General features: G+C 36.5%; 1 protein-coding gene across 1 annotated transcript; it reads left to right on the top strand.

Annotated features, from left to right (window-relative positions):
• The first annotated feature begins 62,020 nt into the window (after positions 1-62,020).
• LOC100025495 (60S ribosomal protein L18-like) lies at positions 62,021-128,272 on the top strand. The gene is made up of 2 exons (XM_056806307.1): positions 62,021-62,085; positions 127,855-128,272. The coding sequence occupies exons 1-2, from the start codon at positions 62,021-62,023 to the stop codon at positions 128,270-128,272; spliced, it is 483 nt and encodes a 160-aa protein (XP_056662285.1).
• Positions 128,273-144,179: the final 15,907 nt, after the last annotated feature.

The following is a 144,179-nucleotide window of genomic DNA, read 5'->3' as shown; positions in this document are numbered from 1 at the left end:
TTTTTTGGTTTGGGTCACTGCAACATGAGGAACTGTATTGCGGGGTCACGGCATTAGAAAGGTTGAGAACCACTGGCCTATATAACAATCCATGCCACAATCTAGTCTGTTAAAGGGAGATCTAGGGCAAAAATTCTTATCTTGGAGGCTACAAACTTGGTTTTTCAAATATTTTTATAACTATTTCAATACAATCAGTTTCTTTGGTAATCTTACATTTTATTCGTTTAACAACATCTGAGAAGGGATCCATGGGCTTCACCTGACTTCTGAAATACTCCATAATACCAAAAAAAATTAAGGAAATTTTTATCCAAGCCTCTAATCCAAAAATCTCAGATCCAGATACTAACCCTCCTGCTGCCTAACAATGAGTAAATAGGGGAAGGGGGGTGTATGTACTTCTTATAAATATGGAGCATGTAGATTAGAGAGTCAGAAAACTACAGCCCACAGGCAGCCCTCCATCTTTTTTTGTATGCCCCACAATTTAAATTTGGGGAAGGCAATGGATCAGATTTGGCTCCCAGGACTTAGTTTGTAAACCTCTAGTATAGATGGAGTTCTAAAACTTATCTTGACAACTCAGAGTTATACTGTAGAAAGAGCTGCCTACATGAGGAGAAAAACAACTTCAAGGGCCATTTCATATTGGAAATTTTTTGCCCGTCCTTTTCATAAATGTTTATTTTTGTAGAAGTGTACCCTAAGGCATTTTTGAGGGGGAGGGGAAATATATTTTATAGCTACTATTCTTACTATGTATGCCATATGAACAATAAATGTCTTTCCTTGAGCTAGTTTTTTTCTACTGTTAATGAGAAATACACTTAAGACTATAATCTATATAATATTAAGAATGTGGTACCCTAGAATCCAATAGTAGTAGTCCCCAAAAGGGGGCTCAACTCATGAGCATGTGTATCCATGGGAAAGTAACCCAAAGTAGACACTATGTGTGGGATATGCAGAGTTCAGCAACACATTTGCCAAAGAATATCATAATCATTCTTCTGGACGTAGATGAAGAGATGTGAGGGAGGCTCTATAGCTATGTCCTTATTAGTAAAAAGAATGAATTCACGAAGTGGCCACATGATTTGAATTCACACTGCATATTTCCTTAGGGCTAGAATCAATTGCCATATTTTACATAATTACAACTTTAAATAGTGCAAAGCTGAATATATGTGACCACTTCAGGGAATTCATTATTTACAGTAACAGGGATCTAGCTGTAATACTCAGATAAATTCAGAAATGGTCAGCCAAAAGAGTGGCTATTAACAGGTTATGTCAAATTGAAAGGAAGTCTCTAATGGAATCTGTTCTTGGGACCAGGCTGGTTAATTCATGGTATCCCCAAAGACTGGGCAATTTTAAGCAATTAGAGGCTATTAAAACTCAAGACTGAACTAAGACTTTTGGGACACCCTATTTTTAAAGTAAATATGGAATTTGCAGATTTAGAGGGCATAACTAACATATTAGATGACAGAGACAAGACCCAAAAAGATATCAGTAGACTACAAGCATGATTTGAATCTAATTAGCTAATATTTAATGGGAGAAAAATCTAACCTTCTGTACTTGGTGCTCCATGAGCTGTTTTCCATCTTCACCGTCTGCACAACTTCCTTCCTAGCATTGCTTCTTTTTAAAATTTATTTTATTTTTTTATTTATTTTTCCCATCATTACTTCTTAAAGTGATTTAAAAAACCCCTTACTTTCTGTCTTAGGATCAATACTGTGTATTGCTTCCAAGACAGAAGAACAGTAAGGACTAGGCAATGGGGGTTAAGCGATTTGCCTAGCATCACACAGCTAGGAAATGTGTGAGACCAATTTGAACCCAGAACTTCCCATCTCTAGCCCTGAATTCCCAATCGTCTGAGTCACCTAGCTATCTCCTTAAAGTGAGTTTTAAAAATCAACATCACAAGCACAGGATGGGGAGGCATGGGTAGAGATTAGTTTCTGTGGAAAAGATCTGGTCATATTATTAGTAGGAGGAGGAGCAGCAGCAGTAAAATAGTAGTAGTGGTGGTGGTAGTAGTCATCAGAACTTTAAGGTATAAAAAGCTTTTGACAAATACTATGTCATTCAATCTTCACAAGCACGTTGGAAGGTAGGAGTATATTACAAAGACCTAGACTATGATTTAGGGGTCATACACAATGGAAGCTACAAGCTCTTTAGAAACCCTAATTTTTCATGCCTCCCACCTTTCTTTTCCCCATCCATTCCATATAGGCTAATCAAAGAGGGACTCGATGGTTCAGGGCCCAGGTTCTCCATCCTAACAGAAAGCGAATATGGCATTTAACAACCTCTGGCTCTCTGCCACTTCTCAGCCTTTGCTTCTTCCTGGCTGCCTCTCCTGTTCCATCAGGGGTTACCAGGCTCAGGGCCAGATGATATCTGAATTCCTGCCAGGTTCCTTGCCCTTTGCAAGCCCTCTATGGGAAAGAAGGTTAGTGACACAACTTTTCTCTTCTTACAAAAATCAATGAAACTCATAAACCCAAAAGAAATAATAATAATTTCATTGCCTTAGATTGCTTTTCCTGTACCTAGACCTGCAGCAAGGATTGTGTGTTCACTCAAAAAGATTCAATCTTCAATCACAGCTTTACACTTGGAATGGCCCTTAGAGGTCATTGAGTCCACTGCCTCTCAGTTTACAGATGAGGAAATTGAAGACTAGGTAGGTTAAATTATTTGTCCAAGGTTACCTAGGTCACAAACAGCAGAGCTAAGATACAAATCCAGGTTGCCTGGCTCTGGGGCCAGTATTCTTTCCATTACACTGCTCTGATTTCTTCTTAAGACTAGAAGGAATTGTAAATGGTCCCTTAAGCTCTCAATGTCTGTGTCTATTTGGAGATATGCCCCACCCCCTCATCTCCAAGATTTAGGGGGTTGCATGGCTTATGTTGTTTGTTTATGAGTATGGAGCATAAAGTTGTGAGAAACGTTACTTGCAGAGAAAATGATTTTCCATTTATTCTTAGTCTTTCAGTGGATATCCTGAGTTGTCTCTACAAGAAAGAATGTAGTGTTCAGACACTTCCTAGCTGTGTGACTCTGGGAAAGTCTTAACCTGGTTTGTCTTCTGTCAAATGAGTGGGAGAAGGAAATGGCAAGTCATTCTTTATCTTTGCCATGAAAACTCCAAATGGGGTCATGAAGAGCCAGACAAGACTGAATAATTACTGAACAACAATAATCAACTATTCATCAACTTTTTTTTGGTTTATTTTTCAACCCTTACCTTGCACCTTAGAATCAATGCCAAATAAGGACTAAGGAATGGAGATTAAGTGACTTGCCCAGGATCATGTAGCTAGAAGTGTCTGAGGTCAGATTTGACTCCAGGAACTCCATTTCTAGGCCAAAAGAAAGAGAGAGAGAGAGAGAGAGAGAGAGAGAGAGAGAGAGAGAGAGAGAGACAGACAGACAGACAGACAGACAGACAGACAGGCAGACAGACAGAGACACAGAGACAGAGACACAGAGAGACAGAGACAGGGACAGAGAGAAAGAAAGAAAGAAAAAGAAAAAGAGAAAGAAAGAAAGAAAGAAAGAAAGAAAGAAAGAAAGAAAGAAAGAAAGAAAGAAAGAAAGAAAGAAAGAAAGAAAGAAAGAAAGAAAGAAAGAAAGAAAGAAAGAAAGAAAGAAAGAAAGAAAGAAAGAAAGAAAGAAAGAAAGAAAGAAAGAAAGAAAGAAAGAAAGAAAGAAAGAAAGAAAGAAAGAAAGAAAGAAGAAGGAAGGAAGGAAGGAAGGAAGGAAGGAAGGAAGGAAGGAAGGAAGGAAGGAAGGAAGGAAGGAAGGAAGAAAGAAAGAAAGAAAGAAAGAAAGAAAGAAAGAAAGAAAGAAAGAAAGAAAGAAAGAAAGAAAGAAAGAAAGAAAGAAAGAAAGAAAGAAAGAAAGAAAGAAAGAAAGAAAGAAAGAAAGAAAGAAAGAAAGAAAGAGGAGGAAGGGAGGGAAGGAATATTTAATCTTGATTAGAGAACTGCAAATTAAAACAACTCTGAAGTACCACTTCACATCTATTATCATATTGGCTAATACTATAGTAATGGAAAGTGATAAAAGGAAGAAAGAAAAGAAAGAAGAAAGGAAGGATGTGGAAAAGATAATTTGAATATGCAGAAAAAGGAAATGAAATCCTGGCACTATAATCTGCTCCCACTATCTATTTCCATCCTTTCATACCACATAAAAGCATAAAATGATACATATATAAGAGATACAGAGAAAGGGAGACAGAGAGACAGAGAGTCAGAAAGACAGAGACAGAGACAGAGAGATACTGACCTGGATGAGAGCAGAAGAGAGTTGGGGAAAACAGTAGAGCTTCAGTCTTCTTGAAGTTCTCTTCAAGCTTTAAGTAGTGTCCGACACTCCTGGTTTCCATCTTTGAGAAAGAAGATGAAAGAGGCCAACTTCACTTTAAGTTGCTGAAGCAAAAGGCTCTAGGAAAGCATTAGAAGAGCTGGCAGTCTCCATCATGTCCCTATCCTCAGTTTGATACTCTCGAGACTTTGAGGAACTCACTTGGGTGAGATCTGGTACTCTTTCCCTTGGTTGAGCTGGCCTTAATGATGTTACTGAGATAAGCAGCATTAGGGGAAGACATATGTTTCCAGCTTTGGTGGTTGTCTCCTGAGTTTGAGATTTTATGAATGGGGGTCAAATTGGTCATGAGTGAAATATCTACAATAACTTCTTAGAAGAGAAGAGTACCACTACTGGAAATTCTGCCTATGAAAAAACTAATAAATCATATCTGACTATCTAGAAGAGCTGTACATTGAAGAGCGAATCTCTGAGATGAAAAGAGGATATTTTTCCAATAGGTTTGTCTTTACATCTTTGCTAAATATAAGAGGTGATGGAGCATTGTTTCATGTTTTAAAGATTTGTTGATATATAACTATGTGGTTTTTGTCTTTTAGGTATTTCCCTTGAGGTATTTGTTCTACTACTTAACAATCTTTTGGGAGAGCCTAGAAACAAGCCTATGAAGTAAAAAACAACCTGAATCCTTTCTTTGGGTGGGTCATTTATCCCCTAGTACTAAATCCAGTTCATATGGGTTCAGAGTCAGACCCTCTTTTGAGAGGGATTATTCCCTGGAATTCAGATGACATTTCATTAGTTCCTCATAACTGTGAGGTAGAGTCTATTAGTATATCCATTTTATAGAGGAGATAACCAACTCAAGAAAATTGTAATTAACTTGCCCATGGGCATTGAGCTAATATTAGAGGATTTTGTAGTCACAGTTTTTTGTTTTTTATTTTATATCTTTTATTACCTTCTACCTTAGAATCAAAAAGAACAGTAAGGTGTTAGGCAGTTGAAGTTAAGTGATTTGTCTAGGGTCAAGCAGGTAAGAAGTGTTTAAGTTCAGTTCTGAACTCAAGATCTCCTCTATCCAGGTCTGGCTCTCTATCCACTGAGCCAACTAGTTACCCTTACAATTTTCCTGAATCCAAGTTCAGTGTGCTTTCTACTATACCACACTAACATCTTCAACAACACTAATGAAGTACCTATATTGTTCAAGACATTTATACATTAAGTCATATGATCAAGTTTCATTTTTCAAATATATAAATAAATAAATCAAATTTATAAGAATACAAACCATTTCCCAACTGAAAAATAGTCAAAGGATATTAACAAGCAGTTTTCAGTCAAAGAAATCAAAGCTATCAATAATCATATGAAAAAATGTTCTAAATCACTCTTGATTAGAGAAATGCAAATTCAAACAACTCTGAGGTTCTACCTCACACACATATCAGACTGACCAATATGACAGCAAAATGATAAATGTTGGAGGGGATATGGAAAAATTAGGACACTACTACATTGTGGGTGAAATTGTGAACTGATCCAATCATTCTGGAGGGCAATTTGGAACTATGCCCAAAAGGCTATAAAACTGTGTATCACCTTTGATCCAGTGATACCACTGTATCCCAAAGAGATAAAAAAGGAAGAGGGAAGGACCTAGTTATTCAAAAATATTTATAGTAGCTCTTTTTTGTAGTGGCAAAGAATCAGAAATTGAGGGGATATCTAAGAATAGGAGAATGACTGAACAAATTATACTATATGATGGTGATGGAAAACTATTGTTCTATAAGAAATGATAAACAGGATGATTTCAGAAAGAGTTGGAAAAACCTACATGAACTGATGCATGTGAAATAGAGTGAAATAAGCAGAACCAGAAGAATATCATACACAGTAACAGTGATAATGTATGACAATCAACTATGATGAACCTACTTACTCTCAGTAATTCAATGATCCTGAACAATTCTGAAGGACTTATGATAAATAATGCTATCCACCTCCAGAAAAAGAACCATTGGAGTCAGAATGCAGATCAAAGCATATTATTTTTCAATTTGGTTTATTGGGGAGTTTTAATTTTATGAGTATTCTCTTACATTAATAAACAATATAGAAATGGGTTTTGCATGATTGAATTCATGCATGCCCCAGATCAAATTGCTTAACATCTCCAGGAAGTTGTAGGGAAGAGGAAGGAAACAATTTGGATCTTATATAAAACATGTGGAAAATTGTTACTATGTGTATTAGGTAAAATAAAATAACATTTTATAAGAGTCATATGATTAAAGATTTCTAGATGGAAGATGCCTTGGAAGCCAACTCATCCAACTTCCTCATATTATAATTGAGGATGCTCAAACCCAGAGACTATCTAAAGTCATGAATATATTGTGTCAGGTCTAGTGCAGATAACTGACTCAAAACAAAATGAATTTTCTGCTGAACCACAAAGCAGGATAGACTCCTCTTTAGAGTACTTTTAATGCTTTTTGTTGTCTTTTCAAATATCTATCCTATGAAGAATTTCTCTTTGAAGAGCTAGCTGGTCTCCCTTGTGCTGATTTCATGACAAAGGGATGGTGCTCTTCAAAGAAATTGTTAGGCTGACATTGTTGCCTACTGAGGATGAGCTCATCACTTCTTGGTCACTAATCTTCTTTGTTCTCACCCCTCTGTGTATTTTGGGAAAGAGAGTAAGAGAACTATGCCCCGACTGCATTTCTGCAGCAATTTCTGTCAGAAATCCTGTGGGTGCTCTCTATTTCATTGCAATACTTAAAATAGTCACCCAAGAGTGCTCAGATATGCATTTGGGTACCACAGCCTGAGGCCTTCTGGCTCACTGATGCCTTTTCAGATGTAATAAATAGTTAAAAATGTATTCTTGGGTCACACCTACTGTCTTGAAGCAACAGCCAGGTGCATAAAAGTATTTCTAAAAAACAGTCTTCAGGAGCAAAAGCTAAACTGAAAAGGTTTAAAAGTCTAACTGAAAATAGTTGTTAAAAAAAATTCTCAAACTTAGGAAGTGATTGGATATCCTAAAGCAAGGGAAATTATTATATCACTAGTTATTAAAATACTAATTATTATGTGTTATATCACATCACATCAATTCGTATCAGATATCAGATATATAAGATTGCCAGGCCTGAAGTCAGGAAGACCAGAGTTCAAATCTGGTGTCAGACCTCACTAGATGTGTGACCCTGGTCACCTCTGTTTGCCTAGGTTTCCTCATCTATAAAATGAGGATGATAATAATAGCAATCACCTTCCAGCATTGTTGTGAGGATGAAACAAGATAATAATTGTAAAGTACTTAGTACAGTGCCTGGCACATAACAAGTGCTATATAAATGTTAACCATTATTATGTTATCATTATTATTGACATGAATTCAAAATCAGTATTTTTTCTAGCCATTTGCCTTTGTAAACAAACTATTTTATCTGAAACAAAGCGATTAACTGCTTTATCATATAATTGGTCTCAGTGTAAATGACTCTTCCCCAATGTGATGATTAAATAATAATAATAATTTTTTTTAATCTTCTGGGAAAATATTTGCAAAGCCAAGATGCTGGTTTTTTTAATTATGTTCTTTGCTTTTCCACCTGTTGGAATTATGTCAATTTTTAAAGTGTCCTTTCAGGCTTTTGCAGATCCATATGACAGAAGTGATATTTATCTCCTCAGCTCTGCCCTCTTTATCCCTTTTGTATGCATGCTTCATATTCTGCTTTGTATTATAGATGTGTATTATAGGGCATTGTGGATGAGTTCTACCTCTAACCCAAACTATTTGAACAAATTACTTCACCTCTCTCTCAGTTCCCCCATCTAAAAGTAGGTATAATAATAGCACCTACTTTGCAGGATTGTAGTGAGGATGAAATGAGATGATATTTATAAAGCACTTTGTCAACTTTAAAGTGCTATATAAGGCTAGTTATTATTCATTTGTTATTATTACTTATTGTCGTAGTGAATTGGAAGCTGCATATTAACAAACAAGTGTGATATGACTGCCAAAAGTAAATTAATAATCTAAGTCTGAATTAAAAAAGGCAAAGAGAACCTAAAACAAGGGATGTGATCATCTGTTGTCTTCTACCCAGATAAGACAACATCTGGAATATTGGGCTTCTTTCTATGTATCACATTTTAAGAATGATATCGGTAGACAGTTTGTAATTAATCCAAAGGGTAACCAGAATGATGAAGGACCATCAATCTATACCATTTGAGGAATGGTTGAAAGAACAATAATCAAAAGTCATTAAGCTGTGTATACCCTTTGATCTAGCAATTCTACTAAAAAGCACTTATCACAAATAGATTGAGAGGGAAAAAATGGAATATACTCATACCTTCAAATATATTTAAAGCATTTTTTGTTATGACAAAGATTTAGAAACAAAGCAGATCCCTATAAAGTGGAGAATATCAGAGAAAATTACCATATATGAATCTAATATCACATGATAAGAAAATGCTAAAAGTTCAAATTCAAAGGAATTTGGGAAGAATTGAGTGAACTAATTGAGAGTGAAGGAAACAGAATCATGAGAGCTATTTATAGAGTGACCATGATACTGTAAAAAAAAAAAAAAATCATGAACAGCTTCAGGACCCTGACCAATTTGTCCACATTCAGGTTCCTTCTTCAAAGTCTCAACTTCTCCAAAAAAGCCTTTCCCAGTATTTTGTAATTTTTGTGCCTTTCCTCTGAGATTAACTTGATTTGCTCTACATATATTCTGTTTACACATAGCTGTTTGGATATTCTCTCCCTAATAAGGTTGTAAACTCCTTTAAAGTAAGGTCTATCTTTTAACTTTCTTTTTAGTCCCAATTCTTAGTCCAATGCATGGCACATAATAAGTGTTTAATAAAAGCTTGTTGGTTGACACTATAATAACCAATGTATAAGAGAATGTTCTAGATACTATAGAGGCCAGAAAGATAAAACAATTCAATTTGATAAGCAATTCAGCAAACATTTATTAAGAGTTAACCATAGATGAAGGCACTGTGCTATGGTTAAATACTAGGAATTTAAAGATTAATAGTTAATTAATAGTTAAAATTGTAGTTCCTCCCTAGAGGAGTTTTTCAATAAATAAGAGATAACTATAAAAATAATAATAATATAAATTAGTATGTAATAAATATAATACTATTCCTTCTCCAGATTACCTGCCCCAATTTGTACTCATATTACAATAATGACAAATCCCCATTGATGTGTTTTTCATCAACAAAAGCCAGTGGACTTGATTAGCTCCTAGCAAAGAAATTTACTAAGATGGCATAGTATAAGGAATTGGTACCAAAAATTCATTCCTTAACCTGTGCTACACTATGCACAATATTCTAAGGATAGTAGTATCATACTTAGAGGACATGGTAGTAAGACATATTTGTCAGATTCACATATAGCAAAGGAAACTCCACTCTTAGCACTTTATAACTTGGAAACCTAGCCTGTTTTTGTACAGTCTGCTCCCCTTGGGTGTAGCACCTCAAAAGAGCATGTTACTCCACTGGGCTCCAAGGACCTGCCTTTTGTTTTTGTTTTTGAAACAATAACCAGCTCTCTTCTTTCTCTTTGTATCTATATCTATCATTAGAATCTAACTGCTACCAGATTGATTCATTCTCTTTTAGTGGTACAGTAGTATCAATATCATGACAGATAAGAGTAGAGGAGAGAAAATCTCCCCTCTATACCCTATCCCTATTGCACTATGGTAGAGGGAAAGGCTACCTCCAAAAGACACAAATTTCATACCTCCTGAAATCTAACTGCTGAATTTTATCCAGTTAGTTAAAATCCAGAAATAAATCTAGCATGTTTTCTTAGCCAGTGACTATGTTCCCTTCTTGATTCCAAGAGCTTTGTCCCTTATAAAAAAAATCATAAGGTATAAAAGTATTTCTTTAAATAGTTAAATGTTTTCATTTGGACAACATTTTGATGAGGTGAATAGACACATTCTGCATTAGTTTGAGTTTTCCTAAATTTCTTTGAATCTGACCATATTTAAATTAATTATGTTGCAACAATCCTATATTAAATTCATATACCATAATTAATTCAGGCATTCTCCCCTTCCTGAGGATGCACTTTGTTTCTAAGTCTTTGTTACAACAACAAAAAAATGTGGCTATAAATATATTTTTATACCAGTCATTTCACTCTTTCCTTGACCTATTTGGGGAATATTTCTAGTAGTGTATTTGCTGGATCAAAGGGTATAAACAGTTTAGTGACTACTGTGGTATAGTTCCAGATTGCTTTATAAGATGGTTGTATCAGTTCACAACTCCAAGTACAGAAAATTAGATTGTCTGTTTTCCCATACTGCTGTCAATAATTGTCATTTTCCCTTTTTGTCACTTTTGTATAGCTATGTTAGTTATGAATTATAATTTGAATGTCTTATTACTAGTTACATGTAGATTTTTATAGGGATGTTGAGATTTTTTCATTTCTTCTTTAGAGAACAATGAAGTAATTTAAGTAGTGTTACTTTTATTCATATTAACTCCACCCAACCACAAGCAATAAATTATTTTGAATTTGTATTCTAATTATTTGTATTCCTTTTTTCTGAAGTGTTCTATAGTTGAATTAATATAATCATTGTATACATGTTTTTTAAAAGTTGGACTCTGAGATATTAATTATTTTTTACTTATTTTGAATGGAATTTGTCTTTTTCCATTTTTAATTTTTTTATTTAGTCAGTCATAGATAGCAAGACTAATGATTTTATGACTTTATTTTTTATTTTATTATTATTATGCTCTTTCCCTGTTTTTGCAAACAATTTATATAAAATTGAACTTAATGGTTCCCTGAATGTTTGATAAAATTCCTAGTAAATCCACTTGGTTCCATTTTTTCCTTTAGGAATTGATTTGTAGTCTTTTAAATTAAAACTAAATTTCCTATTAATTATTCTAATAATCTGGGAATGATATATTATGTACATACACACACACACACACATACACATACACACACATAAACACACCCTTTCTGCATTAGTAACAACTATAGGGAAATAAAGTTGTGACTTGCCCAGCTTAGAAATGTCAGAGGCCAGGCCTAGAACTTTATCCACTGAGCTACCTAGCTGCCCTGAATTTTAAATTTTTTAAAATATTTGTCAAGTTAATTTGTTTTCATTTTGTTGACTTGTGATTGGGCAACATAGTTTTTTATGAATATTCTCTATTTTCGCTTCTTTAGTTATATTTCCTTTCTCATTTTTGATACTAGCAACTTAGTTTTCCTTTCCTTTAAAAACAACTCATATTAGCTGCCTTTTTAAAATTGGTTTAAAGGTTTCTAGTTTATGTATCAATTCAATAGTTTTCTTTTATCAACTGAATTTATCTTTTTTAATTTAGAATTTTTTATTTGTTTTATGATTTGTAGTTTTTCTAGGTTTTTTATTACCAATTCATTGTTCTATTACTTCCTCTTTTGTTAATTTTAGTGTTTCATAAAATAAACTTTCTTTTTAAAAAAATATTGTGAGAAATGTATTATTTAAGCTAGAGAAAAGTGAAAATAAAGATGAATATTTTTTCCTCTTTCAGTTTCTTGACCTCTTAAAGTAAATCTTCCAGGTTAAATTAATGTTAATTTTCCCCAACACTAAAGTTTATGTTAGGGTGTCAAGATGGCGGCATAGAAGCAGTGAAAGTTCAGACCTCTGAAAATCCTTCTTTACTAATAAGCTAAATGCTCCTATGGGACTGAAAATCAAACCTAAAAACAAGACAGAGCCAAGGAACCCTCCTGCTGGATTCAACTTAAAAGGTATGCCCCCCAAAAGCATGGATTTGAGAAACTGGGGTTTAAGGGGAAGGAAGAAGGAAGGTCCCAGGACCCCTCCACCACCTAGAGCACTGGGCCTCCAGCTGTAGCTGGAACCTTTGGGCAGACAAGGGTGCTGGTCTGGAGGGAGTATCTTGCAGGCAAAATTGTGCCAGGCTCATAGCATCAACTCAGGCAGTGGGGAAGCAGTTGGATAAGAAGCACAGAGCAGGCAAACTAGTTACAGCAGCAGAGACACTCCATATTTCCCCCCCTTCCCAATGTTTTGGCCTCAGGGCACATCCAGTTCTGCAAGTTCAAACCAGCTGTACTTAATCTCATCAAAGCTTTCAGAGGGCAGGGAAGATCAAGCTCCAACAACCCTTCTCCACTGACTGCACTGAGAGATTTGCTGACTAAGCTCCAAGGGGAAAGGCTGACAGAAAAGGCCAAAACCACAGATCCAAAACATAGTGAGAGGAGCAAGAGTGCAGGCAAAAATAGGGGTAAAAGACGGGGCAAATATGAGCAAACAACATAAAAAGAAAAAAGAAATTACAATTGACAGCTTCTATCCAGGCAATGAACAAGGAGCAAATGGAAGAAAAAAGAGTGAAGAAACACCAAGAAAAAACACAGAAACTCCAGCAAATTGGACACAGGCTTTGGAAGAACTCAAAATACAATGCAAAACACAATTAAGAGAGGCTGAAGACAACCAGGAAAAGAACTTAAAAAGCAAGATAAATCATCTGGAAACAGAAGCACTTGAACTAAAACTATAAAATAGTGTCTTGAAAGCCAAAATTAATCAGCTTGAGACAAAGGAGATGAAATAGCAGAAGGAGAAAGATGACGAAAAAGCTAGGGATGAAATCCGGTCTTTAAAAACCAGAATACAACAATTAGAAGCAAGCGACTTCACAAGGCAGCAGGAAACTATAAAACAAAACCAAAAGAATGAAAAAATTGAGGACAGTATGAAGCACCTTATTCACAAAACAGAAGATTTAGAAAATTGTTCTAGGAGAGACAACTTAAGAATCATTGGTCTACTAGAAGACCATGACCAAAGAAGAAGCCTGGATATCATCCTACAGGAAATTATCCAAGAAAACTGTTCAAAATTCTAGAACAAGAGGGAAAAGTGGAGATTGAATGAATCCACAGATCACCTCCTATACTTAAACCCCAACTGACAACACCCAGGAATGTTATAGCCAAATTCAAGAACTAACAGACCAAGGAAAAAATATTGCAAGCTGCTAAGAAGTCATTCAGATACCAAGGAACTACAGTAAGAATAACACAGGATCTGGCTGCATCTACACTGAAGGACCAAAAGGCATGGAATATGATATTCTGGAAAGCAAGGGAACTAGGTCTACAAACAAGAATCAACTATCCAGCAAAACTAACTATATCCTTACAAGGGAAAGTATGGTCATTCAACAAAATAGAAGAATCCCAAGCATTTGTAAAGAAAAGACCACACCTGAACAGAAAATCTGATGCCCAAACATAGAACTCAAAAGAATCATCAAAAGGTAATTAAGAAAGAGGGGAAAAAAGAAAAACAAAACAAAACAACAAAAAATACTCTTTTAAGAGACCCAATAAGTTAAAATGATATGTATCCCTATAAGAAAAGAGGACATTTGTAATTCTTAAAAATTGTTATTATCACCTGGGTAGCTAGAAGAATTATACTTAGAGGGAACCATGACAAACTATATACAATGAAATGCCAAGACATAAATATGTATATACATATATGTATGAATACATATATATATATATATATATATACACAATTAGAGCTAAAAAAAGAGGTTAATACTAAGAGAAATGGGGAAAGAAACAAAAGGGGGTAAATTTATATGTCACAAAGAAGTGCATGGCAGGGAGAGGGGGGAACATCAATACACTAGAAGCTTAAAGAGGTTAGAGATAGGAAATACCCATTCTTACATGCATTGAAATTGATTCAAAGAGTGAAGAACAATCAAATGCATTTGGGAAGAGGATTGATTTGTACCCTATAGGGAAGTAGAAGGATAACAAATGGACTAGTGGGGATGGAAGCAATACAAGGGAGGGAGAGGGTGGGGGGAGACAATTTTAAAAGACTGTAAAGAAAATAAGAGGGGAATAAGAAGAGAGGGGTAGGAAGGGAAGTAAAATAAGGGTGGAAATTAGGAGGACTGATTCAAAGCAAAACATTGATGTAGAAGGAAATAGTGAAAGAAGAAAGTCCTAGCCCTGCCTAGGAATGGAAATCAAAATGCTGGGAAATACACAGCTGGTAATCATAACTCTGAATGTGAATGGAATGAACTCACCGATAAAATGCAAGCAAATAGCAAAGTGGATTAGAAACCAAAACCTTACCATATGCTGTCTACAAGAAACACAGATGAGGAAGGTAGACACACACAGGGTAAAGGTAAGCAGATGAAGCAAAATCTATTGGACATCTACTAATAAAAAGAAGGCATGAGTCGCAATCATGATATCTGACAAAGCCAAAGTAAAAATAGATCTAGTCAAAAGAGGTAGGGAAGGTAATTACACTCTGATAAAAGGCAGTATAGACAATGAGGAAATATCCATACTCAACATGCATGCACCAAATAGCATAGCATCCAAATTTCTAAAGTAGAAACTAGTGGAACTCAAGGATGAAATGGATAGAAAAACTATACTAGTGGGATATCTGAACCTTCCTCTATCAGAACTAGATAAATCAAACCAATAAATAAATAAGAAAGAGGTAAGAGAAGCGAATGAAATTTTAGAAAAATTCGTGTTAGTAGATATGTGGAGGAAAATAAATAGAGACAAAAAGGAATACACCTTTTCAGCAGCACTTGGTTCATTCACAAAGATTGACCATGAACTAGGGCATAAAAACCTGGCAAACAAGTGCAAAAGAGCTGAAATAATAAATGCAAACTTTTCAGACCACAATGCAATGAAAATAATAATTAGTAAGGGTAAATGAAGAGGCAAATAAAAAAGTAACTGGAAATTAAACAATACAATTCTCCAAAATCGGTTAAAAGACAAATCATACAAACAATTAATAATTTCATTGAATAAGATGACAATGATGAGACATCCTTTCAAAATGTATGGGATGAGCCAAAGCAGTCAGGGGGAAATTTATATCCTTGAGTTCATATATTAACAAATTAGGGAGGGCAGAGGTCAATGAAATGGGCAGACAAATTAAAAAAACAACAACTAGAAAGTGAACAAATTAAAAATCCTCAGATGAAAAGTAAATTAGAGAGCCTAAAAATCAAAGAAGAAATTAATAAAATCAAAAGTCAAAGAAATATTGATTTAATAAATAAGACTAGAAGGTGATACTTTGAAAAAAACAAATAAAAGACAAAGTACTGGTCAATCTAATTTAAAAAAGGAAAGAAGAAAACCAAATTGACAGTATCCAAAATGAAAAGGCAGATCTCAGCTCTAATGAAGAAGACTTTAAGGAAATCATTGAAAATTATTACACCCAATTATATGGCAATAAATATGGCAATCTAGGTGATATGGATGAATATTTATAAAAATATAAATTGCCTAGAATAACAGAGGAAGAAATAGACTACCTAAACATCCCCATATCAGAAAAAGAAATTTAACAAGCCATCAAAGAACTCCATAATAAAAAATCTCCAGGACCAGATGGATTCACAAATTAATTCTATCAAACATTTAAAGAACAACTAATACCAATATTATACAAACTATGTGACAGAATAAGCAAAGAAGGAGTTCTAACAAATTCCTTTTACAACACAAATATGGTACTGATTTCAAAGCCAAACGGATCAAAAACAAAAAGAAAACTATAGACCAATCTCCTTAATGAATATAGATACAAAATCTTAAATAGGATACTAGCAAAAAAGACTCCAGCAAGTGATCAGGAGGGTTATTAACTATGATCAGGTGGGATTTATACCAGGAATGCAAGTATGGTTCAAAATCAGGAAAACCATCCACATAATTGACCATATCAACAAGCAAACCAACAAATCACATGATTATCTCAATAGACGCAGAAAAAGCCTTTGACAAAATACAACACTCATTCCTATTGTAAACACTAGAAACCATAGAAATAGAAGTGTCTTTCCTAAAAATAATAAACAATACATATGTAAAACCATCAGCAAACATCATCTGCAATGGGGATAAACTAGAAGCCTTCCCTATAAGATCAGGAGTGAAACAAGGATGCCCATTATCATCTATATTATTTAACATTGTACTGGAAAAACTAGCAGTAGCAATTAGAGAAGAAAAAGAAATTAAGTTATTAAAATAGGCAATGAGGAGACCAAGCTATCACTCTTTGCAAATGATATGATGGTGTCCTTAAAGAATCCTAGAGAATCAACTAAAAAACTATTCAAAATAATCAACAACTTTAGCAAAGTTGCAGGATACAAAATAACCCACTTAAATCATCAGATTTTCTATATATTTCCAACACATCTTAGCAGAAAGAATAAGAAAGAGAAATTCCATTTAAAATCACCCTAGACAATATGAATTACTTAGGAATCTATCTGCCGCCAAGACAAACACAGGAACTATATGAACACAACTACAAAACACTTTCCACACAATTAAAACTAGATCTAAACAATTGTAAAACATCCACTGCTCATGGGTGGGATGAAATAGCATAATAAAAATAACAATCCTACAAAAATTAATTTACTTATTTAGTGCCATACCCATTGAACTACCAAAAAACTTTTTTACTGAATTAGAAAAAAAAAAAACAAAAAACAACACAACAAAGTTCATTTGGAAGAACAAAAGATCAAGGATATCCAAGGAAATCATGAAAAAAAAATGTGAAGTTAGGTGGCCTTGCAGTCCCAGATCTTAATCTATACGATAAAGCTGTGGTCATCAAAACAATATGTTACTGGCTAAGAAACAGAAAGGAGGATCAGTGGAATAGACTTGGGGTAAGTGACCACAGCAAGACAGTCTATGTTAAGCCCAAAGATCCCAGCTTCTGGGACCAAAATCCACTATTTGATAAAACTGCTGGGAAAATTGGAAGACAGTATGGGAGAGATTAGGCTTGGATTAACTTCTCACACCCTACACCAAGATAAACTCTGAATGGGTGAATGACCTGAATATAAAGAAGGAAACTATAAGGAAATTGGGTGAACACAGAATAGTATACATGTCAGATCTTTTGGGAAAGGAAAGATCTTAAAACCAAGCAAGAGCTAGAAACAATCACAAAATATAAAATAAATAATTTTGATTATATAAAATTAAAAAGGTTTTGTACAAACTGTGACAGAGGCTGGCACTAGAGTAAGTGCTAGGCTGAAGAGTATATGAAATTGATCACCTTGATGGGGAGGGGCCCCAGGAGTGAAATCAAGAGGAGGAAAAGACTCTGATGGGGAGAGCAGTAAGGCTCTCGGTCTTAAGAAGCCAAAGAGAGAAGTTAGCAAAAAGGCTTTCTCCTGAGGGTTACCCATTTTTCCTGTGGGTGTCTGGAAAGCTTTCCCCCCAACACTTCCCAATTGAAGGGACTTCTGAAGAGAGACCTGAGCAGACTTTACCTCAGCTCCTGTTGCCCAGGGGTGAGTCAACCTGACTTCCTCTCAGGGGGCATAGGCTGCCAAGGCCTGAGTTCCCTCAAACTCAAAGAGGGAGAGGAAAGGGTTTAGATAGAGACAGGGACCCCTTTCCCCACTTTCCTTTTCCCATTCTTCCCTGCACATTATTCCTTTTGTATTACCTGACTGAGTTAACATTAAAAGTTATCTGTTCCCCAAGCTGAGTGTGAGTGGACAGATCAAGGGGAGACCTTTTGGTCTCGAGTAGTGGAGGGGGGAGAAGAGAAACAAGAACGATCTGTGAAGGTAGCTTTAGCTGAGTAGGGAAGGTAGAAAGGTGAAAATCTTCAAACCCCCTCTCCTCTTTCTGAGCCAACCCGTTACATCTGCTGTCTCCCCTGAACCTCACTTTGAGAAGGGGGTTCTCCTCTCCTTCTCCCTCTTCATTCCAAAAGTCCAATCTTTCCTTGGGGTACAAAAACTTCCCTCTCTTTTATCTTTTTTAAAACAAAACAAAACCAATGCAGCCAAAATTAGAAGGGAAGCAACAAATTGGGAAACAATCTTCCTAACAAAAACCTCTGACAAAAGTCTAATTACTCAAATTTATAAAGAGCTAAACCAATTGTACAAAAAATCAAGCCATTCTCCAATTGAAAAATGGACAATGGACATGAATAGGCAATTTTCAGTTAAAGAAATCAAAACTATTAATAAGCACATGAAAAAGTGTTCTAAATCTCTTATAATCAGAGAGATGCAAATCAAAACAACTCTGAGGTATCACCTCACACCTAGCAGATTGGTCAACATGACAGCAAAGGAAAGTAATGAATGTTGGAGGGGATGTGGCAATGTTGGGACATTAATGCATTGCTGGTGGAGTTGTGAATTGATCCAAACATTCTGGAGGGCAATTTGGTACTATGCTCAAAGGGCGATAAAAGACTGTCTGCCCTTTGATCCAGCCATAGCACTGCTGGGTTTGTACCCAAAAGCGATAATAAGGAAAAAGACTTGTACAAGAATATTCATAGCTGCACTCTTTGTGGTGGCAAAAATTGGAAAATGAGGGGATGCCCTTCAATTGGGGAATGGATGAACAAATTATGGTATATGTTGGTGATGGAATACTATTGTGTTCAAAGGAATAATAAAGTAGAGGAATTCCATGGAAACTGGAATGACCTCCAGGAATTGATACGGAGTGAAAGGAGCAGAACCAGGAAACCATTGTACACAGAGACTGATACACTGTGGTACAATCAAATGTAATGGACTTCTCTATTAGTGGAAATGCAGTGATCTTAAACAACTTGGAGGGATCTACGAGAAAGAACATTATTCACATTCGGAGGGAAAACTGGGAGTAGAAACACAGAAGAAAAACAATTGCTTGAATACATGGGTCAAGAGGATATGATTGGGGATATAGAGTCTAAATGAACATCCTAGTGCAAACATCAACAACATGTAAATAGGCTTTGATCAAGGACACTTGTAATACCCAGTGAAAAATCACATCAGCTACGGGAAGGGTGGGGTGAGGGAAGAGAGGCAAGGAATATGATTCTTGTAGCCAAGGAATAGTATTCTAAATTGACTAAATTAATTAATTAATTTTAAAAACATGTCATGTTATCTCTGTTTTCTTTTTTCAATGAAATTATATTTTTCTCTGTTGGTCTCTCATCTACTAATTTATTAGGATTAAATTCTTTATTCTCCTTTCAGGTTTGATTTATTTCTTCAAATGGCTTCTGTTGATTAAAATTTTTATTGTGTTGTGTTTAATAGAAGAGAAATATGTATAATACTTTTGATTCCCATTTAGTAATTGCCAAAGATCCATCATTACTAATTTTTCTAAAATTCTTTTCAAATCCTCAATTTTTTAAATTATTCATCTTTTTGCTAGGTGTCACTAGTTCCGAAGAGGACCAGACATGATGAATTCCCCAAAAGTCATAATTTTGCAATGTACTTCACCTTATAATTTCTCTTACTTTTCCTCTAAGTACTTAGATCTTATTTCATTTGATGCATATTCATTAGTTTTTTATACATATATATATTCACACATTGAATATGGACATATACATGCGTGTATATTTATAAATACATGTAACATATAAACATAATGCAGTATCTCTATTTCTTCAAAGTGTGTCTATTTTTACTATTGTCTTATTTGAGATATTGTTATAATTTATTTTTTAAATTCTCCTGAGGCATAATAAATTCTGCTCGAACTATTTATTTTACTCCATGTGAATCTTTATATTTTGAGTTTGTTTCTTCTAAACAACATACTGATGAGTTCTATCTAATCTTTTCTGTTATCTTCCTCCATTTCATGGGCAAGCCCACCTCATTCATAAAGTAGTGGTTGTTAGTTATTTCCCCAAATGTAATTTTCTTATACCTTTTTCCATAGTTGTCACTTCCCTGTATCAAAAAAAAAAAGATGATGATATAAAAGAAAACTTATCAACTGTAGAAATCTGTAATTGAAATGGCCAATCTGATCCTTCACGTAACTCTCACCTCCTAGTTCACCTTCATCATGAAGGAGTTTGTGGTCTAAGAGAATAGAGAGCTGAAGCTGAGTCAAAATCCTGCCTCAGATGCTTACCAGATATATGATTCTGAGCAGATGATTTAACCTCTCTGAATTTAAGTTTCTTCATTTTTCAAATGAAAATAATAATAGCACCTACATCACAGGGTGCCTGTGAGAATCAAATAATAGTATATAAAAGTGTTTTGCAAACTTTAATATATTATTTATTTTTAAATCATTATTATCATCTGAATACCACTTTTACTTTTCCCTCTCCTTTTGATCTATCTGTGTTCTATCCTTTGTGGGTTTTAAAATTAATAATCAATAACTAAATATTATACTTTATAAAGTTTTATTAATAATAACTAAAACAGAAGAACTGCCTGACTCCAGTCCAGTCACAGGTCCAAAAGAGAGGAAAAGGGAGGAGTTACCACCACTTAAATACAATCACACAAAACTGCAGGAAAAGGGAATTTTGGGAAATTCTAAGGGACTTCTGGGGATGAAGTCCAAAGGCTCAAAACTCCATTTAAACACTTTCAAAGTTGAAGTGTGTTTTCCTTGTGGCCATTTTCCCTCAGACTTTACCCTCTCCCACTCCTTGTTTCCTGTTAAGTTTAGTTTATTTCTGTACCAAACTCTGTGTTTGTATGTTCAACTGTCTTTTGCCCAGTCACATAAGAGCACCTTTCATAGATTGCCTTCTCTGCTACCTCCTCTTTCAGGTTTAATCATTCTTCATGTTCACCCCATTTATATAAAACATTAAGTTCATGCTCCCTTCTTTCTCATTTTTTCTAGTTTATTCCTGTTTCTCTTGCCTTCCTTTCCTCTCTTAAATCTGATTAAATAATAACAAACTAGCTTAAGCAAGCAATGTATGATTTGTAAAATACTTTAAGAATATTAGCTTAAGCACTTCTTGCGGTGATAAAGAATTGGAATGAGGGGATGCCCATCAGTTGTACTATATGATGGTGATGGAATACTATTGAGCTGTAAGAAATGATAAACAGGATGATTTAAAAAAACTGAAAGATCTACATGAACTGATGCAGAATGAAATAAGCAGAAATGGGAGAACATTATGCACAATAACTTCAATATTGTGGGATGATAGCTGTTCTCAGGGACACAATGATCCAGGACAATTCTGAGAGACTTTTGACAAAGAATGCTATCAACCTCCAGAGATAGAACTGTTGGAGTCAGAGGCAAATCAAAGGATACTATCTTTCACATTAGTTTATTTGGGGGTTTGGGGAGATTTTTGGTTTTATATGAATATTCTCTTATAACAATGACCAATATAGAAGTATGTTTTGCATGATGATACATGTATAACCCAAATCAAATTGCTTACCATCTTTGAGAAGGGAGAGAGAAAACAGGATCAGAGACAATTTGAATCTTATAATGTCAGAAAATGTGTGTTGAAAATTGTTATTATATATAATTAGAAAAATAAAATATCTTTTAATTTTAAAATTAGCTTATTTTATCTTTACATCAGCTCTTGGAATTAAGTACTTTTATCCTCCCTTTTTACAGATTAGGAAACTGAGGCAATGACTTGAACACAGTGACACAGCTATGTAAGAGGAAAACATATGAGCCTTAAACATATGGCCATAAATTAATAATTTTATTAAATCAAAAGTAGTAGGGGGAAAAAGATGGGGAAATAGGAGAGTGATATAGAGGTACTTTCCTTTCTACTCCATTTAGCTTGCTATTCTATGGCCTCCATTTGGGTCCCCTAGCCATGCTCACAGGAAAGTCCAGCCAGCAACAAAGACAGAAGAGAAAAGAGCAAAATCCGCCCTTGCCTCAGTTTAACAAAACTTTTCTCTGCCCACTAACTCTCACAGGTCACATCTCTGCTTTCTATTTTGCCTGGCCTGACAGGGTGGGGTGGGGGGATGCAGTCCAGGGGACAGTTCAGGGTACATCACCCTGCCCCCTGTCTTGTGATATCTTAACTCTATTGCTGCCTTTTCCCAGCTGTCATTCTATCCTTGTGACCCAATTCACTTAATGATTTCCTTCACACAATCCTCATCTCTGGGTCAAGTTCAGGTATTCAGTTAGCTGTGCGACCCCAGAAAGGGGAGAGAGTATATTTCCTTCACAGAGCTACCAAGTGCCTGAGACCAGATTAGGAGACAGGTCTTTCTAAATCCACACCTAGCACTATATCCAGTGTGCTACCTCACTGCCTATATAATATAGACCAAGACCACCCTCAGATCACTTTGCATCTTCAGTGACCTCTAAAAACAATAGGATTCTGAAAGTCAGAAATTCTACCTACTAAAATATAAGTATTTCATCATCCTTTGCCTTATTTAAGTTCTCAAAAATATTTACTTTTCTATGCTTCTATGGTCCCTTTTCTTTGAATTTCACAGATTCTTTTAAGCTCTGATAACTTACTCAGGAATTCTGCAGTCTTCCATTTTCTTAAAGCTTCTTATTAGTACCAAGGAATATAATCAGTTTTTTACCAGAAGTTATTCTAGTGTGTGTCTTTTCTTTTAGGAATTTTTTTATTTTTTGAAATGTTGTATTCCAAAATATTCTTATTTTAACAATAGCTCCTGCAAAACCCTGTGAGATACAACTTGCATTCATACTTTCAGTTTGCTTATAGTATTTTTCTTTTACTCAGAAACCCCATATTTTTGCTAGACAACCCTGGATGTTTTCAATTTGGGATTTCTTTCAGTATGTGATTCATAAATTCTTTCTATTTTCATTTTGCCATCTTGTTCTAATAGTTCTGACTGGTTTTCTTATATGAATTCTTGAAATATGTAGTCTAGGTTTTCTGCTTGATCATAGTTTTTAGAAGCTTTAATGATTATCACATTATTTTTCAACAAGCTATTTTAGATCACTCCTTTTTACATTCTACTTTCTCTGATTTTTTTCCAATTTTCACTTTGTTATAATATTTCTCTTTCCACTTTTTCTTTCCATTTGCTTGTAGTATTTTTCTTTAACATAGAAATTCCATAATTTAGCTATGACAACCCTAGATGTTTTTAATTTGGGGTTTCTTTCAGAATGTAATCTGTAGATTCTTTCTATTTTCATTTTGCCATCTTGTTCTCATAGAACTAGACAGTTTTCATATGTGAGTTCTTGAAATATAATGTCTAGGGTTTTTGTTTGATCAGAAGTTCTAATAATCCTTAAATTATCCCTCTTCGAACTATGTTTAGCTCATTTGCAAACTTTGATATTATACTTTCTTTTATTTTTTTCCTAATCTTGCTTTTGTTCTAATGCTTCTTAATACTTCATGAAATCAATAAGTTCTGTCCCTTCTATTCTTTTTATCAAGGAATCTACTGCATGAGTATATTTTTCCACCTTCTCTTCTAAGCTATTTTTCTCTTACTAAATTTTCCTTAAGAGTTTTCATTTTACTTTTTATTCCTTGGTTAACTTTTTACTCACTCATATAGTTCTTGTGACCAAGCCATTGGTTTGTCCAAGGGTCCACTTATATTTGTTTTAGAATTGTGTAGCATTCCAACCATATTCACATCTAAGAAATATAAATGATTGTATGGTTGCCGTGTCCTCAGACACAAGGGCAGACACTCTTGACCTAGCCACACTGCCCTTGATCAAGGCAGACTCATTAACATTTGGTGCGGAGTCGAATTCCTTTGTAAAAGCACGGGTTGAAGTCAACACGCCTAACACGCCCAAAAGGTGCCATCATTAGCTTTCCATCCAATCTGAATTAGCTATGCTTTGTTTCATATTTGTTACATGCTTGGGAGTACCTCCCAAGCCACTCTGTAATAAAAACAGAAGGCAGCCCCGTGACTTCTCTCTTGGAACCTTTTCCCCTCTTGGACCTCTAAACTCTCACGGCTTTGCATTCTCTACCTTATTTTCTTTCACTCCCATGTGTTCCATTGGCTCTCATATTTTCCTTCCAAGGAGAATATCATAGGGGTTTATGCCTGCCCTATCTAAATACTGACTTGTCTGTGTCTCTCATTCTTCACCAGGATTCTCAGACTCCCTGCTCCTCCTCGGGTCCAACCCACAAAGGGAAAGTCCCTTCTTGTAGCCCCTGCTGGCCAGGAGATGCTACAAATTGCTTTCTTTATCTGGATTTACTTTATTGGCTTATCTTAACTCATGGTATTTATTCCATGTTTAGCATCTTTCCCCTTTTAACTCACCTCATGATTCAGTTTCTGGATTGAAGCTTTGTGCTAGAGCCAGGCTTTACTCTCTCCCATACTATTGGAGGGATAGGCACATCCTGCTTGGTCTATTTTCCTTGTGGTCTAGATAACTGTGGCCACTGAGGCCAGTTAGGAAATAAGATGCTGTGGATGAAGGCAGAGTTGGGCCCTACTCTAGCTTCAACATCTATCACTTCATTGTCTGAATTCATTGTTTTTTTTTATCTCAGCTCTTTTCTGTTTCCTTTTTCTAACACAAATCATACCTTAGAGTCAACTCCATCCTCTTCTGTGTCCCTGACAGCTCTCAGAGCTTTAAATTGCTGGGTCATAGGTTTCCTGCAAGACCCCTAGATCTGAGCCTCTCTGGACATTTAGCTGGACCTGTCTGGGTCTGACCAGAGAACCAAGCTTCTTTTGGGTCATCTTGGTTCTGTTTGGATGATGTATTGGCCCTTTGTCTTACTGTGGTTCTAGTCCAGTCAACCTGGATGTGTACTAACCCTGTTTTCTACTGGCCCTATCCCCTATTTTGGCTAGGTACAATTTGCCTAAGCATTGGGATACCTTTTTCTCCTAATGTAATTCTAGAGCCTGCATCCTTCAGTATCCCTATCTCTTGCTGTGATGACATTAAAAGATACCAGGTTATTGGCCCCAGGCCTCTGGGAAAGCCCAGGCTGAGTGAATACCTTTTGATACTTGGTAAGTCAGTCTTTCTCCTCCCATGCCTCATCTACTCTCAGAATGATTATAAACTTCTGACAGTGGTCTAAAGAGATCCAGGACTGGATGAAGGAGCTTATTACTATTTATTTGTAACTTTCTTTATCATTCTTTGTGCTACATTTTTAAAACTTTGCTGAAGGTTTTATGGAGCAGGTAATCTGTAAGATCTTTTCAACTGCCACCTCAGTTGAAAGCAGTGGAAAGAGTGTTAGATTTGAGATCAGAGCACCTGGGTTCAAAATGTTTCTCTGTCCCCTACTACCTATGTGATTTTGAAGAAGTAACTTAAATCCCCTGGGCCCAAGTTTCCTCAACTATAAAATAAAGATGCACTAAGTTGTCTTTAAGCTTCTTCCGAGATCTAAATGTATGGTTCCATGAGTCAATCAATCAATCAATATACCTTTATTAATTATCCCTCATCTTTTAACCCTAAGTATCTGAGACTACTTTACTATGGAATATCTAACCATTTTTACAGCCTCCTCAAATTAGAACATCCTCCTGAAGAACCTGACCCATTCTACCATTGCTGAGCTCCTCATAGACCCTTAATTTTGTGGATGGATCAGGTCCCCCACTCTTGACCCTATTATTGATTTCCCTACTTATAAATCATGATATCTCTTCTTGAAATTTTCATCAACACCTGAAGTCTGCTCACTCTTGAACATCCAATCATCCTTCTGCAACTTTGGTTACCTTTCCTCATCTCCCCCACTTCAGTTTCTTTTAATGTGTTGTTTTTCTCCCACTAGAATATAAGCTTCTTGATTACAGGAACTATCTTTTTGTTTAGATTTGTATTCTCAGTACTTAGTGCTTATTATATATAGTAAGAGCTTATCAGTGCTTGTTTCTTTCCTTCCTATTATGTGTCTATTGGGTGGGTAAGGAATAAATATTCATTTAGGGCCTACTAAGCACTTTACAAATATTATCTCATTTGATCTTAACAACAATCCCATGGGTAAGTGCTATTATTATTCCCATTTTACAGTTAAGGAAACTGAAGCAGAAATTAAGTGAATTTCCCAGGATCATATAGTTAGGGCAAAAGACTGAATTTGACCTTGGGTCTTCCTAATTTCAGGCCGAGAGTTCTATATGCAAAGTAAGAGTTAGGTGCTAGGAGACTTCCAATGGTGGAAACAAGATGGTGGAGTAAAAAAAGCACTCAGTTAATCTGTGCCAACTTTCTCCTCTAAAAAACTTATCTAAAAAAATAGATGAACCATTTTCATTTCGATTTTTAAGAAAGAAAGAAGAAAATCAAATTACTAGTGTCAAAAATGAAATGGGGAATGCATCTCCAAAGAAGATGAAATTTAAATAATTATTAAGTTATTTTGCCCAATGAAATCTCAGTAAAAGTTACATTCTAAGTAAACTAGATTAATATTTACAAAAATATAAATTGTCCAGATGAACGGGAGAGGAAATAGAATATTTGAAAAACCCTTAGGATCAGATGGATTCCCAAGTGAATTCTACCAAACATTTAAGGAACTGTCACAAGTAACTGCAATAAAGGAAAACTGAAGTACCTAATCCAAGAAAAATCAGTTTATTAACAATGATACCTACAGCTGATAATGAAGCAGGTCACAACTGGTCTCTTCATAAGGCCAGGAACCCCACTGAAAAGGGAGGATCCTCTACTGACACATAGGAAAGAATCTAAATAGTTGGAGAATATTATAATTGACTATATTGAGAAAACTGAGTTTGTATTTAAATGTGGCTAATCATGCCCCTCTCTGACCATTAAGAAATGTTAATTGCTTTATGGGACCCATCTGCCTCTTATAATCTTTGTGTGAACTTTAGATTACTCTACCCTACTTAGTCTAACAAAAATAGGAATGTCTACACTCATACTTAAGGATTAAGTATTTAGGAGGATAGTCTATGACAGACATGTGCTAGTAAATGACAAATCAGAAACAACTGACAGACCCCTGGGCTGTCCTAAGTCAAGATTAAGCTACCATTGGTACATGTGAGATGCAGGATAGTGATGTAAAAACTGTCTATATATTTCATGTCACTTCCTCTCTCTGGTCTCTTTCAGTGGAAAGGTGGCTCTGACAGCAGCTTGCTGAGCATTTCGGCATCTTGGCGTGGTGGCAGCTATTGTCCAGTTTTGGCTGTGAGTTTTCCTTGATACTATACTGGGAGAAACTGAGTAGTGTGAGTCTTAAAAATTCTCAGACCCTGCTTCAGAACACTTGGTTAAGACCATTCCCCATTTTAAACAATAAAGGGACTTAGTCAGGAATGTGAGAACTCTACTCCACCCATACTTAAGCATACTTTAGGGAAAGATAAAGTTGTAAACTCTTTATTGAACAATGAAAAGTACTTAACCCATACTTATAGTGAAGCAAAAGCTTTAAGCTAAGTCTATTTTTAGGAAGGTGCTAAGTACCTATGAAGGTCAGGCAACTTGCAAACTAGCAAGGGACAAACTTAACAAAAGAGGTGTGAGGTTTTAGTCTACTCAGGTGTGAATTACTCAAAAGTTTAGTCTACTCAGATGTGAATTAAGAATGGTCTGTCCTTTGAAAAACATCTACTGTGATTGGTAGATGTGAGAACTTAGGGGAGGTGACATAGGAGAAAATTCTTTTTAAAAGGAGGTCAGAAGCTGAGAGCAAGAAACTCTGAAAAACTCTCTCGGAGAGCGATCTCTGAAGAGACTCAGCTTGCCAAAGCTGAGGAGAGGGCTTGATGGCTGAACTTAGTTGAACTGAGGAGTTGAATTGGTGGGTCTCTCTGAACACTAGAATCTTGCTTGGGACAAATCTTGTGGTGAGTGGATAAAAGAATTTGCCACTGAGTGGTCAGCTTCACTGTCCTCTAATATTAGCACTCAAGGTGCAGAACTCATATCTCTGAAACACACCTGTAAAATTGCCAAGGAGAAAAAGGCAACAATTTATATGGATTCTAGATATGCTTTTGGCATTTTTCATTTAGTTGGGATGCTATGGCTCCAGAGAGGATTTTTAACCTCAGCTGGAAAATTTATACCTAATGCAAAAATTATTAATGAAGTACTTTCTACTCTCAAACTGCCTGAAGCCCTAGCTGTAGTTCATTGCTCTGCCCATACAGGTGGCACTGGCCTTGTCTCTAGGGGAAATGATCGAGCAGATGCCACTGCAAAGTTAGTAGTCATAGAAGTGCATGAATTAATTTTAACATTAACAGCCAGTGTTGACTTAAATTTATCACTTTCCTATAATGAAAAGGAAGTGGAAAAATGGAAGCAAAAAATCAAAGCAAAACAGATTAATGGAGTATGGGTGTCATCTGAAGGAAAATTCCTGCTCCCTAGAAGTTTCTATCACCAGATTTGCCAATCTATTCATAAAAATGGTCACTTTGGGACCCAGGGCATTGTGGACTCTTGGACTCTGTTAAGAGAGTATGGATAGCCCCTGGTATAACTACTATAGCCTCTAATGTGTGTACAGCCTGCTCTACCTGTCAAGCATATAACCAACATGCCTTTCATGGCAAAGCCTTTGGTTGGCATCCTCTGGCTTGTAACACTTTTTGAGCACCTACAGATAGATTTCATACCAATTCCAAAGGTGTGACATTATAAATTTTGTCTAGTCATAGTAGATCAACTGACCAGATGGCCAGAAGCATTTCCTGCAGCCCAAGCTACTGCAACTTTTGTTGCTAAGGGGCTTTTAAAAGATATTATTCCTTGTTTTGGCCTGCTAGTACATATTGATTCAGATAGAGGAAGTTATTTTACTGATTCTGTCCTAAATCAAATATATTCTTGCTTGGGGATAACTCCCAAATTTCATATCATATCAAATACCATATCATCCCCAGAGCTCAGACCAAGTTGAAAGAATGAACAGAGAATTTAAAACTATGATTGGAAAATTATGCACTGAGACCCATTTTAAGTGGCTTGAAATTCTCCCCCTGGCCCTATTTTATCTTAGAAGCAGGCCTAGAGGAGATCTACACATCTCACCATTTGAGATGCTTTTTGGACATCCTCCTATACAGGTTAAGCCTTTCTCCCCTGCATATACATCACTATTAGGGGGAGATACTACTATTGCTTCCTATATACAGGAATTAAAGCACAAACTGCATGAACTCCATGAATCCGGAGCTGCAGTGCAAGCCAGAGCACTAGACTTTTCACTTCATGACTTGAACCCAGGAGACAAGGTGTATATTAAGAATTCCCAGCTTACTGAAGCAACTCAGCCTTCCTGAGAAGGGACATTCCAAATATTGTTAACTACTCCAACATCTATAAAGATTGGAGAGAAGGACTCTTGGGTTCATTGCTCACATGTAAAGAGAGCATCTTGTGTTGAGACTGATTGACTGTATCCTATCACATGCATTGGAGATAATAATCCATAGGCAAGTGGATACTGTATTCAGGAACACATTGAATTCCTGATTTTTACCCCTTATTTTCATAATTGCTTTTCTTTTATTTTGATTAGAATATTTGATTTCCCCCCTTTTTTCTCAAATCTTGTACTAAAGGTACATACAATTAATATGAATCTTTTCTTCAGTAATATAAGTTTAAAATATATATGTGTGTATGTATATATATTTATATATATATACACATATATATATATGCTTACTATAATATTAATGCATATCCAAAAAGCTTTAAACTGTGGGAACCTGCCATTTATTGATAAAATGTTATGGGACTGTGATTAATTGTCGGGGACCAGCCCCTTACGACCCCTGAGAGGGAAAGGGGGAGAGAGAGAAGGAACGGGGAAGAGAGACAAAGGTACGGACAGCTCTCACATAGTATGCAAAGAGAAGTCGTTTATTGAGGCAAAAGCATGGTATATAAAGGAAAGGGGGAGAGAGAAAGATTAAAGATGGAGCTTGGCCAGAGGCCAAGCTCCTGCAAGGACAGCCATCAGCTAGCCTGAAAGGGAGAGAGAGGAGAGAGCAGAGAGCAGAGGGCAGAGAGAGCGAAGGCGGAGCCTGCTGGGCTAGATATAGTTTTTGATATGCAAATATACACAGTACATAGGGATGATTCTCATTGGTCAATGACAAGGCATAGGTGTGGTTTCTCTTAACCAGGTGAGAACAAAGAAACCTGTTTTCCCGCCTAACCTGGGAGAAGCTGGGGTCAAGGGTCAGAGGCCTTCCCAGCCATGAGCACTACTGAGCATGCCCAAGACTGAGCAATCTGCACATACTGTTTTCCCCTTGCCCCTAGTTAGGAGTGGACTGCTACATCTCCCCCTTTTTGTTTTACACACAAATGAATAGTGTAATATAATCTTCCCTGCAGAAATAAATCAAATTATGCCAGTAATCTTTGAATTTGCATTATTATCATAGGTCTCTTTTCAATATCATGATCAGCTTCAATATCTGCAATTTCAATACATGATAGTATTGCCTCTTTCAAATCCTTAATAAATTACTGTACTGAGTAACAGAGTTCCTGATAACTTTAATAATTAACCACTGGTAAACAGATTGAATCCTTCCAACCATGCTTTTACTCTGCTGAGCATGTGTCTTAATTTTCCATAGTAAAAGCTATTCTAGTTATAAATCATTTGCTTTCTGGATACAGGTATAGTAATATGCCCAGTAAAAAATTTCTGAACTGCATACAGGCTGTTTGAATAAGCTCTGCTCAAGATTCATCCTGTTGCTTTATGTCCTGTTTAGAAAAGTGTTAATAATTCCTCCATAGTTAAAATTAGAAAGCTTTAGAAATTCCTTTAAATCATATTCCAATTCATGCTTATTATATCTTAGTATTAAATTTCTTCTTCTAGCCAATTACAGCCTTAGTGATAAAACTTGCAACCTCAGTTGCTCTGATGCTATCTTCCACGTGGCTCAAGCCACGTGGCCGGTAGAGAAAAAATCTCAAGCTGCTTCGGATCTAAGCCCAAACCTTAAAAGTTTTCTGTGTGCACTTTAGCTACCTTGAGATATATACCAAAATTTCTCTACAGATAAAACATTTCTAGTCCTGATATTCTGTGGCATATAACAAAAGTCAGAGAAAGATATTTAATTCTCCTTTTTTAACTTCCTTTATCAAAAAATATAAGCAGACATTCCTTTATAATTTTGCCTATCCAACCTAAATTAAAACTAAATTAAAATTCAAATTCCCAGCACCCAGGTAAAGCCTGCCTTTACCTGGCTGGACCTCAAACAAAAGAGTTCCTAGGACCTTTTTCAAATGCTAAATGAGTGTAGAGGCTTGCCCTTTTTAAAAAAAATCTTCTGCCTTTGGTTACAGAATGGCAATATCTTTTTACAACCTAGGCTGTTCTGAATTTAACCTAATTCAGAATTATTACCTTGGTTCATTAATTTTGCTGAGACCTGTGGTTTTATTAGATCCCTTTTTCCAAGTAATTCTGACCCTTTAAGTGCCCTGCTTGAGTCAAAGCAATTACTTCTTGATAAGCCTTTTAAAAGCATCCCAGGAATTTGCCTGTGAAGATTAGCTTGCTCCTTGCTTCTGGTCGGCTAGCCTTTCCCGCTTTTGTTTATGAATAGCAGCCTGGCTCTTGGAGCCTTTTGTCTCAGGAGCAGGTAAATTTGACTTTGCTTTCCTGATGAAATTTTAACTCCTGCTTTTTCTTTTCCCAGTTGCTCCTTTTGAAATTCACTAGGCTCTAGCAACTGTTTGTTTCAAAGTGAGATTTTTCGAGTTCTCAATCGCCCCTAGTGAGGGTTTCCCTGGGTCAAATTTTCTTTTTCCTTCCCCTCCCCCTCAGACCGCTCCTCAGGTGTTTCTTAACCTCCGGAGATCCAGGTCCGAGAGAGGAGGCCTCAGCATAGTATTGTACTAGCAGACCCAGGTGGGGGAGGGAAACTGCACTTCGTATATATAAGGGGACTGTTATTCCGTTGCCATCAAAACACACATACATTCGACCATTCACACAATGGGGTTTGAGAGGGAGATATGAATGGGACGACCTACCCTTCCTCAGGATCTGTCCAATCCCTACCCGTTACTGTAGTCTCGATTTCCTCAGGATCATCTATTCGATCCCTACCGGTTACTGTAGTCTCGATTTCGGCGCCGAATTTTTCCTCAGTCGTCCGGTGGTCGCTCGGGCCCCACGTTGGGCTGCCAGAATGTCGGGGACCAGCCCCTTACGACCCCTGAGAGGGGAGGGGGAGAGAGAGAAGGAAAGGGGAAGCGAGAAAGAAGGTACGGACAGCTCTCACATAGTATGCAAAGAGAAGTCGTTTATTGAGGCAAAAGCATGGTATATAAAGGAAAGGGGGAGAGAGAAAGATTAAAGATGGAGCTTGGCCAGAGGCCAAGCTCCTGCAAGGACAGCCATCAGCTAGCCTGAAAGGGAGAGAGAGGAGAGAGCAGAGAGCAGAGGGCAGAGAGAGCGAAGGCGGAGCCTGCTGGGCTAGATATAGTTTTTGATATGCAAATATACACAGTACATAGGGATGATTCTCATTGGTCAATGACAAGGCATAGGTGTGGTTTCTCTTAACCAGGTGAGAACAAAGAAACCTGTTTTCCCGCCTAACCTGGGAGAAGCTGGGGTCAAGGGTCAGAGGCCTTCCCAGCCATGAGCACTACTGAGCATGCCCAAGACTGAGCAATCTGCACATATTGTTTTCCCCTTGCCCCTAGTTAGGAGTGGACTGCTACAATTAATGTTTGCGTCTGATTCTAGGAAATGGGATAAAAACAAGGAGCACAGATTGATGCACTTCTAAGCCAATACAAAAGGACTTGAACCTAGTGTGAGACTCAAGGTTGCAATGCTTGACATATGTTAAGATACAAGGACTTCCTTGTATCTACATTCTTTATGAAAAACTCAGACAAGTACCAAAGTTTGACTATCATCCTGGCTGAAATTATGTATGCACTTGCAGTTAGAAAATTTGGAGGTGCAGGATGATTTTGTTTAGTGATCAAATGGGGAGACTAGTCTCGCAATCATCATCAGGGGGCATTGTGAACTTTAGATTACTCCACCCTAACACCCTTTTGTTAGTCTAACAAAAACAGGAATTTCTACACCAATACTTAAGGATTAAGTATTTAGGAGGATGGCCTATGACAGACATCTTGGCATGGTGGCAGCTATTGTCTGGTTTTGGCGATGAGTTTTTCTTGATACTATATTGGGAGAAGCTGAGTAGCCTAGTTCAGGTGAGGCATCTTCACTGAGTTCTCTCAGAATTTAGACTGATTCTTTTCTCCTTTACCTTCCAAACACTATCCTCTTAGGAAAGCCTCTAATCTTCTTCAAAGATCTCGTGGCAGAGGTCTTTGAACTCCCTCTGGCACAGGCCAGGTGGGAGAAATCCTATACCCTTTTCTCTCTCTTCTCCTTGATTCCTTCCCTCTATATTAATTAAAATCATCATAAATTTCCAAACTGACTTGGGTATTTTATTTGGAATTTTCTCTGGTGACCAAATTAATTTAGATTAGGTCACACCCTAAAATTATCCTTACATTTGTTAGGGAATCAGTACCATTGACCTCACTGTTCCTTAATTGGAGATCAGATCTCCTCTAATTGCACAAGAACAAACAAGGAGAGATGATGTATATTTTGGGGGTGGCACCAAATTAAGCAGACTGGGGATTACAAATAACTAGCATGTGTCCCAGGGGCTAATAGCACAAATGATACCTTTAACTTTCAACCACACTTCAAACTAACTGCAGTGGGAAGGGGAGGATGAAAGAGAATTGATTTCTGAATTTAATTCAAATATGAAAAAGTGAGTTGGCAAAATAAAGCAGTAATGCAGATTAGAGTGAATTACTGAATAGAATCAATTATTATGTGATGCATAATTATTATAAATTCCTCAGAAAAATTAATCCAAATACTCTGTAAACAACTGGGAAAATAGACAAAGAAGGAGGCCTACCAAATTCCTTTTATGACAAAAATATAGTTTTGAATCCTAAACCAGGGAGAGCAAAAACAGAGAAAAGAAAACTATCAGCCAATTTGCTTAATGAATACCAATGTTAAGCTGGATGTCTAGTAGGATGATAATGTCTTTGACAGGCATGAGAAAGTTTAAAAGAGGCAACCTCTCTTTTGGAGAAAAAAATAATAAATTCTGCTGTGGATATATTGAGTCTGAGGTGCTCTCAGGACATCCAATTCAAAACTGGCAGGTAGCAATTAGTGATATGTTATTAGAGTTCAGAAGAGAAATCAGGACTGGACATAGAATTTTGGGAATCATCTTCATTGAGATGATAATTGAACCCATTGAGATCACCAAATGAGAAAATAGACAGAAAAAAGGGAGCAGGGCAGAACTTTAGGGTATTTCCATAATTAGTGAGTAGATGCTGTTCATTCTTTGTTTACAAAGAAAATCAATATCTTAGTTTGCCCATGAAATGGATTTAAGTGAGACAAAGTTACACAAAGTCAACAGCCTCAGTTAGTGAGTATGACATAAAAATACTCATCTAGGGTGCCCTAGTGATTAAGGATATGCATTATTTAGATGATCAATGATCCAGTTAGGGTTACATACATGCTCATTGCCTTGCCATGTAACAGAAAAAATTTAACCAAATTATGCCACTTTAAAACTCACATCCTTGGTCTCAAGCACTGCGCTAATATGTCATTTGGCTTATATGTTTGTGACTTTACTTAAAACCAAAGACAATTCTTTGAGCATAATGTAGTAGATAGAGGCCAAACCTTGGGAGTCCAAAAGATCTGGTTTCAAGTGCTGCCTCTGATTCAAGCCAGTGGCTTGACTTTGATTAAGTTACTTAACCTCTCATTTCCACAGACAATAATCTAAGACTGTAAATTACAAAAGAACTGCCAATATGCATCTGTGAAGGAGTTTCTACCCTGAGAGTTTCTGACAGGGATATAATTAAAGTCCAGATTATAAATAAACAAGAGAGAGGAAACACATGATAGATAGATAGATAGATAGATAGATAGATAGATAGATAGAGATAGAGAGAGAGAGAGAGAGAGAGAGAGAGAGAGAGAGAGAGAGAGAGATAGATAGATAGATAGATAGATGTTTATATGTGCATTTGTAGGTAGGTAAAATGAGCAACTATGAATCAACAAAAATAAGCAAATGAGCTAACAATTAGAAAAATGAACAAGTGGATGAATAAATGAATTAATAAATTGGTTAATGATTTAATAAGTTAATCAACCTTTTTTCCATCAAAATTGTTCTGCCTCATATCTCCACAAAACAAAACTTCCCCTAAAAAACAAACAAACAAACAAACAAACAAAACCAAGAAGTACTCACTGATTGAGCAACCAGCTCTTCTTTCAATCTGCATTCCATGTCTCTGAGGGAAGCTTGGGGGCAGGGTTTGATTAGCCAGCAGACTCTTTCAGAATAGATGGTTTTTTGTTTTTTTTTTTGAAGAAGAAGAAAACTATTAAAGACTGAGAGTAGATATGATAATCATCCTGGGGAAGGGAAAGATCAATGCAAAATGCAGCTGTGGGTTTCTGATTTGCACTCAAAAGAATACCATATCTGAATAAAAACTCCCTGTGGAACTCTTCAGCACTGACTCCCCAGCTTCCTACTTAACCCCTAGATCCTAGTAATCTCTAGGGAACTCTAAACCTAAAGTTTCCAACTGAAATCTCCAGGGAACTCCAACCCAAAGTTTCAAATTGAAAAGCTTCTGTTGAAGTGAATGCCGCCTTTCACTCTGGAACCTGCTGAAGTGACTGACTGTTTTATATGTTAGAGGACTTTGAATAGGTTTATGAATTATGCTTGTGAGCTAGGTTGATGGAGTAAGGAATGAAGGATGGAGACTAACTGTTAAAAGTTTTAAAAACAGAAGATCTTTAGAGATGAAAAAAATTTTCTTCAAAGATAGAGATGGGAAGAGCATTGAGTTAATAAAAGCTTCAGAGTGGAATGGGCAAAAAAAAAAAGTACTAGATGCAGAATTTGAATTCTGATCATACTACTTAGTAAGGCCTTGGCAATGTTACTTATCTTCTCCATACCTCAATTTTCTCATCTGCAAAATGAAAGGATTAGCCTAGTTCCTTGATGACAAACCTGTGGCACACATGCCAAAAATGGCATACAGAGACTTCACTGTGGGCAGGCACACTATCCCCAGCAAAATTAGTTACTAGAAAGGCAGAGGGACTCTAGGAAAGCTGCTCCCTTTCCCCCTTTCCACCCCATCTCCCTGCTTCTGTGCTTACTGTGCTTACTCCCTCCCCTGAGTATAGCTCTAGGCCACTCCCTTCTCTTTCTTCTTCCCCTTTCTAAAGTAAGGTAGTAGGGGGTGGGGGGAGGGCACTGGGTCTCAGGGGTGAGGCATGGCACATGGTCTCTAAAAGGTTCTAAAAATTTCACCATCACTGTGCTAGATGAATTATAAATCTATGATATTCTGGGCTAAGAAACTACAGCTAAGCTTCCTGCTCCCAAAAGTGGAGCCGGGTAGAGTTTCAGTTTGCTTTTGAATTGAGACAATTGAATGGATTTTCAGCAATATTCCTTGAAGGCCTTTCACTTGGCCAAGTAACTCTATGGGTTGAATCTTGTCAGTTGAGCAACTGGGAAGGGATGGTTGCCAGGAGAATACAGAGAGAGAAAGAAAATGAGAAAGACAGAGACAGAGAACAAAATAGAGTTAGACTGAAAAGAAGAAAACAGCAGTGATATGCCATCAATTTGGAAACAACAATGCAAATACCCATTAAGACATAAGTGTAATAAAACACAGCACTAGGTATTAAGAAGACCCAGAGAGAGTAATACAATGACATCATCAGAAGACACTGGTGATCCAGCACCCTAGGAGGAATGCATTACTCCTATATGCACTTGCTCTGCCTGTAGATATTCATTATAGGTGTTTTCCTTCTGCATGTATGCCTGGATCACATGTTCCCTAATCTTGGGCCCTTTATGAATTATATCTGCATCCACTCTTTCTCTTGATTGTGTACATTTGTAGAATAGTGTGTCCTAGGATTTTGGGAGGAACATTCTAGCCTCATTTTTATTAATATACCATTTTATTAATGGCTTTGCTTTTAACTGATTCTGTTGTTTTGACTGACTAGTATATATGCATGATAATGTATAATATAAATAAATATGCATATAATCATCATACAATAATACATCGTTCTGTTTGCTTAACCCTGTTTCCTTCAGTTCCTCATCTCTCAAATGACTGGAGAAGGAACTAGCAAACCACTCCAGTATCTTTGCCAAGAAAACCTCAAAAGGAGTCATGAAGTGCTATATATGGATGAAACAACATATAAATATAAATTCTGAGGATGGTGATGATGATGAGTAGTAGTATATATTCCATAAACACAAACACTGTGTCTTGTTCATATTTCTATCTAGCTCATCTCACTTCTGTGAAACTGTACAGGAACTCTTTCTAATAATGCAGGATGCAACCCAAATATGTCCTCTTAATCTGTGTGACTCTTTTTACATCTTCTGGATAATCAACTCAGAATGAAATAACTATTTTTAACAAGGAAGGTTCCAGGACAATTCCAAGGGGCTCATGACTAAAAAGGATATTGACCACCATAGAAGGAATAAATGGAGTCCAAATGCAAACCGGTATTCCATGAACTTTTCTCTAGTGTATGCAATATATGACTCCCAATATGACAAACAGGGAAATATGTATTATGTGATAATATATGTATTACCTATGTCATATTACCTCCCTTCTTAGGAAGACAGAAGGGATATGAGGGAGGGGAGGAAAAGAATGAGTCAGATTTTGGGACATAGCTTATGTGAGAATTTGTTTCTTTCAGATAAACATATTTATGATAATTCATTGCATATTCATAACAAATGATACATGTTATATTGTTACATATAAAAAACAAAAATCAATTGTAACAAAAATTAAATATATTATTGGCAACTTTTATTGATGCTTTAGATTTTAGTGCATATGGACCCACAGGGTACCTTGATCCCAGGGTAAAAAGAAAGGGTACTCCAGGCACCACACATAGGAAGATGTAGAAAAGAATCATATATATTAAGAGGACATATATGAGTTGCATCCTGCATTATTCAAAAGAATTCCCATATAGATGAGTTGACAGATTCATAGAATCATTAAAATAAATTAGGTGAGATATATAGGAAATTGAGCAAAATACAAATGCATTCATTGAAAATCCTTCTCATCATCATCATTATCATATTTGGGTTAATATGTATATGTTGTTTCATCCATATTCAAATCTTCATGACCTCTTTGAGGTTTTCTTGGCAAAGATACTGGAGTGGTTTGCCAGTTCCTTCTCCAGTCATTTGACAGATGAAGAACTGAGGCAAACAGGATCATACAACTAGTAAGTGTCTGAGGCAAGATTTGAACTCGGGAAGATGAGTCTTCCTGACTCCAGGCCTAACACTCTATCTACTATGTCACCTCACTGCCCTAAATATAGATAGATAGACAGATAGATAGACAGATGGATGAATGATAGATGGATGGATGGATGGATAGATGGATAGATAGATGTATTGATGGATAGACAGATGATAGACAGACAGATGGATGGATGAATGATGGATGGATGAATGGATGGATTGATGGATAGATGAATAGATAGATGGATTGATGGATGGATAGACAGACAGACAGACAAACAGACAGACAGACAGACAGATAGATAGATAGATAGATAGATAGATAGATAGATAGATAGATAGAGTTATATATGTTACTCAATATGTGCCAGGAACCATGCTAGGTATTTTACAATTATATAATTTGGTTCTTACAATAGTCCTGGGAGGTAACTATTATTAATATTTTCATTTTATAGCATGAGGAATCTGAGGCAAATAGAAATTAAATGACTTTCCCTAGTTTACACAGTTAGTATCTAAAGCCAAATATGAACTCAAGCCTTCTTGAGTCCAGCCTATCCATCTCTATGCCCAATGAGACATGGAAATATTAGTATTAGTATTTATGAAGTATTAGTAATTAAAGTTAAATAGCTTTATAATATTGCAACATAAGAAATGCTTTAAAGCTGATTGACAAGAAGTTCAAAGAAGGGAGACACTGTTTTAGGACAGATTGGGTTAGGAAGACTTAATAGAGGAGAGAAGAACTGAAGTCAAGTCTTGAAGATAGACTAGATTTGGGTATTAGAGAGGGGGGAAAAGACTTTGTGATGATATTCATCATATTAGTAACAGCTTCATCATATTAGTATTATTATTAGATCATATTAGATATTCATCATATTAGTAACAGCTATTCCATCTACAGACAACAAACAGAATTAGCTTATGTGCCCACTCAGTTTACCAGAGTTGAAACAATCAATATTTATTTCTTATACTATTACTAAGCAGAATTCCATTGAGCCATTCTATAATACTTATGTTTACTCCCAGGAAATGTCACTTTCCCCAAATTGATTATATCCATATATTCCTTTAAAAATTACAAAGGATATTCTTTGTGATCTAGGAAGGGGAGCCTTATTAAAATTTGAATTTGTGGTCTGTAAAAAAGAAATAGCTTTGAAAGCTGTTATCATATTAACTGATGGGAAAAGGAACTAAGTGAAAAATCCAAGACTAGGCAGCACAGTAGATAGAGTGTTGGGCCTGAAGTCAGGAAGACTGATCTTCCTGAGTTCAAATCTGGCCTTGGGCATTTACTAGCTATATGACTCTGGGCAAGTCACTTAACTCTGCCCTTGTTTTCTCATCTGTAAAATGAGCTAGAGAAGGAAATGGCAAACTACTTCTGTATCCTTGCCCAAAAAATCCCAAATGGAATCAGAGTCAGACACAACTGAACAACCATCAGATTCATACAACTATTCATAGAAAGTCCATCCCCATCAATTGCCTTATGACTCTACTCACCATCCATGACCATGAAGGCAGAAACTATCTTGCCTTTTGAATTTGTATTCAAATATTTAGCACAGTATTTAAAATGGGTCTTAGGGAGAAGACCAGAAAAGAAATAACAATGCCCAAGAATTTCAGCACATTGTAGAACCCCAAAAGATCATTAGGTATGTCTGCCTCTGATAAAAGCCTAGGGCAATTAGTGCTAAAAATTATAATCCAGAACCCACCTCTCTTTCCTGGCAAAGTCCCTATCTAAAGAATTCCCATCATAATGTTTCTTCACAGGATAAGAAACTAAATTCTGCAAGGAATGTTCTCTTCAGACTCCAGCCTTGATATTTAATTTAATCACTCAGTAAAGAAGTTCTTTTAGTCCTTCTTTTCTGTATTTAACAGTATCTTTCCAGCCATGACAATTAGCAACCTCCAGAATTATAGCTAAATGGACTTCCTGACAAAATTCTGTTTCTTCTTAAAGATCCTGGAACAATATCGATAGTGTCCAAGGCTATTAGAATTGGGAATACAATTGTAATAGTGATGTATCAACCCTACTAGATCTCCCACAATACCTGAACCCAGGAAGTTAAATAGGAGAATTGATCACTTTCTTATCATGAGAACCTCATTTTTCAAGGGGACTGTGTGTTTGGATCCAGAGTGACAGCTAGAAGAGACCTTACTTTGATTCAGGGAAAGACTTTATGAAAGAGGAGAACCACATTGATAAAACATTCATGATGGTACCTAGAATAGGATGGGGAGGACAATCAAGCCCCTATACCCCAAATCTTCTTCCCAGCCACAAAATATAAAGAAACTGAGAGGCAGAGATAATTTACTGCTATATTTAGAAGATGGATTGCCAGTGGTCAGAGAATCAGAGATGCTGCATGGTTGAGTATTCATTTCAGTGTCTAAAAATACAAGAGATAACTTTTTCACTTAAAGCAAGGGTCTTCCCTGGCTTATATTCCTACCCTACTATTTGCTTGAGGAGATCTGAATCTACTTAGTATGTATAGATTGTTTACTTTATTACTTTTCTAATTATTTTAATTGTGATTAAATGCTTTGCTTTAAAATATGTGCTCTTGCTGTGGTATGCTAAATTGGTGTAGAATTCAAATAATTTTAATATTTCCAGCTATAAAATGGGGGCATTTAAATGTTACAGAGAATAGAGTGTCATCTAGCCTCACACACTTAAGAGCTGTGTGACCCTGGGCAAGTCACTTAACCCTGTTTGCCTCAATTCTCATCTATAAAGTAATCTGGAGAAGGAAATAGCAATCCATGATAGTATCTTTGCAAAAAAAAAAAATCCAAATGGGGTCATGAAGAGTTGGACATAACTGAAATGACTGTGAACAATGACAAGACCTAAACTAGGGGCCCAAACTGAATGAGATTACATGTATTTCCAAAACACCCCACAGTGAATATGGTCATCTGCAAACATTCCCAAATGTAGTAGAAATGGCTACTAATTGTAAACTGAATTTGTCATCCTTGCTTCTGTAACAGTTAAAATTTAGGGGAGACTGAGGCAGGTAGAAATTAGTTTCTCTCTGCAAGGAGTATTATATTTTTTAGAGGTTTATTAAGGATTAAGGATTAAAGAAAATACAGGATAAGGAAAAATGTGCCTAGGCCAGAGGCCTAAACAAGACCTCACCTACATTATGGAAAGAGGCACGTCTGCTCCAAAACGGAAGTCCAAAAAGAGAGCCCAAAAGCCTTTGCCATCAGCTTAAATCCTTCCTCGATCTCAGCCCACCTCAGAATTGCGTGAGATTACAAAGCATTCTGGGGAAGTGGAGCAAGGGCTTGTGGGTATTGAAGTCCAGAGTTCAAATCTCAATTTTACACTTCTCTAAATTCACGATTTCATGTAGCTAATAGAATATAGGTAAGTCATTTCCCTTCTCTTTGCCTCTGTTCCTTCCTCTGTGAAAAAAAGGATAGACTATATAGTCTTTAAATTCTCAGAATTATAGTTCTAATGTTGTGTGAAGAAGTTAATCTGAAGGTTTTTAAGGCTTCTTACTGCTGTGAAATCCCATGTTTTTCCAAACCATTTTTTTTGTTTGTTTTATTTGTAACAGCCCAAACTTCTCATTCAAGGAAAATTCCCAGCCAGGGAATGTTCAAATTCATCATGTGATTTAACCCACTTTATAAATTCGTTCAAATGCATTTCTGTGCTAATTAACAAAATGTTGCTTCCAAATTCCTATTGAGAATGATGGAGGAAAATATTCTGTATAGATTATGCAGCAGCATACCTTCTAGTTATCACTTGGATAAAGTAAGAGGGTAGACTTTTTGTTTGAGCCTCAAACAAAAGCTGTTGTTTTCTATTGGCTGGTTTTCAATTATCTGCAAAAAGAAAAATGTGAGAAATTGGAAAAAAAGATGCTTTCTAGCCCTCTATATTCACTTTTTGCAGTCTGTTTTGTTTTAAGCAACAACTTAGATGGAGTGGAAAGTAAGGCATGATGAAGGCAAGAAAGATGACTTTGAAGAGTGTGGATCTGGATTCAAATCCTACCTCTGGTGTTTATTACCTAAGAGTAATTAGACAAGTCCCAAACTCTCTGAAGCTTAGTTTTCTCTTCACTAAATTGAGGGAGTTGGATTAGATCATGGAGATACCTTCCAGCTCTTTATCTATAATTCTATAAATTGAGAGATTTGAATTTTAAACATGATGCTTTACGGTCTAGCTACGTGACTTGGATAAGTTACTTAAAAGAATCATAAAGGAAGTTAATAGGAAAGTAGATAGAATGCCAATTTGAGAGTCAGGAAGACTTGAATTCAAATCAGGCCTCAAACACTGACTAGCTATGTCACCCTGGGCAAGTCACTTATCCCTATTTGCCTTAGTTTCTTCATCTGTCAAACGAACTGGAAAAGAAAATGGCAAACCACTCCAGTATTTTTACCAAGAAAATCCCAAATGGGATCATGAAGAGGAGGATATGACTGAATAGCAACATAAAATTGTTTTTGTGTCACTTTTTTTCCCCTAACATGTCCTTCCCTTAGCCAGAGAACCATCTCTTATTACAAAGGAAAAAATGATTCAATGAAACTAATCAAAAGATCAACCAAGTCTGATATGGTATGTATAATTTAATTCTTTTTCTCTGGAATTATAAAAAAAGGGGGGAGCATTCTCATATCTCTTCTTTGGAGTCAATCTTTGGTTATTATAATTTCATAGCATTTGGTTTTTTATTTTTATTTGATTTTTATTGTTGTTCTTAACATTGTTATTATGTTAATTATGTATATTTTTCCCAGTGATGCTTACTTTACTTTGCCTTAGTTCATTGTTGCTATAAAAAGTGCCACAATAAATGTTTTGGTGTGTTTTGGAGACTTTCCTTCTCTCCTTGATGTATCTTGTTGCATATACCTGGAAGTATACTCTCTAGGAGGAAAGAAAAAGAGTATTTTAGCAATTTTGTCAGCATAATTCTGAATCACTTCTCCAAGTGGTTGGACCAATTTATAATTGTACCACTAATGAAAGTGTCCCACAAACCCTGAAATATAGACTATACACATCTTTTTTTTCGTCTTTGCCAATTTTCTGCCTATGAGCTAAAATTTTCAGTTGTTTTGAATTACATTTCTTTAATGATTCCAGGCATTCTCATACATGTTTTTTGATAGTTGGCAATTATTTTGAGAATAATTGAACAATTTGTTCATATTCACTGACCATTTCATGTAACCATGGATTTTGATCTTAAATATCTATGTTGTCTTTTCATTTATCTTGCCCATAAAATCATCAAAGATGTTTATGCAAAGATGATTTTTTCTACTTTATTACTTCCATTCTCCTCCTAGCTGTGGTGATTCTTTCTGTGTAGAAGTTTTTCAATTTCATATGATCAAAATTTATCTATTGTATCTTCTGTAATCACATCTCTCCCTTGTTTAATCAATAACTGTCCCTCTAGCCATAGCTGTCCAGTCCCCTAATTTTATAGATGAGGACATTTATCCTCTTGAGACTCGAGACTCTTTACCGACAAATGAAGGAAATGAACTACAAATGACCTTTAAGGTTCTAGAATTCTAACTAATATTATATGATCTGGGGGAAATTGATACTTTTATATAGCCTGTGGGTTCAAAGAGCTCTGAATTCTCACAGACTGAAGATCATATTGTGGGCATTTTTATTACATTTGTGTTGGTTCAGCAAGACCAGTATTCAATTTTGGCTTCTCTCATTCCCTCTCTAAGTGATTTCAGTCATGTTACTCTACCCCTTGGCTTCAATTTCCCATCATAATAAACAACTGGAACTCTTAAGACCAACATTTTATGAAGGAGATGAACAAATTGTTCAATATTTCTACATGGAAAGCAGATGCTGTTTCCCATTAATAGCAATGTTTTTTCAGTTAACACAATTGTCTGATGATTGCAGACAGGAAAAAACATGGGTAAATTAAGTTCCTGGATAACTGAAAACACCCAATTTGATCAGTAGCTCCAACTTCCTCCTTTGGCTTACCTTGGTCCAAATTATATATACTTTGAATCTGAGTTTCTTTTCTCTCTGCCTCTTCTTGCCCTCTAGTGGAGATGTCTTATGTTCAGGGTTAAGGACCTATGACTGTGGAAAGTCCAAGTGTGGGAACTCCCTCCATGAAGACAGATCATGGAATCAGAGGATCTTCACAAAATTGGAAATGGAGGGGATATTTGAAGTAACTAATTATAGGATCATAGATTTAGATGTGAAATGGACTTTAGAAGCCATATTGTCCAAAGTATCTTTGAAGAAAAAATGGGCTCCCAAAGAGCTAGACATTGAAACAACACAACAATAACAAGTTCAAATTTCTCATTTTAAAGGTAAGCAAATTGAGGCTCAAGAAGGTTAATAATGTCTCCATGATCAGATAACTAATAAGTCTCATGGAAAGACTAGACTTTCATCTAGTAACATCTAGACTCCAAATCCAACATTCTATCCACAATGCACAATAGATATGTTAATGAATCAGTCAACAAGCATATATTTGTCAGACCCTGTACTGTATTCTGAAGATTCAAAGACAAAAACTGAAAGAAAATCCATTTACTCAGGGAGCTTACCTCTATAAGGGAAGGAAATAAACATTTTTTTTTAATAATCCTTGCCTTTGTTCTTAGAATCAATGCTAAGTATCCATCAAGGCAAGAGAGTGGCAAGGACTAAGTGGTTGGAGTTCAATGATTTGTCCAGGGTTCCCCAGCTAGGAAAGGAGGTCATACTTGAACCTAGGACCTCTTACTTTTAGGTCCACCTCTCTATCCACTGAGTCACTAAGTTGACCCAGAAATAAACTAGCAACTAGTTGTGTGCCAGGCATTCTGATATGGTTTTGACACATATTATCTCTCTGATTTTCACAACAACCCTGTGAGGTTGGTGCTATTATTATCCCCTTTTTGCTATTGGGGAAACTAAGGCAAACAGAAAGTAAGTGACTTGCCTGGAGACACACAGAGTCTGAGGCCAAATATGAACTCAGATCTTCCTGGGTCCAGACTGCTCTCTATTCACTGTGCTACCAGCTGCCTCCTCCTTTTCCCCATCAGGGAAAATAGCATAATCATATATGAACAAGAAATGGCATAAGCTTCTATAGGAAATCTGAACAAAATAAAACAAAATAAATGAAAAGTCATTTCACGAGGGAGGCTCTAGAAGATGTGGAGAAGATGAAAGCCCTCATGTAGGAGGTGTCCCTTGGCTAAGCTTTGAAAAATGGTGAGATATTCTCAGGGGCATAAGCGAGGAGGGAGTATATTCCTGGATTGAAGCAGAGTCTCTGCAAAAGCAGAGAGCAAAGGGAACGTGGTGCATAAGTTGGCCTCATTAAGTTAGATTGCAGAATGTACGAAAGTGAGCCACATAATAACTATGAGAATATAGGCTGAAGCAAGATTGATTTGTGCCAAACAAAGGAATTTGTATTCGATCTTAGAGGCAAGATGAAAGCAGGAATCTTTGTGAGTAAAGAAGAAACATGGTCAAACCTGTGTTCTGTGAATATCACTTTGGTAGCTCTATGGAAGATAGATTTTAGACAAGTGAGATTCGAGTCAGGAGGACTAATTAGGAGATCATTAGAATAGTCGGGGAAGTTTTGTCATGGTGGACAGAGCTCTGAAACAGAGTCAAGAAGATCTGAGTTCAAATCCAGGATCAGAAATTTATAAGGTGTATGTTCTTTGGTAAGTCACCTTCTCTTTGGGTCTTCATCTACTTATTTGTAAAATGGGAATCATGATTATGTCTAACACACTAGATTGTTATGGGAATCAAATGAGACATGTGTAAAAGGCTTTGCAAAGCTTAAAGCACTATATACATGCTAGGTATTGGAATAGGTAAGAGGCCTGAATAGGGTAGTGGCCATGAGAGCAGAGAGGTGGTGGGGAAAAATCAACAAAACTTAATTTTTTAAATGGAAGAAGGAAAAGACTAATGAAAAATTAAGGACAATTTCTAGGTGGATGGAAGACTAGTTGTACCCTTAGTAGAAATATGAATAGGAAATAATCAGCAAATGAATAAAGAGGTTGAATAAATTAAGATAAGTAAATATCCTAAATATTTCACTTACTGATAAATTAGCCCCTGAATATTTGAAGATTAGGAATCCATTGGCTCTATATGGCTTTGAGTTTCATTATAACCGAAGTCAAGGCCTAGACTGCCTTTGAAATAAGTCTTACTGCCTTTACCTTTCTTCACTGAGAAATGGCTTTGCAACTCTGATATATATTTACACATACACCTCTGCAAAGCGAATAGTCAAATTTCTATATTCAACTAAATCAGGTCAAATCAAGGCAGAGGCAAAATATGACATGACCATTTTCCCCTGACCTCTGTGTTTGAACCCAACTCTTGGACCTCTATCTTAAAGCTCAGAGATCATCACCTAGATTACGAGCCATAATTCTTTTCACCTCCCCTTTGAGAGGTTTTGTATGACTCCCAGTTTTTCCCAGCTCCTATTTCTTATTACAAGGAATAATGTGACTTCTCAATGACATCTGGTTGGAAGTGTTGCTTCACAGCACTAAAGATGCCATCATTATCTTTGAAAGAATGGTAAGGTCTTCCCTGACATTCCTTGGGCCAATCAACACCTGACCACATTTTCTCTAAGTACTAGCCAGTGTTCTCCTTACATGAGAATATTCAGAAAGCTACTCTCATCCCAATGCATTTTGTAGGGCAGCATCAGATCAAAACAGTCCATTTAGGTGGGATCAGAGGACATATTAGTTCAAAGCAAAAGACATTTAACCAAGTAACATAATAAAATAAATGACAGCTATAGACACAAGTATATTTTTATTCAGGTTATCATATGCAGGGAGTGCATGTAAAAGGACACATGCCTAGAAACTATATTTGACCATGGAATACATATGAAGGATTTCATGTTTTGGGAACATAAGTGAATGAAATATTTTATACCCCTAATGTTACAAACTGCCAGTATTCTCCTGGAATATCATTTTGTTATTCTCTACTATGTGAAAAAATGAATAAACGAGCACCTATCAAATACCTACTATGTGTCAGATCTTGTGCTAGGTACCGCAGGGATATAAAAATAAAAGTGAGATAGCCCTTACCTTGAAGGAACTTATATTTTAATGGGCTATACAATATAGGCAGAGTGGGACCCAGGGCAGAGAATGTTGGCCTGGGAAGTCACAGAGATTGTGAATGATATCATGAGATTACATAGTCCCAGGCTCTTTCCAGTAAGCAAAGGGTGTCTTGTTTGACAACATGACATACAGGGAAATTTGTTTTATATGATAATATATGTATAACCTATGTACAAGCCTGCCTTCTTGGGGTATAAGGATGGAAGGAAAAAAATTTAATTCATTATTTCTTTGTTGAATAGGAAGGTTTTGAGAAGAAATGAGGTTAATGATATTCATATCAAAAAAAGAAAAAATTGATGAATCATTTAAAAATACAAGTAAGAGAGCAAAAAAAAAATGCAGAATGGGACCCAAAGAAGCAAAGCAGGATTGGCAATGTGAAATAAAGGTTTTAAAAGTTTTATATAATGGAGATGCACAATTTCACATGTCTTTGTTCCTCTTTTTTTCTGTTCTCCGAATGTAAAAATGTTCATGTTTATTAGTGATTACCAATTTCATAGTCACAAAAAAGGGAAAAATTATAATAAATAACTTACTATTAACAGAGCAATACCAAAAGGAAAAAAAGAAGTATTAGGGGAAGAGGGAAAGGGGAGTGAGCTACAAGGTGGTAGGTCCAGCAGCAAGATACCAATGGTGGATAGGCTCTGGATTCCTGGATAAGATGTAAAGCATGCCCTAAAGCTAACTAGACAACAGTAGGTTAGATGAGTTTCCCTTTGCTTATCCATCAATCAATTGGGTGAATCCACTCCCTACTGGATATCTCCAGTGATATTCTGTTCTCTTTTGCCCTCTGCTAGTTGTCAGCTATGGCGAGATTGCCTCCCCACAAAGGGTGTGGTCTGCCAGTTTTTTGGTTTATCGTGATGTGATGTGGGCTATTGTAGCTCCTTGTGTGTGTGGAACAAATTTCTATCCAGCTTACATTTTCAAATCCTTCTTTTGAAATCTCTTCCCCTTGCTACTACTCTCAGTTCAAATTCTCTTTGAATTAGGTTCCAACATTCCTCTTAAGTCTTATCATACATCTGTATCACTAGCCTGTTAGGTACCTTCAAATCATCTTAGGGTATCAGTTAGCAAATCTACACAGGTGGCTGATGAGATTTTTTTTTCAAATCCCTCAATGCCTGAAGTCAAGGTACACATCAATTTGGGAATCAAACTAAAAATGGAATGAATAGAACTGATAAAGCTGATAATCTTTGTTCTTTTTCCTTTCAGCAACAAAACTCCTTGTATTGGTCAGTCATGTCCGATTCCTCATAGTCCCTTTAGAGATTTTCTTGGCAAAGATACTAGGGTGTTTCACCATTTCCTTCTCCAGTTTATTTTACAGATGAGGAAATTGAGATGACTAAGATTAAGTGACTTGCTCAGGGTCACACAGCTAGCAAATATCCAAGCTTAGATTTGAACTCAGGAAGATGAGTCTTCCTGACTCCAAGTCCAGCACTCTATCCTCTGTGCCACCAAAACTGCTCCAAGTTCCTTATACTCCTCCCATATAATGCCTGCTAAGTAATCCCTAAACATATTTACTGATAATGAAAAATTTATTAAAGAAATAAGGGTTAGCCCACTTTCTAAATATCATTGTAAAATTGTAACTGAATTTGGAGACAGAGTAACTAAATTAGAATCACAAATCTATAATTTCCAGCCCAACTGGCCTTAAATTCCGCACTTCACTGCTAGCTGCCTCACTTTTCTCTTCTATTAAATGAAGGAATTAGACTAGATATCCTCAAAGATTACTTCTAGCTCTTTAGCTAGGTAATTCAATGATTTTTGCACTCTGTACCTACTGAAAGAATTTCAATCCTCTTTATAAACATTAATAGTTTGGGTTTATGTGATTAGTTATTGTGTACGTTTCCATCTTGCTGTGTCTGCTCCCCATATTAGAAGTTCAGTCTAGGGGCTCCTGGGTAAGGCTTGATCTAAGATTGGTGGGTTTCTCACTTAATAATATGGTAGTGGGTTGCTTAGCTGCCTTGACTGAAAATTAGCTGATTCTTTTCAAAGTCCTATTTGTGAAAGAGAGAATTTGGGAAAGCATGCAAAAAGACAGAAGCAGTGGAGGAGGATGACCTGTCAGTCAAATGAATGTTTTATTTGGAATATTATTGGGAAAGGCAGTGGGAAGCCAGAACAACTGGTGGCTGAACCTTGTTGCCTTGAAAGAAGGAAGATTTCCTCTCTCTGAATTGTGAAGACTGAAAAAAGGAGGACAAAAGTCCAGATATCTCTCTGACTTGCTCTGTTGATGATAGAGACTGAACCTCCAGACCTCTCAGGCATTTCTCCCAATTGAACTATATTCCATCATCCTCCAATCAAAGACTCATTGTAGTATTAGGGAAATCCCCAACCCTCTTACTTCCATTTCCTATCCCTTCCTGTCTTCCCCAATAAACCCCTACTTAAGATAAAGAAGAGAAAGAACATTTCATTGACATATCACAAACTCACCCTGAGTTGATTTAGAAGAAGAAGAAGGAAGAGGGAGGGGAGGCTGAAGGAAGGCTAGAAGAAGGAAGAAGGGAGGAAGAGGGAAGAGGGAAAGACTGAAGAAATAAGATAACTGCCTGATCTGTTAACTATCAATTGCTAATCAATATAGTCCCTTATTATTACTTATTACATGTGGTAAACAGAATCTATCTCCTACAGGGTTTCAAGAAATCTGGCTACCAGACACATCAGACCTATTCATGTCTCTTTTCTACTCCTTCTGCAAATTAGTCTTCAGTCACTATTCTCAGATGGCTGATCGCCTTTACTACAATTTTTTAAGGATTGTTATACTTCAACAACTTGAGAATCATTTTGAAAAGGAAATAATGATCACTTACAGGCAGCCTGGATTAATTAAGAATGTCATAACCCTTAAAGGCAATGCCAGTATAATAATAATTACTCTACTACCAAAAATAATTTATAGATTTTTTTTACTAAACTAATCATATTGAGGAAATGTTACTATATAAAACTGAACAAAATAACCACAAAGTTCAATTAGAGGAAGAAAAGGTCTAGAATTTCAATAAATTAATGAAAAAAGTGGGAAGTAAATGAGTAAAGCAATATCAGATCTCAAAATACATTAATAAAGCAGAACTCAAACATATTGGTGCTGGTTAAAAAATATGAAGAAAATAAGTGTAACAAAGTAAGTAAGCAAGAATTAGAAATAAGCAAATACAGAGTTTCAATGTTAGATGCACAGGAGAACACAAATTAGATGGCAGGTGATTATATGACAAGAGCAGGTAGAAAATGCAAAAAGTAATTTGGCAGAAATTAGGTATAGACTAAAGTGTAGAACTCAAAGGAAAATATAATCAACTTGTAGGCATGAACTGATACCAAATCTATAATAGTTGGGGATTTGATACCCATTTTGGATATCAGCAAATATTACAAAAATATTTTTAAAAGTAAGTAAGGACTTGAATAGAATTTTTAAGGGAAATAGCTATGATATATTTCTGGTATTTAATTATTGGAACTAGAACGTAATAATAATAATTTCCAGGTGTGCATCATAACCTTAGCAGAAACTAAACATGGACATAAAAATCTTCTGAACAAATACAAAAAAGAAACCCACAGAAATATTAAGCCCATGATTACTCACAATAACAGAATAAGAAAAATATCAATACAGGGCATTAATTTAAAAACTCATTAAAAATAATGATTAAGTCACTAAATGGAGAAAAATATTTTGACAAAATGTAATACATCTTTGTGTTTAAAATAAAGTATTTGATAAGAGGGCAATAAATGTATACTTCCTTTAATGTGGTCAATATTATCTATTCAAAATTAAGAACTCATGTTATCGCTAATAAGATAAGACTAAAGATCTTCCCACTGAGATAAGGAGTAACGCAAGGATGTTTAGTATCACCACTATTATTTCACAGTGATATTAATATGAAATATAGCATTAAGGTAAGAAAATGAAATTGAAAGAATAAGCACAGAAAAAGGATGTAAAAAAAACTCTTAAAGATATCATAGTGAATTACTTAGAAAATCCTAGAGATTCAATTAAAATTTTAAATGAAATTAAATTAAAAATTCAGTAGGTCAAAGTATAAGCTCTCAACAACCATATAAAAATACTCAAAATTATGAAAAGTAAGAGAAATGCGAATCCAAAACAATTCTGAGGTTCAATCTCATACCTACCAAATTGGCAAAGATGCCCCCCAAAAGAATATTATAAGTTGGGGAGAGGTTATATAAAGGGAAGAACACTAATATACTAATGATAGAGCTGCAAACTGGTCTAGTCATTCTGGAAAACAAGCTGGGGTTCTGCCTTAAAAGTCACTAAATAATGCAATCCTGTTAATTCAATGATTCTCCTACCAGGCTTTTATCCTAAATAGGTTAAAAAAAAAAAAGAAAACATAACAGCACTTTTTATATTAGATTTGGGGGATCAGGGAGAACGTATTTTTATTTTTTAGCTTGTACAAAGGAATATTTACTTCAATGTCATAGTGAAAACAAAAATACAAACTTTCCTCCCAAAACCAAATGTAGTATAACCACCCATATACCACCTTAGTCTCTGGGAGGGATAGAAGGATTAGATTAACTGCTTAGGGGACAGAGCCAAGATGGCAACTTAGTAGCAGTGAAAGCAGAAACTGCTCTAACAGTCCTTCCAAACAATCTTTAAAAAGCATCTTAAAATGGCAGGAGTCAAAAACCAACAGCAAGAATTGAGTGGACTCTCTCACTAAACACAACTTGAAAGGTAAGCAGAAAGAGTCTATTTCCACAGGATTAAAGTGAATCAGAAGCAAAACTGCCCACAAAGGTGTGCTGGCTGACCGTCCCTCTCCCCCACCTATTGTGCCAGGTTACAAGCCTAGGCATAGGCCATCTTCAGAATCCTGGGACTCTGGCTACAAGAACAATAGAGCACACCAAACACCAGACCCAACCCTTGAAGTCTCAGGCCCTGGCACCACCCCACAATAAGACCTACAATTTCATAGCACTTGGTTCTTTCAAGCCTGCACTGTCAAGAAGACCTAGCCACAGGGCAAAATACGTCATTGTGCTCACCAGAGGAGATAGAATCAGCAGCTTTCAGAATTCCCAGTCCATGGGCAAAAAAAAAATGGCTAGTAAAATGAGCAAATGGCAAAAGAAACACCTAACATTAGAAAATTTCTTCGGAGACATAGAGCAAAGCAGAGTCAATGGGAGACTCAGATATAAGCAATCACATACAAAACTTCAAAGAAAAAGGGAAATTGGTCTGAGGCTCTAGAAGAACTCAAAAAAGAATTCAAAAATCAAATAAAGCAGGTTAAATAAAAATGGGAAAAAGAAATGAAAGTAATACAAGAAGAAAATAACATATTTAAAAAATAAAATTGGTCAACTGGAAAAACAGGCACAAAAATCCAATGAAGAAAAAAGTTCCATGAAAAACTGAATGGGCCAAATGAAAGGAACAAAATAAATTCATTCTTTAACAATTAGAATGGGCAAATAGAAGCTAATGACTTCATGAGACATCAAGAAAAAATAAAACAAAATCAAAGGGATGAAAAAAATAGACGAGAATATGAAATATATCATTGAAAAAACAGCAGGCCTAGAAAATAGGTCCAGAAGAGAGAATTTAAAATTATTGGACTTCCTGAAAGTAATGACCCCCCCCCCCAAAAAAGCCTCCCAAGCCAAGGAGAAAATACTGAAAGCAGCCAGAAAGAAACATGGAGTCCCATTCAGGATTAAATAAGATCTAGATGCTTCCACACTGAAGGACCATAAAGCCTGGAATATGATATTCTGGAGGGCAAGGGAACTGGGTTTAACAGCCAAAACTCCCCTACCCACCAAAAATGACTATATTCTTTCAAGGAAAAGTATGATTAATTTAATAAAATAAAAGACTCCATGCATTCCTGGTGAAAAAAAAAAAACAGAAATAGACTCACTACTTAATGAGTTCCCATCAATTGAAGAATGACTCAACAAATTACTACAGATCAATTTATTGGAATAATATTGACCATAAGGAATGATGAAATGGAAAAATTCAGAAAAACTTTGGAGAACATATGAATTGACACATGATAGAGTGAATAGAGCACTCTCTACTGGGCAGTTAGGTGCCACAGTGGATGAAGTGCTAGTCCTGGAGTCTAGAATATCTGAGTTCAATTCTGGCCTCAGATACTTACTAGTTGTGCAACTTTGGGCAAGTCATTTAACCAGGTTTGCCTCAGTTTCCTCATCTGCAAAATGAGCTAGAGAAAGAAATGTTAAACTACTCTGTTATCTTTATCAAGAAAACTCCAGATGGAGTCAAGATGAGTCAGAAATGACTGAACCACAACAAAAGAGAGACTAGAGCCAAGAAAATAATTTTTACAACTAGAACTATTCAAAGAAAAACAAAAAATAACCCCTACTCTAAAGGAGCTTACATTCTAATTGGTGAACCACCCACATGATGGAATAGGATGTAGTATGAGACATATTTTTTAGTAATGATCCATGCTTATCCTTCTTACAAGAGAAGGTGTATTTTTTTAATGAGGAAAAAGAGAACTAGCAAAAGCAATATACAAAAATAAAAAGAAAATATTAATTAATCATTTTTATACAAAAGGAAGAAAAGAAGAAAGTCTAGATTTTTTAAAAGATCAGCAGGATAGATTTGAATGTATTACTCTATACTTCTTAAAAAATAAAAGTTTTATATAATATTAAATTTGGCATTTTACATATAGTTATCTTTTCTCCTTTCTTTCAATGTCAAATAGATATTTTCATGCTTGTTAGTATTTGTCAAGTTCAGAATAACAAACAATTTAAAAAAAATAAGTTTGATCATATCAGTAACAAATTAGGTCTCTAGAAAGGTAAAGATAAATCATGCTATTTTTTGCACAGAAGTTATAGATGAAAGGTATAATGAAACATACATTTTCTGAAATAGCCAATATTTTTATGTCCTTTAACCCAGAGAGCCCACTATTGTCATATTCACCAAGGATGTCTATAGCAAAAAAAAGGAACAAAAAAAACCTCTACACATTTAATGGAGCCTCTCGTTCCTACCTCCCATCGCAAATATGCTCAGTAGCATGCTCTAGGGGAGGAAGTAACCCATTACATCCATAACAAAATATTCACTGTGGCATTTCTCATAATAAGAATTGATAATTAAATGGATTTCTGTCATTTGAGGAATGCTGGACATACTGATGATATATGAATTTTAATGGAATATTTTTATTGTAAACCACAAATCATGAATATGCAAATCTCAGAAGAACCTGGGAAGTCAAATGAAAAGGTGCAGAGTGAAGAAAACAAAATAATGAGCACAATGTATATGATGATTACGAATGAAGAAAATTGTTTTCAAAAAATGCTAAAAAGCAGTTGAATCTGATGATTTATAATGAAAAATCTAGGTCCTAGAGAACTGATGAAATACATACATACACGTTTTTCTACTCTCAGTAGAGAAGTACTGACTTAATTTATGGAATGCATAATACACAGTTAGATATGGTCACTGAATTGGTTGAGGAGTTTCCTTAAATGTTCTTCAGTGTTTTAAATAAAGATTTTACTGGAGAACCAGAGAAGCAAAGAACAAGAACTGCATAATAAAAAAAGCAGCAATTGCTTTAATTATAAGAAGTGAATTTCACTTCTTCTTTGTATTTATATTAATTATTATATTATATTATATATAATGCAATTATATATAATATAATATATTATATTAATAGACTACTAGATGAAGAAAATCCATAAATTAGGAGTACTTTGAAGGAAAAATATATTTGATAAAATACGGGAAGAGAATAAAATAAACATTTAATAAGTGCCTACTCTGTGCCAGGCATTGTACTAAATTCTTTTTTACAAATATCTCATTTGATGCTCACAGCAACATCGTAAGGAAGATGCCATTATTATCCCCGTTTTACAGCAGAGGACACTGAGGTAGACAAAGGTTAAATGATCTGTCAAGATTCTCACAGCAAATATATTAAAAAACACACACATACACACACACACAACCCTAAAAAGCAGTTAAATCTAGGTCCTAGATCTTCCAGATTCTAGGCCCAGCACTCTATGGTCTGTAACACCTGTGTGCTAAAATCCTCACCAATATGGATACTCTCTCCAGTGATGTAGATTATGATATGTCTTCCAATTCTACAGAACTCTTGACAATATCTTCCCCTAAATATCCCACTGAGTATGGCCAACTTCTAGTTCTCTTGGCATTGCATATAGACCAGTATAACCACAAACTATTCATTTATTCATCCCTTGCTCTTTCCACACAACTGGTCCTCCTCTTCCAGTCAGTCATCTCTTAGGTAACATCTTTTATGATGCTTCTCTCAATTAATTTGTCATTGATAATGTGTTCTGAGATACTTATGCCCACCATTCATCTCTTCATATTTATGGATGAAGAGAAGCACTGAATTCACTCAATGGTAGCATGATGAATTTGTTACTTGAGTGACTCCAGCTGGATGAACCAAAACCAACACCCAAAAATACAAATTCCACTAAATTAGTTTGTATTTGACCTGTATTTTACACACATTCAAGATCAATGTTAAAGAAATCAAGCTTTGCTTAGCTACCATCACTGTTATAGGCCCTACCATTGGCTGTTGTTGATTTATTTTGGAGAGCTAGACCTGTAATTTCATTGGGATCGGGAACTCCCAGTAAAGAATTTCCTCCATCAGTGCATATTAGCACGTCTTTACATAATCAATATTAATTTTTCATACTGGCTATTAAACAAAATTGTATGACCTGAAACAAATTACATGGCCTCTACAGGTCTTAATGTCCTCATCTATAGAATAAGAGTTGGACTAGATGACATTCTGGCTCTAAATCTATGATGTAACCTTTTTCCACTATCAGGCAGACATAACCTTGGCCAGGAAGCCTATTAACTCCTTCATTACCTTATTGTAAGAATCAAATGCAATATTTTATATAAAGTGTTTTAAAAACCACAAAGCCTTATGTCAGTGTCAGCAAATACATACCACATACGTTCTCCATTCAACAAACTGAAGAATAGTATGGGAAACACCTCTTCCTCACACTACAATAAATCCTCAGTTTTCATTATGTCACTAGTTTGATCTTTCAAAGATTTGTTTTTGTCAATTTAATGAATTATTGGAATCACCAGAAAATTACTCAGAATTTACTTGCAGCTAACATTAATGGACCCATAACACAGGTGTGAGGATCTTTCTAAACAGTTCAATCTAGCCTATTGTGGGAAGAGCCATCTTGTAACTAAATGTCATTTCTTTATTTTGACATTGCACCGAAAGGAAGCTGCCAACAATATACACATATGCATGCATGCATACATGAGCACACACACACAAGCAAAGTAGAAAGGGATATGTTGTGAATAACATGGCAAATGTAATACCAGGAATGGTGGGGACTCTCAACTCCACCTGTGTGACACAAATGAGGACGCCAGCATGGATCACATTACAGACTCAAGTAAAGCTGGGGCTGGCAGCTTAATTTTCCTCGAAACCAAAGGAAATTATATCATTCCTAGGGCTTTTTGAAGTCTTCTCCCAGCCCCAGACAGCTTTCTTAGTTTGCCTCCCTTCAACCAAATGGAACCCTCAAAGTCTATTAATTATGGGGAGTGTTCTCATGCCACAAAGAATGAGGGATGCAAGTTTGGCAGCACATGCTCTAAGTTGCTCCTGTAAGGGGTTCTCAATAATATAGTATATAAAAAAATTCTCACATGGAGTATCCTCAGGAGAAAGAGAACCAATATCCTCTGGAAACTGCAAAACAATACCAACCATCTCATCTAATAACTCTGAAAAAAAGTAAGCAAATATACCTTCTAAAGACTGAAAAAAATGTCTCTTCCCATGCATATGCCAGTATTCAAATAACATATAGATATTACTATATTGTTAGATAAAATACATTCAGTTAAAAATGTTATGGGGGCGGGGAGAGCATCTAGATAGCTCCGAAGAATGAAAGCCCGACCAAGAGACAGGTGGTCCTGGATTCAAATCTGAACTCAGATATTTCCTAGCTCTGTGACCTTAGCCAAGTCAATTATGCCCCATTGCCTAGCCCTTCCAGCTCTTCTGTCTTGGAACCAATACACAGTATTGAATCCAAGGTGAAAAGTACGGGTTTCTTTAAAAGTGTCATTGAATTGAAAGTAGACATTTTGTCATAAAGGGTTTGTTTATATTAATTAATATTATCATGTGGGATTTTGAGGATTTTTTTATGTTAAAAGAAGTCATCATACTTGGGAGAGACTGGGAATCACTGGAATCATCAATCATCACTGATAAGAAATATTACATTTGGCAACATAAGTTCATTGCAAGCATGGATTCCTCGGCACATAAACAATCATAAAAAATTTTAGACTCTTACCTTCAGTCTTAGGATCATTACTAAATATCAGTCCCAAGACTGAAGCATAGTAAGGGCTAAGCAATTGCTATTAAGTGGCTTGCCCAAGGGTCGCAGAGCTAAAAAGTATATGAGGCCAGGATCTCCCATGCCCAAAGCTGGCTTTCGATCCTCTGAGCCCCCGTGCTGCCCAAAAGCAGAATTAATTTTGAAACTCAGGTCTTCTGACTCCAACTCCCAAACCTTTGCCAGTGTACACATCTTATAAGAAAGCTAGGTACTCCTCAGACTTGAAAGACTCTCCTGCTGTCTTCTACAGAAAGCTGTAATATTAGAATATTCATTGTTTCAAAGGTTCTAGAGCGATTCCTTTCCCTGAGTGTTTATTTACTAAATGCAGATGAATTATGCTCTTTGAATAGTATTACATTTATTTAGGATGAATAGCTCATCATCTTTTAGTAATTATGAGAGTCGAGGAGGGGGGATTGTGAGTCAGCTTTATGTTGAAGGAAGTTCTGCCTATTGTTGAATGGCATTAGAGGCTCAATTTTTCATAATGTAGTAATTCTGCATAGAGAAAATTGGTTTGGATGATTAATGGTAGACAATACCATTTCAGGGCTAAAGAAGAACCATTCTTCTCCTTAAAGAGCTTTTACTTCACAACACCATTAATATTTCTCTTCTTAGCAAGTTCGGAGCTCTTGCACTGTTCTTTAAAATAAAAATTCCCCCCTCCATATTCGACCCAAACATGAGAAGAATTTCATTTGCTATCACACATGTGTTTGTTCCCAGTTACAAGACAATGCTAAAATAATTTCATGTCTGGTGGAGAAATCTTTAGATTGTGTTCTGCAAAAGGCAGTTAGAAGCTGGAGGACATGATGAGGAGAAAGAACCTTCTCACCAACTTCTTTGAAATGAGTTTGTCTCCTTATTTATCTTCCTTTGTCACGTCTATGCTACTTACGTTACAAACAGGCAAACTGCCTTCAGAAACAATTATCCAAGTTTCAAGGATCAGGAAAATGAAAAAGTCTACAGTGTGACTTTCTTGATTTTTTCCCCACCCAATCCAAACCTGTTCACTGCTCTTCAGACTCAGAACTTTGAATAGACTCATATTCCACAAGGCTCCTAGATAATCTAATGAAAACAGTCCTCCTCTGAAATAAAAATAAAAGAAAAATGTATTCCTTTTAGCAGTATCAGGACAGTTTAATTCTATGATTTACTTCCCCCACTATAAAGTAAGCTCTCTGCGCACAAATGTCCTATTTTAGTTTTCTTTAAATACCTAATTCCCAGAACAATACAGTCCTCTTAGTAAATCTTCAATAAATTTTTGTTGAATGAGTGAATGAGACTAAGCTGACTTGGTAAATCTACAATGGGGGACAGGTACAATAGGACCAACTAGAGGCATTTCAAGTGATTAAAGATAGTTTCTTTGTGGAAAACAGCCATATTTCCACATGGAAATAATATGCTGATTGGAATATTAACTCTCTTTATCACAGACTCCTTTCAAGGTATCAAGACATAGTGAGTATAATGCTGGACTTGGATTCAGGAAAACCCAGGTTCATATCCCACCTTTGACACTTTCCTTAGTTCAATGGTTCAGGTAAGGGGAGTGGGACCACTTCTTGTTCCCCATTGCTACTTCCATGTTCTCCCTCTCCTTCATGACTCAGCAACCTCTCTTCATTTAAGGTTCATGCTATTCATATCTTCCATCTAATCAAAATTGTGGTAGCTGTTGTTTATAAAGCCCCAGGTCAATCCCTTCCTTCAATAATGAGTTCAATACTTGGTTTACAATTTTTCTCTCCTCAACTCCTTCCCTCAAACTAAGGGACTTAAATATACATATTGATTTTCCCTCACATATTTTAACCATTTTTTTTAATTTTCTGGAATTTTCCAAATTTTTCAGTTTTTTCTTTTTTTTCCCCATGATTAAAGTGCACCTACCAAATTAAATTTGGAAACTGAGGCACTGGAATCTGCTCCTGCACACATGTTTACTTTAAGGGAGATCCCACTCATCACCAGATATGGGGATTGTGCATGTGAAAGGCCATCAGAGATTCAACCAAGCTGATATTGAGGAGTTCAAATAGAATACCCCCAAATTTGAGTAAGATTCTCTTGCTGTGGTCAAACAATTGAAAAAATTGTTTAAATTGTTCAATCCATCATATCTTGACATTGAGATTTTATTGGATGAATTATTAACAAAAGAAAGAAGGCCAAAATTATTGATGAGAATAATAAGAACCCCAAACTACCTGATTGACCAGCTGAAGATCCTGACTGTGATTTAAATTCATTTGCAGGACATAAAGAACTAAGGGTAGCTAGAGAAGCACTACTGGAGACCATGAAAATGAACTCCAAATGTCCTGGGGATTGGGCTAAATTTGAAAGGATTAAGCAAGAGGTGGGAAGAGACCCCATCCACCTTCTTGGATAAAATGATCGTGATAGCAGAAACATGGCTGGGCTTTTATGCCTTGACTCCTGAGAATGTGGACCATGTCAGGAGGCAATTTGTAAAGAATTCCAATCTACCCATCAGGAATTTCTTCAGAAATAGTTGTCCTATATGATTTAGAATGTCTCTAGATGAGTTGAAACATGTAGCTAATTATGTGTATGAGAATGAAAGAGATAGGAAATCATAGGAGAAAGATACCATCATTGATAACTTAACTAGAGAGATAAGAGAGTTGAAAATGAATGGAGCTCTTGATGGACAGAAAGATAGAACTGTAGCTGTACTTAAAACTTACAAACCATCTACAAAAAATTACCAGAATTATAATCTCTCACATTGTTATCTTTGTGATAAGCTAGGTCACTTGGTCAGAGACTGTTGGTTCAGGGGACAGTTTGCAAATAGATACTACAGGAACCACCTCAATGGATACAACAGGAATAATGGGTACAGGTAAAATAGTTATGGATCCCCTAATAATAATAATAACAACAGGTTTACCCATAGTTGCTACTGTGTAACTGAATGTTACCTGCGTGCACAACAAACTCCTGACCTGAAAATAATGAGGCATATGTTAGATCTGGAGCCAGATCAAAATATTCCCAGACTGCTGATGGCAATGGAGGAAAATTAGATGCAGCTAAGGGTGCAAGTTCCTTCTGAAGGTGTGACCAGGAAAGTAAAGTTTATGAATCAGTTTATGGGTAATCAGAAAAGGAAATAGTGGAAAAGGAAATGGAAATAAGTGAAAGCAAAGATGTTGAAATAGAAAATAAAAATGGAACTTGTGTAAGGGAATCTTGAACCCTTTAGTGAAAGTAGTGTTGCAAAACAGTTTAATGGGGAATTGGACCTCTAGACTATGCACTTCATAATAAAACACCAGGTGACTCAGTTTACATAAAAAATTTTAACAAGACCAATACACAGGCTTCATGGGTAGGACCTTATTCAATAATTTGAGTAACACCTACAGCAGTAAAAGTTTTAGAGAAAGATTCATAGATTCACTGTTCCCCTGTGAAAAAAGTTCCAGTGGTAGAAGAAGTGATGACCAACAACACAGCTGCAGTCAAGTATGTTCCAGCAGACAAGACCATCCAAGAAGACGACAAGTGAGAGAAACACCAAGCTGAAGAGGACAAGGACAGACAACAAAGGAGTACCGGAGGAAGAATCAATCTACCAAGGACATAGTAACAGAGACTTTGCTATAATCTAGCACAGAGAAGAGGAAAGAAGAATGTAAAATCATGAACTGTAAGATTTTTGTGTCATGCTAACATTGTACATATTCATTTAAGCTGCATCTACTCATTACACTGTTACATCATTGGAATATGAACAAAGAAGATAGATAGGAGAAGATGATTTTTAAGATACCAGTAAGTATAAAATAACATGCAACATGCATATATAGGGTATATTACATATATATGTAATTACATATGTATGTATTACATATGCTGCAATTTTGTGTCCAAGTAATGGTATTCATGTAAATAAATGTATACAAAAAAAGTAAATCACTTTGGAAGAAAGCAATAATAGTTACACATTAGTTTCATGAGATCTTACTTCACTGGAATGTTGTATTCATGTTCCAAGGAAGTAACATCAGAATACATTAAAAAATCTTTGTAATATTAATAAGTGGGGCCAAAGTTTTCACCCTAATTAAACATGTATATAGTTCATACATAAATGTGAATAAATTGTAACATAATGTGTGTATATCAACATAGTTTAGACGAATATGTAAAAAGTGTATAAAATGTGTATAGTGTAAATGATTGTACAGGTATAGCTAATGTACATGGCTAATGTACAAATCTATATTATTGATGTGAATAGATAAAGTATTGCAGAAGTTTAGATTTCTTAGAAGAATAGTTTGTTTTGGTTAACTGGAGGGACAGTTTTTCATTTCCTGTATTAGAAAGGCTACCATGGAAAAAGTTTGTTATTAATTTGTTTTAAAAGAGTGTTTTTTAAGATGCACTTTGCATCAGTGTTTTTGCATAATACTATTTTTAGCTAGAGTTTTTTGTAAAAGCAAAGAAGAATTGGGTTCTACTGTGATAATTTTTTCTAAACAGTTTGCAATAATTTTTTGTATGATTTTTTGCCCTTAGACAGTTTTGTTTTTTGTTTTGGGATTAGCATGCATAATTATGTTCTTTGTACAATGTTTTTTGGAAAACTTTGCATTTTGTATTTTGTACTTTAGGATTTTATTGTTGTATTTTTGCAAATGTTTGCATTTTGGACTTTTTGTATTGGTGTTTGGAATTTGTTTTACCTATCCCTAGCATAGGTTAGCTTAGAGAGGAATAGCTTAGACAACGATAAGATAACCATAAGGTAAGAAAAGTTTGTTGTTTTCCTAGCAGTTAGAGTTTAGACATAAGATGGGGAATTTAATATTTAAGGTTGATCAATATGTCAGAAATGTTGTTGTTTTTTCAGAAACCATTTCAGACACGGTCAAAATGGGGGAATGTAGTAGTAGATTTAGAAGTAAGATCATTGAGATGAGTAAAGAAACAGGTTTGCAAAAGGGGTCCTCAAACAGATTGAAGGGTGCAAGCGAGGTTTGGAACATAAGGCAAGTGGGCATAGATCTATTTGATGACAGTTAGGAACACTGGTTGGATGGAAAAACAGTTTGGCTGTGGCACTAACAGTAACTGGACTGTTTTTTGGTTGTTCTGGCTGTGTGTTTCCCTAAGCTGAACTGACTGCAAACCTGCTTTATTTTCCATTGAGAAGAATTCAAGAAGAGAGAAGGAAAGCTGATTGCCAGGAAGATCCTCGTGGTGGCAAAATCTCAAGCTGGTTTTAGGATTTAGCTTGGACTCCTTTTGAACTCTCCTAAAGGTTTCCTGGTTCCTCGCTTCAGAAACCATCAAGAAGAAGGCAGTGAGTAAAGACAAACCTTTGCTTTGCTGGCAATTTGAGGTTTTTCTCATTGCCAAGTAACTGGGAGGCCCTATTTTTAGACCTACCAGAGCCAACCTGTTTGGAGGCAAGGTATAGACAAATAAGGGATCAGTTTCCCTTAGTGATAACTTAGCCAGATAACGGTTCTATTTGGGTTTTTATAGTTAGCTGGTAAGGAGAGAGTGTAATTTTGGAAGAACTGGCCTAGTCAAGAGAGTAGCTGAGGCTTAATCAACAAAAGCCTCAGTACTTACTAACCTCTCCAACTGACTTTTTATTTTCAGTCTGACCTTAGTTCTTCAGTGGATACCAAGGTCTTACTATGCCATTTCTGTAAGGATCATTCTCAGTCTAACTTTGTTGTTCCAATTTCACTGTGCACCTTCAGCCTTGCATTTTCAATTTCTTCCTTTAAGATCCAACTAATATGTAGCTTTCTACTGGATGCCTTCCCTAATCTCTCTTAATTCCAATGCTTTCCCTCTTTTAATTTTCTTATTTTTCTTTATGGTAGTTTTTTCTTTAGGTAGTTTTTCCTTTATACATCTGTTTGCATATTGTCTCCCCCATTAGACTGTAAATTCCTTGAGGGCAGGGACTGTCTTTTGCTTTCTTTTGTATTCCCAACACTGTCTAAATTGATAAATATTTGGTAAATTAATTGATAACTGATAAATATTGATTGATTGACTTAACCTCGATGAGACTTGGCTACTTCAGGTATAAAATAGGGATATGAATATCTGGTTTGTTATAAGGTCCAGATATATGAAAGTAGTCTGAAAACTTTTAGGTGCTATTGAAATTGGATCAAGCACTAGACTTAGAGTCAGCCCAGAATGCAAATCCTGACTCAGAGGCATTTTTCGGATATGTGACCATGGACAACTCATTTAATCCCTCTGATCCTCAGTTTTCTCATGGATAAAATGAGGGCCTAGAACTCAATGGTCTCTAAGATTCTTTCCAGTTCATTCTATTTTATGATCCTACTTTTTGTAAAAATTAAAATTAATGTAAAATAATTTCAAACATTATATTTTATACAATTTATTAATAATTACTAGGGGAACAAAATAAAACCACATGCCCATGGCTAATTTACCTACTCAAAACAGCCCACTCCACCAATGTCCCAACCCAGAAAAGAAAGAGAGCTAGCCATGGAAGACCACCTTATTTATCTCCTATCTACATCAGCACATAACAACAGGAAGTCAGTGGGCTCCTGGGAAATGTAGTTCAAAAGCACAAGGTTTCCAATTACACACTTTTTCCCCATTATCTTACTTATAGTTCTTTTTTGCTTTCTTTAAGGAGTGGCACAATGGATAGAGTGCTGGGTCTGTAGCCCAGGAGATATATCTTCCCGAGTTTAAATCTGACTTCAGATATTTACTAGCTGTGTGACCCTAGGCAAGTCACTTAACCTTGTTCACCTCAGTTTCCCCATATGTCAAATGAGCTGGAGAAGGAAAGAGCAAAGCATTCCAATATCTTTGCCAAGAAAATCCCTAAAAGGGGTCACAAAGAATCCAACACTACTGATATGACTGAATGAAAAATTAACTCCCTTTAACCCAGTTTGCATTATCAATTTGTCAACTTAGCGTGTGTAACTCAAAACAATGAGAGAATTTAACAAAAACAAAACAAAATTTATATATATAACTGAGACTTGTTGTCTGAAATGGAATTACATTTAGATATTGTTCATTTTTTCCCCCAACATTCCTGCTAGTACACTAAACAATTTTGAACTCCATTTAGAATCACCTTCAAATTTAGCAGCACATTCTTTGTAATTTCCCCAATAGTGACAAATCTTCCTTTGAGGATGGATTTGGTTTCAGGAAAGAGTTGAAAGTAATTCAGAGACAAAGGAAGAGGCCAGTGCCCCTGTAACACTTAGCAGAATATACAGGAGCTGAATGCTCCTGTTATGACTGGGAGCTGTTATGACTGTATGGAGAACTCCTTCCACCAACTCAGATGGCATCCAATCTATGGCTTACCAGATAAGCTTCAGGAAATTGTCCAAGATACCTAGAGGTTGGATTCTATAATTAAAGGTGTGAGATAAAATTTGAAGCCAATCCCAAGCATAGCACAGCATATGCTATACTATGCCATGTTATCTGTTGTAATTCATTAATAAATATTTAAGTACTTACTATGTGAAAGACATTGTAGTAAGTATTGGAATGTCAACCTTAAAATAAAGAGAGTTACATAAGTAGTGGCAAGGGTCTTTAACTAAGCAAGGGGATTTCAATAGAAGATATCACACATCACTGAAGTAGAAGAGTGAAATAGAAGGGTTTCAATGCACTTCCATAGGGAGGAGTGTTTGGGAGAAGTTACGTTGTTTTTGCAAAATAGCCAAAGGCTGGGGAGTGATTGCTATCTGGTCAACCAGAGAAATCCCAACACCTGTGCTACCCATGAGGTCATTGAGGTCAAGGTAGCCTTTTCTGATTCAATCAACATATTCCTGGGGAATTTCTCAATTTCCTTCTTTGGAGAATTTCAATGTCCAATGCCTCCCACTAGTTAATCCATAAACTAAAGGATTGACTGAGGAACTAGATTAAAGTAAAAGGCTTCATTAGCACACTAGGTAAGTTCCAGTCTGAAAACAGTTTTAGTTTCCTCTGGAAAAGATATTTGGTCATGTTGATGTTCAGCTGGGAAAGGTTTAGGTTATACAGCCAATGAAAAACATTCTGTGGCATTTAACTGGACCAATCAGATATTGTTCTGCCATACAAGGAAAGTTAAAGTGTAGAAAAAAATGTTGAATTGGGATATTTTCTACAAAATTATTTTCTGTCCTGAAAAACCTTTGATTTTAAACTGAAGCTATGAACTAGCTTCTCTCCCAGGCTATTATATCACTAGGCTGGAATGTCCATCCTTTTGTCTAAATCTTTTGTCTTTGGTAAGGACAGGTGACTCTTGCTCTCAACTAGCTAAATTAATTTCCTTTCTTTCTCTCTTCCTTTCTTCCTTTTGTGAGAGATAAAAAAAAAAGATGACAAGTTCCTCACTCAAATACACAAAACCTAGAATCAGAAGGTAGAAATAAAAAGAGGCAATTATTTATTCCCTTCATAAAAAAGAGCACTTAATTGATGGGCTAAAAAGTGCCTACTGACTAGGCAACAAACAGGCAATATATACAAGTTCCCAACACACGGTTCCTCCCCACTTCCTTTGTTAGATCCCTGCACCAGGCCCTGACCTACAGTCCAAAACACCTGTGACTGGTTGGAGCTTCTTCCAACCAATTCAAGTGAGGTAAGGGAAGTAACTGAGTTGTTTATTGCCCTTTCTGTCTTTCATTAGTCTCCCTCCCAGAATTATGCTGGAGAACTCAATCAACAAAGGGTAACAAATTAGCCCTTGTAAGGTAAATACTGATTCTGAGAATATCATACTCAATTATGTCCTACGCCTCCTTCCTTTCTTCCTTCCTTCCTTCCTTTCTTACTTTCCTCCTTCCTTCCCTCCTTCCTTCTCTCCTTCCCTCCTTCCTTCCCTTCTTCCCTCCCCCTCCTTCCTTCTTTCCCTCCTTCCCTTCTTCCTTGCCTCCCTCCTTCATTCATTCCTTGCTTCCTTCCCTCCTACCTTCCTTCCTCTCTTCCTTTCTTCCTTCTTTCCTTGCTTCCTTCCCTCCTTCCTTTCCTATTTCCTTCCTTCCCTCCTTCCTTCCCTCCTTCCCTCCTTCCTTTACTACTTCCTTCCTTCCCTCCTTCCTTCATTCCTTGCTTCCTTCCCTCCTTCCTTCCTTTCTTCCTTCCTCCTCCCTCTCTCTTTCTCTCCCTGCCTCTTTTTTGCTTTTTCATAAATAATAATCATAAAATGAAATAGTCTCCAGAGAATTTTAATTGTTACACTAGACTTGACTTGACTCAACATTTTATTGAGTCTCTAGCTTATTCAACATTACTCATGTTGTCCTAGTAGCCTGGCTCATAATTCTTGCAGATGTTTAGTCAGTTAGTCAATTAACATTTATTAAGTGTATATCATGTTACAGACACTATGCTCAACTTTGAAGATACAAAGAAAGGCAAAAAAGAGTCCTTGCTCCAAAGGAGCTCAAAACAGTATGCTTCTAAAAATAGCATATGTTTTCTTCCACAGTACCAAAGAAGGAGAAAAAACAGGCCTTTCTCATGAAAAGGGGTAGGGGGCATATTTACATACATATATAGTAAATAGAGTTATTAGGTGGTACAGTCAATAGAGTTCTGAGCCTGGAGTCAGGAAGGCTGGGCAAATCACTTCACCCTGTTTGCCTCAACTTCCTCATCTATAAAATGAGCTGGAGAAGGAAATGGCAAAACATTCCAGTATCTTTGCTAAGAAAACACCAATTGGGCCATACATGACCAAAACAAATGAACAACAAAAGAATAGAGCAAAGATAGGTGGATGGTGCAAGGGGTGCACCTGATATTAGAAGGCACAAGTTCCAAGACAGCTTCAGATATTCACTAGCTCTGTTACCTTGGGCAAGTCAACATAACCTCCATCTCATTTACTCATCTAAAATAGGAGTAAAAATAGTACCTACTTCCCTGAGTTGTTATGAGGATAAAATGAAATAATGTTTGTAAAGTGCTTAGAAATCCTTAAAGTGGATATAAATGCTAGCTCATATTATGTGTATGTTCATGTAGATATACATATATGATGGAGAGAGGGATACATTTGGATATGTGGAGATCATGCTATGCCATACAAGCAACTTGACTCTAAGGCGAACTACAGCTAGGATGTTAATCCAGTAGTCATTAATGGTTTATAAGGAGCTTTTATATTGTTTTCTCCCCAAAATCACAGTTAAATAGGATCAATGTTGGACCAAATTAAGGTCCCTTGTGAGTGAAAACCTTGTACTGTTCAGTTCACCCAATGCAATATGCTGACAGCCTGGAATTGGGGGGGAAATATAGTAAAAGGCAGGAGATAGATGTCCTAACCCCAACTCTGTCCCAGTCTAATCACTGCCCCATCCTAAAATTCATGTCCTTGTCTAAAAAATAAGATTGGAACTTTCTCATTAGATCTCCTTTAGGGTACCTCTCTAAAATTCTAGGGTCTAAATAAGAGTGCTGAATTTGATATTTAAAATATTTTCCCCCAATTACACAGAATAACAAATTTCCACACAAGTTTTCCTAAGTGATATGATTGAATTCATCTCCTTTCCTCCCTTCCATTCCCCCTCCCAGTGCTGACAGGCCATTCAATCTGGGTTATACATGTTTTATCCAGCAAAATATATTTCCATATTGTTCACTTTTGTGAGTAATCTTATAAAACCAAAACCTCAAAACATATACCCAAATAAATGACTGAAAAATCATATACTTGCAACTGCATTTATACTCCAACAGTTTATTCTCTGGAGTGGATAACATTCTTTGTCATAAGTCCCTCAGAATTGTCTTGGATCACATCCAATAATTCCATAATATTACTGTTACTGTGTATAATGATTTATTGGTTCTGCTTGTTTCAGTCTACATCAATACATATAGGCCTTTCCAGATCTTTCTGAAATCATTCTGGTCATCACTCCTTACAGCGAAATAGTATTTCATCACCATCACATACCACAATTTGTTCAGCCATTCCCCAATTGAGGGACATCCCTTCAATTTCTGATTCTTTATCACCACAAAAAGGGCTGCTATAAATATTTTTGTACAAGTAGGTCCTTTCCTTTTTTTTTTATCTAGCCCCAACTCTGACCCAGTCTAATCACTGCTCCATTCTAAAACTCAGGTGCCTTGTCTAAAAATATGTCCCTTGGGCACAATTCCAAACTTCCCTCCAGAATGATTGGAGTTCACAATTCCACTAATGTCCCAATTTTGCCATATTCCTTTGAACATGTATCACTTTCTTTTCCTGTCATATTGGCCAATCTGATAGATATGAGGTGGTACCTCAAAGATGTTTTAAATTGCATTTCTCTGATCAAAAGGGATTTAAAACATTTTTCATATAATTATTGGTAGCTTTGGTTTCTTCATTTGAGAACTGCTTGCTCATATTCTTTGACCATTTGTCAGTTGAGGAATGGTTTGTATTCTTATAAATTTGATTTAGTTCTATATATTTTTGAGAAATTTGATCTTTTATCAGAGAAATTTGTTATAAAATTTTTCCCAGTTTCTTGTTTCCTTTCTAATCATGATTGTGTTAGTTTTGTTTGTACAAAAACTTTTCAACTTTAATAAAATCAAAATTATTCATTTTACATATTGTAATATTCTCTTTCTCTTGTTTGTTCCTAAGTTCTTCCCTTCTTCATAAGTCTGACAGGTGAACTATTCTATGTTCCCCTAGTTTACTTGTAATATCACTTTTTATGTTTAAATCATTACCATTTTGACCTTATCTTAGTATAGGATGAGATAAGGAGATAATTGTCTATGCCTATTTTTTGCTATCTTGTTTTTCAGTTTTTCTTGCAGTTTTTATGAAATTGTTCTTATCTCAAAAGCTGGGATTTGGGGTTTTATCAAACACTTTATCAAACAAATTACTACAGTCATTTATGCCTAGTCTATTTCATTAATCCATCCCTCTATTTATTAGCCATTACCAGGTTGTTTTGATGATTACTGCTTTACAGTATAGTTTAAGATCTGGTACTGCTAGGCCACCATGCTTCTTTTTTTTTTCATTAGTTCCCTTGATATTCTTGACCTTTTGCTCTTCCAGATGGATTTTGTTGTAATTATTTTCTAGTTCTATAAAATGTTTTTTGGTAGTTTGGTTGGTATGGTTCTAAATAAATAAAATAATTTAGGTAGGATTATCATTTTTATTATCTTAGCTCATCCTACCCATGAGCAATTAATATTTTTCCCATTGTTTAGATCTAGTTTTAATTGTGTGAAACGTGTTTAGTAATTGTGTTCATATAATTCCTGTGTTTGCTTGGCAAGTAGATTCACAGGTATTTTATACTCTCTAGAGTGATTTTAAATGGAATTTTTCTTTCCAACTCTTGCTGCTGGGCATTTTTGGAAATACAAATGCTGACAATTTATGTGGGCTTATTTTGTGTCCTGCAACTCTGCTAATATTATTAATTATTTCAACTAGTTTTTAAGTTGGTTCTCTAGGATTTTCTAAGTAGACCATCATATCATCTGCAGAGAGTGATAGTTTTGTTTCCTCATTGCCTATTTTAATTCCTCTGATTTCTTTTTCTTCCCTAATTGCTAAAGCTACCATTTCTAGATCAACATTAAATAATAAAAGTGATAATGAACATTCTTGCTTCATACCTGATCTTATTGGGAAATCTTCTAACTCATCCCCATTGCTAAATATGTGAATGAATTTCTTCCCTCCAGATTCATGGAGTCATTTACTAAATATTCTAGATCATTATGCTAGTCATCTATGGGCCTGTGCTCCCCCCAGGTTGACTTTGGACCTGTTATTCTTAAAGTCCTCTGTGAAACTTTTGCTCAGACCTTGCAAACATTCACTTCTCCTGAACTCTTTTATTGATGTATGAATACTTCATGATTGGTTAACCCAGTAACTCAGTGCTTAGTACTTAAAGAAGCAACATGGAAACATGCAGTTTGGGGGGGGTCAGGAAGACCTGAATTTGAATTTTATTGGAGATATAAGTTGTGTGAGCAAACTTTTCTCAGTCTTAGTTTCCCCATATATAAAATGTAGATTATAATAGCATCTTTCTGACAGGGCTATTTAAGGATCAAATGAGATAAGATAGATAAAGCTTTTTATAAACATTCAATGCCATATAAATGTCATCATTAATTAGTAAAAACAGAGTCCTAACTAGTAATTCTTGAACCTGGAGACAATCAGCATGAAAAGTCCCCTAAAATCAACTTTTTCAGATAAATTTGATGGAGGGGAGGTGAGGGGGAGGCGGGGAGAGACCTTGGACTTTAGGACACAATGGCTCCTTCATGGTGAAAGGGTCTCCAGAATATTATCTCATGGGAGGGAGACAAAAACAGGGACACCATGAGGATACTTCCGGGGGGGGGGGGGGGGGAACAGGGCAGAGTCTGACCAAGAAGGCATCAGATGTAGCAGTTCACTTGGGATTCTGCCCCTACCAGTAGCAGAAAGTACACCAAATGGTAGATTGCCATTTTAACGAAATATTCTTTCTAACAAAGTGCTGGGCTTAGTAGAAATATAATATGCTGTCACTACACTCAGCAGCTAGGTGGCAAAGTGAAGAGAGTGGTAGGCCTGGAGCCAGGAAGACCAGAGCTAGAAGGCCATCACAGGTACTTACTGGCTGTGTGGCTTTGGGCAAGTCATTTAACCATGTTTGTCTCAGTTTCCTCATCTGTAAAATGAACTGGTAAAATAAATGGCAAACCACTCTTGTACCTTTGCTATGAAAACTCCAAATGGGGTCATGAAGAGTTAGATAAGACTGAACAAATAAGGGGCAGAAGAAAGACGGTGTTGAAATAGCAGGGAAATCCTTAAACTGCTCTGAATTTCCCTCCAAAATGATCATTACAAAGCATCTCCAAAGGACAGAAGTCAAAGCAGGATGAGTAAATGGGGCTCTTCCACTGGACATAACCTTAAAGCTAAGCAATGAGAGGGGATTTCCATATTATAAGGGGATAAAACTATATAAAGAAAAGCATAGCCTGACCACCCCTAATCCACCTACCTTACCAGAGGAAGAACCAGGACGAGGAAAATCTATGAATTCTAGGGGGATGGCTATAGAAAAAGCACCACAGACTTACCCCTGGAGACTCCAGACACTAACAGTGAGATTTGAGACTTAAAAGCACCAGACTCACTCCCAGCAGCTGAGGAAGTATGGCAACTGTGAAATAGCCATAGAAGCAAGGAAGATAGCTTCAGGGCAAAACACTTCAAAGCCTGCTACACCTACAAAATAAAACAAAGCAAAACAAAACAAAAAAGCACTTCAGACCTACCCCTGGAAATCCCAGACTCTGTAGGTGAGGATCAGAGGTCTATAGTACTGGGCTGGCTCTGACAGGGAAAGGAAAAAAAAAGAAGCAACAGGAAAGGGCAAGAAATAAGCAAACACATGCAAACTCCACACACACACCCCTGGCCAAAATGGAAACTGGTTGCAAGCTATGGACGAACTCAAAAAAGAGGTCAAGAACCAGTTAAGACAGAAGAAAAATAAGAAGGTGTGTGTGTGGTGGTGGGGGGGGTAGGGATGAAAGTAATACAAAAAAGAAAATAAATAGTCTAACAGGAAAAATTGTCCAAATGTAAAGAGAGATGAAGAAATCAAATGAATTAATAAGCAGATTAAAAACCAGAACTGATCTGCTGGAAGAATAGGCAAAGAAGTCCAATAATGAAAAGAGTGCCATGGAAGCAGAATATACCAATCAAAAAAAGAGACTCAAAAGATCATGAATGAAAATCAGACTTTAAAGACTAGAATTAGGCAAGTAGAAACTAATGATTTCATGAGACATTGTGAATTAATAAAACAAAATCAAAAGAATGAAAAAATAGAAGGAAATATGAAATTTCTCAATGAAAAAACAACAGACATAGAGAAAAGATCCAGGAGTGACAATTTGAGAATTATTGGACTACCTGAAAGCCATGACCAAAAAAAAAAAAAAGGTAAGACATACAAGAAATTATCCAAGAAAATTTCCCTGATATTCTTGAACAAGAGGGCAAAATAGATATTGAAAGAATCCACAGATCACCCCCTACATTAAATCCCCAAATGACAATTCCCAGGAATGTTATAGCCAAGTTCAAGAGCTTCCAGGTCAAGCAGAAAACACTGCAAACAGCCAGAAAGAAACAATTCAGATATCATGGAGCCCCAGTCAGGATTACACTGGATCTGGTAGCCTCCACAATGAAGGATCAAAAGGCTTGAAATGTAATTTTCCAGAAGGCAAGAGAACTGGATGTACAACTTTCAGGGGAAAGTATGGGTATTTAATAAGATAGAAGATTTCCAAACATTTCTGATGAAAACATCAATTAAACAGAAAATTTGATGTCCAAATACAAAATTCAAGAAAATCACAAAAAGGCAAATAAAAAAGTGAATTAAGTTTTAGAAAAAAATAGAATTAATAGATATCTGGAAAAAAGTGAATAGAAATAAAAAGTAATATACTAACCCAGTGGAATTGCTCATCAGCTCAGGGAGTGGGGAGGGAAGAAGGAAGGGAAAGAACATGAATCATGTAACCATGTAAAAATATTCTAAAAAATAAAGTAATTGCTTTTTTAAAAAAGGAATATACTTTCTTTGCAGCAGTACATGACACATATATAAAGATTGACTATATACAAGGACATAAAAATATCACAAACAAATACAGAAAGCAAAAATAATAAATGCATTTTTCAGGTCATAATGCAATAAAAATTATAATTAGCAAGGCTTCCTGGAGAGACAAATAAAAAAATTAATTGGAAATTAAATAATCTAATTCTCCAAACCTGGTAGGTTAAAGAACAAATCATAGAAACAACTATTAATTTCATTAAAGAGAATAGCAATGTGGAAACAACTTATCAAAATGTATGAGATGCAGCCAAAGCAGTACTCAGGGGAAAATTTATAGAGAGAGAGGAAGTCAATGAATTGGGCATGCAAATAAAAACCTTGAAGAACAATTTAAAACCATCAGATAAAGATAAAATAGGAAATCATAAAAATCAAAAGAGAAATGAATAAAATTAAAAGTAAAAGAACTATTGACCTAATAAATAAGACCAGCAGCTGGTATTTAAAAAAAATAAAATAGATAAAGAATTGGTTAATCTAATAAAAAATGAAGAAAGATAATCAAATTAACAGTATCAAAGATGAAAAGGGCAACTTCACCTCTAACAAAGAGGAAATTAAGGCAATTATTAACAGCTATTTCATCCAATTATATCCAATTATATGACAATAAATATGGCCATCCAAATGAAATGGACAAATATTTACAAAAATATAAATTGCCTAGTTTACCAAAAGAGAAATAGTATATTTAAATAATCCCTTATCAGAAAAAGAAATTGAACAAGCCATAAAGGAATTTCATAATAAAAAATCCCCAGGGCCAGATGGATTCACAAGTGAATTCTATCAAACATTTAATGAACAACTAATCCTAATACCATACAAATTATTTGGCAAAACAAGCAAAGAAAGAGTCGTACCAAATGTTTTTTATGACACAAATATGGTACTGATTCCTAAGCCAGGCAGACCAAAAACAGAGAAAGAAAACTAGAGACCAATTTCCTTAATGAACATAGATGAAAAATCTTAAATAGAATACTAGCAAAAAGTCTCCAGCAAGTGATCATGAGAATTATTCACTATGATCAGGTGAAATTTATACCAGGAATGCAAGGCTGACTTAATATTAGGAAAATCATCAGCATAATTGACCATATCAACAACTAAACTAATAGAAATCACATGATTATCTCAATAGATGCAGAAAACATCTTTGACAAAATGCAACACCATTCCTATTGAAAACACTAGAAAGTGGAAGAATAAAAGGGACTTTCCTCAAAATAATAAGCAGTATTTATTTAAAACCAGCAGCAAGTATCATCATCAATGGGTATAAATTTGAAGCCTTCCCAATTACATCAAGAGTGAAGCAGGGATGCCCATTATCATCACTACTAGCCATAGCAATTAGAGAAGAAAAAGAAATTGAAGGTATCAAAGCAGGCAATGAGGAAACTAAATTCTCACTCTTTGCAGATGATATGATGGTATTCTTAGAGAAAATCAGCTAAAAAGCCATTGGAAATAATAATAACTTCAGCAAAGCTGAAGGGCACAAAATAAACCCACATAAATCATCAACATTATATATTTATATATATATATCAACATTATATATATATATGTATATATATATATATATATATAAATCTCCAACAAAACTCAGCAAGCAAGAGTTAGAAAGAGAAGCTCCATTTAAAAACTCTCTAGAGTCTAGACAGTATAAAGTATTCCTGAATCTATTTGCCAAGACAAATTCAGAAATTATGTGAACACAACTGCAAAACACTTTTCACACAAATAAAACTAGATCTAAATAATTGGAAAAACACTAATTGCTTATGAGTAGGAAGAGCTAATATAATAACAATGACAATCCTACCTGAATTAATTTATTTATTCAGTGCCATACCTATTAAAACTATCAAAAAACTTTTATATAGAATTAGAAAAAACTATAGCAAAGTTAATCTGGAAGAACAAAAGATCAAAAATATCAAGAAAAAAAATGTGAAGAATGGAGACCTAGCACAACCAGATCTTAAACTGTACTAAAAAGCAGTAATCAATGGAATAGACTTGCGATAAATGACCTCAGCAAGCTAGTGTTCAATAAACCCAAAGATCCAAGCTTTTGGGACAAGAACCCATGAACAAAAACTGCTGGGAGAATTGGAAAACAGTATAGGATAAATTAGGTTTAGACCAATATCTTACATACACCCTTATAGCAAGATTAACTCATAGTGGATAAATGACAACTATAAAGAGGAAAATCATAAACAAATTAGGTAAACATAGAATAGTTTACTGGTCAGATCTATGGGAATGGAAGAAACTTAAGATCAAGTAGGAGATAGAGAACACTACAAAATGTAAAATGAATAATTTTGATTGTTAAATTAAAAAGTTTCTGTAAAACAGAACCAAAGCAACTGAAATTAGAAGGGAAGCAATGAATGGGGGGTAGAGGGGAATTTATGACAAAAATTCTGACAAAGGTCTCATTTCTCAAATTTATAAGGAGCTAAGTCAATTATACAAAAAATCAAGCCATTCCCCTATTGACAAATGGTTAAGTGACATGAATAGGCAGTTTTCAGATAAAGAAATCAAAACTATCAATAAGCACATGAAAATGTATTCTAAATCTCTTATAGAGAAATGCAAATCAAAACAATGCTGAGGTAGTACCTCACACCTAGTAGACTGGTCAATATGACATTAAAGGAAAATAATAAATATTGGAGGGATAATGGCAAAATTGGGACACTAATGCATTGCTGGTGGAGTTGTGAATTAATCCACCCATTCTGGAATGCAATATGGAATTATGCCCAAAAAGCTTTAAAAGAATGTATTTGATCCAGTAATACCACTACTAGGTTTGTACCCCAAAGAAATAATGAAAAATACTTGTATAAAAATATTCATAACTACACTCTTTGTGGTGGCAAAAAAATAGAATATGAAGGGTTGTCCCTTGATTGGGGAAGGGTTGAAGAAATTGTGCTATATGATGGTGATGGAATACTATTGTGCTGTAAGGAATGATGATCTGGGGGATTTCTGTTTGAACTGGAAGAACCTCAGTGAATTGATGCAGAGTGAAATGAGCAGAACCAAGAGAACGTTGTACACAGAAAGTAAAACATTGTGGAACAATCCAATGTAATGATCCTTAATACTAGTAGCAACACAACAAGCCAAGACACTCCTGGAGGACTTATGGGAAAGAATGCTAACCACATTGAGAAAAAGCTATGGGAATAGAAATGCAAAAGCAAAACATATGGCATCACTTATCACATGTATATATGGGTATGTGATTTGGGACTTAGGCTTTAAAAAAATCACTCTAGAGCAAAAATGCATACTATGGAAATAGGTATCAAAGGATAACATTTGTACAGTGGAATTGTTTTTCAGCTCTTGGACAGGTGAGGAAGAGGGGAGGGAAAGAAAATGAATCATTGAAACATGGAAAAATATTTTTAAATGAACTTTTTTAAATGCTTGGAAATTAGAAAACAGTATGGGAAAAAATAGGTTTAGAGCAATACCCCCTACCCTATACCAAGGGAAACTATAAGTCAGTTAGGTGAACATAGAATAGTATATCTTATCTATGGGAAAGGAAAGAATTTAAGATCAAGCAAGAGATGGAGAACACTACAAAATGTAAAATGAATAATTGTTATAATATTAAATTTAAAACTTTTTGTACAAACAAAATCAATGCAACCAAAATTAGAAGGGAAGCAATTAACTGGGGAAAATTTTTTGTAATAAAAACTTCTGACAAAGGTCTAATTTCTCAAATTTAGAAGGAACTAAATAAAATATACAAGAAATCAAGCCATTTCCCAGTTGACAAATGATCAAGGGACACGAATAGAGAGATTTCAGACAAAGAAATCAAAACTCTCAATAAGCACATGAAAAAGTGTTATAAATCTCTCCTGATTAGAGAAATGCAAATCAAAGCAATGCTGGGGTATCACCTCATACCTAGTATTGGCCAATATGACAGTAAAAGAAAATAATAAATATTGGAGGGATTGTGGCAAAATTGGAACACTAATACATTGTTGGTGGAGTTGTGAATTAATCCAGCCATTCTGGAAGGCAATATGGAATTATGCCCAAAGGGCCTTAAAAGAGTGTATGCCCTTTGATCCAATCATACCACTACTAGGTTTGTACCCCAAGAGATAATAAAAACGGTTGTGCAAAAATATTTATAACTGCATTCTTTATGGTGGCAAAAGCTTAGAAAATGGGGGTAGCTGGGTGGTTTAGTGGATTGAGAGTCAGACCCAGAGGCAGGATATCCTGGGTTTAAATCTGACCTCAGATACTTCCTAGCTGTGTGACCCTGGGCAATTCACTTTTAAACCTCATTGCCTAGCCCTTACCACTCATCTGCCTTTGGACCAATACCCAATATTGATTCTAAGACAGAAGGTAAGGGTTAAAAAAAATCTTGGAAAATGAGGCAGGGTCCCTCAATTGGGGAAAGGCTGAACAAATTGTGGTATATGATAGTGATGGAAGACTATTGTGCTATTATAAGGAATAATGAACTAGAGGATTTCTACATAAACTGGAAGAACCTCCATGAACTGATGCAGAGTGAAACAAGAAGAACCAAAGGAACATGTACACAGAAAGTGAAATATTGTGGAAGAATCCAATTTAATGGACTTTACTCCTAGGAGCAATGCAATGATCCAGGACAGTCTCGAGGGACTTATGAGAAAGAACACTATCTACATCAAGAAAAAGAACTGTGAGAGTAGCAATGGAGAAGAAAAACACATGGCTTATCATTTGATTATATGGGTATATGATTTGAGCTTTTGGTTTTAAAAGATTGCTCTATTGCAAAAATGAATAATATAGAAATAGGTATCAAGTGATAACATTTGTAGAACCCAATGGAATTTCTTGTCGGCTCTGGGAGGGGGTGAGGGGAAGAAAAATAAAATGAAGCATTTAAACATGGGGAAATATTTTAAAAGGAAAAAAAAAAGACTGAACAAATGACTGAATAGCAAAAACACCAAATTATAGACAAAATTTGGACAAAGCCTCCTAATTATAACTCTGCATTGTTTAAAATTCTCTGGAGACTATATATTGATTTATAATTTATTATAAAAGTGGATTGGAGAGAAAAAAGCCACATAATCACATAGCTGGTCTAGTCACCACTCATCCCAAATCTAGTTCACTCCTACTACTTCCTAGTCAAGAGAGAGTAAACTTTCTTGATCTATAATTTATAACTCTGGGGACATCACCCCTTCTGGATCTCCCTGGTTGGACAAACCTGACCCCAGTCCAGATCAGAGGCCAGTCTTTTGGATGCCAGGAGTCATGTGGGACAAGAGATAAGCATCTTCCAGCAAGTCAGGGAGCCAGAGGCTTCTCCTTTTACAGATAAGCCTCAGACCTAACCCAGAGAGTGGGATGTGAATCCAAAATGGTTTTTCAAAACTTTTCTTTTAGAAAGGAAAGAGGGGTACAATTTATATTAAATTCACAAGTTCAGTTCCCCTACAAAGCAGTTTCTTTCTTTTTTCTGATCCACACCCTGTTTCCCCAAAAATGGGGGGGGGAAGATAACCGTTCATACAACTCAATTGGAAAAACAAACAAATATTCATCTTTTGGATAGCAAGTTGTTATTATCTTCATGTATGACATCAATGCACTAGAAATGCAAGTGGAAATCAGCTATGTTCTAACACATAGGAGAGGTAAAGAGAAGGCAGTATAGATCAGGCTCCTCCATAGCCACTGTCAATAAAAGAAGAAGCAAAAATAAAGTTCTCCCTACCCGCCTTTATGAAAAATGGATCTGAACAGCTAGAAATATTAGTATGCTCTTTCCCAGATGGGAAAGTGTTTAGGGCATTAGTGGATTACATTGCATATTGAAGAGATTTCATTAGAAAGCAGCAGTAAAATGGGTTGTCTAATTTGTATGCACTCAACTTATGGCATCTTATGAGACAGAGATCAATTGATTAGAATTTCTTGTTTGTAATGAAGTGCTTTTTTGGTGAAGACTGGATTAGAAAAAGACATCACACAATCCTCTTCTTTAGAATGCTAAACCTCTAAGACCTTCTAAGGCTCTCTAATAGCATGGCAATGGGGGCCAAGACACTAAGGTTAATAAGAACAATAGCAACAACATATTCATATTAATCAATGGCACTTTCATAGAACATTAAGATTTGCAAAACAGTTTACAAAGCTTATTTCATTTGATCTTCACAATAAACCTACGAGATGAGTGATAAAAAAAATTTCCCCCATTTTAGAGATGAGGAAACCAAAGCTGAGGGCTACAAAGCTGTTAAGTATCTGAGGCAAGATTCATATTCAGGTCTTCCTAACTCCAAGTCCACAACTCTACCATTATGGTATCCTAGCTGCCTCTTGTTTTGGCTCTGCTAGGTGTATGAGCTTGTGAATGTCATTTAGGCTTTCTATTTCTAATTGAACAGAAATGCAAATATACAGATATGAAGGACAACCTAGAAAAAAAAAGAAGCCAAAAAAAATTCAAATAAACCATACTCATTATGTAAGCAAAACATGCTGATCTTGAAGACAGCAGTCATAGAAATATCCTAAGTATCATAGGTCTCACAAGAAGCACATGACAGGACAAAAAAAAACCCTTTACATCATAATGTAGAAAATAATAGAAGAGAACTATGCAGAATTTCTGAATATGGAAAATTAAATACCATCTAAAATAATCCAAAGTTCACCTCCAGAAAAAAATTCCAAGACTCTAAATCCCAAGATGCAAAATGGTTAAATCTAACAATTCAGTTCAGTAACAATAAGTTCTATAAACAATTAGGAGAAAGACCTTCAAATACAAAAGAAAGGAAATTTAAATAACATCAGACTTCTGCACTCACAAGAAAACATAAAATGAAATAGAATAATGTGTTCCAAAGAGCAATGAAACTCAGGATGCAACCCAAGATGACACTCTGTAAAGCTGAGCTTAAATGTAAATTTTAAATAGATGGGTATTCAATAATAAAGAGACATTTGAAATATTTTTAGAAAAAAACTCAGAACTTATTTGCCTCTCAAATACCCTAAACAATAGAAATACAGAAGGAAGAAATAAATGCAGCTGCTAAGGATGACAATAGCAAAAGACTGACAGCAGAAAAACCAGTAAAAGATTTCTTTCTAAATTTATACAAGAAGACATGATGAAGGTGGAAGTAAAAGTGAAACAGCAGACCCCTGGCATTATGGACCAAACCTGTCAACACCCTGTCAACGAGTGATTCAATATTTTGTAAGGTGAGTGCAACCTGTATTAGGCGGGTACATAAAAGGGGATTGGGGTAACAAAGTAGAGAGAAAGAGAGGAAGGTGTGATATGTAAGGAAAATAATTATTAGCAATGAGATGAAAGTAACCCCCACCATCCAAAAAAGAAAAGACTGGACAGGGTGGTTGAGGAAGAAGGAAGAAGGACTGAAAAGAGGCTAGGGAGGACAGAAGTCTTTCTTTGATGGTAGAAGGAGGCTTCACTGATCAGTGCTTCTATGAAGCAAGAGAGGTTGTCCATGAAGGGAGTTGGATATTTTGCACTAAGTGTGTCCTGGAGGATTTTTTGCTACAAAAGTTCATGGATCCAGAAAGGATATTTTAAAGTGAATGGGAAAGAAAAGGTAACCAGAATAGAGTATAGATCAGTGGTAGGTTACGTAATGAGGGATGACATTAGAAAAGAACTCTACCACTAAGCAGTATTCTTAGTGACACAACAACTGTCATTATCCTAGGAATGAGGTATAATAGAAAGGGGAATCCATGAGGCAAACTTTACCAGGTCATCAGTAAAAGAAACCAGCTAAAAGGAGAGCTTAGAATGTATACTTGGGAGTGTTGAGTGTGTGAGGAATTCAGAAAAAAGAGAGACCAGATAAATTATAGAGGTCATGAATCAGAGAATGAGAGTAGAGTAGAGAAAGGATGGATAAAGAAGACAGCAAGAGAAAGGGGAACAAAAAATGAAATTTAAAGAAACAAATGTATAAAACTAGCTAAAGGGGAAGAGAGAAATGAAAAGTCTACTTGACTAAGAGGTCAAAGGGAGAGGGAAAAGAATTCTATAAATAGATAAAAGTAGGAGATAAAAGGAACTAATAAGCAAAACTACAAAAGGAAAGGTGGAACAAATGAGAAGAGGGAATCAGAGATGAGGGGAAGCAAGCCAGTGAGAATAGAACCACTTCATAAAAGATTGTGTCATAGTACTATATTTACAGTAGAAGGAGAAATTTATGAAAAAATCAAATAATAGAGATGGAAGAAAATATTAACTGAACTCATAACTTAAAATCTGAATGGAATCTAATTAAAAAAGTGACAGATTGGAATATAAAACAAAATTCTGTTTGTTGCTTACAAGAAACACACTTAAAAAACAAAGACTTGCACAAAATAAAACCAAGGCGATAGAGAAAATTTTACTATGCATCAAGTGAATCCAAAAAAGCAAGAGTTGTTACCATGTTATCTGATGAAGCAAAATAAAACAAAAAATAAAGATGTCCATCAGGTTGTCATTTTTCAGTCATGTCTGACTCTTTGGGAACCCATTTGGGGTTTTGTTGACAAAGATACTAGAATGGCTTGCCATTTTCTCCTCCAGCTCATTTTATAGTTGAGGAAACTGAGTTGAACAGGGTTAGGTGACTTGCCCAAAGTCATATAACTAGTATCCTAGGCCAAATTTGAATGCAAGAAGATGAGTTTTCTTGTCTCCAGGCCCTGGACTCTATCCACTGTGCCACCTCACTGCCCAAAGGTGGCTGTAACTATTGCCAATCTGAGTTTTTCCCCCCAGGGTTGTAATTAGTTATTTTGCCCTAGGGTGGTAAAATTTAGAGTGTTAGCACCACTTGTATCACTTCAGCAGGTAGAAAGAACTGACTTCAGCAACTCATTACTCCTGTTCCATGATTCTGGAAAACATATAGCCATCTTCAACAGCCGAAACACAAAGAACTGGAGGAGAAATGTCCTGGAAATGGTTAAGAAAAATGAGAAAATTTGCAATAATTCAGGCAGTCTAAGCTTGCATGAGTAAAGAGAAAAAAAATGAAAATGACTGTGAAGCATACAAATGAGTTATCACATCCAATAATGTTCCAATTATAAAACACTTATTGATAGAAAACAACCACATCCTTTACACTGAGTAATTTGTTGGTAATATTAGATTCAGAATAAAATTGACTTGAAAACATAGGGTTTTTTTAAACCAGCTTCCTGTTACTTGGTACTATTACTAGTAGTCATTTTTTAAAATCATTTTAAAAATAATTATCTCAAGGTTGTCTTGAAAGCAAAATGTCTGAAATCTATTAAAATAGGTAATTTCTAAGTTCCCTTCTGCCTTGAAAATTTTCTGGATCCTCGTCTTACATAAGTAGAAGAGAGCAGGGGAACCCTAGAATAACACACTTTAAGCTCTATTTGAAATAGGGACAAAACTGTGATTTCCCTCTATACTAACTCTTGTTTTGTCCTTTTTTCAGATCCATCTGGATTTCAAAGGAAATTGAATCCACATGTTCCTGATTCCCTGGCACTGAACTCATCCTATTGAGTTCTGTCAATTATTTGATGTCACAGAGTTCTTTGGAACTTTTTCCTTTTCTTCTCTCTCTCTCTCTCTCTCTCTCTCTCTCTCTCTCTCTCTCTCTCTCTCTCTCTCTCTCTCTCTCTCTGTGTGTGTGTGCGTGTGTGTGAGTGTGTGTGTCTCTGTCTCTGTCTCTGTCTGGCTCTATCTCCCTATCTCTCTCTGTCTCTGTCTCTCTCTGTCTCTGTCTCTGTCTCTCTCTCTCTCTCTCTCTCTCTCTCTCTCTCTCTCTCTCTCTCTCTCTCTCTCTCTCTCTCTCTCTCTCTCTGTCTCTCTCATTTTTCTTTTTAATGACATGTTTGCTCAGAGACTGAAGTTTAATGTGTGCTGACCCAAAATGCAACCAACCTTCCACCAGGGGAGTCATCAGGCTCAGCCCTATGTCCCAAGCCCACACTGCTGCAAAGGGTTCTCAGCCTAGCCAGCTGGGGCCCATTGCCCCATCCCCTACTATTTCAAAGACAAAACACCAAAACTTGGTTTTCTTCCTACCCTGCAAAGTCTATCTATAGCAGCCCTTCAAAGTAGCAAAGGCACAATTAATAGGCTGCCATTGGGTGCCTTGCATTTTCATCTTAGTCTCCTAAGGAAATGCTGTGAACTTGGAGAAACACAACTTATTAATAAGGCACCAAGCTCTGGAGCAAGCTAATTCCATTTCCTGACTTGCCTGTCAAACTTAACTGTTTACTCTGAAAGAAACAGGTCGTGTTTTAGAGATGCAGGTTATCACATTGGCAGCTAGGTGGTGCAATGGATAGAATGTTGAACCTAGATAACAAGAGCTAACATTTATTTAGCACTTGATCCTGTGTCTGGTACTGTGCTAAGCAATTTACAATAATCATATTTTATTCTCACAACATCCTTACCAGGTAGTTGCTATTATTATCCCCATTTTAGAGATTTAAAAAAAAACGGGGGCAAGCAGAGTTTAACTGTTTTGCCCAGCTGGTAACTGGTCAAATTTGAACTCGGGTCATCTGGATCCAAAGACAGCTAAGTGGTACAGTGGGATAGAGTGCCAAGTTTGAATTCAGGAAGATTCATCTTCCTGAGTTCAAATCTGACCTCAGACACTAGCTGTGTGACCCTGGGCAAGTCACTTAATCCTGTTTGCCTCAGTGTCCTCATTTGTAATATGAACTGGAGAAAGAAATACAAACCATTCTAGTATCTTTGCCCAGAAAACCCCAGATGGGGTTACAAGAGTCAAATATCCCTGAAATGACTGAACCACAACATCTTGACTCCAGACCTGGCACTCTATCCACTCTGCCACCTAGCTGCCCAAGTCAGGCAAACCTGAGTATGAATCCTGATGGAGACACTTAAAAGGGGTATAATCCTGAGCAAGCTGCTTAGTCTTTCTTAGCCTCACTTTCTTTATCTGTAAAATTTGTTTAAAAAAAATCTTAGCTCACTGAGTTGGTGTTGAGGATCAAATGAGATAGTCCATCTAAGGTACTTTCCAAAAGTTAAAGCACTATCTAAATGCTAACTGTTATCATCAGCATCATTATTATGTTTTCAATTATTATTGTAATATTGTCTTTATTGTTATTATTAGTATAGAGCAACCATCTCAAAATCCTAGTTCAAACCATCTCAGGACTGATTGAGAGAAGTCTGAACTGGGTTAAGGCATAGGTGCAGAAAAATCAAGTACACACACAAACAGAGGTGAAATTTTGACCAGAAATGTCTCCTCTAACACACGTCCCTTACAAATTTTGGGAGAAGGACCATAAGGTGGCTCACTGGGTAGGATACCAGTCCTGGAATCAGAAGGACCTGGGCTCAGACACTGGTAGAATCTGGCCTCAGATGCTTCCTAGCTGGGGATGACCATCGACAGTCATTTAACACCAATTGTCTAACTTTTACCACTCTTTGGTCTTGGAAGTGTACTTTTGTCGATTCTAAGAATGTAAGGATTACAAAAATTGTGGGGAGGGAGAAAGCCACTTTGTAAACTGTAAAGTATGATCTGTAATGATAGAAGGGTGGAAGGAGTCAGAGAGCCAAGATTCAAAAACCTCTTCTAGCATTATCAGTGTGACTTTGGACAAGTCACTAAGCCACCTAAGGCAATCTCTAATAGATAACCTCTAATAAATGATGTACTTTCATTTCTAAATGTACCCCAGATCTCTTGTTTTCAATAGAACTTAAGTTCCTTCCCTCTCAGCTTCCTGGATAGGTTTCCTCTCTTGGCTGCTAGCATATCAATCTTCATCAATATAAGTATCATGGCATCTGGCCCACGTGCAGAGAACCTGAGATGGCATGTCTCCATGTGGAGACTCTAGGTAGCTTGTTTCCTGGAGAGCTTTTTTTTTTAAATTTATTTAATTGATTAATTAACAATCCTGGATAGCTTTGATCATATATAAGGAAGTGCAGCATGCATTTCATAGCTAGTTTTGGTTGATTAACCATGTGGTTGGAAAGAAACTTTTTTGAATTGTGTAGTCAAAACTTTCAGCATCTATCAAAAAGTACTAAGGCATCTTTGACCACCTACTTTGGCTTTATTCATTGACTTCCTCATCCACTGAATTTGGTGAGAGACCATACTGTACTAGAGGTCTATAAGGTATCCAGGGAGGACTAGCATCTCTAGTGTGAGAGCTTAAAGAGCCCTTTTCAGAGCTACTCATTCCCCTTTGATACCCACCTTTCGCCCAACTCTCACTTGTGGTTCTAAAAAGCCATAGCATGTGCACTGCCATTTAAATGGACTAGACCAGATTAAGGGTGACCAATAGCCCTTAAACCTGTTGGTGAGTTAGAGAAGTGTCTACCCCAAAAATGTGAAGACTTCTCCTTCAGAATGGGAGAATGAGAATAATTTGTTGCAGCAGCCATGAAGACAGCTGAAGCAGGTCCTGCAGAGTGCTTAGAGCTTGGTCAGACATTGAATATGCCAGGGTCATCCACTGAATCCCAAGCCATCACTAGTCATCCTGACTTTTGTCTTGCCATTAGACTTAGGTGACTCTGGAAGAGAGAGTGAGGGTGATGACTTTCTGCAACCCTGCTTCACTTAAATCCAATTCACAAGCAAGTCAAGACATCATCTCATGATGTCACTGGTCCTCTTCAAAAACAAAAGATGAGCAATGACCATAGTATAACAGGAGATGCCTTAGGACCTTCTCCTCTTTGAGGTCATGTGACTCTGAGAAGCAGATCTCCATCCTTGGCCTCTTCTTTTGTCCTTTTCAATTCAAGTTGAAGAGTCTCTGGTGAAGAGAGATAATGACCTCCTGAATTTTAAAGGTCAGAATCCAGGTTGAGTTTCACAAACAGCATAGTATGGAGGCCCTAAAGGTCCCCTCTGGAAATTACTTTCAAGACCCCAGCCCAGCTTGAGATGAGGACTCTTCCAAGCAAAGACTCCACCTTGGATATGAACTTTGTGGGAACCATGCTATGTAGGAAATGAGCTAAATTTTGAACCTATTCCATAATCAGAAAACAGGGTGATATAATGGGAAAGTATCCCTCCTGTAGGAGAATAGGGAAGGATGTTTGCATATTTATTATTGCTATATCTTTGAAATGATTTTTTTTTGTAGAAGTTAATTCAAGTTAAATGGTTAAGTGGAACTGGGGCCCTAGTCTATGACTCCTAACAGCATGGAGAAAGCTATTGGGATTCAAGTTGATAACAGTAGGTTAAGAGATACCCCAATACCTTAGGGTTACTAAACAAATTGTGGTACAGTCAAAATTTGTTGTATATATTGTGTAATTGGAAATCTGTTACCCTAAAAACTGCATTTCCGGGGAGTCCCCCGACTTCCTGTCCTTACGTACTTCCTGTAGACAGAGGGATAAAATTCAGTGGGGTTCCTGGTCTTGCCCTTTTGGCTTCCTGAGTTGCAATCATGGTGGTAAGTGAGGTTTTTTAACAGGTTGATTAGCCATGGAGGACACATGTTGTTTTTTTTGTTACCTTTTCCTTCCTTTATTTCTAATGATCATTAATAAATCTCTTAAAATAGATTATTATTTGAGATTAATTTTAATTTTTACAATATATGACATACAGAAAAATATGGAAAGACTTAAATGAACTGTTGCAGAGTGAAGGAAGCAGGAGCAAAGAAATATCACAAAGCACAGAGACCACAAATCAATTGAAAATTACAAAAAGCAAACTTGGATTCCAAAAAGAGATATGAATATATACCCTATCCACCCAATTTGTAGAGGGGACCCATGAGGAGGAGGAGGAGGAGGAGGAGTATCCAGCACCTACTATGTTCCAGGAACTGTGCTAAACACATTAAATTTTTTATCTCTTTTGATCCTCACAACAAGGAGGTAGGTGCTACTATTATCCCCAATTTACAGATGAAGAAACTGAGATTAAAAAGAAGATAAATGAATGACTTGCCCAGGGTCATGTAGCTAGTAACCATCTTTGACTGGATTGGAATTCATGTATTCCTGACTGGTGCTATATCCACTTGCACCTCCCAGCTATCTATGAAGAACATTACATATATTATCATGTTTTTATTTTTCTTGGATTGATCAATTTTGTTGAATTTGTCTACCTTTATTCCTTTTTTTCTTTAAAAATAATTCTTTGTGAGGTGTTGGGGTATGCAGAGGGTAATTTAGATTATCAAAATATATCAATTAAAATTATTTTACTTTTTAAAAAATGCATTTATTTGTTACATTAAAATACCCAGGTTAAAAAAAAAATAGGTAACTCCTTCCCTTTTTCATTTCCCCTTCCCCTTTCCATTTGCCACAATTCATTTAGCCATTCCCCAATTTATGAAAGGGATACTTCCCTTCAATTTCCAGTTCTTTGCTACCACAAATTGAGCTGCTAGAAATATTTTAGAACATGAAGGTTCTTTTCCTTTTTTCTTGATCACCTTAGGAAATAAACCTAATATTGGTATTTCTGGGCCAAAAGTTATACACAGTTTTATAATTCTTTGAACATACTTTCAGATTGTTTTCCAAAATGTTTGGAACAGTTCAAAATTCACCAACAGTCTATTATTGTCCCCATTTCCCCACATTCCCTCCAATATTTATCATTTTCCCCTTTTATCATTTTAGCCAATCTAAGAGGTATGTTATCTCAGAGTTATTTTGATTTTTATTTCTTTCATCAACAATAGCTTAGAGTATTTTTTCATAAACTTACACATAGCTTTGATTTTTTTCATCCCAAAACTGTCTGTTCATATATTTTGACCATTCATCAATTGTGGAATAGCTCATATTTTTATATACTTGACAAAGTTCTCTATATCTTTTAGGTATGAGACCTCCATCTAAGAAACTGTTTACAAAAAAAAAAAAATTTCCCCAACTTACCTCTTGGCTTCTAATATTGTCTACATTAATTTTATTTGAACAAAACATTTTCAATTTAATGTAGTCAAAATTTTCCATTTTAAATATCATAATGCTTTATATCTCTTCTTTATTTGTAAATTCTCTTTATTTCAAAAACAAACTAGAGTGTTAGCACCTTGAGAGTAGAGACTGTCTCACTTTTCTATGCTACAAAATGCCTTTTCATTATTTCATTCACTCATTTGTTCATTGACTCATTCATCTTACTCACAATGACATATAACATGCTGATTTTAGGGACTTCCCTGTGCCATTCCTCAGTTAGAATGTCTCACCAGGTACCTGGGAATTACTCTCCTATAATAGGTGCCCTAGAGAGGCTGCTCTTGGCATTAGGAAGGCAAGAAGAAGGAAGACTGTGTTCTCCTGAAGTTTCTCAGTGGTGTGTCACTGATGAAGGCATCTGGATCTTGTTGTATCCCCCAGGGGGGAAAGTAGAAGAGGGGGAGGGGGTGGAAGGGAGGAGCCCGGTAATATAGCTTAGTTTTCCATATGCTGTTGTGACATGCCAAGGGAAACAACATCTGTACACATCTTTTAGAGTACACTGTTTCCAATGCATGAGAAAACATAAAAAAATTCTCCACCCATCCTTGAACTAAAATTGACACTTCCTATCTCTAGGGATAATCCAGAGTCTGGAATCTTTGCAGGGTTCTAGGCAGGCATGAGTTTTTCATAAGTAACTCTTGGCACCTGCCCTTAAAATGGCATATTCCCCTTAAAAGGGAAAGGAATTAAATATTTATCTTCCCTTCTCCTTCCCTATGCCAATATACCTTAAATGGCCCAATTCCTGTAGAATCAGGGGCTAGAACAAGGAGTAACTACAGAATAATCTAGTTATGATGAAGGAGCCAAAAGACACCCCAGGGACAAACTATAAGCCAAGCTCGTCACTTGCATCACTCTAGAGGAGACAGCCTTCCTGCTGGGTGGATCTCACTTAGTGCTTTACAGCACACAGATAAAGATTCATCCATCTTTTGTGTTAAGGAACCCTAGCATGTGGAGACAGGCCTATCTATGGATAGCTGTCTTCATCAGATAGGCTCCTTTTCCTCTATATTTGTTTCTAAGTTACTGAAGAAATAATGAAATGATCATGGTACAGTATTTTTAAATAATATGTTATTTTTCCCCAATAACATGTAAAAAAAATTTAGCATTCTTTTTTAAATTTTGATTTCCAAATCCTCTCCCTCCCTCCCACTCTCTTTCCCCTTCCCCTCCCTTAGATATTATGCAATCTGATAGAGATTTTACATGTGCAATCTTGTAAAACATTTTTCCATATTAGTCATTTTTGTGGAAAGGATCTCTAACCAAAAAAAAAAAAAACCACATACAGAAAAGAAGAAAGTGAAATATGGTATGTTTTGGTCTGCTTTCAAACTCCATCAGTTTTTTCCTCTGGAGGCAGATGGTCTTTTTCATCCAGAGTCTTGGGGATTGTCTTAGGTCACTGTATTGCCGAGAAGAGTTAAATCATTCACAGTTGTTCATCATACAATATTATCGTTACTGTGTACAACATTTTCTTGGTTCTGCTCACTTCACTTTTCATCAGTTCACATAAGTCTTTCCATGTATTATTTTTTTTCTGAAATCATCCTATTTGTCATTTCTTATAGCACAATAGTATTCCATTATGATTGTATTCAACAACTTGTTCAACCATTTCTCAAATTATAGACAACCTCTCCATTTCCATTTCTTTGCTACCACAAAAAAAGAGCTGCTATAAATATTTTATTCAAATAGATCCTTTTCCCTTTTTTAGATCTCTTTGGGATACAGACCTAGTAGTAATATTGCTGGATCAAAGAGTATGAACAGTTTTAAAGCTCTTTGGATATAGTTGATAGCACAGTATTTAGAGCTGAAAAGGACCCTGGAAACATTTCTGCCTCCCTATGTTTCTTTGCAAATGAGAAACTTGAGTCCCAGGGATAGGAAGTGAAATATTCAAGATCACATAGCTAATTAATGGCAGATATGGGATTAAAACCATCCATTGCTGTGGGAAGGATGGGGGGAGGGGAGGGAGGGAAATAATGTAATTATTGTAACCAAAGAATAATGTTCTAAATTGACTAAATAAATTAATTCAAATTTTAAAAAAAGAACCATCCATTAATCAATTAAGTTTTTATTAAGTACCTACTGTGTCCAGGTACGGTGCTAAGCTCTAGGGATATAAGAGGCAAAAAAACAAAACCAAAAAACAGTCTCTATTCTCAAGGATCTTACAATTGAATGGGGGACACGACATGCAAAAAAAAAATACATACAAAGCAAACTCTACATAGAATAAGTAGGAAATACTTGAAAGTGGGGAAGCAGTGGAATTAAAAGGGATTGATTTCCTAGCTATCTGACTACAACTGTTCCAATAAATCCTATTGGCAATAACAAGTTAATGAAATGGTCACTCCCCAATACTGCTGACATGATTTTCAAGTAAGGGTTATTGTTGCATAATGAATTAGCCTGCCCCTGTTTGGAAGAATCCTTTATTTCCTTTACAGCCTTCTTACACTTTGACCCTGCCCACTTCCCTTTATATATTCTTCAATCCAGTAATACTGACTTTCTTATTGTTTCTTTTCACATAACACTCCATTTCTGGGCTCTGGATATATTCACTAACTATTCTCCATGCCTATAATATACTTCCTCCTCACCTTTACCTCCTGACTGTGTGGTTTCCTTCAAGTCTCAGCTAAATTCCCATCTTCTATATTAATGCTAGTGCTTTCCTTCCATCATCTCAAATTTATCCTAAATATAGGTTGTTCGTAGTCAATAAACATTTAACAAGCACCTACTATGTGCCAGGGACTGTGCTAAGCACTAGGGATAAAAAAAAGATAGTCTCAGCCCTCAAGATGCTTGCAATTAAATGACCATGTAGTTGTTTCCATGTTCTCTCCCGGATTAGATTCTCCTTTTAGGCATATCCAACTTCTTGTCTTGCATTATCACTTGGAGTCATCATATCCTGACATTCCTCAGGAGCGCCGAGGATGGAATTTATTCAAAAGACAATTTTGGATGGCAGTAGTTTTGGGGATCTCTTACCTGAACTGGATGCTTAGAATAGAGCTGGATATACCAGCAGCCAGAAGGAAAACATGCAAGGAAGTTGAGGCCACAGTTTGACTGGAATACCAAAAACTTTTCCCCCTCTCTATTTCACTTTAAACAAAATCTCTCCCCTGCCCCATCTCTCTTCTCACCTCTCTCTTCTTCCCTCTCTCTCTCTCCACTCTTTCTTCTTCTGCCCTCTCTCTTACTCTCTTCCTCCTTCTCTCTCCCCCTCACCCCCTTCTCTCTCTCTTCCTCCCTTCCTCTGCCTCATTTTCTTTCAGTCTCTGTCTCTGTCTCTGTCTTTCTCTGTCTCTCTGCCTGTTTCTCTTTCTCTGTGTGTCTCTCTCTCTGTCTCAGTCTCTCTTTCTCTTTCTCTCTCTCCTTTCTTTCCCTCCTCTCTCTCCCTCTCAGCAGCTCCAATGGAGGCACAAATATCATTTCTATGCATATGACTCCCAAATCTGCACATCTAGCCCTCATCTTTAAATCCTTACCTCCAGTCCTATACCTATATTTGCCTGATTTTTTAAAAATTTGTCCAGAACCATGATTTCATTAGTTTGATGGAATTCCTATTTTGGAATCTCCCTCTACCAATGAAAATCTGTTATTCCCCTACAACTTACAATCTTAGAGTTGCCTAGAGTACTGAGATATCAAGTAACTTGCCTTGAACCTCATTGCCATTTCATGTCAGAAGTATCACTTGAAACCAGGCCTCCCTAACTTTGAGGCAGACTTTTTATTCTTCACCCCATATTCATTACACCACACAGCCCCGTTAGTGCCTCATAGGCATCTGAAACTTGTGTCAAAAACTAAACTGATTATCTTTATACTTAAACTTTCTCTCACCTTTTCCAAAATTCTATGTCTGAAAAGGACACCACCATTCTTTTAGCCATCCAGGTTCATAACTTTAGAATTATGCCCTAACTCATTTACTTTCCCTTTTTCCAAATGGTTGCCAAACTGCCTGGTTCAATGCCTTCTCTTTTTATACCAAGACCTCCCTCTCTCAGACCCTCTTTCCTCCTATATTATTATAATAGTCTCTCATGTCTCCTTGCACCTAGCCTCTTCTTTCTCAAATCTATTCCTCATATCTGTGTCAAATGGATCTTTCTAAAGCACAGATTTTGACCATATCAATAAGACATGTGTGAACTTGGGTAAGTCACTTGACCTCTGATGGCATCAGTTTCCTGAATCATAAAATGTACACAATAATAAGGACCTCGCCTGGATCAAATGAGATAATATTTACAAAAAGTATATATACATGCCTGGCACATAGTAGTTGTTACATAAAAGCATTATTCATCTACTTTGTTCCTCCACCTACTCAATAAGTTTCAGCAATTCCTTATTTTTTTCTAGGATATAATATGAAATCCTCTATGGAACATATAAAATCCTTGGCAATCTGCCCCCAGCCTATTTTTTTTTCCTGCGCATTGAATGTTCTTTCCTTCCAAATACTTTATATACCAGCCAAACTGGTTTGCTTGCTCTTCCTCATACACATGATTTTATTGCCCATTTCAGCCTGGGACCTCTTACCCTACCCAAGCTTCCTTCAAGTACCAACTCAATTGACCCAAGCTATAAGAGGCTTTTCCTAAATCCTCTTGATTTCTCTAGTTGTTAGTATTCTTTCCCCAATTTACTTTGTATTTATTATATATATATATATATATATGCACATATATATATTTTATATTTTCCCTCATCATGTACATGAACTCCCCCTAAAGAATGTAAGCACTTAAGGGCAGGGACTGTTTCATTTCTGTCTTTGTAACCACACAATAAAGTATGAACAAACAAACAATTACAGGAAATACTTGTTGAACTGAATTAAATTGACTAAAAGCACATTATCTCTTGTCCTGGAGATTGCACAGCACATTTCAACAAGGCATATCCTTCCCTAGGGACAGTTAGTTGTACCAAAGCTTTGTTTGCTTTGGTCCTTGGGGAAGGAAACCAGTCAATCACTCCCTCAGAGTCTTGCTAAGAATTTCATAGGTCATAGGAATATAGGGCCAATATCTTGAGGTAGAAGGGGCCACAGATGCCATTTCACAAAAGCAGAGCCCTCCCAGAATTCATAGCAGCAGATGTTTAAGAGAGAATCTTCCAGAGGCCATGTCTCCCAAGACGGGGCTACAGGCAGAAAAAGTACAAAGTGATACAGAAATAGTGAAGCATTATCATTACTTTTTCTAATAATATTGCCACAAAGGAAAATAGCCAGAATGGGCCATTCATCTCACAGCTTGCTTCTCTGATCTGTGTTCACGGTAGAGCTGTAGACATCATAGATCCCCCTCTCCCCATGGTGGTATTCAAGGCTTGTTTCTCCTCATCCCACTTTTCTTTTAGAGGATGGTGACCCTGGAATTGCCCCGACTTGGTGGGAGGATTATATCAAGAAACCCTAGAAAAGGTAGAGCTCATTGCTGAGCCATTAGGGTCCCATAATATGCTGCTGTCAATCTGCTGAGCGATGAAGGCTGCCTAATGGTGTGTAATGTGTTTAAAATGCAATCGAGGTGCCAGGCTCCTATTCTACATGCATTACCATTAAGGAGGCTACATACTTGGCCGAACAGTACTATCATAACTGCAAGGGCACTACTTAAGGCAAGATGGAATGTAAATTAAGTTTCCAGAAAATCATCTTACCCTTACTCCTTATGTGCAGATGGAGAAATAGTCAACAACCAACAGGGAAATGTACTGGGCTTTTTTCTGCATCAGAATTTGACTAGGCCATGACTGCAGGATATGTCTCCTGGCAGAGGAGATCATGTCTTCCAGGTATAGTTAAACAATGGATGGATATCTAGGATGAAAACAAAATAAAACCTCACACCATGTCCTGGAAGATTTATAATATTCACATATGTAGACATTACAAATTTGCCTTTATGTATTCATCTAAAGAAAGAATTCTATCCATACCCAAAGAAAAAACTGTGGGAGTAGAAACACAGAAGAAAAACAATTGCTTGATCACATGGGTTGATGAGGATATGATTGGGAATATAGACTCTAAATGATCACCCTAGTGCAAATATCAATAATATGTAAATAGGTCTTGATCAATGACACATGCAAAACCCAGTGGAATTGCATGGCAGCTATAGGAGGGGGATGAAGAGAAGGGAGGGAAAGAGCATGAATCTTGTAACCACGGAAAAATATTCTAAATCAAATAATTAAATAAAATTTCCCAAATAAATACATAAATAAATAAAGATGCAGAATGTTAGTATTTATATAGAATTTTAAGGTTTACAAAGAACTTTACAAATATTTTAACTTCATAGTCACCTTAGAAGGTAGGTTATTGAAATATCATTAATTGAATTTTATAGGTGCTCAGTTGTTTTCAGTAATATCCAACTCTCTGTTTTATTATGATTTTCTAGGAAAGGGGGGAAAGAAGGTTACACAGAGTTAGAAGGCACATATAAATAAAATTTAATTTATTAAAAGGTAAGAGAAAGGTTTGGGGAATGGAATCCAGGCCTGTCAATCATCCTCTTGCTACTTTTTCTTCCCTTGCTACAGTCCCCACTTTGCATAAAGGCTAACTTGTATTGAAAACACTATTTTGGCATTTGTGCACTAACTAATTTACTTACATATTACCTAAACTAAAATATCTACCCAAAATTACAAACAACCTACACTCAACTATCTTAACCTATCTAATACTATCCTATTCTAGGGATTTTACCAAGGAAAGGAAAAAAGGGAATTGAATAATGAACAATTAAAAATTGCAAACACAAATCTAACATATACAAAAGAACAACAAGCAAATAACATCAAAAGCAAAAGACAAATACAACTACCATGCAAACATTAAACTCATAAATACTGGAGAAACTAGTGAAGCTCAAGGATGAAATACATAGAAAAACTATACTAGTGAGAGACCTGAAACTTCCTCTATCAGAACTAGATAAATCAAACCAAAAATAAGAAAGAAGTAAGAGAATTGAGTGAAATCTTAGAAAAATTACAGTTAGTAGATATATGGAGAAAAATAAATAGAGACAAAAAGGAATACACCTTCTTCTCAGTAGCACATAGTACATTCACAAAGATTGACCATGTACTAGGGCATAAAAATATTGCAAACAAGTGCAAAAGAGCAGAAATAATAAATTCAAACTTTTCAGATCACAATGCAATAAAAATAATAATTTGTATGGGTATATGGAGACGCAAATAAAAAATTAATTGGAAATTAAATAATACAATTCTACAAAATCAGTTAAATAATAAATCATATAAACAATAATTTCATTGAATAAAATGACAATGAAGAGACATCCTTTCAAAATCTATGGGATGCAGTTAATGTAGTACTTAGTAGGAAATTTATATCCTTTTTCATATATTAATAAATTAGAGAGGGCAGAGGTCAATGAATTGGGCATGCAAATTAAAAAACCAGAAAGTGAACAAATTAAAAATCCTCAGATGAAAAGTAAAATAGAGATCCTAAAATTTAAAGGAGAAATTAATAAAATTGAAAGTAAAAGAACTATTGAATTAATAAACAAGACTAGAAGCTGATACTTTGAAAAAAAAAATAAACAAAGTACTGGTCAATCTAATTTTTAAAAAAGGAAAGAAGAAAACCAAGTTGACAGTATCCAAGATGGAAAGGGAGAACTCATCTCAAATGAAGAGGAAATTAGGGCAATCAGTAAAAACTACTTTGCCCAATTATATGACAACAAATATAGCAATATAGGTGATATGGATGAATACTTAAAAAATATATATATATATATATAAACTGCCTTGACTAACAGAAGAAGAAATAAATTACCTAAACAACCCCATATCAGGAAAAGAAATTGAACAAGCCATCAAAGAACTCCCTAAGAAAAAATCCCCAGGGCCTGATGGATTCACAAGTGAATTCGATCAAACATTCAAAGAACAACTAATCCCAAAATCATACAAAGTATTTGACATAATAAGCAAAGAAGGAGCTCTACCAAACTCCTTTTATGACACAAATATAGTACCGATTCCAAAGCCAGGTAGATCAAAAGCAAAGAAAGAAAACTACAGACCAATTTCCTTAATGAATATAGATGCAAAAATCTTAAATAGAATACAGGCAAAAAGACTCCAGCAAATGATCATGAGGGTTATGATCAGGTAGGATGTATAGTAGGAATGCAAGGATGGTTCAATATTAGGAAAACCATTCACATAATTGACCATATCAACAAGCAAACCAACAAAAATAACATGATTATCTCAATAGATTCAGAAAAAGCCTTTGACAAAATACAACAAAATACAATCATTCCAATTGAAAACACTAGTAAGTATAGGAATAAATGGGCCTTTTCTAAAAACAATAAACAGTATATATTTAAAACCATCAGCAAGCATCATCTGCAAAGGGGATAAATTAGAAGCATTCCCAATAAAATCAGGAGTGAAACAAGGATACCCATTATCACCTGTATTATATAACATTGTACTAGTGTAAAAACGGAGATTTGAACCCCAGATGTCAATCCCCAGAAGTCCTTGGCACTTCCCAGAATGCCCTATAATCTCATCTGAGATCCCCACCTGGGCCAAGAACAAAATGGGTATTTTAACTGACTGTACCTACTTGGTCTCTCTCTCCCTCTCTGCTTCCACTTCTAAGCATACGGGTCTCTCTACCGGGCAGGCAAGCTGTAGGTTGCATGTGCTTTTCTTATTTTTTATTTCTTTATTTCTTAATTCTAATAATCTTTAATAGACCTCTAAAAATATATACTTTTAATAGAGAAACTAGTTTAATTTTTACACTAGAAACACTAGCAGTAGCAATTAGAAAAGAAAAAGAAATTGAAGGTATTAAAATAGGTAATGAAGAGACCAAGCTATTATTCTTTGCAGATGATATGATGGTCTACTTAAAGAATCCTAGAGAATCAACTAAAAAGCTAGTCAAAATAATCAAAAACTTTAGCAAAGTTGCAGGATACAAAATAACCCACATAAATCATCAGAATTTCTATATACTTCCAACTCATCACAGCAGCAAGAGTTAGAAAGAGAAATTCCCTTTACAATCACCATAGATGGTTTAAAATACTTAGGAATCTATCTGCCACAACAAACGCAAGAACTATATGAATAGAACTACAAAACAGTCTCCACACAATTAAAACTAGATCTAAATAATTGGAAAAACACTAATTTCTCATGGGTAGGATGAGCTAAGATAATAAAAATGACAATTTTACCCAAACTAATTTACTTATTTGGTGCCATACACATCAAACTATCAAAAAAAATTTTATAGAATTAGAAAAAAAAAACAATAACAAAGTTAGAACAAAAGATCAAGAATATCAGGGGAAATAATGAAAAAAATGAGAAGGAAGGTGGCCTAGTAGTACCAGATCTTAAACTATACTATAAAGCAATGATCATCAAAACCATATGGTACTGACTAAGAGACAGAAGGGAGGATCAGTGGAATATACTTAGGGTAAGTGACCTCAGTAAGACAGTCTATGATAAACCCAAAGATCCCAGCTTTGTGGACAAAAATCCACTATTTGACAAAAACTGCTGGGAAAATTAGAAAACAGTATAGGAGAGATTAGGTTTAGATCAACATCTCACATCCTATACCAAGATAAATTCAGAATGGATGAATGCATTGAACATAAAGAAGGAAACAAATAAGTAAATTAGGTGAACACAAAATAGTATACTTGTCAGATCATTGGGAAAGGAAAGATTTTAAGACTAAGCAAGAGTTAGAAAAAAATTGCAAAATGCAAAATAGGTAATTTTGATTACATTACATTAAATTAATTTTGATTGCATTAAATTAAAGGTTTTATACAAACAAAACCAATGGAATCAAAATTAGAAGGGAAGCAACAAACTGGGAAACAATCTTTATAACAAAAACCGCTGACAAAGGTCTAATCACTCAAATTTATAAGGAACTAAATCAATTGTACAAAAAAATCAAGCCATTCTCCAATTGATAAATGAGCAAGGGAAATGAATAGGCAATTTTCAGATAAAGAAATCAAAACTATTAATAAGCACATGAAAGAATATTCTAAATCTCTTATAATCAGAGAAATGCAAATCAAAACAACTCTGAGGCATTACCTCACACCTAGCAGATTGGCTAACATGACAGCAAAGGAAAGTAATGAATGCTGGAGGGGATGTGGCAAAGTTGGGACATTAATGAATTGCTGGTGGAGTTGTGAAATGATCCAACCATTCTGGAGGACAATTTGGAACTATGCCCAAAGGGCACTAAAAAACTGTTTGCCCTTTGATCCAGCCATAGAACTGCTGGGTTTGTACCCCAAAGAGATAATAAGGAAAAAGACTTGTATAAGAATATTCATAGCTGTGCAGTTTGTGGTGGCAAAAAAAAAAATGGAAAATGAGAGGGTGTCCATCGATTTGGGAATGGCTGAAGAAACTTGTATATGTTGGTGATGGAATACTATTGTGCTCAAAGGAATAATAAAGTGGAGGAATTCCATGTATACTGGAACAACCTCCAGGAATTGATGCAGAGGGAAAGGAACAGAACCAGGAGAACATTGTACACAGAGACTGATACATTGTGGTAAAAATCTAATGTAATGGACTTCTCTACTAAGAGCAATGCAATGATCCAGAACTATTCATAGGGACATATGAGAAAGAACACTCTCCACATCCAGGGGAAGAACTGTGGAAAAAGAAACACAGGAAAAAATACAACTGATTGATCACATGGGTCGGTGGGGCTATGACTGGGAAAGTAGACCCTAAATGATCACCCTAATGCAAATTTTAATAACAAGGAAATGTGTCTTGATCGATGGCACATGTTAAACCCAGTGGAATTGTGCATCAGATTCAGAAAGTGTGACAAGGAAATCACTTTAAAAGACTGATATATATTAATTTAAGGTTGCCAAGGAATTCAGCTATGTAATTCCTAAATGAAAACTCAAGTCAGCAGTCAACCTTTTATGGAGTTTAATTACAAACAGGAGGAAGAAAGGTATGAGAGAGAGAGAGAGAGAGAGAGAGAGAGAGAGAGAGAGAGAGAGGGGAGAGAAGGGAATAGGGCTTAAATACCCCCTCTGTTTAGGCTGGGCCACAAGGCCCAAGCCCTTAGATAGCTGAGACAAAGAAAAGAGATCAGTCCCTATCACTCACGTGACCAAAATGGAGAAACAGTCTCAGGGGCCTCTACCTCCAGCCTTCTTCAGAGCAAGCTTCTCAGAGCACAACCTCTCAGAGCAAAACCTCTCGACTCCTTCAGTTCTCAGACCCCGCTATCTTTATGGACACCATCTCAGTTCCCTCCCCTCAGTTCTCACATCTACCAATTACTGTCCATGTCTTCCCTGTGCCAATGGTGGCTCTAGCTTAACCCAGGACCACCCAGAGGTCTGTGGCTTTGCACATGTCTGTTGAAGGTCATATTCTCAAATAATTAAATTTTGATCTATGCTGCAGCCCTTCCTAAATCCTGTTAGGACTGAGTAGGGTGGAGATTGTAAGTTCCAAGACCTGGTTCTGTCATTCCAAGTATCTCTATTGTATCAATTCTAAAATCAATCATGACTCAAAGAACTTCCTGTTCTATGCTTAAGCATAGGTCAAAGCCCTTTCCATTGTTCAGCAAAAGGTTTCTGTCCTAAAGTAATCTTAAGTAGGGAGGAGAAGGACCCTCCCATGCCAAGGGGGTTCACATTCCAATAGACTATCAGTAGGAAATTTTTCAAGTATGAAATTTCCCAATGGTGAAATTTCCAACATTTATAAGTCTAAGAAATTTTAAGGTTTACAATCCCCCCTGATGATCATTGGGAGACTAGTCTCCCCATTGATCATTTAACATAATCATTTTGTAGTTCTAAATGCACTTCTAACTATAGATATACACAATATTCAATTTTCTAAGAGAAATTAGAATAGTGAGAGAGGAAATAGAAAAGAAAAGAAAGCAAAACCAATGTTTTGCTAGGCACATTGAAAGAAAGCCAAATTAGGGGCAATCCCTTTTGGCATAAATGTGTACAATTACAATAAATGTTCAATCAAAAGTTCAGTCCAATCAATCATATCCAAAGTTCATTCTTGATCTTCTTGATGAAGTGTAGGTTTTCTGCATCTTTCTGCAACAGTTCATTCTCTGGATATAAAAGTTTGAAGCTTCTTTCTTGAAGATCTTTTCTCGAACAAAATCAAAATCTTTGATTTTTTATAACAGTAAAATCTTAAACAAAATTCAAAATTCTTGGATTTTTTATAAAAATACAATCTCAAACAAAAAAAATCAAAAATTCTTAGATTTTAAATTAAAATACAATCCCCCCTGAAGTAAGTATTAAAAAAAATATCAAGTTTAGCTCAGAATGCAATGTTCAGTTATGGGGGTATATGTGTCAATTATCAAAAGAATAGAAAAATAATCAAAAACATAAGAAAAATTCAAAATAGGCCTTGTATAGGTCCAGTTTAAAGTCATTTCTATCCCACAAGTATGTAGGACAGAATGCAGTAATATTTCACTTAGCCATTTGTAGCCAAGACTGAATTCTCCTCTTGATCTGCATTATCCTCTTCCAAATGTCCTCTTCCACTGGAATGGTCCTTTCCTTACTGATCTTTCTGAGAGCAGACTCAATTTGCCTGATGATTCTCATCTTCCATAATTTCTTCTTCTTCAGTTTCTTCTTGTTCAATGATTTGTACATTTTCATTATTAATACCATGTCCTAATTTTATATGTGAACAATGATACCATGAATCTCTATCCAAAACTTATACAGAAGATGGAGAAACTAACACATTTGTGTATGGATGTACACAATTCTCTTATGTTGCTGATGTTTTAGCAAATATTTTAACATATACCATACCTCCTAGTTTGAAATTATGGAGAGAATAATCCAATGGACCAGCTTGAATCAATAATACCATATCATGTAATTCTTTAAGTCATTGTAAAGCACTTAAGTATGAAGCAAGTTGGCATTTTCCTCATAAGAGAGATGCATAGACTATCATACAAGTCTTTGCATGTAGTGGAGCAAGTCCAAAGAGCATTTCACAGGATGATATATGTAAATCTGCTCTTCATCTCATATGCTATGGGAAGAATATCTGGCCATTTTAGATGAGTTTCAGCACAGATTTTCCCCACCATAGTCTTGAGTTCCCTATTTATACATTCCACTTAACCTGAACTTTGTGGGTGATAAGGAACATGATATTTGGGTGTTATTCCTAGCTTCTCATAGGCTCTTTTCAGGATACATTGGGTGAAATGAGATCCCTTTTCAGAGTAAGTAGTACTCTAAATCTAGGAATAATTTCCTTAATCAACACTTTTACCACAAAGCTAGTTGTATTTGTATTTGATGGAAATGCTTCAGGATACTTAGCTAATCTGTCCAAAATTAACAAACAAAATTTGTATCTTCTAGCTTTTGGCATGCTGATGTAATTGATTTGCAGACTCACAAATGGACAATATGCTAAAGGTATACCACCTAAACCTTTCTGTCTGAATGCCCCTTGGTTGAATCTTTGGCAAACAGAACAGCTTGTACAGATCTTATTTGCTACAGTACTTATTCCAGGAGCTACCGATTGCCTCTTTACAGTGTCAACAACAGCTCAAGTACCAAAATGACCTTTTATGTGGATGGCTAGACACAAATAGACATACAAATATACAAATCTTTTGGTAACAGTGGTTTTCCAGTGTCTGCAACCCATATTCTATGTTATTTCCTTTCTCCAAATTTCTCCTTCCAATTTTGAATTTCTGAGTCTACATAAGCTTTTTCTAGATCATCAGATTCAGTAGTTGACAAATTCATTACATACACTGGAGCATTCCTGGCAGCAAAATTTGCAATGATATCAGCTCCGTGATTTCCTTTAGAGACTGAATCTCTGCCATAAGTATGACTTCTACAGTGGATCACCACTAGCTATTTAGGTTTTTGGATAGCATCCAACAACTCAGTTATTATTTCTTCATGAGCAATGGGTTTTCCCAATGCAGTAATAAAACCTCACTATTTCCAGATCTGTCCTGTAGCATGACAAACAGAAAATGCATAACAAGTGTCTGTATAAATCTTTGCACGTTTACCATCAGCTAGAAGACATGCTTGCTTCAAAGCAACCAACTCTGCTCCTTGAGCACTAAGGTTACTAGGTAATGATCCATACCACAGTGTCTCAAATTCTGTGACAACTGCAGCACCTGTACATCTAATTCCATTACACAAATATGAAGAACCATCAGTGAATATCACCAAGTCTGAATCTTCTATAGGAATGTCTTTTAAATCCATCCTAGGCATATCCACTAGATCCACTACTTCTACACACTCATGTAATGGCTTACCATTCTTTGGCAAATCAGGAAGGAGTGTAGCTAGATTTAATACACTATACCTTCTCAACTGGATGTTCTCACTACCTAGGAGTATAATTTCATACTTAGATATTCATTGGTCTGAATATGCTTGAGTATGAAATTTCCTCGTTAATGCTTCTATTTGATGTGAACAATATACAATCAATGGACATCCTAAAACTAAATCTGCTGGAACTTCTGGGTTAACAAAGCTGTAGCTGTTACACCTTAAACAAGGAACTGTACCAGCAGCTATTGGATCAAGCTGACAACTATAATATCCAATTGGACAATAACATTGTCCTATAGTCTGTGTCAGTACACCAGAAGCAATAACTTTGTTTCATTTATAAACAGTTGAAATGGCTTTGTATAGTCTGGGATACCCAAAGCTGGGGCAGATAAAAATGGCTTCTTTAAGCTTACTTAAGGCTTGCAGATGTTCAGGTTTTAGTTTCAGAGGTTCTGGTTCTGTATTCCTGGTTAAATCTGTTAAACACTTTTTTAATTCACTATACCCAGGTATCCATTGCCTACAGAAACCAGTTATTCCAAGAATAGCTCTGAGTTGCTTTATGGTCTTAGATGCACTCAGTTTCTGTATGTCTGCTATTCTTTTCTGTATGATATTTCTGGAACCCTCTGATAATACAAATCCAAGACATTGCACTTGAGGCAAAACCCATTGTAATTTTGCCTTGGAGATTTTATGCCCACATTTATGTAATTCTACCAAAAGAATATTGTTATCTCTGAGACATCTGGGGATGCAAGGGGGATATCATGAACAAAATGCACTATTTTACTTTCCTTGAATGTTTTTGGTTTTAGATCTTTATTTAAATTTTTTAAGAATTGGCTCAGCAAATTGGTGAACCCTTGTGGAAGAAAAGTCCAAGTCCCCTGTGTTTTTTCCCATGTAAAAGCCAAGATCTTTTGAGAATCCTTGTGAATTGGTATCAAGAAAAATGCTGAGCATAAATCTACCACAGTGAAATATATTGCCTGATTTGGAATGGAAGAAATTATAGCAGCTGGACTTGGTACAATAGGATGTGTTTTGATTACATAATCCTGTGCTGCTCTTAAATCTTATATGAATCTATATACCACTTTGCAATTTTGATCTATTTTTGGCTTCTTGATTGAAAGTATAGGTATATTATATTCTGAGAAGCAAGGTATTATGATCCCTTATTGGATTAGGGATTCAATGATTGGTCTGATACCCTCAATAGCTTCTTTACTTAAGGGATATTGAAGTACACAAGGAACTGGTCCTTCCTTAGTCCTCACCCTTAGTGGAGTAGCTGATTTTAATAGACCTACATCTGTGGAAGACTTTGACCGTGAATCTTCAGGGATATCCTCAGGTATAGGATAGGATAGATTGAATCTAAGTCATTCTCTGTACTGACTGAATCTAAGATCAGCAATGGAAAAGCTTTCAGAGATTCTTCTGGTAGATGTAATGAAATATCACCAGTATCAGTACATTGGATTGTTGCTAGTAAGTTACATAATAAATCCCTGCATAGAAGATTCATGGGACAGTCTGGCATACAAAGAAATGCATGCTCCATAGATAAAGGACCTAAAGTAATCATTTCAGGTTGTAATTTTACTAGTCTCTCTAGTTTTCCAGTAACTCCTATTACTTCCATTGTACTCACAGCTCTACAATTCTTAGGAAGACTTTGTAAAACTGATTTACTGGCTCCAGTATCAACAAAAAGATCATAAATCTGATCATCTATAGTGACAGATATATATGGTTCTGTACTGTTTGGAGGCTAAAATGTTTCTAATACAGGTGCTAGCACAGTAATATTAGAACAAAGATCAGTTTTTTCCTGTCCATTCAAGTTTACATCTGCTTGAACTATATGATATTCCCAGGATTTTGCATCTTTAACTTCATCATCAGCTTTTTCATTACTCCCTTTAGTCCTAATACTCTCTACCTTGGTATCATTGTTCTCATTTACAATTTCATTATTATTATCCAGTTTACATTCTTCACTATTTTCCCTTATTTTACATTCATTAGAATTTTCTACTAATTTTATATTAAAATTGTCTTTTCCCCTACAATTATTACTACTAATTATATTATCCTTTGATTCAATCAACTCATCTATATCTTCATTAATCTTATTATCAATACTCTCATTTTCATTTACTCTCAATTCATTATCCCTTGATTTGATTATGGAAGAATACTGGGAAAACTTTCCTAAGGAACATGCTCCCTTGCTCTGATCACCTTTAATCACTTGACTATATTTAGGCCTTGCTCCAGACTTAACCCAGTCCTGCATTGTGCTCAGATCTGGTGCTTGAGGTCCTTGACAACAAGCATTTTGACACATATTTACATTGTTTCTTCTTACTCCAGCCATTATTGTTATTATTATAGTTATTATTGTTGTTATAATTATTTTGCCTATTAAATCCTCCATACCTGTTCATTTGCCTTGCAAACTGGCCTCTATACCTACATTCCTTTACAAAATTACCGCACCTATTGCACAGGAAACAACATTGAGGACCTGATCTTCTATCCCTAGACTTATAATAATTGTTATTAGGCTTCATTGATCTTAATGTAACCAATGCCTTAACCCCTTTAATCTCATTTTCTTTAACTTTAATTTATGCTTCCCTAAGTTTTCTTTTAAGATCTTCCACTACAGTGTCTCTATCCTCATATTTATCTTCATTATCTGTGTTCAAGTATGTCGCCTTCATTCTAATATCAAGTTCCATTTCCTCCCAATCCAGATAATTGTTTTTAAAGAATGATTTTATTTTGGGAATAGTATTTTTTACAAAGATCCTCTTTATATGTGCTATTGTTCCCTTTTTAATAACATCCATGTTCAGGTATATCTCTGAAGCTTCAATGATTCATTCAAGGAACAATGTAGTTGTTTCAGTGGACTTTTGTTTTATCCCTTCAAATTTGGACCATGCATTTAGTATTTTAGTAAGTCTGCCAATGACCTCTAATATTGACTGTCTGCATTCCTTCATTGTGTTATATTGGACTTTGCTGTTCATGTCAATGTCAGAACAATCTTCCAGCCATGATGTTAACAAGGGGTCCTGCCTAGTTTCCACTATGAACTTATTTTTCTCCCTTAAAAGCTCCTTCATTAACAGGGCAAAATTATTATAATCAGGGTCAAATAAATAAATAGCCCTCCTCATCTCTTTAATGACCCTATTAGATTCATCATGAAAGACAGATGTTCTTTTCCTTATTGATTCCAAGTCCTCTGGTATGAATCTTTTGTGTATTAACTTGAAAGATCTCATCCCTTGAAACTACTGAGAGATCTCTTAGAGGAAATAGAGTATCCATCCCTTCAGCCTCATCCAGTTGTAATCTATTTAAATTTCCAGTTTCACCAGTAATTTCTTTTGCCTCAAAATCATATCCAGTATTCCTAAACCTTTGATATTTTTTATACACTTCCATCTGGTCCAATTGTTTTTTCATGAGTGTAACCATTTTTTTTGAGCTCAGAATCTTTAGTTAGTCAAACCATTACTGATTTAAACCATTTGCCAATAAGAAAGAACATCAGTCTACACTTATACAGAACACAAAGACAGATACATAATATAGGGATATGAGACAAGACAGTTTGTATAGCTATTGACATGAGGGGTTTCATCCATTTGTAATCCAATCCTATATAACATACCTTGGGGAATAGGGTGAACAATATGTATGGGATGTGCAGAACATACTCTCATAATACTACCAAAAGATCCATTAATATTTCCCCAGACATGTTTACATTCATAGTCAACAGTGTATATAAACAAGTGAATTTGTGTTAAACTCCACTGTATTCCCCTTATTAATAAACAATTAAGGAAATGAAAAAAAATTTAATTAAAAAATCCAATATGGTCACTTATATCATGTGGCAGAAAGTTATATAAACTTTAAATTTCTTTCCCAGCTCAGTTAGAGTCTCAGAGTTCCACTGGGCCCCACTGTAGAATGTTCCACTTGCTAACTGCTAAATGGAATTTTCCAGTCTAACTGACTCTTGGCTCTCTATTTTTCTATATAAAATCTATATTTCTAAGTCCTAAACATACCTGGCTTAGCCAAACTGTTATTATGATTTTTAGGAAAGGGGGAAAGGAAGGTTACACAGAGGGAGAAGGTACATATAAATAAAATTGAATTCATTAACAGGTAATAGAAAGGTTTGGGGAATAGAATAAAGGGGAAAAGGTACCATCTGACTCTTAATCCAGTGATTAAACCCACTATCTAACTACTCTAAACTAAATACCTAAGTTTCCTAAGGGTAAATCCAACAGGGAACCATATTTCTCACATACAAAGAGTCCTTGGTGGGTCAGGTACAAGAATTCAGATGAGTTCTCAATTGTCCCAGGAAAAGAGGTTTCTCCAAGTTTCTACTCTGTCCACCAGAGTGTATGGAGATGTCCTCTCACTCTCGTCTGGTGGTATTCAAAGAGACTGCTTTCTAGCTGTCCAGGAGAGTTCAGGAGAGATTAGATGTTCACCTTATAGGCTTCACTTCCAGCTCCAAACTGACTGTTGGAAACCTCCTCCTTTCAACAGCTTAGAATCCTGACCCAGTGGCTCTCAGAATCAAGGCCTGTCAATCATCCTCTTTCTTCTTTCCCTTCCCTTGCTACACTGTGACCCCATCTGGAATTTTCTTTGCAAAGATATTGGAGTGGATTACCATTTCCTTCTCTGGTTCATTGATGAGGATGGGGAAACCGAGGCAAACAGGGTTAAGTGACTTGCTCAGGATCATACAGCTAGTAAGTATCTGAAGCCAGATTTTAATTCAGGAAGACGAGTCTTCCTGATTCCAGACCTGGCAATCCATCCACTGTGCCACTTAACTGCATCTAATAGATGAAGAACCTGAGATAAACAGAGGTGACTTGCCCAGGGTCACAGTTAATAGGTGACTGAGGCAGGATTTGAACTCAGATGGTTTATGACTCTAGGTCTAATGCCATCCAATGTGCCATCTTGCTGTGGCATGTAGTGGGATGCTTGCCTTTCTTGGGATTACCCAGGCACAACAATTCAGTCATGACTCTGATGATAAACACTTGTTGTATATTTTGTAGAAAGTATTCTTGCTCAGATATAATTTGGACTAGTTGACCTATACAGTCCTTTACAAATTAGAGATTTTATAATTCTCTGCATTCTTAGGTCTCTTCCTGGCAGCACTGATTTATACCAGGTTCTAAGAACATATGTCCAATGTCAGAAGCATCAAGTAACAGGGAATTTCTGAATTGGCAGCTCTCTCAGCTTTCCAGGATGCTTCCTAGTGGTTATATGGCTGTATTCCTGGATCAACTTTCTACAGACTCTATGCTTGAGATGTGATATTATGCCATGTAATTCCTTCTAACATAACAGTTTGGGAGGATCTAATAGTTTACAGAAGTGATGGCTGGGAATGTGTCTTGCAGAGCTTGTTGTTCTGGTTAAAGGAGTTTTTTTTCCTTACAATCTAGAGAGGTAAAGCAACCCAGATTGGAAAGATAAGGGTTTGACTTAAATGCTTACATTTAGAAACATTTTGCTCTAAGCCTTATATTAAGCAGAATTTTATTTCTAATGCTTCAACTAAAATGTCTAGTCCCAAGCATTTATTAAGTACCTACTATGTGCCAGGCACTATGATAAGCACTGAGTGTACCAAGAAAGGCAAAAACTGTCCTCCCCCTTAGGAAGATCATGGTCTAACAAGCCAATGACTGGAAACGACGTCCTTCATTGGGAAGACCTTATCCTCCATTCTGGAAAGTTTGAAAGTCATTTCCAATGAAAATGTCCTTCTGGGATTTGTTCCAGAAAACTGAAGTGCTTAGGCATAAATCAGAGGAAGGGACTCAAACATTAAATAGAATTTAAGCTTCTTACACTTACACAGGCACCTATATGGTATACTAGATAGCGTATCACAAAAAATCATAGATCTGGGAAAACTCATCCTCCTTAATTCAAATCTGGCATCAGACATTTACTAGCTATGTGACCCTGAGCAAGTTACTTAACTCTTTGTGTCTCAGTTTCTTCATCTATAAAATGAGCTGGAGAAGGGAATAGCAAAGTTCCCTAGTATCTTTGCCAAGAAAACCCCAAATGGGATCATGAAGAGTCAGACATGACTAAAATGGTTGACCAGCAAGTTTCTTGGGAGTAGGAATTGTTTTATTCTTTGTAATTGTATCCTCAGTGTTGTGTCTAACAAATAGTAGGCACTTAATAAATATTTGCTGTGATTGAATAAGGACTCATTCAATGGGATTTCAAGGAAGGATACTAAGCCACAAGCCATACCTGCCTGCTCTTTGGGGCAAGATCAGTTATCCTAAGAATGAGGAAGAGGGCATTGGTTATACTTATTAATGTATTTTTAAAATTTAAATTTGTTACATTAAAATATCTAGATAATTCTCTCCCTTCCTCTTCTTCCCCCATTAGAAAAGGCATCATTTGTCAAAAATATATGTATATATGAAATTATGTCTTACTTATTTCTATTTATCAGTTCTTTCTCTGGAGTCAGGCATATACAAATCATTCTTCAAACAATATTTCTGTAACTATGTATAATGTTGTCTTGATTTTGCTTGTTTCACTCTCCATAATTTTATATAGGTCTTTTCCAAAATTAACCTTCTTGACATTTCTTATGGTACAATAATATTCTATCACATTCATATGCCACAACTTGTTCATCCATTCCCCAATTGATAATGGACATTTCTCAGTTTCCAGTTTTTTGCCACCACAAAGAGAGCTGCTCTAACTATTTTAGAACATAAGGGTTCATTTTCTTTTTCTCTGATCACCTTACTAGACTTCACACTTATTTTACTAGCTTTAGTTTATTGACTAAACACAGTAGCAATTTTCCCCTTTGTCAAAAAATCAGAATTCAACTAAAAGACTAGTCTGAGGCATAAATGGAAGAGATAAATTTGTATGGGGCAATAACTTGGGGAGCAGAGAAAATGTCCCAAACCACATAAAATATCTCATTGGTCTACAACAGTGGTAGGTATAACTCAAGTTTTGAACCTAGGCCTTTACATAAGACTCCCCTAATGTAGTGGAGAATTATACTAAAAGTCACCTAAAATGGTAGAGCCTAAAGGTTCTGAGGCATCAATTCTAATCCAATCCTCTCATTTTACAGGTTGGAAAAATGAGGATCGGAGACTTGACCAAAATAAGGGGCAAACCCAGGACTAACCCAGGGTTCTGGCCTCTAAATATAGCATGTATTCTCTTCTATACTTGGGCTTCTTCTTACCATTCCACGTGTATTCCAGGAGTCCCCAGGGCCCCTTGAAGTCAGGGACTGTCTTTTGCTTCTTGATGTATTTGCAGGATTTAGCACATAGTAGGTGCTTAATGAATGTTTATTGGTTGATCAATACCCTTTAAGGAATAATGGATTTTTAAATGGAAAAGACCTTAGAAATGATCAAGCCTTCTCCTCCATTTTACAGAAAGATTAAGAAATTGATGTTCGGAGAAATTAAGTGACTTGCTAGGAACACATTGTTAGTAATCATGTAAGGCAAGATTCAAACCTAAGTTTTCAGTCTAAGTCCAGCATTCTATCTACTACACAATGAAGTCATCACAGTCCAGAATATCTAAGCTTTATTCTGACAACAAAATCACCAGAGATGAAGGGGAGAGTGAAGGAATCAGTCTGAAACATGGAGAAGGACTTAGGAGAAGTTCACATCAAAAAAGGAGATTTAGTGTCCTCTTTAAGGGTCAAATAAATACACCAAAAACCTGTGAAGGTGAGGAATTCTGAAAGACAAAATGTGAGGACACTACAGATGAACTTCGCCTGCTTCCCATTCTTGTGAAGGGCTTGCCTTCTCTGGCTGAGTAATTTTTCATATACCTGACTATTTGTTCTTACTTATTTTTAATAAAACCATATATTTAGAAACAAATAGCCTTCTGGTCCAGTCCATTCATTTTAAAGGTAAGGAATCTGAGGCCACAGAAAAGTTAATGATTCATTAAAAGTCATCTAGAAGATAAGCATCAAAGATCGAATTGGAATCCAAGCTTTCTAACTCCAAACCCAAAATAACATCCACTGGACTTCATCATTGGAAATAGGGATGTGTTTGAGTCTGCTCAAACTTGCCCCCTTGAATCTATTGTTAAATTTTCAATGTGAGCATTTGCTCTTGGAAATCATCAAATGCTATGAATTATGCCATAGTTTATTATTTTGTTGATTGTCTAGACTTAAGAAAGTGATAGAGAAAATGTTAACAATGCAAATTCAACTCAAAAGAATGTTATGTATAATTTCCTTTTTCCCAAAAAACCTACTGTTAAAAATTCACAACCATACTACTTATTGGAAACCAAATGAATTCATTTATGAAAATAAACTCCCTCTTTCATCTTTCATCTACAATCTGCAGAGTTAACTCATAAAGAATACCATAGTTATCAGACTACCCTTAAAGCTCAATTGATTTCTCTAGGAAGAGAGAGAGAGAGAGAGAGAGAGAGAGAGAGAGAGAGAGAGAGAGAGAGAGAGAGAGAGAGAGAGAGAGAGAGAGAGAGAGAGAGAGAGAGAGAGAGATCTGGTTTCTTTTGATATGAGTTAGAATATCTAAGCGCCAGCCAGGGGAAAAAAGTCACAAGACAATGGGCCTTTCTTGGAGGTTTATACCTTTGAGAAAAGGCAGAGTCACTAAGTGAGCCTTTCACTTGTTAGATTCAAATTTAGGGTTAAAGACTGATTATATTAACTATAGGTCACCAAGGATTTCACTTATAAAAATCCTAAATGAAACACTCAAGTCAGAATGGAGTTTTATAGTAATTTAATTACAACAGGAGAAAGAAATTATTTTAGAGGGAGAAAGAGAGAGGGAGAGAAGAAAAGAGGGAGAGAAGAAAAGAGGTTAGCTCAACCTCCCTGGCTCAGGCTGAACCAAGCAGGAGTTTAAGGCCTTGGAGAGCCAAGACAGAGAAGTCCTTATCACTCACGTGACCAATCTGAAGGAAAGCTGTCTGCGGGCCTCCTCCCAGCTCGAGCTCCAGTATCGAACTGGCATCTAGCCCTCTTCATAGGAAGTGACAAGAACTCCAGAGGCTGTTCTATACCTCACTTCCTGCGTCTCACATGTGCCAATGGTAGCTCAAGCTTGGCTTAGGACAGCCCAAGGGGGAAGTTAGATGTTTCTGATTTGTCACTAGCTAGCACATGCCCGTGTACCATGGATGTGCATATTCTTGGGTGCTTTGGCTTCTTGGAGCCACAGATGAGAATTGGGTGAAAGGTGAACACCAACAGGGAATGAGCAGCTGTGAAAATGGCTCAGGAGGATCTAATGAGATGCTGTAAGGAAGATCACCAATGGAAGAAGATGTAATGGATGCTTTATAAACCTTAATACACTGAATAAATGATAGTTGTTGTTATCATTACATTGTTGTTGTTATTGGTATTATGATTGAGTGAATGTTGAAAGGCCCCACCTACCCAAATTCATTTCCCAATAAATTAACTTAGACCTCAAGAAGAGTTTTCTGGGGTCACACTCCTGAGCTTGCATATGGATGGAAATCTTCCACAGAGCATGCTGAGACTTCTGAAACCAGGAAGCAGGAGAAAGTCACTCATTAAAAGTGCCTTTTTATGCAATGATCCAAGACAATTCTGATGGACTTATGAGAAGGTATGCTATCCACATTCAGAGAAAGAACTGTGGGAATAGAAACACAGAAGAAAAACAACTGCTTGATCCCATGGGTTGAGGGGGATATGATTGGGGATGTAGACTCTAAATGATCACCCTGGTGCAAATATCAATAATATGGAAATGTCTTGATCAATGACACATTTAAAACCCAATAGAATTGTGCGTCAGCTATGGGAGGGAGGTTGGAAGGGGGGGGGGAGGAACATGATTCATGTAACCATGGGGAAATATTCTAAATTAATTAATTAAATAAACATTCCCCCCAAATAAAGAAATAAATAAAAGTGCCTTTTCAGGGAAGGGCCAGATGCCTGCACAGATCACTCATTTAAAGGTAGGGTTAGCCAAAGAGATAATAAGGAAAAATACTTGTACAAGAATATTCATAGCTGTGCTCTTTGTGGTGGCAAAAAATTGAAAAATGAGGGGATGCCCTTCAATTGGGGAATGGCTGAACAAATTGTGGTATATGTTAGTGATGGAATACTATTGTACTAAAAGGAATAATGAACTGGAGGGATTCCATGTGACCTGGAACAACCTCCAGGAATTGATGCAGAGTGAAAGGAGAAGAACCAGGAGAACATTGTATATAGAGACTGATATACTGTAGTAAAATCGAATGTAACAGACTTCTCTATTAGTAGCAATGCAGTGATCCAAGACAATTCAGAGGAATTTACAAGAAAGAACACTATCCACATTCAGAGGAAGAAATTTGGGAGCAGAAACAGAATAAAAACAACTGCTTGATCACATGGGCTGACAGGGATATGATTGGGGATGTACACTCTGGGTGAACATCCTAGTGCAAACATCAACAACATGGAAACAGTTTTTGATCGAGGGCACATGTAATACCCAGTGGAATTGCATATTGGCTATGGGAGGGGGTCAGGGGAGGGGAGGGAAGGAACATGGTTCTTGTAACCAGAGGAAAATGTTCTAAATTGACTAATTAAATAAAACTAAAATGAATAATAAATGAATAAAAATTAAAGTACCATGCAAATAGAAAAAAAAATTTTTAAATAAAGGTAGGGGTAGGTTACTTCAAATATTGCTTGTGCTGATCAGGAAGGCTAAGAGCAGGGGGTGGAGTCTGGGCTAAAGGTATTAGTTAGAACCAGACATGAACAGAGTTCCAGGAACAGGTGTGTCCTAAGAACTGGCAGATGATATGGATGATAATAACAGTAATAGTTAACACATATAGTCCTTTTGAAGAAAGAAATGGCAAACCACTCCAGGATCTTTGCCAAGAAAAAACCCCATGAACAAAGTCCATTGGAGCACATAGAGTCGCCCACAAATAAATGATTAAACAACAACATGTAGTTCTTTACAGTTTGCAAAATACTTCACATACTTTAATCTTCACAGATAATAGAAGAATGAGGATTATCTTAGAAACCTCTGGGTGTTTTAAGACTCTGGCAACTGAGGCAGTGCTGACTTCTGTCTCCTTTTGGACCAGTTTTAGCTGGATGACTCTCTACTATTGCTGGCATTATCTTAGGTGGGGGTGTAAGATTAAAATTTGGGGAAACTTAAGCAGGTAGAAATTAGTTTCTCTCTGCAAGGAATATTATATTTTTAGAGGTTTATTGAAGATTAAAATATAAAGAAAATACAAGTAAGAGAGGCGCGTGTCTAGGCCCAAAGAGCCTATTCATGACCACTCACATCTTGCCTGCTAGGTGGAGAGCCGCGTCTGCTCCCAAGTGGAAGTAGGAAAAAGCGGGAGCCTTTTTACAGCCAGGTTAAATACCCCACCTCCCTCTTGGCCCAGGTGAGAATTCAGTGATATTACAAAGCATTCTGGGGAAGTGGAGCAAGGACTTCTGGGGATTGAAGTCCTGCATTCAAGTCTCCATTTTTACAGGATAAGAATAAGAGAATACCCTAAGAAGACAATATTGTTAACCTCGTGTTAAATTTAATCTAAACTTTCTTAAAGAAACCAGACCTATGTGATAGACATTCATGATTTTGTAAATAATCATCATTTTCTATATTTATTAGACCTTTTTAATAAGTTTAAGATAAAAAGGAAAGGGGAAAGGAAGGAAGAGAAGAGAAGAGAAGAGAAGAGAAGAGAAGAGAAGAGAAGAGAAGAGAAGAGAAGAGAAGAGAAGAGAAGAGAAGAGAAGAGAAGAGAAGAGAAGAGAAGAGAAGAGAAGAGAAGAGAAGAGAAGAGAAGAGAAGAGAAGAGAAGAGAAGAGAAGAGAAGAGAAGAGAAGAGAAGAGAAGGAAAGGGAAAGGAAAGGGAAAGGAAAGGGAAGGAAAGGAAGAGAAGGGAAGGGAAGGGAAAGGAAAGGAAGAAAAGGAAGGAAGGGGTGGGAGGAGAAGAAAGGGGAGGAAAAGAAAGAAGAAAAAAAATTGTGATTACCTTAAGCCCTTTCTGGTATCAAGCATTTTAAGTGAGTTAAGCATTATATTATTTAGGAGGAATAATTGCTTAGCTGATTAACCCAATAGAAAGAATAAAGAGAAAAAAATATATTAATTGCTTATCTGTCCACACTGATAGAAGAAAAAGAAGCCAAATGCTTCCTACTCACAAGGAAATTATTCTCTTACCTGACACCTCCTCTATATCGAATGTGAGACTTCCCTACTTCCCAACCACATGGACTACATTCTAAAAGCCTCTTAAAGTCCCTTCCTATCATCAGTCTTTCTCCCAGAAATCCATTCTTCCCATTAATGCTAGATTAATTTTGTTCAACAATCTTCAATGATTCTCTGCAACTTAAAGTTCAAAAGAGTTAGCCTAGTATTCAAGGCCCTCCACAATTTGGTGCTTAGCAATCTTTAAAAGCTCATCCCAGACTTATACTTTCCATATACTCTACACTGCAGCCAAATTATACTGTTACTTCTATACATAACTTACACCATCTGGCATCTGTGCCTTTGCTCAGGGAATGCCCTGCACCTAGAATGTCATCACTAATTGCTGAAATTTCCTTTAAGACTCAATCTGAATGCCATTGTTGTGGTTTCTTCCCTGATCCTCTTCTTATGTGGAAATGATCCTCTTTTTTTTTTGCCTTATATAATACTTTATACCTCCTTTATGCACAAGACTTTGTATTTAAATATGTACAATAATTGCCTACTAGACTAAATACCACAAAGCCACGACCATGTATCCCAGGTTAAGGGACTCATTTCAGGAGTTAGAAATGCTTAGTCTCTCAACAAGGATCATCGATCCAGAGCTACAAGGGACCTGAGAATATAGCTAATCTAACTCTCATTTCAAAAATTAGAAAAACGAGACGCAAGGAAGTTGAGACTTGAGACTTGCTCAAGATGACAAAGGTTGATGTTGAGTCATTTCACTTGTGTCCAATATTTTGTGACTCCCTTTGAGGTTCTCTTGGCAGAGGTCCTGGGGTGGTCTGCCATTTCTTTCTCCAGCTCATTCTACAGATAAGGAAATTGAGGCAAACAGGGTTAAGTGACTTGCCCAGAGTCAAACAACTAATAAGTATCTGAAGTCACATTTGAACTCAGGTCTTCCTTACTCCTGGTCTGGTACTCTATACACTCTGGCACTTAGCTACCTGTGACAAAGGTAATATGTTTCATATATGAGTTTTGAACATTTGAAAGAGTGCTCTTTCCCTTGCATTTTGTAAATCCTACTTTTGTAACCCTAAAAGATGAAAATGGAAAAAAAAAAACCCTACACAAAATTTAGATGTATTCCAGTAGAGTTCCTTGAAGGAGATGAGTTACAGATGGCCATGCTGTGGATGAATAGCAAATACAGGATGTCAGGATACCTTGGATGCATCTAGATGAAGGGTGTGCTCCTCCAGATCTGGAGAGTTCCCAATTCTCTTCTCCATTTTGGTAGGAGAGTCAATATGCATAAATCACAGGATTAATCTTTAGCTGCAAAATGATTTCAGGCTTGATTTCATTTGCTTGCCTCCTTCTAATAAACCTTGTTCTCAATAAAGTGTCTTTTTTCCAGAATTCTTGAAGATTTAAAAGAGTTAGCTTGTCAGGATACATGTGCCTGAGTCTTTTCTGCAATTTCAATTGGCCTTTGGAACATCTTGGCCTTGATATGCATTCACAACCCATGATAGAGAGTTCCCTGATGAAAAACCTCAGAAGTCTCTTCCAAATCTTAAGATTTTCTTCAAGGATCAAAGTCAAATCATATAAGACATGCTTGAAATATATTTTGAATGTATCTTGAAATACATTTTTATTCATTTTTGAATTGTTTCTGTAGAAATTTGTTTTGCCAGATTCTTCATCTATGTATTGAAGACTTCCCCCCTCCCTTCGTCCCTCCCTTCATCCCTCCCTTCCTTCCTTTCTTCCTTCCTTCCTTCCAAAGTGCTGGAATATGAAGAAAAGTAAAAGATAGTCCCTGCTCCCTAATTAGGGAGACAAAATGCAAAAAATTATGTACAAACATATCCATATTCAGGATAAATTGGAAACAATCAACAAAGCACTAGCATCAAACTTGTTGACCACTACCTATTTCTTGTTATTCCTGTAGCAGAAAAGATAATACTGCCAGAAGGAAAGCAGAAAACATTATGAAAAGTCATAAATATCTGGCTCATAGGATCATAAATCAGAGCTGAAAAAGAACTTAGAGTTTATTTAGTTCAACTTACTCTTTAACTTTTTAAAGACTGATATACTGTTTTTTTAATTTTAAATTTATTAGTTTGTTACACTAAAATATCCCTTCCCTCCCCCATTAGAGAAGATATAATTTGACATATTTACATATATGTCAAATTATATATATATATATGTATAGATATAAGACTATGTATTACTTATTTCTATTTATCAGTTCTTTCTCTGGAGATAGACATGCACAAATCATTCTTCAAACAATCTTGCTGTATATAGTGTGCTCTTAGTTCTTCTCACTTAACTCTTCATAATTTTATATATATATTTCCATATTTTTCAAAAAGGAACCTATTTGTCATTTCTTATGATGCGACAGTACTATATCATAATCCTATACCATAGCTTATTTAGCCATTTCCCAAATGATAGGCATCTCTTCAATTTCTAGGTCTTTACCACCACTACTATACTATATATACACCGCTACTATAAATATATTCTAAGATATAGGTTCTTTTCCTTTTTTTCCTTGATCACCTTAGGAAATAAACCTAATAGTGGTATTTCTGGGTCAAATGTTATACATAGTTTTGTAATTCTTTGAACATAATTCCAGATTGCTCTCCAAAGTGACAGGATGAGGTCACAGTTCCACTGACAGTATATTAGTATCTTCATTTTTCCTCCTCCCTTTCAATGTTTATCTTTTTTGCCTTTTTATCATTTGAACCAACCTGATAGGTATGAGATGATATCTCAAAGTTGTTTTCAATTGTATTTTCTAACAAATTAATTAGAGAATTTTTCTTTAGAAAATTTTAGAATTTCCTTTGGAGAATTACTTATACATAGCTTTAATTTCTTTGCCCAAAATCTATCTGTTCATATCTTTTTGAGCATTTATCAGTTGGGGAATGGCTCTTATTCGTATGTATTTGACAGAGTTCTCAATATTGTTTATAAATACTCCATCCAAGACTCATTATAGAGACTCATTTATCGACCTCTATCTGAAAAACTGTCTATAAAGTTTTTTTTTCCCCAACTTATTGCTTTCTTTCTAACCTTGACTACATTCATGTTATATGTACAAAATCTTTTCAACTCTATGTATTTTAAATAATCCATTTTATACCTCACAATGCTTTCTATCTCTTGTTTATTCATAAGTTTTTCTCTTAAACTCCTAGAGGTAATATATTCCTTATTGCCCTAATTTGCTTATGATATCTCCCCTTATGCCTAGATCATATATCTATTTTGATCTTCTCTTGGTAAACAGTGTAAGATATTGATGTATAACTAGTTTCTGCCAGACTGATTTCCAGTTTTCCCAATACTTTTTATCAAATAGTGAAATCTTATTCCAAAAACTTGGTTAGATCTTTACTTTTGTCAAAAATGAGGTGACTATAATCTTATAACTGTTGTAAGTCTATTCTGTTCTACCATTATACTTTTCTGTTCCTTATCTAGTACCATATAATTTTGATAATTACTGCTTCATAATATAATCCAAAATCTTTCTGCTATCAAGTCAAATAAAATTACTTTAAATCCCTATTGTTTAGAGAAATGCAAATTAAAACAATTCTGAAGTACCACCTCAAACCTATCAGATTGACTAATGAGATTGAAAAGAAAAATAATAAATGCTAGAGGAATTGTGGTGTAAAAAAATCGGGGGTACACTAATGTACCATTCATGGAATTGTGAACTGGCCCAACTATTCTGGAAAACAATTTGCAACCATACTTAGAGAGTTATAAAACTATATATGTTTCACCCAGCAATAATACTTTTAGATCGGTTTCCAAAAAAGATCAAAGAAAAGGGGCAAGGATATGCATGTAAAAATATTTCTACTTATAGTAGCTTCTTTGGTGATGTCAAAGAATTGGAAATTGAAGGGATGTCTATCAATTGGAAATGGCTGAAGAGGTTGTGGTAAATGATTGCAATGGAATACAATTGTGCAACAAGAAAGGATGAGCAGGATGATCTCAGAAAAAACTAGGAACTTGTCTGAACCAATGCAAAGTTAAGTGAGCAGAACCAGGGGAACATTCTACACAGAAATAGCAATATTGTAAGAATGACCAACTGTGAAGAACTTAGCTAACTCTGATCAATACAATAATCCAAGATAATTCCAAAGGACTCATGATGAAAAATGCCATTTGCCTCCAGAGAAAGCACTGATGAACTCTGAATAAAGATTGAAGCATACTTTTATTTTTCATTTTCTTTATGTTTCCTGTTCTTTTTTTGTTAGTTGTTGCAATGTGGCTAATATGGAAATATGTTTTGCCTGACTTTCCATGTATATTTGATAAATTATTTATCTTCTTAAAGGGTAGGGGAAGTGAGAGTGAGAGAGTGAATTTGGAAGTCAAATGTTTAAGAAATTATTGTTAAAGTATATAAATAAAAGAAGAAAAAATCATATTGCTCTTTCCAAGGCAAAATGCCTGAAGGTGGTAGAGACCAAATGTTTGTTTTTCATCTCTTGTCCTACTTGACCATTGAGACTTTAGAAGATAAAGGTGGAATTAGAAAGAGAACAGCTGGCTAAGTAAGATGTTATCAATGAGTGATTTTTTTTCCCAGGTGATTTTGGGCATATCACTTAATCTCTTAGAGCCTCAGATTCCTCACATATTAAAGGAAGATAACAATATTTATGCTACTTCTTCTTGTTCATCCTTTGGTTTCTAAAAAGACCAGTGACATCAGGGAGTAAGTAATGTTTTGATTTGCACCGGTGAATTGCATTTAAGGGAAGCAGAATTGCACAGTAATCAACCTCACTCTCTCTTCCAGAGCCTTCAAAAGTCCAGTAGCTAGACAAAAGTCAGAATGACAAGTGATGGCCCAGGTTGCAGTAAATGACCTTGTTGTCTTTGACATCTGACCAAGCTCTGAGTTTCACAGTGCCTGCTTCAGCTGCTTTCATGACCATTAGAACAAATTGTTCTACATCTGCCCATTCCACCTGGGAAAGTGTTCATATGCTTCAGGCAAATATTGCTCTAACTTCAAAAAGTTTTATTTTGGTTTGTTTGGGGGGTTTTTTTGAGGCCTGTCAGTTATCTTCAACCTAGTTTAACCACCCTAAAGAGTCACTTTTATCGAGAAGCAGCCATTGCTCATGCTACAGCTTCTTAGATCCAGAGGAGAGAACTGGGTGAAAAGTAGACATGAAAGGTGAATGAATGAGCAGCCCTGGAAAGGGCTCAGCAAGCCTTCACACCAGAGGTGTGTTAGTCCTTCTTAAACTTCCCATATACCCCACTTCCAGTGAAATGGAGGTTTCACCAGGTCTCATCTTACCCTTTATCTGCATCTCAAAATCTCCCAAGACTTAACCCATCTTACTTAATTTTAAGTTCTCTAACCCCTAAACACTGTCATCTGGTCAAGTGGTATGAATGAACCTGCTGCTCTACTGGAGAACTCTTAGACTTTCCCATTTACCTTACAGCTTAACTTTATTTACTGTATTGTATTTCCAAATGGAAATGCCACTTTCTTAAGAACTGAGATAATGGGGGAAGCTGGGTGGCTCAGTAGATTGAGAACCAGGCCCAGAGATGGGAGGTCCAGGGTTCAAATGTGACCTCAGACACTGCCTAGCTGTATGACCCTGGTTAAGTCACTTAATTCCCATTGTTCAGTCCTTACCCATCTTCTGCTTTGGAACTAACACACAGTATTGAATCTAAGATGGAAGGTAAGGGTTTAAAAAAAAAAAGAACAAGGATAATCTTGATTTTCCTTTTTTGTTTTCCCAGCATTGAGCACAAGAGCTTGGTTGGCATATAGTAAGTGCTTACTAAGAGTTGTTGAGGTTTTTTTTTTCTTTTCTTTTCTCCCATCCATCCATCCAATCAGTCATTTCAAGAAACTTTCTAACTGGAAAGAAGATATATGACAAAATATAGGACATAGAAGATATAGGACAAAAGACCACCTTGTACTCTGATTTTTGAAGCTTGCTACATGTGGTAGTTTTCAAGTATGTGCCTACTTCGTTTCCTTGCTTCTGCCAACAACTCTGATTGCTGGTGCTGGGGTGGGAGGGGGTTTGAGTATATTGTCTCTGGGTGTCTTCAATGGAAAATGAGCCTCTTATACAAAGCTCAAGTGACCCAAAAGAGGGTTTTCTAAAGGCTCTAATTTACTTATAAGGATTAGAGTGAACTGGAGCAAAAAGTAGATTAGGAATCAATTGAAATGGAAAAATATTTTGGATAATTGCCCTGGATAAAAGTACCATTAATTAAAGGGGAAACATTTGCATTTTGGGACTTTGTTTAGAGGTCTCATTGGAAATTTCCTCCATTATCTCTTTGCATTTGCCTGCAGGCCATCCACAAACATATGATGAAATTAGCACAGAGGGAGAATTTCTATGATGTTTTCTCAGAAGTGTCCTCTTCTTGCCTAGTAGCCTAGTACCATTTAGAAAGCCAACTAACTGAAAGTATTAAAATAGGAGAATTGTTTAGTATTAGAAAAATATAGTTATTAGCCATAATTATAGGAGAATCCAATTGAATGAAAGACTATATCATCCTTTTCATCACAATGGACAATTTTAAACAAATCCTTTCTCAAGAATTTAAGATTAGAGGCCTGGAGGCCTTATGGACAATATTTCCATTTAAAAGAAAAAAAAAGACAAAAATGTATCTACATTCTTGGAAAAGATGCTGCTGCCAAAGAGTCTCTAAAAGGCTGATTGCCTACAAATTTGCAGTGAATAGAATTTGTTAGCAATAATAATTCCAGCTTTTATGTTTGACAGTAATAGAAAAACTAATTGTGGTGCTGGTAGAGCTAGTCTTTTCAGCAGGAAATATAACTCAGTTCTTAAGGAGGTTAAAAATGGAATCTAGCTCATTTCAAACAAACAATTATTAGCTTGTTAAAAGTACTATGGACTCCTCCATTTGTATTTTTTTTATTCTTCCAGGAATCAATTAAATTAATCAACATTTTTTTGCATTCCTGCTATAGGCAAGGCTCTGTGGTATCCCGTAGGGGCACAGGTACAATTCATGAAAAGAGACTTCCATTCTAATGGACAGACAGCAAGGATGTAGATAAATATAAACAAAATAAATACACAATTCTAGACAAGGCACTTAGAGAGTGGTACAGGATAGTTCACAGAGGGGGATCAAGAAGAGATCTTCAAATAGAAAGTGATATTTCACCTGTCTTTTGGAGGAACTGAGGGATTCTATGAAGCAGAGGGAAAGAGGGAATGAGGAATGGCCCTGCAAAGGAATGGTGGCGAGAGATGAAGTATTGAGCATAAGGAAGAGAAGGGTTAATTCAGATGGATTGCAGAGTATAGGAGATAGAAAATATCCCAATGAGGCTAAAAAAGATAGATAGGATCCAGGTTGCGAAGAGTTTTTGAAGCTAAGCAGAGGCGTTTAGATTCAATTCCAGAGGAATGAGGAAGTCATTGAGGAGTGAAAAGATTAGATCTGTACTTAAAAAAAAATATCTCTTTGGCAGCAATGTGGAGGATGCAATGAAGTGGGATAGCAGGAAACCAAGTAGGAGGCTATTGTAATAAGTAAGGTGGAATGGAAAGAAGGGGTCAGATGTGGCAGATGTGAAGATAGAAATTGCAAGATTTGGCCACTGGTTGAATACATGGAGGTAAGAAAGGATGACGAATTGAGAATAATGATAATGTAATGTACCTTATAGACTGAACCCTCATCAGCCTTGAACTTTGAGGATGTGTTTGGAGAATGAGTATACTAACCCACTGGGTATGTTGCTTCATCTTTAACAGTAATTCTTCCCCATCCCAGCAAAGTGAGAGTGTCTTTGCAAAGTATCCTCTCCCTTAGTAATATTTATTAAGCAAACACTGTATGTGGACACTCTTGCCCCCACAGGAGAGTCATGGAAATTAGGAGTTCTCAGAGAATATATAATCTAACAGGGAAGATAGAGCCTAAGGAAATAAGTCATTCTGTAGAGTAGAGGTTTTTCAGAGAAGTAACCATCTTATGTGAAAGAGAATTTTTCCCCCATCCTGACCCTTAATGTATCTTTAAACTGTTCACCATATCTAGGAAGCCCAGTATATCATACATTTAACCCTATCGGTAATGCAAATTGCTTTCATGATATCAAGGCTACCATTTGTTGAAGAGCATAAGACATGAAGTGGTTAATTAAAAAGTTTATGCTAGAACTTGATTTTTGAACCCTTAATGAACCGTGAAAACCTTCCCAAATATCTCCTGCTTCCTTAGTAGCCCAAGCTCCCTAATTCTTAAAATCTTCTTTTCCTGGGGGCAGCTGGGTAGCTCAGTGGATTGAGAGCCAGGCCTAGAGACAGGAGGTCCTAGGTTCAAATCTGGCCTCAGCCACTTCCTAGCTGTGTGACCCTGGGCAAGTCACTTGACCCCCATTGCCTAGCCCTTACCACTCTTCTGCCTTGGAGCCAATAACACAGTATTGACTCCAAGACGGAAGGTAAAGGTTTAAAAAAAAAAATCTTCTTTTCCTACCCTGTAGCCAATGGGGCCTTAAAAAGACAGACACACAAACCAAAAAAGCCATAATGATCAATCCCTTTTAGCTCTCCAGTTATTGCCACTCACCCATAAGCAACAGTAACTTTTTGAAGATCTTGAGATTTTCACAAGAGACCTCATGAGCGGCATTGTCATACATTCTAATTTGGGGAAACTAGGCTGAAACCATTCAATGTAATCTGAAAGAGTTAAAGTATGTATTTAATGACTTTCAATTCTCTGTATTAATATATATTTTTAAATGTAATATGTTGGTAGGGATTCAGGTTCTCTAATAAAATAGTTCTCAGAGTATCTCTTGCAGAAAAAAACTAGAAAGATTTGTTTTGGGAAAGTGGCTTGAATATCTGAAGCCAAAATTATGTCCAATGATGATTGAAAATTTAGCTCTAAATTAATGGTAGAACAAAAGTATAAATTCTGGTATAACAAATATTTACATAAATAAAATTGGAATTGGAAAAAGTCGATAAATAGGGAGGAACTAGGTGGCTCAGTGGATTGAGAGCCAGGCTTAGAGATGCGAGGTCCTGGGTTCAAATCTGACCTCAGACACTTCTAGCTGTGTGACGTAATCCCCATTTCCTAGCCCTAACTCATTATTCATTCTAAAGTGGAAAGTAAGGGTTAAAAAATAAATAACCAAATAAAAGTTGATGAATAGTTTGTTATTGTTGTTCAGTCACTCTTCAATCATAACATTATTCATGACTCCATACAGAGTTTTTGTGGCAAAGATATTAGAGTGATCTGCTATTTCCTTCACCCACTCATTTGACAAAAGAGGAACTGAGGCAAACAGGGTTATGTGACTTGCCCAGGGTCACACAGCTGGAAAGTGTCTGAGGCCAAATGGACTCATGTTGATGAGTCTTCCTGATTCCAAGCTCAGTGCTCTATCCACTGGGCCACTTCAGATAGACTTAAAAGGAGCTAAATTGTATATAGGTTTTTGTTCTGTTTTCAGTTTGCTAAGAATCATGGACTAAATCATAGAGAAGGTACCATCTGATTTGGACTTTGTAGGAAAGGAGATATTTCACAGATAGATGTAGGAGTAAAGGAAGGTAGTTCAAAATAATTCATTAAAGAGTAATGGTACCAAGAATGCAGATGATTATTGTTGACCTTCAGTTGCCTGTCTATAAAAGGGATTGAACTAGATGGCCTCTGAAGTCTCTTACAGCCTTTAGGACCTTATGATCCTATAAAGTCCATTTATGAAAAGTAAAAATACTTTTTTATGGCGCCTTAATAATGTCTACATCAATATTCTCAAACTTTTAGGAGTGCAAACACGTTAATGCTTTACTGATTTCATCATTTCTAATCATCTGCATGCTGACCCTTCCTTACGTTATCTCTATCCTTATCCAGTCTCTCATTTTTAAACTAAAAGCAAAGTTTCCTTGAGAATTTGGCATCACATTTATGACACCAGTATTACCCAAAGGTGGAATAAAGCTGATGTCAAGAATCATTAGTCTTCACTCACAAAGCAGTTGGAAAAAAACAAGTTTAATTCAGTTGAATAGCTGCTGAGTAACTTTTTAGTAACTGGATTTTTTCCAAATACAGTAAAATCCTGATTAACTGGAATGCTCAAAGAACGTACTTATCTGGGTCCAAGACACATCAGGGGTGACTGAGACAGCAGGAGATGATGGAACTTCATCTAGGGCCATGCAGAGCTTAAGTCTTTGTTGTGACTGGCCAAAAAAGACACACACACATACAAAATACCTAAGGTTAGGGACACAGCTTGAATTCAGATAATAATGTCAACTTCCCACAAGGATATTTTAGTATTCTTACCTTCTCTTAGCTTTGACTAGCAACAATATTAGCTACTTAATTAGACTGGGTAAACTTCTTCTTAGCCAGGGATTTCCTTAATTACTAGAACAAGATGGCTCTGTAATGATTATGTTTGATGACAAATTCTGGACAATTGTCAATCAGGAAACATATAACATATTTGTGTTACGCACAAGGGCTATAGGAAAGAACAACATCATTCCTGGCCTTAAAGAGCTCACTGTGTAATAGGGAGGAGCTCACTGTCTGATTATCTAGAGATGGCCAGCTAAAAACTTTTATTTGTCTGTTTCTACCCTTGTCATTAAAAAGCTTTGTATTGTATAATTAGAATCTGTTACCCTAAAAACTACCATCACCAGCAAAACTGTGATTCCCAGCTCCCTACTCACTCCCTGTCCTTACTTGCAGACTTAGGTAGGCAGGATATTAAATTGGGTGGAGTTCCATGTCTTGCTCTCTTTCCTGTCTACCTTGGCTCTGGTGGATCAAGCATTTTGAGCAGGTAGAAAAGCGTAGTCATGTGGTTCTATTTTGTCAGATAATAAACTTTATAAAAATAATACTTGACATATTGAACATTAATTTAAATCTTACAGTATGTATGCAGGAGTTTTATGCCTATTAAGTAGAGTCCAGAGATCAGTTTGTGACTGAAGAATCGTGCAAGACCAGTTGTGTCCTTCCTGTGAACATCAGTTGCCATATTGTGCATGATTGTAGAAATGAGGCTAGGACAAAAGAATACAGAATAGATTGTAGTAGCATTGTACTGGGCCCAGACAACACTGGGTTGGATGGGAGAGAAGAGCTGACACAAACAAATGCCCAAACAAAAAACAATCCTGTAAAGTTTCCAGGAAGAGAGATTCTAGTTATCTGGAAATTGCTTGTTGACTATGTCCAATGAATTAAATTAATTTGTATTATTTAATTTTAATTTTAAAATTAATTTTTTTTGGTCAGAAGAAGGCATGTAGAATTTATGTGGGAGTGATTAAATGTCCAAGGCCAGATCAGGACCTCCCATCTCTAGGTCTGGATCTCCTACCTCGTTCTTGCCTTTTATAGTCCCGTTAGGTCTGGGGCAAGAAGCCCAAGAGCAGGATTTCTACCTCCAGCTGGGAACTCTAGTGCAGCTGTACGGGTTTCTGGAGGGGGAATAACTCCAAATGTTCATTCAACAGGCCTCCCCTGCCCCTGTCCCGAATGATCAGGAAGATGAAGCTAGAAGGCACGGAAAACAAGAGGGCCGCGGTAATGGGGACTGTGACAGACAACATCAGGATCCAAGATGTCCCCAAACTGAAGGTGAGCGCCCTTCGGGTTACCAACAATGCCCGTAGTCGCATCCTCAAGGCCGATGGGAAGATCCTCTCCGTTGATCAGCTGGCCATGACCTCACCGAAGGGTCCCCAGAAGGGCTACCAGGTGTACAGGCATTTGGGGAAGGTGTCTGGCTCTCCCCACAGCTATGCCAAACCTTATGTCAGATCCACTGGAGGTAAGTTGGAGCAAGGCAGATGCCGCCGTGCAGCGGAGGCTACAAAAACTAATCCTTGTTCTTGTTATATTAAAGATTTTTGGACAGTGTCTGCCACATAGTAGGTGATTAGTAAATATTTTTGAGTGGCTAACTGACTTGATCCATCTCACTACTTTATTTACACAATTCACAGATAACAGTTTCATTCTGTCAACCTAGTGACAAGCTGCTTAGAGGAAGCTATGTGACTCGGGGAGATACAGCGTTAGAGCTGAAGTCAGGAAGACCTCCATTCAAATCTGGCTTCAGACATTTAATTAGTTGTGTCACCTGGGGGAGTCATTTGACCACTGCCTCATTTGCCTCAGTCTTCCCCTCTGCAAAGTGAGATAAAAAAAGCACTTCCCTCCCAGGGTTATCGCCTGGCATGATCTGATGAGACAATATTTGTAAAATGCTTAGCAAAACAACAGGACATAGTAGGTACTTAATTGATTTTATTGTTTTTCTTTCCATCTTTCCTAGCATTAGCTAAAGTTAAAGCACTGGTACCTTTAGGCAAAATAGTCAAGAGATAGACCGACTTTTTAACTTTGCAACTGATGGATTTTTCAGCCTATAAAGACTCAGATCTCTTTTCATTTCTAATTTAGACTCCTCACCTGGCCTTTAGAGATATAGATGGCTTAGTCTATCTTGCTTTAACTGTACAGGTCAAGCATTTCTGGGCATGTTTAGCCTAGGGCCCCGTTGGTAAAGTCATGGCAGAGAGCCGGTATGCCCGTATTAAGGAAGCTGCTCTGTTCCCCTTCTTCTGAGGTGCAATTCCACTGGGTATTACTTGTGCCCTTGTTCAGAACCTATTTCCATGTTGTTTTTTGCACTAGGATGTTAATTTAGTCTACATGCCCAACCATATCCCCTCAACTCATGTAATCAAGCAGTTTTTTTCCTTTGGTGTTTTTACTCCCACAGTTTGTCCTCTGCTTGTGGATAGTACTCTTTCTCCTAAATCCCTGCAGATTGTCCAGGATCACTGCATTGCCACTAATGGAGAAGTCCATTACGTTCGATTGTACCACAATGTATCAGTCTCTGTGTACAGTGTTCTCCTGGTTCTGCTCCTCTCGCTCTGCATCACTTCCTGGAGGTTGTTCCAGTCTCCATGGAACTCCTCCACTTTATTATTCCTTTTAGCACAATAGTATTCCATCACCAACATATACCACAATTTGCTCAGCCATTCCCCAATTGATGGGCATCCCCTCGTTTTCCAATTTTTGGCCACCACAAAGAGTGCAGCTATGAATATTCTTGTACAAGTCTTTTTCCTTATTATCTCTTTGGGGTACAAACCCAGCAGTGCTATGGCTGGATAAAAGGGCAGAAAGTCTTTTAGTGCCCTTTGGGAACTGTTCCAAATTGCCCTAAGGAGGACATTTTTTGCATGTCCAGCCACCCAAAGCAAGCACTTTCTCCCTCCACTCTCTCTGGTAAGGGGTGAGGGGGGGGGGCTCACAAACAGCTTGAATTTTCCCTCTGGGCACTCATTCCCCAACTCTGGCCTAGGGGTTTGGGAATGGGCAGAGAGGAGAAGGCAGGTTGGGAAATTTCCATTTTACCAGCACATTGGGTTGAGTTGCTTTAGAGCTCAAAACTATTTTTCCTAGTCTTGCCCTTTTACTCTCCAGGCTGGGAATGTAGCTCTGCCCCCTGCAGGGAGAGAATGAATGGTTCTGGGGGAAGCTCTGGCATATGGCTGCCAATGATACAGATTGGAGCCACAGGAAATAATAGTTTTTGTTCTAGCCATGGGAAGAGATTAGGAAAACTTTCTTATAGTGCATCCTCATCTCCTGTTCCCTCACACTGTAAATTCAAAGGTCTTTTTCATAAAAATGCACACTCCTTTGTCTAGAATTAATGGCATGGGTAATGATGTTACTACATCAGCCTAACACCAAACAGGCCTATTTAAAGCTCTCAGACTATATATAGTTAAAGTCCCAGAGAGATGTGGACAGCGGAGACAATTATCGAGCTAACTCCCCAAGTTTTGCCCAGAGAAGAGCCCCCACTTTTGAGCCAAAAAATCCAGATAGCCAAGTTAACTAAGTAACCAGATCTATTGCTCACTTTTCTCCACGTTAAAAAAAATATAGTTTTTGTTTTATTTAACTTCATAACAACCTGTTTGAAACATTTCACAACAGGAGAGGCCAGAATGGTGCACTGGAGAAGAGCATGGCCAAAAGACTTGTGTTAAAATCGCAGCTTTTCTACTCACTAAGTCACTTAACCCCTCCCACCTCCATATGTAAAATGAAGGGATTGGACTCAATGAGGGTTGCTTAATCTGTTTTGTGTCATGGGTCCCTTTTGCTGTTTAGCGGAGTCTCAGGACCTTTTCACAGCATAATGCTTCTTTTTTTTTTTTCAACCTTTACCTCCTGTCTTAGAATCAGTACTGTGTATTGGTTCTAAGGCAGAAGAGTGGTAAGGGCTAGGCAATGGGGGTCAAGTGACTTGCCCAGGGTCACACAGCTGGGAAGTGTCTGAGGCCAGATTTGAACCTAGGACCTCCGGTCTCTAGACCTGGCTCTCAATCCACTGAGCCACCCAGCTGGCCCCAAGGAATTTTGAGAATTGTTAACAGTTTTTCTTAGACAAATCACTTAAACCTCTATGGTCTTCAGAATCTCCATCTATAGAATGTAGGGGGTTAGAATAGATGACCATTAAGGCCCCTTCCACTGCAAAATCCTATGATCCCATGAGTAGTTTTATAGGGAAAACAAGCATTTGAGTCCTCCCAGGAGAGGGAAATTTTCATGGCCTTCAAAAAGGATTCAGGGGTCATCTAGATGATTTAGTGGTTAAAGAACTAGACTTAGAAATAGGTTCAACTCTGACCTCTGACATTTCCTAGCTGTGCGACTTTGAGAAAGTCCCTTAACCCCAGATGCCTGGCCTTTACAGTTCTTCTGCCTTGGAACTAAATGCTTGTTTGATTCTAAGAAAAAGGATGAGTTTTAAAACAACCCCTCCCCCCAAAAAACAAATAAATAAATAAATAAATAGATTCCATCACTTCAGAATGTCTTTTGACTGCCAGAGCAGACATCTTCACCCCCATCATCCCAAGAATCCACCAGGTCAGGATGTGAGAGGAAATGCAATGAATGTCCCCAGTGTTCTAAGGGAGCCCTGCTGGGGCCAAGGTGAGCCCAGGGCTGATTTGGAGGCTTTGTGGCTCCTGCTGTTATAGTCATTATCCAGAAAAGAGCTGGAGGCCAGGAAGGTGGGTAGAATTGGTAAATATGGTTCTTACTTTTTTTTCAGTGAAGTCAGCCTTTGACAAATAAGTCACTTTTTTTCTAGTTTCTTTAGTCATGAGGGCATAATCCTATTCAGAGTTCCTAAACCCAATCTTGGGCTCCTTTTGCAAGAAACATGACATTGCTCCCTTCAAAGGAAGTAGTTTGTGAGGCCAGACTAAAACTATTCTTCCATTCCACAGTCTACCATTCCCCCCTTGTCTCCCACCAAACCTAACTGTATAGGCAATGATCATTGTCAAGATCCTATCTAAAAAAATGAATTTCAATTGGAGGATTCAAATTCATGTGACATAGCATTACATGATCAAAATTCTCTCCCTACCTGTTTTTTTTTTTTCTCAATGAAGAGAAAGGTAGGGATAACAAAATTGGCTTGAAAAGAGACCATTTTTCTTTTCCTACTTCCAGCCATCATTTGTCATCCATCACTCTTTTTTCCATCATTTGAACCTATTGAAAGAGACAGGTAGTCCCTGTTTTCTCCATGATCTAAACTATAAACATCAGGGACCTTTGCCAAGGCAAAGCCAAGCCTTTGGGATTTTAAACTTCTGGTGTCTGTGTATGAACATAATGACTTCGGTAGCATAACTGAATGTTCTGTGGCTCAAAAAAGGAACGACTTTTTTATACAGACATTGCAATAAGCTATGAAGCTATTGGGAAAACAGAGGACAAGCAGCCCCACATGCTGACCTCAGGGTACTCAGAGTCAAGGGAAATAAAAGGGAAGTAGACGGAGACCCTGATGTCAGGGAACAAGGAACAACCATTAGCCTGAATCACAATTGTAGTGCCCTCCAAAGACATCATTTTAGGTTGAGGAGACCTATTTTCACAGTGACAGAATAGTCTCAACCAAGTCAATTCCATTCCATTCAATTCAATTGAACACATCTTGGGTGATTCTTCACTCTTTACCTGGCCCTGTGCCAAAAATGCTATGTGACTCATAGAGGAGACCTTTTCCTAAGTGTCAACCAGCCCAGATTTACATTATATTACCTAGGAAGAACCGAAAGCAGATAGATTCTCATAGCTAGCTCTGAAGGCAGCTGCACGAAGAATCTGAAGCTTATAACAGTGCTCCCTTCACCACTTACAGAACCCAACTTTAATAGTTTTTAACAGTTAAAAGAAGAAAATAAAAAAGGCTGGAAAATGAGCAAACAAAAAAAGAAACTCAACTTAGAAATTTACTTTGATGATAGAGAAGACCAAAACACAAACTCAAAAAGGAAGACAACAAAGTCAATACTACTGTATCCAAAGCTTCCAAGAAAAATACGAATTGCTCTCAAGCCAAGAATTAATGGGGGAGCTAAAAAAGAGCCATCTAATTCAACATGTTCACTTTACAAATGAAGAAACTGAGAATAGGTAAAGTCAGCTGATTTAACCAGGGTCACACAGGGATTAAGTATTAGAGATGGTTTTTCAACCCATGTCCTATATCTCCAGAGTCTATTTTCTTTTCCATTATGCCATGCTGCCTTCCTCTTCTTATATTATTTGATTCTAACAAATGAAATTAGGAGCAATTGAAAGTGTGTCCAGGACACAAATTTCAACATTAATTAAGGACCAGACATTTTAGAATAAGATGTTTTAACTTTTCCTTTGCTGGACCCTCATCAGGATTACTCCTAACTGCAGACATGCCTCAGGCTTCTATCTTGACCCCTCTTTTGTTCTCCCTCTATATTATCAATTCCTGTGGTTTTAATTATCATCTCTATGCCAAAAATTCTCAAATATAACTCAGTCTCTCTGGTGACCTCCAGTTTTGCATCTTCAACTGCCTTTCAAACATCTGAAATTGGATGTCCAGTAGATATCTTAAACTAATCATGTTAAAAATTTAATTCATTATTCCTTCCCAACTCCCACCCCAATCCTGTTACTGTATATGACATTATCCTCTCATTCCCTTAGACTCAAAGCCTAGAAAACATCCTTAATTCCCTTCTATTTCTCACCCTTCTTATTCAATCTGTAGCCAAGGTCTGTCAATTTTTTTTCAACATCTCCTGAAATAACTCCCTCCTCTCCTCTGACACTGTCACTATTCTGGTACAGGACCTTATCACCTCATATCTGGAATACTGTAATAGCCTGCTGATGGGTCTGCCTACCTCAAGTCTTTCCTCACTATAATCAATGCTCTATTCAGCCACTAAAATGATTGTCCAACTATATCATCACCCTACTGCAAAAACTTCAATGACTCTCTGTGAACCCAGGATGAAATGAACAATTCTCTTGAATTCAAAGCCCTTCATAACCTAGCCCTCTATTTTCCATTTCTATACTTCTTGTACTTTCTATCTTCTATCCAATCACTCTAACCTCCTGGATTCATTCTCTTGGGCTCCAGGCATTTTTCCTACCTATTCACCATGCCTCAGATTCTCTCCTCTTTGGCCTCCTCAGTTAAAATCCTTTCTTTTATAGGAAGCTTTTCCAAAACTCTCCTAATTCTAGTGCCTTCTTTCTGTTAATCATTGCCTATTTGTGTCTCATAATTTATTTTATATATTTGTTTGTTTGTTGTTTGCTAGGTACTTGAGGTCAGGGACTGTCTTTTGCCTTTTTTGAATGCCCAGGACTTAGCACAGTGCTTGGTATATAATAGCCACTTAATAAATGTTTATTGATTGATTTTCCCAAGCTCTCTTCTAATGAATTAGTCTTCATGTGATCAGTCCTGTGCTTTTACAAGATGTGGCTAGGGGAAAGGTATAGTCTGAAGCATTAAGCAAAATGAGAACAACTTTTTAATGCTAGAAATGGCCTATAATTAAAGCTTAAGAGACTGAACAAGAGCCAGAACTAGCAGGGGGAAAACTAAATTTTTTTTTTGCCCTAGGCACTGACATCTAAAGGGCCTTTTCCCTACCTTGATGCACTGCCCATACCTCCCTCATGTTATTCACTCTGTGGTCCTAGGCTGCCAAGCCCCCACTACTGGGGTAATGACTCAATATTCAACAAAGACTTCAGAAAAAAAACTGTAAGGAAACTCAGCTCTTGCAGAGAAGTAATGGTCTGGAGCTGTGTTGGTGAACCTATGGCACACATGCCAGCAGGGGCTGCTCCCCTCCCTCTTTCCACTATGCCTGAGGACATTTCTCACATCTGCAGCCCAATGGGAGCTCTTCCTCTCTCCCCTGTCTGGGGTTAAGGGGCAGCTCACATGCAGTATGAAGGTTGCAGTTTGGGTACTTGGTCTCTAAAATGTTTGCCATCACTGGTCTAGAGGTATAAAATGTTCCAATGAATTGATGTATAGATTTATTTACTTCTATATTTATTTGTTATAAAAATTGGGATTAGAGTAGAGCAACTAAAAATTGTGGTGGAGAATGAGACTAGTTATAGTGATGCCAAATGTAGGAACAAAAGAAAGGCAATAGCATTATTGTGGGGACAGCTAGGTGGTACATTAAGTAGAGCACTGAACTTGGAGTCAGAAAGACTCATCTTCAAAACTGATGTATTAAATTTATCACATACTTTTTTTCTTTTTTTTAATTTAGCCTCTCTCTCTCTCTCTCTCTCTCTCTCTCCCTCTCTCCCTCTCTCTCTCTCTCTCTCTCTCCCTCCCTCTGTCCCTCCTTCCCTCCCTCCCTCTCTCCCTCTCTCTCTCTCTTTCTCTCTCTCTCTCTCTCTATCTCTCCCTCCCTCATACCATAGAAGGTATTATCTGGTAAAATATATGGATTGTATCTTTTGTGTTTCTGTTTCTCTTTTCATTCCCTAGAGTTGAACATTTATACTTAAATATTAAATCTAGAGTTGCATATAACATTTTCTTGGTTCTACCCATTTCATGTCATATACTTTTAAAAGATACAAGGTATACAATATAGAGAAAGATGTAATGTAAGGCCAACTAATGCTCTGTTCATATATCTGAGGAACCAGATGTAGTTCCATGCCCTTTAAGTAACCTAAAACTTTTGTGGTAGTTGATGATTTAATGCCAATAAAGCTAGAAAGGGAAAAAAATGCTCTTGCCCTTCTAAAAAAAAGTATTTTCCTAAGATGAGTGAATCTTGGGATAAAAACTCCAGTGCAATGACCCCTGCTCCCTGCCATTTCATTCTTTCTAGCTATGCATCTTCATGTGGAGATCTATGGAAGGAACCCTCTTAAATGAGAAAAGATGTGCTCACAATTCATGGAGGCATATGCTCCATAGGCATTCTCAAGGCAGGTCAGGGAGGTGAAGTTATAATTGGATCTAATGAGTCCTCCTTCAGGCTATTCCATCCTTTACCACTATGGAGGTGAGTAAGTTCTCCCAAGGCCAAAATTATTCTCTGATCTTTGAAGATGTCAAAAGAAGATTAAAAAAGAAAAAAGCCTAAAACTTGGCTTCCAGCTACATCAGGGAAGGAAGTATAGAAATTTGGCTACTGATGTCAGTGCCTTTGCCCCTGCATTAATTGGAGGCAGGGCTTACCCATGGGCCTCTGACTTTTCTCTCTGGCAATGGATCAACACCTACAGGCACAGGGTCAGCTATACGCAGCAAAGAGGATAAAAAGGGCAAAGAACAAATAGGATAATGGTCCTAGGATAATGTTGCCTGCTCATCGTTACCAGTATGACCATTTCTCTCTGACTTGTTGGACTCCAAATCCTACCTGCCTAGATTTACAGGGCATCCAAAAGTCTTAATGCAGTTTTAATACCTGGAATAGTCTTAAGCTTTTAAAGAAAGTTTTAAAAACGAAACCATTTAAAGTTTAAAGCTTAAATGGCTTTAAGCTTTAACAGCCTAAAACCACACTAAGTTTTGGAAACCCCTGTGTAAGCATCTGTTGGCTTCTTCCTTGCCTAGGATGACTTTCTTGCCTTTAATCTCTTCTCCACTCAATCTACAATATCTGCTAGCTCTTTCCAGTACTGTCTTTTTTTTCTCCTACCTGATCCTCTGTATACTCAATCTTTAGAATTTCTCAAAGCCATATGATCTAATTCTGTTTCTGAATCTTCTTGCCAGTTCATTCCCAATGCCTTAGTGTTACTGAAATGGATAATGGGAATTTTAATAAAAAGGAAGGTGAGCAGTCTTAATGTGGGCCATATTCCATATCAAATGGGATTCTTAGCTAGCAAATTAAACTCCTCCAAGGAAAGAGAATCCATGTTGTTTGTTAGTAAACCATTTCAGGACCCACATAGGCATACTTCTGAGGAGTTTTCCCTTCTAACTAACCTTTCCTTCCTCCCCCCCACTTCTTTTTCTACCTCAAAAGAAAAAACACCCCCATTTTGCATGGCTAATAGTAGAGATATGGAATAGCTTTTGCCCATGGCCCATATAACAATCCCTATCCTTCTTCTAACACTATTCTTAAAAAAACAACAACAAAAAACAACCACCAACTTCTTAACCCTCTGAATGCCAGCTATTATTTCAAAGCAAAGACCAAAAAAACTATGCCTCCTTCAACATTGTGGGGGGAAAAAAACAAACAACAGCGGCATATGAGGAACACTATTCCCCAGAAGAAACCAACAGGCACATTCTACAATATGTGCTAATTAAAAATCGCAAAAGAACAATGTATAATGTAGTTTGAGAAAATCCACATTACATGAAAAATTGTTAAAAGAAATAGGACCACAGCATGATTTACTTTTCTATTACAGACCAGCATGTTTTAATATAGCTTTTAAATTTTTAATTATGTTCATCTAATATTAGGCATTAGATTGTGGTACAAAATATTGCTGTATTTCAAACTATTTTGTTTCCTTTGCCATCTCCCATTCAAAAAAGTGCTTACAAGCAATAAGGAAAACCAAATCCCTTGCAGATGAAAACACTTTATTTTCCTGTGTTTAGATTATGTATTTTGATCAATAAATAAACATTTATTAAGTTTGTAAGTTTAAAATTAATATCCAATAACCCCAAGTATTATATTTTATAAGATTTATTAATAATCACTTGAAGTTAAAGAAATAAAAGAACAAAAGTAAAAGTCTGAATAAAGAGAAATTTTCCCAGCTGCATTTGAATGGAGAGAGAGAGAGAGAGAGAGAGAGGAGCTACACAAAACCTATATCCTCCCTATGTTAGCATGTAAGGTGAGAAGGAACATGGAATGCTGGGAAAGAGATTCCTGGGGTTCAAATTCTAATTACACAAACTCCTACTAGGTACTTTGAGACAATGCCTAAAAACTAGGTAATAGCATCACTGCAGGTATATTAAGTATAACTATCCTTAGGGTATTACTTCCAGGAACTGAGTTACTTATATCTAACTTTAAGAAAGTAAATTGACCAAAAGAATTTGGGAGCTCTTGGAAATTGTAACTCCTTTCCTTTTCCTTGGCCTTGACCTTGACCTTGAAGCAAGAAGGAATACATGATCCTGAAAGTACATGAGATATGGCAATCCACTGATGTCCTAGAAGGTCTGGTATCTTTTTTTAACCCTTACCTTCCATCTTAGAATCAATACAGTGCACTGGTTCCACAACAGAAGAATGCAAGGGCTAGGCAAAGGTGGTTGCAACTTGCCCAGGCACCCAGCTAGGAAATATCTGAGATCAGATTAGAACTCAGAATTTCCCATCTTCAGGCTTGGCATTCTATCCATTGAGCTACCTTGCCCCTCCATGCTGGTATCCTTGAATATCTTTTTAGTATCCTTTTAGGCTGGAGATAAAGGGGGAAAAAACAGCTCTTAAAGATCAAATTTCAACCATCTGACTGAAAGAAATAGACTAAGATTTAGGAAAACTGGGCCTTGACACTAATGCTGGGTCTCTATTTCCTTTATTAATTGAAAGGATTGGATGAAGTGGATCTAAGGTCCCTTCTCACTCCAATCAGGTTGAATCTATGAGATATGGACTCCATTTGCCTTCTCAGCTCAACTTCAGTTTAAATCAGAGTTGAATGAACCTGTGGTTTCTCTATTTGATCCATCACTTTCTTTCTCTGCATAAAATTGTATTAAAAGTTGTGAGATATTCCCTACAGACCCTTCCAGATTTAACACAATACTTGAGATTTGTATTGCTATTGTTGGGGTTGTGGTGTCTTCAAGCCTTCTTCCAGATCCTTCCACAAAAGGCTTCATTTTTTTATAGAAGGTTGACCACTCCACACATACTTCCAACCTCTAGTGATCCATCAGCTTTCTTGAATAAATGCCAAATTAAAAGGAACTGACCTTAACAATCAGTTATAACAAATACTTTAATTTAGTAGCTGCCAAATGAGTAAGCATTCCAACTCCTGAGAAAGGGGATGGATGGGCAGAAATTTTATTCATCTTCCCCAACCCCAGACATCTCTTTTTCCCTATCTTTATTGAGGACATCTCACTCCTCCTAGTCACATGGGTTCACAACTCCTAGAGTCATCCACAACTTTTGCCTTTCCCTTATTCTGGGATAATCAATTGAAAAAACCTGGTCAATTCTATCTCCACAACTTCTTTGGCATCTCTCTGCTTCGTACAACAATCCTATATCACTTCTCTCTCCAATGCCTGCAACCAACTCTGAAGTAGATTCTCCAAACTTCAAACCATCCTACACATAGCTTCAAAATTGATGTGTCTATAGAACATCAATCTCCCCCTGAAGGAGATTCAGTGGCTACCTTTTGTTTGTGGGATAAAATATAAGCTTCTGACTGTTTTTCATGTCAAGTGAGGAAAGAAGAAAATATGATCAAAATGGTGGCTTCTTTAGACGTTAGTTTCTCCATTGAGTCTTTCTCTCCCTTCAGGGACTAGAGGAGTCTGGAATCTTGTGTTTCCTCTCTCAAAGTTAAAAACTAGAAGACTAGGATCTTTCTTCTCTGGCTCTCACCAACTCTGACCTTCAGGCAGGCAGGCAATTATTCAGAATTGAGTAATTCATTTCAGCAATGAGGAGAGTTTTATGCAAATGACCATTTGAGCCAAAGGTTACAGATACTACAATCTTCTCTTCCCATCTTTGAATGTTTAAATATTCATATTTGTTGAAGTTAATAAGTTCAAAAGAAAAAAGAAACTTAAATATATACAAGTACTTTTAAAGCTACTTTTCTCCAGACTTTAGTGTTCTTTGTTCCGGGTACAAAAATTGTTTGTTTGGGTTCTACTTCATAGTATTTTGGGCTATACAAGAACCTTTTCCTTCACCCTCCATAGCGCTGCACTATAGTCTCCAAAGAACATAATGTTATGGGCTTCTGTCAGCCTCTGCTTCTTCCATCAAAATGTACTCACTTTGTATTCTACAACTTTAAGATCCTGTCCTCTTCTAATTAATTGGCAACATATCCTAATGGGCTAAGCAAGTTAACAACTAATTAAAGCTTTTTTTTCTGGTTTTATCACTTCATGTAATAGATATTATAACTTAATAGGCAAAAATATCTGATGGGTTTTCATGAAGAAGAATTTGAATGGAGATAGTTTTAGTGCACTGTGGCAGGCCTGTGAGGCACCTCCCCCCCTTTATTTCCCTATGATTTTTGACTTTTTGTTTCTCTGGATAAATTTTTTTAATTAAGTAACTAATTTGTTTATTAGATTAAAATTACTAGGTACATCCCTCCCTCTCTCTTCTCCTCATGCTAGGGAAGGCATCATTTGTAAAAATTTAAATTAATCTCAAATAATTTAAAATATTATATTTTAAGATATTTATTACTGATCATTAGAAGTAAAGGAACAAAAAGAGAATGTGCCCATAGCTAATCTATCTGTTCAAAAACCCTGCTTATCACCACAGTTGTAACCTAGGAAGCACAGAGCATGAGCCCAGGAAACCTATGTGATTTATCTCTCTATCTACATCAGCACATAATGACAGGAAGTCAGTGGGCTCCTGGGAAATGCAGTTTTTAGGGTAACAGATTTCCAATTCCACACATTTAACAAAAAAGATCTATATAGATAGCTTGTTTCTATTTATCAGTTCCTGCTCAGGAAGTGGACATACACAAATTCTTCAAATAACATTTCCGTTGTTGTATATAGTATTCCTTTGGTTCTGCTCATTTCACTCTTTATAATTTCATGTAGGGTTTTTTTTTAATTAACTGGCTTGTCATTTCTAACAGTACAGTAGTATTTCATCACAATCATATGCCACAACTTGTTTAGTCATTCCTCAATTGAGGGCCATCCCCTCAGTTTCCAGGTCTCTGCCACCACAAAGAGAACTACCATAAATATTTTAGAATGTATAGATGATTTTCCTTTTGCCGTGATCACCTTAGGAATTAAACCTAATAGTGGTATTGCTAGGTCAACAAAGAGTCATAAAACCTTTGAATGAATTTTGTTAATATTTGATCTAGTTGTTTCAAGTGACCTTTGTAAGATAATTTTAGTGTTGTGACTTAAAATCTATTTAATTTGGTTGCCAGGGAAAATCCCAAATAATAAAATACCCAAGTCAGCTGGAAATTATGGTGATTTTAATTAATAGAGAGAGAAGGAATTAAGGAGGAGAGAGAGAGAGAGAGAGAGAGACAGAGACAGAGACAGAGACAGAGAGACAGAGAGAGAGAGAGAGAGAAAGAGAGAGAGAGAGAGAGAGAGAGAGAGAGAGAGAAAAAGAGAGAGAGAGAGAGAGAGAGAGAGAGAGAGAGAGGGGGAGAGAGAGAGAGAGGAAAGAGTTAATTTAGACTCCTCCAGCTCAGGCTGAGCCAGGCAGTAGTTAAAGGCCTTGGCCAAAGTGGCCTCCCTGAGCCCAAGGGAAAGGGAGTCAGTTTTATCACTCACCACAAGACCGTCTCAAGAAAGCTGTCTGAGGGAGATCTTCCAGGCTCAGTTCCTCCTCTGAACTGAGCTGGACTCTGAATGAATCAAACTGAACTTTCATCCTCTTTTATAGACCTTTTACTCTTGTGTCACCTCCCCTCGATTTTCACATCTACCAATCATAGCAGACACTTTTCTCCAGGACTGCCCATTCTTTAGTTCTCACCTTCTTTGATTAGATTTTTGAGTTACTTAACACTTCTTTGTTAAATTCACCTTTTGTTAGTTGCTTGACCTTTTTGTGACTAATTTAACCTTTACAGGTACTTAACACCTTTTTGTATTAGATCTAAAAATAAACTTAGCTTAAAGTTCTAGCTTCACTATAAGGTATGAGTTAAGTACCTTCATTGTTCAATCAGGAGTTTACAACTTTATCTTCCCCTAAAGTACTGTCTGAGTAGGGTGGAATAATTTTTAAAGTTTCACACCTTTTGGTAATTTGATTGGTACAGAACTTAACAGAGGAATTAATTTGGATAGTATTGTCATTTTTATTCTATTGGTATTCTATTGACTCTGCCTTAAACCTAACACAGTACTAGATAGTTGATATAACTAGGTCCTGGTCCCTCTCTCTGATTTCTCTCATAACCATGGCCTGGGACTAGTAATTGAGATTCTACTCAGATCTCTGCCTCAGTCCTTGGCTTTTGCTCATCTCCAGGTAGCCCAACATGAGATCAATCTAGTTTCAGTCTCCTCCTTGCACAGTCACCCACTAAGATATGACTTTTGTCCTCTGCTTCTGCTCTGATGGGATATTGGAACACCCACTGGCTTTAGACTTTCTTCCTAAAGGACCTTGAGGCATGAGCTGCTCAGGATCCTCTTCCTACCTCTTTTTCTTTAGACAATCATTTATTAGGGAATGGCTTTATTCCTTTCACGATCCCAAATCAAATATAAAAAATGGCATAAACTTCAGGTCTCCTGGATATCCCGACCTTTGTGAACTGCTGAGGTGCCTTTGCCTCTCTCCATCCCTTTGCATAGTTACCTTAAGGAAGTTAACTTTCTCTCTCCTAGTTTAGGTCCATATGAATTTAAGAGACTGTTAGATTTAGGTCTACCGGAAGAGCCCAAAATGTCCATTCATTTCCTCTCTTCTGTCCCCTCCTGAGAATTAGCTTCAAACCCTGATGCATCTCTGACAGGCTGTTCAAGATTCCACTGATTTCTGATCCTGTTTATCAAAGATCTCAAGACTTCAGTCCTCCTTAAAGAATCTCAGAACATAAAATCCACTGGCTTCTGTTTATCTTCTTGCACATTTCTGGTCCAAGTAGAACTAGTGTTTTCTTCTGGTTTTATTTACCCATTGCTTCAGCCGGCATCCTTTCTCACCTTTGCTGGTGTTTTACTTAGGAGGACTTCACCTTGGGAAGGAGACCATTTTCACATGGCCAGAGGTAGGTATATCATTGGAATATGCAAAGGGGGCCTCATGAAGGATACTCATGCCCACCCTTTATGAAAATATGGCCTTAGCTCTGACCCAGCCCGGCATTCTGGCAGTTCCTGTGACATGCTCTTTCCTTATCTCTCCCACATTTCACTTGAAACTTTTCATTTCATTAGCGTGGAGTGTCATCCTTCCCCAGGGATATTGTTCCTGTCATTCAAGACATGCATTTGAATCTGGGACCTGAGCTAAGGACTTTTCAGCTGACCTTCCTTAACTGCTTTATTGGCATGGTCTCAATTTATCAGTGTCAGCTGCTCTGGCCTCTGACAGGACAATTATGGTTGAAATAAACCTAGATTGGCAAATGAGATCTATTCACTGGGGCACTGGAGAGGAGTGACAGGAAGGAGGCTATTTTGAAATAAAGTTTTGTTTCCCTTGCCTTCCCTGCCTTTCTTCTCCTCCTGTCTCCCTCTCTACTCCCACCTTCCCCCTATTCCAACCACTCTCAGTCCTAGCTTGCCAACATTTGTAACTTCTATTACTGATATGTCATAATCTCCTGCTAGCTTGAGCGATGACTGTCAATTACTGGTGAATGGAAGGTAAGTACTAAGATTTTTCTACAAAAGACTATAAAGAATGACTAGATCCATAGTGCCATCTGGGCAAAAAGATTTTGTGTATGCTTGCACCTGTTGCTCTCTTCTCAAGAACACAACATTTGTGAACACTTCCTCATATATATTACATATAATATATTACATGTATTATACTACATATGTTATACATATACTACATATATTATACACATGTATAATGTAGCCTAATACATGTGATATATTATGATATTATCGCATATTATGTTATAAATATAGCATTTGTATTTTATTATAGTATATTATATACTTATTACATTATATAAATATGTATTATCATAATTACATATGTGTATATATGTATATATATTAGAGGGGGCAATTCCACTGAAGCTTTATTACCTCTGTTGCTAACATTGCCAGGATTGTAAGAAATGTCAGTGTCTCTCTGTCAAGAGATTCTAAGGATTATATTTGACATTTTGATTCCTAGATTACTTTAAGGAGGTTAAAGAAGATTTTATTAATTAGAACAGTTTAGTTAGATAGAAATTATTATCTTTAGTCAGTGAGAGTAGATAAGTATAGGTCTGCCTTGGCAGATAAGAAGAAGCTGCAAAGAAAGCCAGTTAGATCTTGGGGGGTTTATTTAGATATTTTACTATAGCCTTATAATTTTAGACATAATGTCAGATTAATAGGTATAACTCCTATTTCCTACCTCCTGTTTCCTCTCCCTACCTTTCCTCCAAATAAATAAGGGTTGTGCCAAACTGCTTCACACCTTTTATCAACTGGCTGCACAATACTTTAGCCCCCTAAGAACCATCTACAAAATAGGTTTAATATATCAGCTTTAGTTAATATATAAGATCTTTAGTT

The sequence above is a fragment of the Monodelphis domestica genome, chromosome 7 (assembly GCF_027887165.1).
Source record: "Monodelphis domestica isolate mMonDom1 chromosome 7, mMonDom1.pri, whole genome shotgun sequence".
In the NCBI taxonomy this organism is placed as follows: Eukaryota; Metazoa; Chordata; class Mammalia; order Didelphimorphia; family Didelphidae; genus Monodelphis; species Monodelphis domestica.
This window is presented reverse-complemented; position numbering and strand designations above follow the sequence as displayed.

Bases quoted from the DNA above. Each gene is read 5' to 3' on its own strand.
- LOC100025495 (XM_056806307.1), top strand. From the start codon at position 62,021: ATGACCAACAACACAGCTGCAGTCAAGTATGTTCCAGCAGACAAGACC. The intron at 62,086-127,854 runs GTGAGAGAAACA...TTCATTCAACAG, and splicing joins ACCATCCAAGAAGACGACAA to GCCTCCCCTGCCCCTGTCCC.